The 144,179-nt window shown below is 46.4% G+C and overlaps 2 protein-coding genes and 1 long non-coding RNA gene across 4 annotated transcripts; all 3 read left to right on the top strand.

Moving 5' to 3' along the window:
• Positions 1-43,625: 43,625 nt before the first annotated feature.
• On the top strand, positions 43,626-82,802 carry LOC132389873 (uncharacterized). 2 transcript variants are annotated; one of them, XR_009510714.1, is made up of 7 exons: positions 43,626-43,852; positions 51,968-52,045; positions 61,845-61,925; positions 64,511-64,626; positions 74,034-74,098; positions 75,111-75,295; positions 81,459-82,802. It is a non-coding gene; the product is annotated as an uncharacterized LOC132389873 (long non-coding RNA). The 2 variants fall into 2 exon arrangements; XR_009510715.1 differs by lacking the exons at positions 74,034-74,098; positions 75,111-75,295; positions 81,459-82,802 and adding an exon at positions 73,033-73,749.
• A 1,492-nt stretch (positions 82,803-84,294) lies between these two features.
• Positions 84,295-103,238, top strand: LOC132389872 (pancreatic secretory granule membrane major glycoprotein GP2-like). Its single transcript, XM_059962442.1, has 4 exons — positions 84,295-84,428; positions 92,158-92,199; positions 102,580-102,727; positions 103,045-103,238. The coding sequence occupies exons 2-4, from the start codon at positions 92,166-92,168 to the stop codon at positions 103,178-103,180; spliced, it is 318 nt and encodes a 105-aa protein (XP_059818425.1). The 5' UTR covers positions 84,295-84,428; positions 92,158-92,165; the 3' UTR covers positions 103,181-103,238.
• Positions 103,239-103,441: 203 nt separating this feature from the next.
• Positions 103,442-119,768, top strand: LOC132389875 (uncharacterized). The gene is made up of 7 exons (XM_059962445.1): positions 103,442-103,855; positions 109,221-109,368; positions 109,685-109,761; positions 110,323-110,487; positions 113,679-113,774; positions 117,021-117,103; positions 117,269-119,768. Exons 1-7 carry the CDS (start codon positions 103,585-103,587, stop codon positions 117,341-117,343), a joined length of 915 nt encoding a protein of 304 aa, XP_059818428.1. The 5' UTR covers positions 103,442-103,584; the 3' UTR covers positions 117,344-119,768.
• Positions 119,769-144,179: the final 24,411 nt, after the last annotated feature.

Raw genomic sequence — 144,179 nt, 5'->3', positions numbered from 1 at the left:
CAAATTTACTGATGATACAAAAAGATTGGAGGTGTAGTGGACAGTAAGGAAGGTTTTCAAAGCTTGCTGAGGGATTTGGACCAGTTGGAGAAATGGGCTGAAAAATGGCAGATGGAGCTTAATGCGGACAAGTGTGAGATATTGCACATTGGAAGGTCAAACCAAAGTAGAATATAGAAGGTAAATGGTAGGACACTGAGGACCGCAGTAGAACAGAGGGATCTGGGAGTACAGATACATAATTCCCTAAAAGTGGCGTCACAGGTAGATAGGGTCGTAAAGAGAGCTTTTGGTACATTGGCCTTTATAAATCAAAGTATTGAGTATAAGAATTGAAATGTAATGGTGAGTTTGTATAAGACATTGGTGAGACCTAATTTGGAGTATTGTGTGCAGTTTTGGTCACCTAATTACAGGAAGGATATTACTAAGGTTGAAAGAGTGCAAAGAAGGTTTACAAGGATATTACAGGGACTTGAGAAACTTAGTTACCGAGAAAGGTTGACTAGCTCAGGACTTTATTCCCTGCAGCGTAGGAGAATGAGGGGTAATTTGATAGAGGTTTATAAAATTATGTTGAGTATAGATAGATGAATGCAAGCAGGCTTTTTCCACTGAGGCTAGGGGAGAAAATAAAACAGAGGTCATGGGTTAAGGGTGAAGGGGGAAAAGTTTACAGGTAACATTAGGGGGTGCTTCTTCACGCAGAGAGTGGTGGGAGTGTGGAATGAGCTGCCAGAAGAAGTGGAGAATGCGGGCTCACTTTTGACACTTAAGGAAATCTTGGGCAGGTATATGGATGAGAGGGGTTTGGAGAGATATAGCCCGGTTGCAGGTCAGTGGGACTATGCAGAAAATGTTTCGGCACAGCCAAGAAGGGCCAAAAGGCCTGTTTCTGTGCTGTAATGTTCTATGGTTCTGTGGTTCTAATATGTTTGATGGACTGGTTAGGCTGACGGGCCAGTATCTATCGTGTATTAGTAAACGTAAAAATGAATGAGCAGGGAGGGCGGAAGAATCGGTAACACAATGAGATGTCTCCCGCGCTGTAAAGCCAAGATTGCTGCGTTATTGCTTCGACCATCCGATTGTCGGGTAAATGTGGACATTATGGAGAGAGAGATAGAGAGAGAGAGAGAGAGAGAGAGAGAGAGAGAGAGAGAGAGAGAGAGAGAGAGAGAGAGAGAGAGAGAGAGAGAGAGAGAGAGAGAGAGAGAGAGAGAGAGAGAGAGAGAGAGAGAGAGAGAGAGAGAGAGAGAGAGAGAGAGAGAGAGAGAGAGAGAGAGAGAGAGAGAGCGAGCGAGAGAGAGACAGACAGACAAACAGGCAACGAAGTATAAACGAAGTCCTATGTGGAATTTGTGAAATGCAGAGCTGTTAATAATAAGGAAGAATAGGTCTCTTTTTCATTCAGGGACTGAAGATGACTTAACGAAGTTGCTAAATGCAACATGCAAATCGGGCTGATGAATTATGCAACATTGGAATTGAGCAATTAGTTCTCCAGCTATGAACAGATTGGGCACAGATAGAAATTAAATCGATAGGTCACAGTCATTGCAGATATCTTAACTACACTGTCAACACATGCACTGTTATAGTATTCTCTCATAACACAGAAAAAAAAAACATCATACAGGGCAGAGGGAGATTTTTGTAGCTAATTTGAATTCAGAGTTAGAACTTGAAGACTGAAAAGAGGTTCGCATGTTAAGGATTCACAGCGTTATGGACAGCGATATATGCCAGAGCGGCCGACCTTATAGTTGGAGAGGACTGGTCGTGCAGAGTGAGCAGCTTCAGCACCATGGATAGTTCAGAATGTACAGCTTCAACTCCATGGATAGTGCAGATTGTGCAGCTTCAGGGCTATTTCAGAGGGAACTCGCGGGTATGGGACATTTCTGGTACTCGTTGCCGGATGGGAAACCAGGTATCCTTCCACTTTCCAAAAAGCTCTCTGTTGATGAATAAACTAGCCACTATAAAGTTGCCAGTAGTGTATAAATGTGTGGTAGAGCTGTTCGCGTGGAGAGCGCTTTATTTGAGTGCGGAGCATGTTTGACATAAAGTCCGTCATTAGTTTGATGAGCAGTATTACTTAACGTAATGTAGTGACTGAGGACAGTACCGTCTCAAATATCTATATCACCATGTATTAAAATGGGTGCTGTGATTTATGGATCATTATTAATAGAAGTGTTTTATTATTTTAACTAAATGTCTTTCGGAACTAAGTTGACGATTTGTATTATTGTGTGGCTTTAAGATCAATAATTATTGATAATATTTGAACAATTGAAACAACCATGCAATTTCGGTAAAATTGACTACATCTATTATTCTTTCAAGCTATGGCCAATATAGATGTTTCATGTTTGAGATCAAATTACGTTTTTAATTGGAAATCTCTCAGTTAAAGAAGGTCAATTGCCACATTCGCTATTAATAGAATGAGAGGTGATTGCAGCAAATAGTATTGATTATCGTCCACAAATTCGCAAAGGCCCACAGTGAAATAATACGGGATCTTGTGATTCACACCAGCCTGTTTTAATGAACAGCCTCTTGTTTGATTGAAAGAAATTCGCCTTTTCATTGATTAACTTGTTTAGAACTGTTGGTACTCTGGGGCTTTCATAGCTAAATACATTCAAACAGTTTCAAACTTTACCGATGTCCAATTTAATTAAAACAATTATGTCCCTGAATGATGATGTAACCTTACTGTCCCTGTGGAGATGTGGAGAGGTTTATACTAAAGACAGCAGGAACAAATATCTCAGTGTGGTTGCTTCTAAATCAATGGATCGAATCCTTCACACGGAAAATGCTGGAGACGTTCTACAGTATCAGGAAAATATATTATATCAGAATTGCAATTGTTGGTATCCCTGGTAAGCAAATGTAATTTTAGTTTTTCTATTTATGAAATGTTGCAGTCCTGGTTTAATCTATAGTTGAAATTTTTTGCCTGCTGATGCAGTGGTTTTGCTTGAACCAATAGTGGAACAGTGGTATCGTTTTCACGACCCAACATCCTCAATGTATGGCACTAATAATGATAATTATACTGCTTCTATTGGTTATAGTAATAAAAATAATAACAATAACAGGACCTAATAATAATAATAATAATAATAATAATAATAATACGACTGTTGTCTTTCCGCGCGTTTGAAGTTTATTGAAATGTCAGATTGTACAACCACAGAGAGACATCCGGTGAAGAATTTGACAAGTAGCCCGGTTATTACCGGATAATAAATGGCACAATTCGCAGGTAAAGTCTGTGTTGTTGAATTTTTGGTAATTGTATTGAAGAGTAGACACAAATGTTTTAAAATAGTTGCGTTATAAGAATGATCCAAGTAATTCCTATTTTATTTTGCTTTTACTGTTTTTTTCCTCCGCTGCTGTTGGTTAAATAAGTTTTTAAATGGTGAAACACAGCGAAAGTGATTACCTTCTTCTGTTTCAAATCCACAGAATCGATTGCTCTGGAGTTACTGAGAGTGATCGGCTGCTCATGTTTACAACAGGTCAATTGCTTTTTTCTGTGTCAATGGTTAATTCAATTGTCTCAGCAACTTTTACCAATACTCACTGGTCTGCGACGTCACTGTACATTCTGTGAAATATTGCTGTATGTTTATGGGTTGTTAATATTCCATTGATTGTTAAAATTAATTCACGTTTCCAAAGCTATTCTCTAACTATTATTCGGGGTCCCACCACCGCACTGACCTGTGCACGCAACTCAGTGGCGTGACCGTGAGTGAAGAGATTCTGATGAACACATGTATTTGAATTTTACCGTACCAATTCAGGCCAAGGGGATTTGTGAAGATAGACAGCTGCATTTACATAACCGAAGTGGGCTTATAAAGCTCATGTTTTGTGCGCTTCGATATTCCGATTGTATGAATGGAATGGAGATTCCCTACTGGCCCGGGCATCCCATCCAGGCCAGAATAATCTATTTCGCTCTTCTCACTTCAGTCTTTGCTTTGCTGGTCATGTTCATATCCTCGTCCCCGGATCGTGACGTTGCTGCTAATAGGCACATTTCCTCTGTGTATATTTTGTTTGGTTATCAGATCCCCTCAGACTGACTCTAGACTGTCCACGCAACTCATCCTCTTCTCGGGGATCATCCCAGTAGATTTATTTTGCACGATTCTGAGATATTCATGGTTTTGTTAGAGAGCGCAGCCTGAAACCTGACATGAGATGCATAGGACATTTCAGATCTATTAGTCAAAACGTATCGCCATGACTTCCTGGCTCTTGAAGCCACTGAATCATCGGGACTTGCCGCATGAAAGGAGGCACCTCAGACCATCGAGTCCCCACCGTCTATCAGACACCCATTTATACTAATACAATATCAATCTCTCATTCTCTCCACATTGTGTTCAGTTCCGTTCAGACTCCACCATTCACATGCGCACGAGAAGCAATTTGCAGCGTCTAGTTGACCGAGCACCACGAGTGACTTTCTGATGTGTGAGCAAACCGGGGCACCCAGGAGGAACCCGTGTGGTCAGAGTTAGAACCCGCGAACTCCACACAGACAGTAACCGAGGATAGGGTTCAATCTGATTCTCTGTCTGTGCTGTCAGGTACACGAGGGACAATCTGCGCCAAAGTTTTCTCATAACCCCCATGGGTTTGACGATTTAGTGAGTAAGTTCACATGGCGTTTTAACAGTTTTCTCCTTCTCCCTCACAGTTTGGTGTGTTTATAGTTGGAGCAGAAATTCATATTTCCATCTCTGCTGTTGTGGTGTCTTCCAGAAATTTCCTTAAAATAACAAAAGGCGGGACTGAACTAGAAAATACTGTTTCTCGTTCTCGGATTCATAGAGTATTTCGGCACAGAAGCAAACTTCCTTTCCATTTAGTCTACGCCGACATGATATTAAACCTGATCCCATCTACCTACACCGAAACATCTACCTCTGACCTCCCTCATAGTTTCTTCCGGTCATCTCAAAATTATTCCTTCTAGTAATAGCTACTTCCGCCCTGAGACAATTTCTCCAGCTATCTGCTATACACACGCGTCTAATCACATTCTACACCTCTATAGGGCCAGTGCTGAGTCTGCTTCTGTTCAAAACCTCTAGGTCGCTCAACCTGTCCTTCTAGGAATGGCCATCTAGTCCGGGCAGCATCCTCCTCTGCACACGTCTCTGAAACCTGATCGATCTGATCATTTCCGCTTCATTATGACATTTCTAGAGAATTTACTGCATCGGTTTTACCCAAAAGGAACTGTCTGCATGTTGGCACGATGTGTTTATGTAGAACTGGGACTACGCATCGGATTGTAAAGGAAATGCACACAGAATTCATATAAAAATGTGCTAGTTTCGTTATCAGTAGTAAGCTGAATGAAGATGCTTGGATTCCAAACAGACAGGGTTGACTCTGAAGGGATCAGAACTCTAAAGCCCTTAGTTAGTCATTCGTGGGATGGTGTATGGTATTTGTAGATTTTGAGTTTGTCCTGTCGTCGAGTAAGGGCAGGTCTAACCCAGAGAGACGTTCGCTCTCCCTGCAGCCTATTTCCTTCGATTTACAACGTTGCATCAGCAACAACATATCAAGCTGATGCCAGCACTTTGTCTCGGTTGCACATGGGGAGCTGGATGCTTGGAAGGGAGAATGATGGACAGTATCACTTGTTAAAATTTCCGACATCTTCCAGTAGATGGCGGTATACACCGAGCTCAGAAATCTATTGCTCTGGGTTTTCTCGGTTTTATTTCTCTTGTCTTTTTCTTCGCAGTGAATTTAGTGGCGGTTGCGATCCTGTCCCGGGGAAAATGTGGCCTCTCCATCTGCTCCAGTCGCTACTTGGTGGCCATGGCAATGGCGGACCTCATGGCTGTTACCACTGCAGTCGTACTGAGGAGGATCAGTTATTATTTCCCAGGATCCTTTTTGGACATTTACCCAGTGTGTAGCATTATCTTTGTACTGCTGGGTGTATCTAAAGACTGTTCCGTCTGGTTCACCGTCACCTTCACCTTCGATCGATTTGTCGCCATTTGTTGTCAGAAGCTGAAAACAAAATATTGCACCGGGAAAACTGCGGTTTTGGTTCTGATGGCTACCTGCGCACTGATCTGTTTTAAAAATGTTCCTTACTATTTTATACATAAACCAGGGACACTGATTAATAACGTATTTTGGTTCTGCAAATTACGGGCAAGTTATTACACCGATCAAGGATGGGAGGCTTTTGATAGTTTGGACAGGATTTTAACTCCTTTGATCCCCTTTGCTTTAATCCTGCTTCTCAACTTTCTGACAGTCAGACACATCCTATTGGCCAGTCGAGTGCGCAAGGTATTAAGGGGTCAGAGCAAGGGAGACAATCGGAGTGACCCGGAGATGGAGAGCAGGAGGAGGTCGGTGATCTTACTCTTCTCCATATCCGGCAGCTTCATTCTACTGTGGTTATCGACTGTTATTAATTTCATCAAATATAAAGTTTCTCAAACAGATCCTAATAATTACAGTGATTCTGAATATGTCTTTGAGCAGGTCGGGTACTTGTTGCAGAATTTAAGCTGTTGCACAAACACATTTATTTATGGGGTGAGTCAGGCCAAGTTCAGAGAACAGTTAATCAGCGCAGTGAAATACCCCGTGACGTCATTGCTGCGATTCATTCACAAACTGAAGAACTGACCCCGACCACGGCCGCTTTCAAAATCTCCAGTTCAGGACTGTAATATTTAATACCTGAATAAGTTACATATGGATGCAAACAACGGCAACAACATGCGGGAGTTTGGTTTAAAAGTGACAATAGTTCTGATGGTAAATCGCGGGTTTTATTTTGCAGGATTTTATCCAAATATTCAAGATTCATGACGGTTTATTGTTATTCGTCAGTGCCCGAGTGTAAAGGGGAACGAAATGAATGTTACTCTGGATTCAGTGCAGCATGAAAAATAAACACAATAATCATCGAGAAGAGAATAAACCAAAGAAAAACACAACAAATAAAAGCATTCCTAATTACTGTTTTAACACAATTACATGCGACTGTCACACACAGAGACGGATTCTATGTACATAAAGTGCCACTCGGTGATGTGTGTGTAGCGGTGTCGAGGGTGATGGGTTGGGTTAATGGGTGGAGTGCTGATCCGTCTGACATTCTGGGGAAAACAATTGTTTTGAGTCTAGCGGCCCTTGGGGTGAATGCAGTGTAACCTCTTCCCTGATGGGAGTGGGACAAGCAGTCAATGGAAAGGGTTGGTGTGATCCTTTATGATATTGCTGGCCTTTTTGTATGTGTGTAATTGATGGATGTAGACCGGTGCCGATGATGTGTGGGCAGTGTAACTCCCCTTTGCAGAACCCGCGGAGAAGACAACCTTTGTACACACTACAGGAGATTACTTTATGATATTGCTGGCCTTTTTGTATGTGTGTAATTGATGGCTGTAGACCGGTGCCGATGATGTGTTGGGCAGTGTAACTCCCCTTTGTAGACCCCGCGGAGAAGAGAACCTTTCTACACACTACAGGAGATTACTTTATGATATTGCTGGCCTTTTTGTATGTGTGTAATTGATGGGTGTAGACCGGTGCCGATGATGTGTGGGCAGTGTAACTCCCCTTTGTAGACCCCGCGGAGAAGAGAACCTTTCTACACACTACAGGAGATTACTTTATGATATTGCTGGCCTTTTTGTATGTGTGTAATTGATGGGTGTAGACCGGTGCCGATGATGTGTGGGCAGTGTAACTCCCCTTTGTAGACCCCGCGGAGAAGACAACCTTTCTACACACTACAGGAGATTACTTTAAGTCCAATGAGCTGCCAACCTGCTCATCTTTGGGATTTTGATGGAAATGGAAACGGTAGAGGAACGCCAGGTCATCCTGCCCCTGTCAGGAGTCCGGATCGAATCCAGTTTGCAGAAGCCGGCATCGGTTGCTCGCTGCTGTACTAACTGCAGGTCGATTAACCATCTTGTGGTGGTTTAGTATCTCACCTTGTCGCAGATACTCAGGAAGATTTTTGCTCCGGGGGAATTTCGGTGAGATTCACCAGGACATTGCTTGGGATGCTGAGATTCTTGATGGAGAGCGATGACAAAGACGGGGCTTGTCCTCCTGGGAACATTGCCTTCTAAATACAGACCAGTAGGTGTATGAAATGTACAGGCAAGGAAGATAGACAGAAATTTACCTGCATGTTAGAGCAGTCTGAAATTAGACAGATAGGAGATAGGTACTTTATTGATCCCAAAGGAAATGAAAGAGTCACAGTATCATTACAAGTGCACAGTCATACAAATATTAGCAGAGAAGAAAGAATAAAAAAGAATTGCCAGGGTTTTAAGTCGGGTCCTTTGTTCTACCAAAGCCTCCAGTGTGTTCAGTTTGACTGCTACAACAGAGCCAGCCTTTCCAGTCAGCTTATTGCGCCTGTTGACATCCCCCGTGTTGACGCCATTGCCCCAGCACACCACCGCACAGCAGATTGTGCTGGCGACTACAGACTGGGAGAACAAGTGAAGGAGAGGCCTGCACACTCCAGAGGGCCTCAGTCTCCTCAGGAAGTAGAGGCGACTCTGGCCCTTCTAGTTCACAGCCCCTGTGTCGGTGCGAGTTGTTTTCATCCACCTGTTGGAGCCTGGAATGCTCTGCCCAAGGAGGATGGATGTGGAGTCTTCCCCAACATGTCCGAACTGTTCAGTACGGGAATTGGAAAGCCAAGGCAGAGGGCTAACAATGGTCTGGAAAATGGGGTTGGTATGGATAGAAACGATGGAACTAATTGATCAAAGGGACTGTTTCTGAGTTGTATGTAGCCGGATGCCTCGACTCAAACTCCCACACCCTGTGTAAATGAACGATAAGTGAAATGCTCAGATCGATCCCCACTGCCCAGTGTTGCTCTGATCCTTAGCACGAACCTGAGACCGGAAATGTGCTTAGACTGACACTAATCCAATCGTTGTGACCCATTGCATCCCATCGTAAACCCCGGGACCGCAGCCGGGTGAACTGCGAAAGAGTTGTCACTTTCTGCAATAAATCAGATGGGTTCTCGGATCCATTCTTTCACCTCACTGATTTGGTCCCGGGAATGTCCCCATTCCGCTTTATAGACAATAGACAATAGATGTAGAAGTAGACCATTTGGCCCTTCGAGCCTGCACCGCCATTCTGAGATCAAGGCTGATCATCTACTATCAATACTTGGGTTCCTGCCCTGTTCCCATATCCCTTGATTCCCCTATCCATAAGATACCTATCTAGCTCCTTCTTAAAAGCATCCAGGGACTTGGCCTCCACTGCCTTCTGAGGAAGTGCATTCCAAACCCCACAACTCTCTGGGAGAAGAAGTTTTTCCTTAAGTCTATCCTAAATGACCTACCCCTTATTCTCAAACCATGCCCTCTGGTACTGGACTCTCCCAGCATCTGGAACATATTTAATGCCTCTATCTTGTCCAATCCGATGATAATCTTATATGTTGCAATCAGATCCCCACTCAATCTCCTAAATTCCAGCGTGTACAAGCCCAGTCTCCCTAATCTCTCTCCGTAAGACAGTCCGGACATCCCAGGAATTAACCTTGCGAATCTACGCTGCACTTCCTCTACAGCCAGGATGTCCTTCCTTAACCCTGGAGACCAAAACTGGACACAATACTCCAGGTGTGGTCCCACCAGGGCCCTGTACAAATGCAAAAGGATTTCTTTGCTCTTGTACTCAATTCCCTTTGTAATAAAGGTCAACACTCCATTAGCCCTCTTCACTGCCTGCTGCACTTGCTCACTCACCTTCAGTGACTGATGAACAAGGACTCCGAGATCTCTTTGTATTTCTCCCTTACCTAACTCTACACTGTTCAGATAATAATCTGCCTTCCTGTTCTTACTCCCAAAGTGGATAACCTCACACTTATTCACATTAAATATCATCTGCCAAGTATCTGCCCACTCACCCAGCCTATCCAAGTCACCCTGAATTCTCCAAACATCCTCATCACATGTCACTCTGCCACCCTGCTTAGTATCATCAGCAAACTTGCTGATGTTATTCTCAATGCTTTCATCTAAATTGTTGATGTAAGTCGTAAACAGCTGTGGTCCTAATACCGAGCCCTGTGGCACCCCACTAGTCACCACCTGCCATTCCGAGAAACACCCATTCACCGCTTCCCTTTGCTCTCTATCTGCCAATCAGTTTTCTATCCATGTCATTATCTTCCCCCCAATGCCATGAGCTCTGATTTTACCCACCAATCTCCTATGTGGGGACTTATCAAATGCCTTCTGAAAAGAGGTACACTACATCCACTGGATGTCCCTTGTCTAACTTCCTGGTTACATCCTCGGAAAACTCCAATAGATTAGTCAAGCATGATTTGCATGATTTGGTAAATCCATGCTGGCTCGGCCCAATCCTATCACTGCCATCCAGATATGCCACTATTTCATCTTTAATAATGGACTCTAGCGTCTTCCCTACTACTGATGTTAGGCTGACAGGACGATAGTTCTCTGTTTTCTCCCTCCCTCCTTTCTTAAAAAGTGGGATAACATTAGCCATTCTCCAATCCTCAGGAACTGATCCTGAATCTAAGGAACATTGGAAAATGATTACCAATGCATCCGCAAATTTCCAGGGCCACCTCCTTTAGTACCCTCGAATGCAGACCATCTGGACCTGGGGATTTGTTAACCTTCAGTCCCATCAGTCTACTCATCACCGTTTCCTTCCTAATGTCAATCTGTTTCATTTCCTCTTATACCCTACGTCCTTGGCCCATCCAATCGTCTGGGAGATTGCTTGTGTCTTCCCTAGTGAAAACAGATCTGAAGTACTTATGAGATTCTTCTGCCATTTCTCTGTTTCCCATTACAATTTCACCCATTTCATTCTTTATGCTGTCATTTTCTTTCGCTGAGGGAAAATTGAGGATTTACACACATTCCATGTCTATGTTTCTCGCTCCACACACTTTATCCATCAGCAATTATTGACAATGATTGCGACCGATCAGTGAATCCTCGGTGATTTTTCCGTGTTGGGCGTCATCCAATGGTTAGTAGTAGAAGCGGGTGCCTGTGGTGATCAGAGTGAACGTGAATAAATGATTACTAGAAGGAATATCAGAAAGGGGAAAAGACTGGTGGCCGGGTGGCTGTGTAAAGTTGATAGAATTGTAAATCTCATGTATTTGGAATTATCACTGGCATCTGACTTAACTGTTGGAAACATAAAATAAAACAAACAATTTTCGATAAATATCTAATCCCTGTCTGCTCATTAATTCAACAAGGTGCAATTCTGGAGCAGAGTTTCCTTCCAGATTGATTTGTTTACGATTGAAAGAATTGCCGGAGGGGTGGACGGAATGGATGCGTGGGAGGGGGAATTGATGTACCCGGCGATAACAAGTTCCCGGCCTGCTCGGTGTTCTAATCTACGTGTGCTTGACGTCATCAGCTGCGGACCAAGGAGCTGATTGTTGATATCAGGAGGAGGTCCTGAGGCCAGTGATCCAGTCCTGATCGAGATAAACGGAGAGGGACATCAACTTTATATTTCTCGGTGTGCTCACTACGGAGGACTTGTTCTGGGTTCAGTACGGAAGCGCATTGACTAAGAAACCACGGCAGTGACTGTACCGCCGTACGGGTTTACGAAGATTCGACATGGCATCAGAAAAGATTTGCCAACTTTTTAAAGACGTGCGGTGGAGAATAGATCGACTGACATCGGGTACTGATGTCAGTACCTGCGATAGAAACACCAATTTCCTTAACGGGAAATCCTGCAAAAGTTTGGAGATTGTTGCTGCGATTAAATCACGAAGACTCCAGGACATTCCATACTGAACCCAAACCGTTCAAAGGTGAAATTGAGTTCGCAGCAGCCGCCCTGCAACCCCTGTTTGCTATTTGATTGGAATGGGGTCAGGTACCCAGTGACTGGACAAGGGGAGTCATTGTTACCGTCCCGAGGAAAGGAGCGCGATGAGATTGTAAAAACTGCCCAGTCCTCACACTTCTGTCAGTGTCCAGCATGATTCTGGCCAAAGCCATTGTCCAGTGGATGACATTTGCTACCGATGTGTGGTTGAGGAAGGAGCAAGCTCTCTTCAGGAAGAACAGAGGCTCTGACGGGCAGATCTTCACGCTGCAGAACTTCACAGAGCAGAGCGCAGAGCGGCGGAGACAACTGTTTGTAAACTTCGTGGCGTTTGAAGAGGCTTTTGATCGCAACCACAGGGAGAGCTTCTGGCGGACTCTCAGATCATGCAGGATCCTTTCCAAAATTGTCCAACTCAATCTGAGAGTCTATGCACAGCTGGGGCCAGCACCCTGAGCTTTGAAGTCAGGACAGGAGTCAGACAAGGCTGTATAATGCCGGCGATATTGTTTAACCCAGTGATTGACTGTGTTGTGAGGGAAACAACGAAAGATAAACAGAGAGACATTAGGAGGACTCCATTCCCTGCTTGGAAGAGCTTGACTTTGCGGATGGCCTCACATTGCTCTCACAGATACACACACTGTATACTGGTTGGACTCACAGTCAGCCAGAGAAAGACTGAGACCGTGACCCTCAATGCAGAGTCTCCTCCTCTCGTCAAGGCCCGTAGCATCGACTTACCCATCACCGACAGATTCACCGACCTGCGCCGCATCATTCAGCAAGATGGGGGGACCAGGAACACAACCAGTGCAGACTCAGCGAGAAATGTCTTCAGAACAGTGACACAACAAATGTAGATCAACAAACTACAGCGCCCATCCCAAGGTGAAACTTTGCAGAGCTGTGATCTGTCCACACTCTTGTATAGGTCGGAGTGCTGGGGAATGACAGAGAGCGACCTTGCCAAGCTGTCGTCATTTCACACACAACCTTCCGGGAGATCCTCTGTATCTCCAGACCAGGAAAGATCTCCAACCACGCCCTGCGCCTCCAGTGTTCCCGACCCTTTTATGTCATGAACTGAAACCAGTGAGCAAGGGGACCGTGGTCCCCAGGTTGAAAAACCCGGAATAAAGTCCCGGAATTGATCCCTGAACACGGAGTGTGTCAGACATGGATGAAGAGTCCTTGTGCACGACCTTATGTTATGGACCATATATTAGAAATATTCAAGGGTATAATCTTTAACTCCGTCTGGATACTCTCCTGCGATATAACAAACACGGGGTTCGTGCCGGACGCCGCGCAGAATGCACTGAACACTAAAATCACAGACCCGTCTGCTTCCCCTCTCCGGGTCACTCGAGTTTCCGACCTTGTTCTCCCCACAACTCCATTACCACGTGACTGTCCACTAACATGCGCCAGACTGTCACAGCTTCCAGAAATAAAACTAAAGCGAATGGTATGAACGGAGTGTAACTCTTAATGAGAGCGCACACGCCGGCTTTAAGTGTACACACCTTGTCTGAGTTTACAACGCCATTGTATGTTATTGATCTTTGACGGCGGATATATAAAGCAGAAAGGAGTGTTTTGTAAACACATGAAAATGCCAGTGGTCACCCAAATCAGCGCCGTGGATACCTGGGTGCAATATTTTACTTTCAATTTCTGGCAATGAATAACAGCAAAGCGATCAATGGGGAGAGTGATGGTCAACCGGACCGGAGACAGGAAGGGTCAGGGATCCAGGACTCGCCGAGGCTGTTGAGGCAGACTCTCGTTCTTGAAAATAAATTTCACACCAGGTCAGGAAACAGTGCCAAAGAAATCCAAATAATAATGAACTAAACAATAGACAAAATATCACTCTGGTGCCAGTTCTGGGACAATGGAGGAGACAGTTATGTCGAGGCCGAGTTCCTTGCGGGTCGTTCCGATAACCCCCTGGATTCACTAATCGATAAGATTGTAGACTAACGACTCGCATTCGGGTCTCTGTCATCGGCGACTGCGGAGTTCGAGGCCTGATCGGCGAGTCATGTGACCAATGTCCAGGATCGAATCGGAAGCCCATGGGCTCAGTATCGTCTTGTGCAATGGGATCCTCGACTTCCTTGCAGACCTCATTCAGTCCGGATTGGAAAGACCATGCTCTCCACAATCTCCATCAGCACACGTGTACCACAAGACTGTGTGCTCAGCCCCCGCTCTACTCGTTTTATACCGATGACTGTGAGGCTAAGCACAGCTCCAATGGCATGTTAGAGTTCGCTGACGTCACTACTACCATTGTCCGGATCAAAGGCGGTGACGAATCAGCAACAGGAACGAGGCAGAAAATCCGGGTAGGCGGAGCCACAATAACAACCTCTGACCCAATCTCAGCGAGACCAAGGGGCTGATTATTGACCCAAGGAGGAGAAGACCGGATCAATTAGAGAGTATTCATCGGGGGATCAGAGCTAGAGAGGGTCAGCAGTCTTCAAATCCTCGATGAATCATTTCAGAGGACCTATCCTGCACTGGAAGTGTGTGAAGATTCGGCATCGCATCAAAAACTTCGACAAAGGTCTATGGAGGAGACGAGGAGTCTGTATTGGCTGGAAGCTCGGTATGGAAACGCCAATATCCTTGAACGGAAATCCTACAGAATGAAATGAATACAACCCAGTCCACCGTGGGTAAAACCCTCCTCACCATTGAGCACACAGACACGGCGGATTGTCCCGGTAAAGTAGCATCCATCATCAGGGACCACATCGTGCTCCCTTCGCGCTGCTGTCATCAGGAATAAGGTACAAGAGCCTCAGGACTCACACCACCAGGGTCATGAACAGTCACTAGCCCTCAACTATCAGGTTCTTGAACCAGAGGCGCTAATGTTACTTCACCCAACATCTCTGTCCCGTCACTGAACTGTTCCCAGAACCTAGACTCAGTTTCACAGACTCGTCATTTCATTTTCTCGATATTATTCCGTATTCATACATTTATTACAATTATTTCGTATCTTTTGGACACTGGTTGTCGGCCCTGTTGTGGGTGGTCTGTCATTGATTCTGTTATGGTTATTGAATTTATCGGGTATGCCGCCAAGAAATCGAAACCCCGTGTCCAATATGGTATCATACATGTACTTTGATAATAAATTTACTTTCGGCTTTGAACTCAGTTCCCGTCGGCCGGATCCCCAGAAATCCGGGAATCTCTGTGAGTCCGCAGAGGCAGTTGAACGCCCAGTGTCTGCGAGTCCAAGTCCGATGTTGGCTGGAGGACGCTCTGTTGTGTGGGTGGGAGGGAGGGACGGAGCTTGTGTTGCTGCCTTTGTTTCGTTGCTATTTGTGTTCTGTTTTGCAGTGTTCTCCATTGTTCTGTTCGACGCTGTGGGTTTGCTCTATTGGGAAAGAATTGATGGTAGAACTTGCGGGCTGCCCCAGAAAAACCCTCGGGTGTGTTGGTTGTTTACCAAACGACGCATTTCGCTGCATGTGTCGATGTACAGGTAATGAATGAACACGAATCTTCAATCTTGAAATGCAAGCCCCCACAGTACTGAACATGCCATCTCTGGAAAAACGATGATCAGCTGCCGACTCTATCGATGCCGATCAGAATATCATAAACTTCCATCAGTAAACCGGACAGTCTTTCAGCGTGTACATATAATCAGACAATTCGTCACACATTTACAAACCATTACAAATCGGTCAGTCATGCTTAGCAATGACGAGACCAAGGCATGCCCCAGCCCTCTCAGTGAATTCTCCAACTCCAAATTCCATTTCGTTTGTGAATGCTGTTGAAAAGTAATCACTCTGTTTTAACGCAATCGCCCATAGCCTCTATGCCTAAGGTATTCAGTTCCTCACCTGAGAGTTTGTTTAAATAGCGTCACGACCCAGCTTACACCACTCCCTCAGCCTGCACATTCCAGAGTTCCACGTACTGACCAATCTCAGTTTCATTTCTGCAGACTTTCTCCAATCCTTGCGCTGAATTCTCCAGTAAATTGGGAGAATGGCGGGACGGTGGATTACATTAGCTTTCAAATGACTTCCGATTCAGGATTATCAACACTAGCTCCCGCAGAGACGCTGGTCTTTGTAGTTGAAATTAATAAACAAGAGCAGGATCACTTGGAAACTGAAATGAACTTCAGAATGGAAATCCATAACTTATGCTTGTCATATTTTCCCCAGAACATTTATGGAGTGTTTCCGTATTTGAATCCATCACTCTTCGTCTGTACAGCATGAAAATAGACTTAGGGAGGCCATTAACTTTTCTCTTAACTCACAGCACGGTCGCACTCACGGACAAAAAAAAATGTTGGTTCCCTGACCCTAGATTTACCATTCTGGGTGTTATTTACATTGTGCACGCGCAGGCACATACACGCCCTCACGCACAATCAGACACAAAGCTACGTACAGGGATATAACAATTAAAAAATATAAAGTTACACATGCAGAACCGCGGACAGACGTGCAGACGGACACACAAAAACACAGGCCCAGAAACACAGGGACAAACACACATAATGCCACCCAGAATTATAATAACGAAAGGTCATAATCAAATGCAAACAAAACGTGTGCATATTTCCAAAAGATACACGGACACAAATACATGGAGGCGGTTACGTTTGCACACTGCCACGCACGCACAATCACCCAGACATTCATGCACAAGGAAATAGAGGCACAGAAGAGCACACAAATGGACTCATGCAGACGTGCACAAATATACACTCCAATAAACATAAAGACATTCAACCTCCATAAAAACAAGCAGGGAATGCATGCATTGTTACACGCAATCTACCGGAACCGTTTACATGGACGTGTCCTCTCTTGTTGGTTCCCACTCCAGCAACATCGGACAATTGCTAGTCCATTACATGATTACTAGTGAGCAGAAGACTGTGTCATTGATTCGGATAATGGTCAGAGTAGCGGAAACCTTGAGTCAAACCTGGGCAGTCGTGATCTAACGGGGTCGTGGAGTGAACTAAAAGTCCACGTGACCAGTTACTGATCCTCCTTTCGCATAATCATATCCGTTGTTGTCTTTCCCTCACCTGCTGTAATGTGAATGTATTACTTAAAACTCTACATCACTTCATCCATCCCACACTTAATCTGGGGAAAATATGACAAGCTGATGCGTACAGGATAATACAGTCTCCTTCATGGATGATCCAGTTGGTTTATCAGTGTAACTAACTACTAGTTATAATAAAAAGTAGAATGAAATTATTATGGTGGCACTTGGGGATTTAGAATTTAAACAAATTATAACGAAATGATACATTTTCCGCAGAGAGAAACAGTTTTCTACCGTCCGTAACTTCTCTCTGTTCTGATATGTCAAAAATTAGATATATTCGAAAAGAATCAATTAACATATGACAGAGGAGTAATGAAGTCTTCAGATATTGTAAAGTCTGGAACTTGTGCAAACATTGAGGAGCTTTGAGTGGGACAAATTGGGGCTTTTATACGTATTATGGATGTGAGCCCCTCCCAGTCCATCACTGAGCAGCAGTAAAGGAAGTATAAAACTCATCACAGAAACAGTCTGGAGAAAGCCTGTCTGCTCTTATGGTCCCGGAACACGTCCGACACAGTCAGGGAATCTCACCGACACCCCCACCTCCTGAGGAGGATGAAGCGAGCTGGGCTTCGCACATCCATGCTGACGTCATTCCGCAGCTGCGCAGTAGAGAGAATCCGAACACACTGCATCACTGTTTGATCTGGAAACTGTACGACAGGGGACACGAAGGGTCAGTGACAGGGAGACAAAACTCCCCAACGTGTAGTCAACCAGGCTACAACCGCCCCCCCTTCAATGACAGATACAGAGAAAGGTGCCGTAAAAGTCAAAGTAAAAGTGCAGATAATGTCAATCCACTACAGGATCCTGAAATCTGATGGATAGTTTCTTGACGTTTTCTTCATTTGTGATCTCTGAATGTGTTGGTCTTTAATGATGTATTTTTGATACTTTTGTGTTAACGACCCGGTTCCATTTTGCTACAAGGAACACTTCTGTTTCTGGGAAGAGATCTCCATCCCTGAGCGAGGCGTTCGACGCCTCCTTGTCGACATCTAGTCTGCTCAGACTGTGGGGATGTCTTCCATGGAGAGTCAGACTCTTCCATTGGTTAACGTTTTCCTCAATAGTGGTGACGTCTCCGTTTTTCTGGGTCGCTCTCTCATTGAAGTTTACTGGTGTATACTCCTGATCAGAATTGTATCTGCTTTCATGGGTTACTGATTCCTGTTTTCTTTGGTGAAAGTAATTCCCGAGAGTTAAATCCTGATGTGTATGTTATATTTTATGTTTCTTTTGTGCGACATCAGATCTGGAGTAACAAACACTTTGTTCTCCTTACACTTCTCTACAGAGAATGACATTATTCAATCGTTAAACCTGAATCATGAATCTTGAAATGTCACAGCTCCAAAGCATAAACAGCGAAATTGTCGATCGAACATTATGGCCTCTGCTGAATTAACATTCTGGTCGCTATCGGTATTATTTTCAGCGAGTGATCACAATATCAGGTGTGAAATATCACATTATAGTCCGGGGCCATTGAGAATAAACCCTGGCGGCCGTCAGTTGTTTTGTCTCCTGATGAAGCGTACAATTGTGATCACTGGCCATTTAACTGCGGCTAAGAACTGCTCTCTGAACTTAGACTGTGTTACTCCATATATAAACGTGTTCGTGCACAGACTCAGGTTCTGTAACATGAATCCAAGTGACTGCAAGATAAATTCAGAATCCGTGTAATTATTGGGATCTGTTCCTCCAGCGATATACTTGAAGAAACTATGTTCACTGGGCGGCAGAGAAGAGAAAACGGATATGGAGTCAAAACTTTGCTTTACTCTGCTGTGAACTTGATGAATTATATTGTATTTCTTCATATTTCTGAAAATGCCTGCAAGAAAACGAACCTCACGGTGGTATATGGTGATATTAGATTATATTTGATTATGAGGACACTCAGTCCTCGTTTATTGTCATTTAGAAACGCATGCATTAAGAAATGATACAATGTTCCTCCAGTACGATATCACAGAAACACAAGACAGACCAAGACTAACTGACAAAAACCACATAATTATAACACATAGTTACAACACTGCAAAACAATACCGTAGTTTGATAGAGCAGACCACGGGCACGGTAAAAAAAAGTCTCAAAGTCCCCGTTGACCCATCACCTCACGCAGACGGTAGAAGGAAGAGAAACTCTTCCTGCCATGAACCAGCGCCGCAAACTTGCCGATGCAGCACCCGACCACAGCCAACTCTGAGTCCATCCGAAAACTTCCAGCCTCCGACACCGAGCACCATCTCGGCCGAGCGCTTCGACGCCGGCCCCGGCCGCCAAGCAGCAGGCAAGGCCGAGGATTCGAGGCCTTCCTCTCCGGAGATTTCTCGATCGCACAGTAGCAGCGGCAGCGTAACAGGCATTTCAGAAGTTTCACCAGATGTTCCTCCGTGCTTCTCACGTCCGTCTCCATCAAATCAGGATTGTACATGGCATCCTACTTGGCAGATAACGGATATTCATATCTGACCAGAAATTTACTTTGAACGTTCAACATTAGGATGTAAAAAATTAGGACTGAAATGACTAAAGTCACAAAACAATACAGTTTCTGAAATTCTTGACCCAGGACGAATGTTCTACAAGAATTTGGCTCTGAGGTCTTAGCTGACGGAAGAGAAGTCTAGTTAATGTATTAACTCGAAGCCGTTCTTCGGAACTGGTTTATAGTTTTAGGCGGCTGTTGCTGCTGCAGGGTGAGAGTGTAAGGGGGCGCCGCTCTCCGAGTGGAAGCGGGGTAGTCATAGGGAGAGGCTCTAGGCAATGTTACCGGTCAATGGATGAATGGAATGGACAAATGGATGGATACAGGATGAACAACATACAGAGCAGGAGCCATCCCCTGGGCTCTCCTTCACTCTCAGATGTAACCGGCTATAATGAAATTGAATGAAAGAGGCTGAGGGAACATCAGAGGCGGGAAACTTGGTCAGAAAGGGGCAACAAGAGACCGAACGTTGTCTCCTTCCCAATTCTGAAAAAGGCTCCTCGGCCTGAAACGCTCTTTACTTTCTTATTCTTCCCATGGATGCGGACAAACCTGCTGATCATCTCCCAGATTTTCCATTTTTCACATTGTCACAACCACAACGGGCTTGATAACATTATCCAATCTACAATTCCGCTTTGAAACTAATCATCTCTGATCAAGTATCGAATGGTGAAGAGTAGGATCACAGTCCACCGTCGGCTTTCCATTTCCGGGTCTCTGCAGTTCTCCCCTGATCTCTGACCCTTACGGAATCGACTGGCCGCTTCCTTATCGCTCCCATAAAGGCAAAAGACCAGGAGACATAGAAGCAGACTGGGGCATTCGACAGATCGAGTTTGCTCCCCCATTCCATCGTGGCTAATGCATTATCCCTCTCAACCCATTCTCCCTCCTTATCCCCGTAACCTTTCACACCCTGACCAATGAAGGACACATCAACCTCCCCTTTAAATATACCCAATGGGTTAGCTTTCATAAACGTCTGAGGCAAATGGATTCCACATAGTCACCAACCTTTCGCTTGAGAAATTCCTCCTCAGCTTTTCAGTAAATAGGCATCCACCTGCTCTGTGTCCTCTGGTCATAGATTCCCTCACTACCATAAACGTCCTCTCCATGTCTAGTCTAGTTAGGCCTATCAATGTTCGAATGGGATTAGCTACAACCCGCATATCTTATTATCACCAGAGATTTCTGTCGTTTGTCTCTCAAATTCACCAATTAACTTGTCAGGTGAAAGAATATTTCCTGGTGTTTGGCCTGCACTTAGAGATACTATGAATTAAAGGTTTACCTCGTGCTCACCTGTCATCACTATAACACGCCAATGTAATTTTTCCCCACTGCGAAGGATTGAAGGCGGGTGCAGAATTGGTTACCCGCTTGTCTCTCTGAATTTCTGGACCTTGCCAAGAGATAAACAAAATAAAACACGCAGGCAAAACAAAAATTTTACATTTTAGAAGCCTGAAGAGCAAGCAGGAAACGCTGGAGATTTTCAGTGGGACAGTCGTTGTCTCTGAGGAGGCAATCACATTTAAAGTTTCAGGAAAGCAATCTTTCCTCAGATTATTAACATCTGCCCAATGGTTAAGTAGAGGAAATTCGAGCTGGTTTTCTCTGATTTTTCTTTCTCTCTGCACTATCTCCAACTTCCAGTTTGATTAATAAAATTGAGAGTCCTGGTGCTACAGAAGGCAAAAAAAAAACTCTCTCTGGGCACATGGCTTCCTTCCACGAGGTGAACAGGACTGAAGTAGTCAGCAGACATTGCAACAGATGATATTATTTTGGATCAAACCAAGGAATTTTGTTTTCTATCAGCTGAGCAACCGGGAGTATTATTAATAGCCACTGTAAAGTGTATAAGCCATATGAACGATCTGCGCTGTTATTCTAATTTCTCGAAATGCTCTACAAGGTACCCGAGCGACACACACAAACACTCCAGTAGAACGCTGCAGGTGAGGGTGCGTCTGTTGAACCAATAAAAAGTCGTCGTTTCGGGCCGATTGTCAGGGTCCGGTCCAGAATCCGCGTTCCGGGTCTCGATCTGGTCCGAGGGCTCCGGACTCCGGGTCCTGCAGTTGTCCCTCCCGTCACCCGTGATCTCGTTAGGACCCTCCTGGCTCAAGGAGGCTCACCTGTGACTCATTGAGCTGCAGGTGTTTATAATGGGCCTTCGGACTGGGACCAGGCGGGTGGTCGTTTTGTTCTGTTTCCTGTTTCTCTGCATTCTGTTATCCTGCCCGGGCTCAGATCTACTCCTCATCGTGCTTCTCTGTCCCGTGCCAGTACAACCATGTTGGTCCTCTCCCCCCACCTTTCTTTCCATGCGCTGGTCCCGCTTCTCCGCTCGTTTGTGTTGTTCATGTGGTCGCGCTGTCTGCCGGCCTTTCCCGAATTTCCTGTTATCATGACTGTTGTGTTGGTCACCCCGGACCTATGCCCGTTCTTACCCCTTTCCTCCATCGGGCAGGCCCGGCTGACCTGCCACTGCCCGGCGGGGGTTCTGCCCGTTCCTATCCCTTGCCTCCGTCAGGCAGGCCCGGCTGACCTGCCACTGCCCGGCGGGGGTTCTGCCCGTTTCTATCCCTTGCCTCCATCGGGCAGGCCCGGCTGACCTGCCACTGCCCGGCGGGGGTTCTGCCCGTTCCTATCCCTTGCCTCCGTCAGGCAGGCCCGGCAGGGGTTCTGCCCCGTTCTCCTCTTCCGCCCGAACCGTGGGTTTGTGCCCCGCACCTGCCGAGGGGACGGCGTCGTGCCCAAGCCTCCGGTGTTACCGCCTGGGAGGCGACACTACCCGGGACATATACGGTACGCCCCGGGAGGGCTCTCCGCCAGCGTATCTGGCCACCTAGACCTGCCTGCCTGAACCGCGGGAGCCCGCTCCGCTCTGCCTGCCTGAACCGCGGGAGCCCGCTCCGCTCTGCCTGCCTGAACCGCGGGAGCCCGCTCCGCTCTGCCTGCCTGAACCGCGGGAGCCCGCTCCGCTCTGCCTGCCTGAACCGCGGGAGCCCGCTCCGCTCTGCCTGCCTGAACCGCGGGAGCCCGCTCCGCTCTACCTGCCTGAACTCCGGGAGCCCGCTCCGCTCTACCTGCCTGAACTCCGGGAGCCCGCTCCGCTCCGCCCGCCTGAACCGCGGGAGCCCGCTCCCCTCTGCCTGCCTGAACCCCGGGAGCCCGCTCCGCTCTGCCTGCCTGAACCCCGGGAGCCCGCTCCCCTCTGCCTTCCTGAACCCCGGGAGCCCGCTCCGCTCTACCTGCCTGAACCCCGGGAGCCCGCTCCGCTCCGCCCGCCTGAACCTCGGGAGCCCGCTCCGCTCCGCCCGCCTGAACCTCGGGAGCCCGCTCCGCTCCGCCCGCCTGAACCTCGGGAGCCCGCTCCGCTCTGCCTGCCTGAACCGCGGGAGCCCGCCCCGCTCTGCCTGAACCCTATCTACCTGAACCCCTGCTCTACCCTTAAATGCCCTGGCATCCCCATCCTGTCCTCCCCCTAGTATTTCAGTGTCTGCGTCCTGCGTTTGGGTCCATCCGCCCCGTTCCTGACACCGAGACTCCAACATCAAACTGGGAAAGTCGAATCTAGTTCAGCTCACATTCCTGCAACTGCGGGACTTCCAATTCCACGTTCTTTTGCATCACTATACATTTTCCAGCAAATGATTTATACACCTTGCTCTGAGTACTGCAAACTGACACTACTTTTCCACGTCCTTGCCATCGCCTGACAGTAATATCGAAAGTATTTTGTGTCTAAGAGCGTGCCTCTTGCTTCTTACAGAAGGAAAACAACCCATTGATCACTTTAACCGAACCGTCAGCTCCCAGTTTTTAACTCTCGTTTAAGCGTGTGCAGTGCAGATGTTGAGAACTCGCTGAATTCCACACACTGAATCTCGCCGGTGCTGTTAGTGGAATTCAGAAAGGGCAAGACGAGGGAACAGAAACCACTCCTCACAGAGGGGTCAGAAGTGGAGAGAGTGAGCAACTTCAAGTTTCAGGGTGTCAGTGTATCTGTGGGCCTAACCTGGACGGAACGCATGTTTGCAGCTATAAAGAAGGCAAGACAGCGGCAATATTTCATTGGGAGTTTGAGGAGATTTGGTTTATCAACTAAAACATCTGCAAATGTACCGGAGATAGAGCATTTGGACTAGCTGCAACACCGTCTGATATTGGAGGGGCTACAGAACAAGATCGAAGTAAGATGCAAAAACTTGCAAAATTAGTTAGCACCATCATGGGTACCAGTCTCCGTAGTGCACAAGTCATCTTCATGGAGCAGTGCCTTAAGAAGGCGGCGTCCATCATTGTGGATCCTCACCACCCAGGACGTGTCCTCTTCTCATTGTTACTGTCGGGAAGGAGGTACCCTCACTCACCGATTTAGGAACAGCTTTCTTCCCCTCTGCCATCCCATTGCTAAATAGATATTGAACTGATGAACACGACCTCACTACGTTTTTATTTGTTTTTCCGCACTATTTATTTTAAATTAACTGTTTAATAGAACTATATAATCCTAATGTAACTTGGATTTTTCTTCCTTGTACTTATTTGTCATGTCTTTCATTGTACTGCGGCTGTGAAGCTGATAAATCTCGCGACATACACCGTTGATATTAAACCTGGTTCTGATTCTGATATTGATCAACATCGAGACCCAATGCCAGAAGGTAACGAATGAAACAAAAGAATTGGGGACAGTTTCACGGAAAGCTGAGTTGTATGTCTTCACTGTGTCAGTTCATATATTTTGTTGAAACATTATTAAGCTGTATTCCCTCTTATTGAGAAATAATACAGATTAACAATCAGTAATTAGTCAATGAAGCAACCAAGTTATCATGCAAGTGATTCTGAGCACATTTGCATTATGGAAGTGCCTTTGAGACAATTTGAATGTGCTGATTGTTAATGTGTTGACATTCAGCTTCTTCACTCTAAATGTTACTGGACTGCCACTGCACAGGAAGGTTAGCCCTGATTAACATACTTTAGTCAGTAAAGGTCGAGAGATCCTGGATGAGAACCTGCTTACCTCAGTCAGAAAGCTTAATCTGAGGAGAAAGATTTCTTTGAGCAGATCAACAACCTTAATCATACTGCCAGAGCAACCGTGGAGGGGCTTCAAATGAAGAGCATTGATGTGTTTGAGTCACTCACTCAGAGTCCTGAACAGAACCCGATGGAAAATCTCCGGCAGGACCTTTAGATGCTGTCCACCGCGGCTGCCCATCTGACCTGGCACAGACTGAGCACTTTTGCAAGGAGGTGTGGGACATCTTGCTCCATCACGCTGTGCAAAACTAGCAGAGCCGTGTCCAAAAAGAGTAACGGCTGTAACTGCTGGGAGAGGCGGTTCAACGAAGTTCTGAGCAAAAGGACATGAATAATCCTGAACTGCTTTCGTATTTTACTATATTCCTTGTTTTCTGGCCTCTCTGAGAAACAGGAGCATGTGATTCACAAATAAACATCCCCCGTTAAATTGATCACAATCGCTGGTTGTAATACTGAATTAAGTGAACGAAGTGTTGAGCACTGGGTGCATTTACAACGCTCTGTAGTAGCTGAATCGGTTTCAGAATTTCATTTGGAAATGTCCTGCCATGCATTTCCCATCACAGTAAACATCCATTCGCAGACTGGAATATTCTAAAGAATATAAACCTTCCACTGATCTTTTCATTGCATTATTGCTTAATATCAGACAGAATTTCACCCAACGCAAATCATACATGTTTTTTTCTCTTTTGTTTTTATGTCATCTGCAGGAAATTTCAGTCAAACAGCTTCGGTGTTTCATTAAATAGCATTTCACTATCATCAACTATAGTGCTGAGCACAGCTTTCTTGACATTTGGTAAAACATAGCACACCATTTAATATTGCTTACCGGGCACAGCGATAGCCAAAATGACCAGATAGTAGGTGACCTTGATGTGGTAAAAAGGTTCCAACATTTTCTGAGTGAGTTAATCAAAGAACTTCAGCAGCCGACAATCGGTCCCAATGTAAAATCAGAGGAAGAAGTCTCTCGCAACCTCCAATGTATACACTTGCCAATCACCACACAACACCAAAGATTCAGAACTCTCATGAAAGTAAATAACAGCTTTAAGAAGATGTAATACAGTGACTGTGTCAGCAGGGTGCATTATCAGCTGTCATATAAATAGTGTGGAATTGGAAATCCCCAGAGTACCGGCAGAACAGATTAAACTCTTTGGTGCTGTAATGAAGCTTTTGTCTCAGAGGTGAGGTAATTGTCCAAAGGGAGGTGGGCATGCCCATCCCTTTCCCTGTGAAATATTCACCTCCTTGCTAGCCAACCCTTGGGGCACAGAGGGTAGTGGATTTTGTCTTTACTGGAGGCAGACCTGGTAAAATGAAGTTAGTTCTTGTACTGCAGATTGGAGTTCATTCCCCGGCATAAACTCGCCAGCTCCCCGATATCGGAAAAGGATAAAGCCCGATGATCTCACATTCGAACTGACCTCCTGTTGTCAATGACGTCTTCCCTGGTGTAAAGGTGGACTGGTCAATGAAAACGCTCCTCAAACAACGCAGGGTTTGAATACAGCTGACACTGTGTTGCTGTACCACACCAAACTAGATGGACGTATGAACATTTAGAATATGGAAGATCAAACACTACGACACATTACACGCCCTTCGGCCCACGATGTTGTGTGAAATTTCAATCTACACTAAGATCAACCTGACCCTCCCATCCATCGTTTCCCATTGGATTTTCTGTCATCCAGGTACCTATCTGTGTTGCAAGGACGTGACTGAGGACGAACCCAAGTGCAGGACACAGGCACGGGGACAGGCTCGAGAGGCGCTAGCACAGTCGCGAACGTGGAGCAGATGCCCAGGAGAGTCTTTAATCAGAGACAAGGTTCCCGTAGAATATCCAGGGAATGATGCGGAGCTGGGAACCAACAGTCCTAAGGGATCAGGAAACGAGGTTTACACTCACTAGAATTGACCAACGATCTGGCAGCTCATTGTTGTGAGACCAGGGTTCTCATCCGGTCTTCACTGATGGAAACCAGCTGTGCTGTAATTAATGGACTGGGACCAATTGGAATTCAGACGAGGGGATTAAGGCCCAAACAAGGGGATAACAGCAAGATGGGGGATTGCCAGACAAGGCCATGATAGTATGCCCCCCCCCCCCCACAATGGGAGCCTCCAGGCTTGTCCGGATGGTCCCGATGAAAGTCCTGGATGACAGAAGGCTCCAGGATGAAGGAGCAGGGAACCCAGGAATGCTCCTCTGGGCTGTATCCTTCCCAGTCCACCAGGTATTGGAGACCCCTGCCCCGACCGCGCACATCCAGTAGCCGCCAGATGGTGTATGCAGATGGTTGTCGGTGATTCGGGCGGGTGAAGGGGTTTCAGTCGGAGGACACAAGGGACTGACAGAAACTGGTTTTAATTGGGAAACGTGAAAAGTAGGGTGGTTTTGCACAGACTTAGGTAGTTTAAGTTATACTACTGTGGGGTTGATGACACTTCTGACTTCGAAAAGTCCCAGGAAGCGAGGGGCGAGTTTCTTAGGCTCGTTTTTGAGAGGAATATCTTTGGACGATAGTCACACCTTCTGCCCAGGTCGATACTCAGGTGCTGGAGTCCGATGGCAATCGGCAATCCTCCGGTTGCGATCGGCTGATCAGATCAGGGCTGTACATGTGTCCTCCCAAACCTTGGGGCACCGATCGATATGGGCCTGAACAGACGGCACCGCCATCTCCTCATCCTGAACAGGAAACAGTGGGGGTTGGTACCCAAGGGAGCATTCAAAAGGAGATCTTCCAGTGGCTGTACTAACCAGAGAGTGGTGGTTGTACCCAACCCACACGAGGCGGTCTCTCCAGGTAGACGGGTTGTTGGTTGTTATGCAACGTAGCGCTGCCTCCCAATCCTGGCCGACCCGTTCCATCTGCCCGTTCGTCTGTGGGTGGAAGCTGGATGATGGGCTAACAGAGGCACCCAGGGCTTGACAGAAGGCCTTCCATACCTGCGAGACGAATCGAGGACCCCGATCGGAGATGATATCCGCAGGAATTCCACGGAGGGGAAGACATGACGGACTTGAAGTTCTGTGGACTCCTGAGCAGAAGGGAGTTTAGGGAGAGCTACAACGTGCACCACCTTGGAGAACCGGTCTACCACGGTGAGTACGGTGGTGTTTCTGTGTGAAAGGGGTAGTCCTGTGATGAAACCCAGGGCTCTGTGCGACCAAGGACGACTAGGGACAGGTAGGGGATGAAGTAATCCACAGGTGGCTGATGGGAGACTTCTCCATGGGCACAGACGGAACACGCAGACATAGGAACAGGCATCCACATCCACGGAAAGCCACCAGAAGTGTCTATTCAGGAGGGACAGGGTCCGATCACTCCCGGGGTGGCAGGCGTACTGAGACGTGTGCCCCACTGGAGAACCTGAGACCTGACTGAAACGGGCACAGAAAGGCAACTGGCGGGTCCATTGCCGGGGTCAGGATCGTCCCGTTGGGCCTCTTTTACTTTGGACTCGATCTCCCCAGTGAGGGCTGCCTCCACACAGGATGGTGGGAGGATGGTCTCCGGGCTGGAAGTGTTCTCCTTGGAGTTGTATTGGTGGGAGAGCGCGTCCGGCTTCCCGGTCTTGGACCCCGGACGGTTAGTGAGAGAAAACTTGAATCATTCAAAAGATAATGCCCAACGGGCCTGGTGGTTGTTCAAATGTTTGGCGGTCTGAATATAACCCAGGTTCTTATGATCAGTCCACACAACAAGCGGTTGTTTCGCCCCCCCCCCCCCACAGCCAGTGCCTCCACTCCTCCAATGCTAGCCTGACCGCCAGTAGTTCCTGATTCCCCACATCGTAATTCCGCTCGGCGGGGGACAGTCGACAAGAGAAGAAGGCAAGGGATGAAGCTTTTCATCCGGGTTTGATCGTTGGGACAGGGACTGCTCCTACCCGGAGTCAGAGGTGCCAACCTCTACAATGAATTGACAGGAGGGTTCCGGTTGGACCAGGATGGGAGCGCTTGTGAAACGCCTCTTCAGTTCAGTGACTGCTGGATCGGCCTCGGAGTCCCAAAGAAAAGGTGTTGCTGGCGATATAAGTCGGGTGAGGGGCGCCGCCACCCGACTATAATCCCTGATAAGTCAGCGATAAAAGTTTGCAAACCCCAACAACTGCTGAGGTTGCTTGCGGATTGTGGGTCTGCCCGGATCTTCTCGGGGTCTGTCCTCCCCAGCCCGCTCTCAATGATGCAGCCCAGGAAGCTGACCGAAGGGACGTGCAACTCACATTTCTCCACCTTCACGAATTCTCCCACAGTCTCCGGAGGACTAGCCGGATATGGTGGCTGTGTTTCTGGGGGCTGCTAGAAAATATTAAGATATCATATAGGTAGACGAACACGAAGCGATTAATAAAGTTCCTCAGCACATCATTGATTGGGGCTTGAAAAACGATGGGGGCATTGGTGAGGTAAAACGACATGACCAAGTATTCGAAGTGGCCTAACGGTGTATTAAATGCCGTCTCCCTTCCTCATCCTGACCAGATGGTAGGCGCTACGAAGGTCCAACTTTGAGAAGATAGTATCTCCGTGAAGTGGTTCAAACGCCAAGTTAATGAGGAGTAGTGGGTACTTATTCTTAATGGTTACACTGTTTATGCCACGGGAATCAATACAAGGATGAAGGGACCCATCTTTCTTTTCGACAAAGAAGAAACCGGCGCCACCGGGGAGGATGAAGGTCGAATAATACCCGCCGCGAGGGACTCGCTAATGTCCTTCTCCATGGCCTTTCTCTCCGGTCGGGATAAGTTATACTGGTGGGTAATCAGGCCCCGGGGAGAAGGTCGATAGCACAATCACTTGGAGAAGGAAGTCTGGGAATCGGAGCGGGAGTGCGGGGGGAGCCATTTTGATTTTCTCTTCTTCTCATCGGTGTTAAGAGAGGTGAGACTGCACAGGCGTGTGACGTCGGGCAGTGAAGCACAGAAGATTTAGAAGGAACACAGGCTTATACAGCGGGCAGCAGAGTGAGCCGGGAGCAGAGTGATGGCTTAAGGGTTTTGCTCAACGGGTTTAGGCGGAAACGGGTGAGGCAAGGGAGGTTTAGGTTTCAGTTTTTTCCTGTTATTTGAGGAAAGGGGAAGTATGAGTGTGAGGGCAGCTTGTTGTTCTCGGTGTCGGATGTGGGAGGTCCTGGAGTCTCCCAGCCTCCCGGACATCCACATCTGCACCAGGCGCGCCGAGCTGCAGCTCCTAAGGGACCGTGTTAGGGAACTGGAGCTGCAGCTCGATAATCTCCGTCTGGTCAGGGAGAGTGAGGAGTTGATAGAGAGGAGTTACAGGCAGGGGCCATGGGAGACAGACGTTGATAGAGAGGTAGGTGCTCACACCGGGACCATGGCAGGCAGACAAGTGGGTCGCTGTTAGGAGGGGGAAGGGGAAGAGTCAGGTACTACAGAGTACCCCAGTGGCTGCACCCCTTGACAATAAGTACTTCTGTTTGAGTACTGTTGGGGGGGGACAGCCCACCTGGGGGGAAGCAACAGTGGCCGTGCCTCTGGCACAGAGTCCGACCCTGTAGCTCAGAAGGGTAGGGAAAGGAAGAGGAAGGCTGTAGTAATAGGGGACTCGATAGTTAGGGGGTCAGATAGACGATTCTGTGGACGTAATCAGGAGACCCGGATGGTAGTTTGCCTCCCTGGTGCCAGGGTCTGAGATGTTTCCGATCGCATCGAAGATATCCTGCGGTGGGAGGGTGAAGAGCCAGAGGTCGTGGTACATATAGGTACTAATGACATAGGTAGGAAAACGGAAGAAGTCCTCAAAGGAGAATATAGGGAGTTAGGAAGGGAGTTGAGAAGTACTGCAAAGGTAGTAATCTTGGGATTACGGCCTGTGCCACTTGACAGTGAGAGTAGGAATGGAATGAGGTGGAGGATAAATGCATGGCTGAGGGATTGGAGCAGAGGGCAGGGATTCAAACTTCTGGATCATTGGGACCTCTTTTGGGGCAGGGCTGACCTGTACAAAAAGGACGGGTTGCACTTGAATCCTATGGGGACCAATATCCTGGCGGGGAGATTTGCAAAGGCTACTGGGGAGACATTAAACTAGAATGGTTGGGAGGTGGCAATCAAATTGAAGAGACTAGGAGAGAGGAGGCTAGTTCACAAATAGAGAAAGCTAGTAGATAGTGTGTGAGGCAAGACAGGGAGGTGACTGAGAAGGGGAGCGCTCAGACCGAAGATGTAAGGGAGAAGGAAGAAAAAGAAAATAAAGTTGTTTGCACCATTAGGGATAAACAGAAAGTAAGAGGTGGGGAGTCTCTTAAATGCATCTCTTTTAATGCTAGGAGCATTGTAAGAAAGGTGGATGAGCTTAGAGCATGGATTGATACTTGGAAATAAGATGTTGTAGCTATTAGTGAAACATGGTTGCAGGAGGGGTGTGATTGGCAACTAAATATTCCTGGATTTCATGCTTCAGGTATGATAGAACTGGAGGCGCAAGAGAGGGAGGTGTTGCATTTCTTGCCAGAGAAAATATTACAGCGGTGCTTTGGCGGGATAGATTAGGATCGTCTAGGGAGACTACTTAGGTGGAATTGAGGAATGGGAAAGGTGTAGTAACACTTATAGTGGTGAATTACAGACCAATTAATGGGGAACGAGAATTGGAGGAGCAAATCTGCAAGGAGATAGTAGATATTTGTAGTAAGCACAGGGTTGTCATTGTGGGAGATTTTAATTTTCCACACATAGACTGGGAAGCCCATTCTGTGAAAGGGCTGGATGGTTTGGAGTTTGTAAAATGTGTGCACGATAGTTTTGTACAGCAATACATAGAGGTACCAACTAGAGAAGGAACAGTGCAGGATCTTCTGTTAGGGAATGAGATAGGTCAGGTGGCAGAGGTATGTGTTGGAGACCACTTCGTGTCCCATGATCACAATGCCATTAGTTTCAATATAATTATGGAGAAGGATAGGACTGGACCCAGGGTTGAGATTTTTGGTTGGAGAAAGGCTAACTTTGAGGAGATGCGAAAGGATTTAGAAGGAGTGGATTGGGACAATTTGTTTTATGGGAAGGATGCAATAGAGAAATGCAGATCATTTAAAGGTGAAATTTTGAGGGTACAGAAAGTTTATGTTCCTATTAGGTTGAAAAGGAAGGTTAAAAGTTTGAGAGATCCATGGTTTTCAAGGGATATTGGAAACTTGGTTCAGAAAAAGAGAGAGATCTGCAATAAATATAGGCAGCATGGAGTAAGTGAGGTGCTCAAGGAATATAAAGGATATAAAAAGAAATTTAAGAAAGAAATTAGAAAAGCTAAAAGAAGATATGAGGTTGCTTTGGCAAGTAAGGCTAAAATAAATCCAAAGGGTTTCTACAGTTATACTAATAGCAAAAGGATAGTGAGGGATAAAATTGATCTCTTAGAGAATCTGAGTGGACAGCTATGTGTGGAGCCAAAAGAGATGGGGGAGATTTTGAACAATTTCTTTTGTTTGGTATTCACTAAGGAGAAGGATATTGAATTCTGTAAGGTAAGGGAAACAAGTAGGATAGTTATAGAAACTATGCTGATTAAAGAAGAGGAAGTACTGGCTCTTTTAAAGAATATAAAAGTGGATAAGTCTCTGAGTTCTGACAGGATATTCCCTAGGACCTTGAGGGAAGATAGTGTAGAAATAGCAGGGGCTCTGACAGGAATATTTTAAGTGTCAAGAGAAATGGGGACGGTGGCAGAGAATTGGCATATTGCTCATGTAGTTCCATTGTTTAAAAAGGGTTCCAAGAGTACACCAAGCAATTAGCGGCCTGTAAGTTTGATGTTAGTGAAGGGTAAATTAATGGAAAGTATTCTTAAAGATGGTATATACAATTATCTGGATAGACAAGGTCTGATTAGGAACAGTCAACATGGATTTGTGTGTGGAAGGTCATGTTTGGAAATCTTATTAAATTTTTGGCAGAGGTTACAAGGAAAGTTGACAAGGGTAAAGCAGTGGATGTTGTCAAAACAAACTTCAGTAAGGCCTTTGACAAAGTTCCACACAGAACGTTAGTTAGGAAGGTTCAATCGGTAGGTATTAATATTGAAATAGTAAAATGGATTCAACAGTGGCTGGATGGGAGATGACAGAGTGTAGTGGTGGATAACTGTTTGTCAGGTTGGAGGCCGGTGACTAGTGGTGTGCCTCAGGGATCTGTACTGGGTCCAATGTTGTTTGTCATATGCATAAATGATCTTGATGGGGTGGTAAATTGGATTAGGAATAATGCAGATGATACTAAAATAGGTGGTGGTGTGGATAATGAAGTAGGTTTTCAATGGCCGAAAAAAGTCGTTCTGGTATTGAACTGAGAAGCGGCAAGATTTTCCCTGAAATGGAGCAAATGGAATAAACCAAGAAAACGGAGGAACCTGTTACACTAGCGGGAATATTTTCTTCAATACTGGACATGAAGTCGGAATTCGGATCGCTTAATATTAAAATTGATAAGCGGGCCGGTTTAAACGCAAAGCTCGAGAAAGCTATTTCTACGATTCAAGACTCTCTGGAAAACTTGGACTCTCAACTTCAAACACTTCAGCAGACTACAACCCGAACCGAGACTGAGCATGATCTATTCAAGCAAACTATTAAAGATCAAGGAATGAAGATATCTTTAATGGAAAAGAAAATTAATGAAATTACCTCGGAACTATCTAAAACGAAGAAAAGAATGGTTGATTTAGATAGTTTTCTGGGACTGCCTGAAAATACTGAAGTTGGCGATCCGTTAAAATTCTTTTCAGATATTATGTACTCACTTTTCAATGAGACCCTCGAAACCAGCCCCCTAATTGACAGAGCTCACAGAATTCCATTCAAAAATCTCAATCATTGAGAATCTACTCTCCTCAGGAGGGATGGGAGTGAATTAAAAACCTTAAAGTTAAGCCTACTGAATAAAATATAAATGTTACTCCGATTACTCAGTAGGCAATTTTGAAGTATCTGCGGTATGAGTTGTTTATGGAGCTTTTGAGTTAGGTACATGTTATACCTTTTCATTCTCTGGTATGGGATGTGGTCGATTTATGTTTATTCTTTATTTTATTAATAATTAGTACATATATAACTGTCTTGTAGGGAACCTTTATAGTATTGTACTGTAGTGGTCCGCGTAGGACCTGTTGTGTATTAACCTTCTTATTTCTTTTATTTGCTTCAATACTTATAGTTTTAGGTCTGTTTTACATATATACTCATTTACTTTTCTTTTTCGAGAGAAAGAATATTGTTTATAACATTACTCGCCCGGATTTATTCCTTCTTTTGAATATGTGTTTAAGTTTCATTAGCTGATTCTAAGATGGCCGTTGTTGATTATGTTTTTATTAATGTTAGACATAACATTATAGTAGTTGAATTCTGTTCGTGCCTTTTGTTCTGGCTATTTTTGGTGGGATTTTTGCTTTATTTTAATATGCAGAGCTGCAAGATGGAGAATAGGGTTAAGGTGATTAGTTAGCATGGGACCAGCCTATCGGTTCCTTCGTTTCATTCTATTGGGTGGCGGGAGGGGGGAGGGGTCTATTAGAGTAGGTTCTTTTCTTGATTGGGCAGTTCTTTCGATGAATTTCTCTTTTGTAAATGCGTCACACCTTCTGGTTGTATCTGCCCCTTTTGGTTTAATCTGTACTTGCGTAACATTTCTTTTAAATAATATTAAACTCAATTTTAAACATGGATGTTAATAAAATCAATATAATATCTTGGAATTGGAACAGTGCCAATCATCCCATTTAGCGTAAAAAGATTTTTAAGAAATTAAAAACATAATGCTGATATTTTTGCGCAAGAAAATGATATATGAAAACAGGATGAGGACAGGTTTTTTTGCTTTTGGAAAGGGCCCTTATCTCACTCGCTGTCAGATAGTAAAACAAGAGGCGTCTCTATATTTCTTCGTTGCAAAATCCCTTTTGTACACCTTAATACTACTACAGATTCAATTGGAAGATATTTAATTGTAACTGGTTTACCGGTGTGTGTATAAGCACCTAATGTAGATAATTCTGATTTTTTTAAGAAACTTTTTTCTGAGTTACCGAATCTCAATGAATTAAGTTGATCATAGGTGGTGACTTTAATTGTTGTTTAAATCCGGTGATTGACAGGTCATCAACCAATCCGTCGCTTCCTAATAAAGCGGCAGCCTGTATTAACTCATTTTTATTAGAATATGGCCCTGTCGATATTTGGAGATATAAACACCCCAATGATAAAGATTTCTCTTTTTTCTCACACGTCCATCATAAATATTTTCGAATTGATTACTTTTTTTTTTAGATACATGTCTGTTGAACTCCGTTGTTGAATGTGCATATGACATCATTGCGCTTTCAGATCACGCGCCTTCAGAGTTACCCCTTAAGCGTTCGGATAGATTTTTGAAAATCTCACATTGGAGATTGAACCCCGTATTGTTACAGGATCCAGCTTTTGTTAATTTTATTAAGGAGCAAATTTCTATATTTTTTGAATTTAATATAACTGAAGGAATGTCAAATCTAGTTATATGGGACACCTTAAAATCTTTCCTTAGGGGACAGATAATCTCATATTCAGCAGCCTTGAGAAAGAAAACTAAGTGTCAGTGCTTATTAATAAAATTAAACAGATAGATAAAGCGTATTCAGTTAAACCTACTGAAGACCTATATAAAGAAAGGGTCGAACTTCAATCACAGTATGATTTACTTCTGACCTTTCCCATTGAACAGCAAATTTTTAAATCTAAAAGTTTATTTTATATACATGGGGAAAAAATCTGCTAAACTTTTAGCAGGTCAGTTAAAGGCTGGGATGGTCAAGACAGATTTTAAAAATTCGCCTACCAGATGGAACAGAAACTTTAGATATTTCCGAAATTAATAAGATATTTATGGACTTTTATTCTATAAATCTGAATTCTCTGATAGTACCATGACTATGAATAAATTTTTGCAAAGGTTAACCATACCCCAAATTTTGATTCAAGATGCCGATATGTTAGATGCACCTATTAAACAAGAGGAGATAGCCAAGGCTATATCCTCTATGCAATTAGGTAAAGCTCTGGGACCTGATAGTTATACAGTAGAATTTTACAAGACAATTCATGAAATGCTTATACCACATCTTCAGCAAACATTTACCGATTCTACATCCTCTGGGAACCTTCCTAAAACTTTCTATGAAGCACAAATTTCATTGATTCCAAAAAAAGGGAAAGACCCACTGGAATGTGTATTCTATAGACCTATTTCTTTACTGAATGTAGATTTTAAAATCCTCTCTAAGATTCTAGCAGATAGGCTTGAGGCTATCATGCCTAATGTTATCTCAAATGATCAAACAGGACTTATTAAAAATAGGTATTCACATTTTAATATTTGAAGATTATTAAATATCATTTATTCCCCCTCAGCCAAAAAATCGAAATGTATTGTATCTTTGGATGCAGAGAAAGCCTTTTATAGGGTGGAGTGGCCTTACCTATTCCAGGTTTTGAAGAGGTTTAATTTTGGTCCAGGATTTATTTCCTGGATTAAAATGATTTATCATGTCCCGGTAGCTGCGGTTTTAACTAATAATCAAAAGTCTCCTTACTTTAGATTATATAGAGGTACCCTTAAGGGATGTCCCCTTAGTCTATTATTTAATTTGGCTTTAAAACCACTTGCTATTGCTCTTAGGGATTCTAATTCTGTGCAGGGTATTAGGAGAGGGGATAAATTACATAAGGTTTCGTTATACGCTGATGATTTATTAGTTTACATTTCAAATCCAAAGAAATCTATTCCTATGTTATCTATATTTATGGAATTTGGTACTTTTTCTGGATATAAACTTAATTTACATAAAAGTGAATTATTTCCTATTAATAATTATTCTGATTATTATGAGCAAATACCTTTTAATATTGCCAAAAAACATTTTACTTACTTTGTTATCAAAATTACAAAATATTTTAAAGAGCTATATAGGTATAATTCTTTCCCTTTAGTTGAATATACTCAACAGGCACTTTCTAAATGATTGCCTATGTCGATGTCATTGATAGGTCGAACAAATGCTATAAAAATGGTTATTCTACCGAAAATTTTATATATATTTCAAGCAGTTCCCTCTTTTGTTCCAAAAACATTTTTTGATAAAATAGATTGTTTGATTTTATCTTATGTTTGGAATAATAAAAGCTCTAGAGTGAATAAACTTTTATTGCAAAAATCAAAAAAAGATGGAGGACTGGCTTTACCAAACTTTAGATTTTAGTATTGGGAAATTAATATTCGTTATATTACTTTTTGGATTTATGATATAGACAACCAAGATCGCCCTTCATGGTTACATTTGGAGGAGAATTCAGTAATGGGGTTTTCGTTAGCTTCTTTATTAGGAGCTCCTCTTCCGTTTTCGTTCTCCAGAATAGGTAGACAAGCTCTTTACCCTATTGTTAAACATAATTTAAAAATTTGGTTTCACTTTCGTAGATTTTTTGAATTAAATGATTTTTTACTTTCTAGTAATATTTATTCTGATTTCTTTTTTAAACCATCAACTTTGGATAAGGCTTTCTTAACATAGAAAATTAAGGGAATTAAAACATTTTTAAAAGATTTGTTTTTACAAGACAGTTTAATTTCTTTTTCACAGTTAATGGGTAAATATGATATCTCTATACACATTTTCTCAGGTATTTACAGGTTAGGAATTTCTTACATGATTTTTTTACCGAAATACCCCTTGGCCTGCTCTTCAAATTTGGCGTATGTTATTTTTCAGTTTAAACCTTTTCAAAAACGATTAATAGCTATCATTTATGATCAGTTAACGAATGCTCGCATGTCACCTAATGATAGGGTTCAACGTACCTGGGAAGTAGAACTTCAACATTCACTTTCAGATAATCAATGGAGTAAAATTTATTATTTAGTCAATAATTCATCTATCTGCGAATGCCATATCTTAATTCAGTTTAAACTAGCACACAGGGCCTATATGTCCAAAGATAAATTGATGCATATTTTTCTGAATATAAGCCCTATTTGTGACAGATGTAACACAGAAATGGCTACTTTAACATATGTTTTGGTCATGTGTAAGTTTAAACAATTTTTGGAGAAATGTGTTTGGAATGTTATCTAAAATTATAGATGTGGATGTTCAACCTAATCCACTTACAGCAATTTTTGGGATTATTCCAGTGGAAGCAAGCAATGTGTCTGCTTCCACAACATGTGATAGCTTTTTCAACGTTACTGGCAGGAGAGCCATTTTGCTACACTGGAAAGAATCTAACCCACCTACTGTTTTCTATTGGCTCTCCTCCATTATGTCATGTCTCAGCTTGGAGAAAATTAGAAGCCGGACATTTGATACATCCTTTAATTTTGAACAAGTCTGGCGACCTTTTATTCAATATTTTCACAAGATTTAATTTTTATTTTTTTGTTTTTTAATTCTCTTTGGGGAAAATCCTTGTCCATGAAGGTTCGGAGATGACTGGAAGGATGTGTTTTTTTTCTCTCTCTGTTTTTTCTAATTTTATCCTCAATCGGACCACCAAATCTTTCTTTTTCTTTCCAATTTTCCTCTTTCTTTTTTTTTTTGTTTTTTGTTTCAGTTTAGTTAGTGGGTTTTTTTTCCTTATCAATAAAATTTCCAATCTTTTTTTTTATTATTGTTATGAGGAGTTGTAGTTTTTTTGACCATTGTTTATATAACAGCATAATATTTTACTTATTTGATTTTGATATTATATACTTTCTGTTTTTACTATTGCTCTTTATATGTCTTTTATATTATCTATTTGTCAAACTTCTTCTGATTTGTATATTCTTTTTTTGAAAATCAATAAAAAAGATTGAAAAATGAAATGATTGAGGGGGGACCATAGAGATATTTAAAATTATGAGGGGGATAGATAGAGTTGACGTGGATAGGCTTTCAGCATTGAGAGTAGGGGGGATTCAAACAAGAGGTCATGAGTTACGAGTTAAGGGGCAAAAGTTTAGGGGTAGCACAAGGGGGAACTTGTTTACTCAGAGAGTGATAACTGTATGGAACGATCTTCCAGTAGAGGTGGTACAGGCAGGTTCGATTTTCTCATTTAAAAAAAAATTGGATGGGTATATGGTTAAGAAAGGAATGGAGGGTTATGGACTGATTGCAGGTAGGTGGGACTAGGTGAGAGGAAGCTTTCAACACGGACTAGAAAGGCCGAGATGGCCTGTTTCTGTTCTGTAATTGTTATATCGTCATATGGTTTTAATGGACGGAGATGGTGAGAGAGGGACAGTTCACAGGATAAATCCCCCCACACCAGCAATGTGTCAGTGTTGGACACTGGGCTGAGTTTACAGGAATATAATGGACAGAGAGGGTGAGAGAGGGACAGTTCACAGGATAAATCCCCCCACACCAGCAATGTGTCAGTGTTGGACACTGGGCTGAGTTCACAGTTCAGTTAATCTCCCCGCCCGGTGAGCCGCACCTCCTGCCCTGTCATTGGTGAATTCACCTGCGCAGGTTTGCCAGACTGAAATATTAATTTAAGGCCAAACAATACTAGAAAAAAGCAAAACGAATTTCAATGTTTCTCATACTCACATCACATGAAAAGCTCCAGATCCAGGTCATTACTGTCCTCTTCACAGGAATGTGTGGAACGTGCAGCACAAACCTTGTCCGAAGTGAAGTTTTTTAGCATTTTTGGAGATGCAGTGAAGTCTTTGCAACACAGGCCTGAAATCAATAATTCTGCCCTGATTCTCACCGTAGCATCAAGAAGATTCAGCTGCATTCTATTTCTTGCCTTTGTTTTAACGGAGGATACAAGAGAAAATATCCTCACAACTACTGCATTGCTGACAGGGGTAGTTAGGCAAGTAAGGGCAAAGGTGGCAACCTCTTTAAATGCCTGATGGTGAAGTGCACCCATCCAAAACTGTTCAGTGTCTCTTGGGAGTCCATCTTTCTTAAATGGGGCTTCTTCTTTCCAGTCGACAAAAGGCATTTTTCTGTATTGTTCTTCAATAATGCTGACGTTGTTTCCTGCAAGGTGTATAAAGGGTAACTCGGAAAACATGGGCCTTGAGTCCTCATTTAAAATTATCACAGGGCTCAATTTTGATAAACTTTCAAATGTATCTCTCGCTGACGGAAGTCTACATGTAACTTGACTGAGAGCTTCTTCTAGTATAGACATACATCTTCCTTTGACATTTTTTATTTCTATATGGGCCTCAGCGCTGTTGTTCTGCTGTAGGATCTTATTACACGCTGTTAAGAATTTGATACCAAAATCAACTTCATGAATTTTTTTTCTGTCTTTTGGCATCATACAGTCTGTTCTGAAGACTCTTCTGGTGTAAGAATATTTGTTGGTACAATTCATAAGGATCAGCTTTGGTTTGCTGAAAAAGGCTGTTCAGTTTTTCAAATTCATGCACAACAGGCGTTACAAACTCAAAGAACAAGTAGTTTTTGTAGTCTGAGTCACAACATTTCTTTTCGGCGTCTTGCTTTGAATTTTGTACCAAACTTTGATTGGGCTAGTTCAGCAGAAGTGAAATAAGCCTTTAGCTCTTCCCAGTTCATCAAAACTTTTCCACGCACAAGCCACTGAGCAGATGAAGGGTTTACACAGAAAGGAGACACATCGTTTTGTCTGGACCACACAGAATTGTTGCACCCAACCATGTTTGATGCACCATCAGATGCAAAACCAATGCAATTTGCAAGACTCTGGCCACATCTTTTGATTTCCTTGTCAATCAAATTGAATTTTTTTCCCTCCTGTAGCCTCTTGCACTGGAATTAAACCTAGAAACCCAGTTACAATTTCCTTTGTCCTGTCACTTAAAAATTGAACAAAATATACAAGTGTTTTTGTATTGAAATGTCTAGATTCATCTATAATAATGGCATATTTCTTGTTCTGAAAATCGTCAATATCCGTGCAGGCGAAATGATGTTTTTGATTAAGCATGCACATTTAGTTTTATGTAACTCTATGTGCTCCAGTGTACTCCCCTGCCCATGTGCGATCATGATTTCACTAAGGTGGTCAACTGTACATATCGCACAATGGCAGGTCATGCTGACAGCAATTTGCAGCTCTGCTGCCTTAACTTTATCATTACCTTGCCTCGGAGTCTTTATTACATTAAGCTGCGTCTGGAGTTCTCCGCTTGCGTTTCTCCGATTTTTAATGGTTTGAAAGGTTGCTAACTCTTGGTGAAATGCTGCAGGGGCACAATTTACAATAAGCTGCCCCCGATCCATCAGCAGCCTTTTGTACCCAGACAAGTTTTTCTTCCCATTTGCTGTTGTTCTTACGATTGCTCTCGGAACAAGCTTTCCATTCCTTTGACATGTGTTGATGATAAATGATTTATAAAAAGAGCCGAAGGCGTCACAGTTTCATCACAAAACGTGATTCCGTATAGAAAGTCGATGTGTGTGATTATAAATCACATCCGAGACAAACTGGAGCCGGATCACGTGACCGGCCGTGTTGCCGGTTTGGATATTGCCGAATGGAACTGACCGAAATACATCTTTCTCAAAGGAAAATGTTTCAGAAACAGGATGGCTTGTAATTTTCCTGCAGATAATGTCAGCAAGTGAAAAAGCCGGGAAAAAGCCAAATGAATTTTCCGAAGCCAAACAAATTGAATAAAAAGCCAATTTTCTGGAATTTGCTCCGATAAAGCCAATCAGGTGACCGCGCAGTTCGCCTTACGTCACTACTCAGGTAACTCCGCCCACCCCGAGTTACGTCATTGGGCAGGTAAACCGTCGACTCGCGAGCTCCTCCCTCCGCCTCTGGTCGGTTCTTTTTCCCGCAGCGCGAGCTCCACCTTCCACGCTTCGTTATTGGTCGGTCAGTCCGCCAATCCTGCTAGCCCCGCCTCCCTCCCTCCGTCATTGGTCGAATAATCCACCCGAGGCTCGAGCTCCGCCGGAGGGTGTCGTAATGGGGGGGGGGGGGGGTCTGAGGGTGAGGAGGGTCAGAAGGTGAGGAGTCCCGGTGAGGGCGTCTGAGTGTGTTTGGAGTGACTGAGGGCAGGGAGGGTCTGTGGGTGAGGGAAGGTAGTAGCTGAGGATGATTCAGTGAGGGAGGGTCTGGTAGTGATGTTTTTCAGTGAGGGAATGATTGAACGTGAGGGAGGGAATGAGGATAAGCAGTGTCTCTGTAGGAGGGACTGAGGGTGAGGAATGTTCTTGGTTAGGGCGAGTATGCGAGTGAGGGAGGGTCCGGGGGTGGAGGGTCGCAGTGAGGGAAGATTTGGGGGTGAGGGTCTTGATGAGGGATGTTCTTGGGGTGTGGAGGGTCTCGATGAGGGAGGTTCTGAGAGTGGGGAGGGTCACAGTCAGGATGGTGTTAGTGAGGGGTGACTGAGGGTGAGGAGGGTCTCGATGAGGGAGGTTCTGAGAGTGGGGAGGGTCACAGTCAGGATGGTGTTAGTGAGGGGTGACTGAGGGTGAGGAGGGTCTTGGTGAAGGAGGTTCTGAGGGTGGGGAGGGTCACAGTGAGGATGGTGTTAGTGATGGGTGACTGAGGGTGAGGAGGGTCTTGGTGAAGGAGGTTCTGAGGGTGGGGAGGGTCACAGTCAGGATGGTGTTAGTGATGGGTGACTGAGGGTGAGGAGGGTCTTGGTGAAGGAGGTTCTGAGAGTGGGGAGGGTCACAGTCAGGATGGTGTTAGTGAGGGGTGACTGAGGGTGAGGAGGGTCTTGGTGAAGGAGGTTCTGAGAGTGGGGAGGGTCACAGTCAGGATGGTGTTAGTGAGGGGTGACTGAGGGTGAGGAGGGTCTTGGTGAAGGAGGTTCTGAGGGTGGGGAGGGTCACAGTGAGGATGGTGTTAGTGATGGGTGACTGAGGGTGAGGAGGGTCTTGGTGAAGGAGGTTCTGAGGGTGGGGAGGGTCTCAGACCATGGGACCTCTTACATTGAGTGTTGGTCTGAGTAACTCCTGAGGTAGAGATGGGTCTGAGGTGAGGGAACACTCTAGGATAAGAGATGGACTGCGGAAACTCATGGGGTAAGAGGACGTTGTCTCTTGTAGCAGCTCCAGGGATGGGCTGAAAGATCTCCTGTAGTGGGAGGGATTGAGGTGAGCGAGCTCCTGAGATCAAGGGACCATCTGACTTGAGGGATCTCCGTAGGGTGAGAGATGGCTGGGTCTAAGGGACTGACGAGGGAGCTTCTGAGGTAGTGGGGTAGTCGGAGTGATGAGCTCCTGGGGGTGAGGGACGGTTTTGAGAGGGAGCTCCCGAGGGTGAGGGATGGTGTGTTGAGAGGGAGCTCCTGAGGGTGAGGGACGGTGTGTTGAGAGGGAGCTCCCGAGGGTGAGGGACGGTGTGTTGAGAGGGAGCTCCCGAGGGTGAGGGACGGTGTGTTGAGAGGGAGCTCCCGAGGGTGAGGGACGGTGTGTTGAGAGGGAGCTCCCGAGGGTGAGGGATGGTGTGTTGAGAGGATGCTCCCGAGGGTGAGGGACGGTGTGTTGAGGGGGAGCACCCGAGGGTGAGGGACGGTGTGTTGAGAGGGAGCTCCCGAGGGTGAGGGACGGTGTGTTGAGAGGGAGCTCCCGAGGGTGAGGGACGGTATGTTGAGAGGGAGCTCCCGAGGGTGAGGGATGGTGTGTTGAGAGGATGCTCCCGAGGGTGAGGGACGGTGTGTTGAGGGGGAGCACCCGAGGGTGAGGGACGGTGTGTTGAGAGGGAGCTCCCGAGGGTGAGGGACGGTGTGTTGAGAGGGAGCTCCCGAGGGTGAGGGACAGTGTTGAGAGGGAGCTCCCGAGGGTGAGGGATGGTGTGTTGAGAGGATGCTCCCGAGGGTGAGGGACGGTGTGTTGAGGGGGAGCACCCGAGGGTGAGGGACGGTGTGTTGAGAGGGAGCTCCCGAGGGTGAGGGACGGTGTGTTGAGAGGGAGCTCCCGAGGGTGAGGGACAGTGTTGAGAGGGAGCTCCAGAGGATGAGGGACGGTGTGTTGAGAGGGGGCTCCCGAGGGTGAGGGACGGTGTCGAGAGGGAGCTCCCGAGGGTGAGGGACGAGTCTGAGGTGGGCAGAGTCCCAATGGTCAGAGTCCACTGATGACGGGTCTGTTACAGGAAGGTGTCAGACTGAGAGCGATGGACTCTCCGTGTCAGAGGCAGAGGCAACGTCTGGTGAGGAGCCACAGGGGAACATTGAACAACAGATGGAAACCAGGCTGAGGTGAGAGATGGAGCTGAGACTGGGAGGGTGAACATTTCCTCTGGTCTCACTCCCCACTGAGATATCACTGCTGTCCCATCCCTGCCCCTATTATCCTGAATTAATCTCTACAACACTGTCCACCATGACCCTCTGCTCTAGAATTACCTCCCGAGACCCCTCCACCACAGAGTGTGTGTCCCTCATGATTGTCTACACCTCTATAAGGTGACCACTCATTCTCCTACTCTCCAATGGGGACAAAACAAAAAGTCCCAACCTGCTCACCCTCTGTCCATAACTCAGTCCCACGAGTCCTGGCAACATCCTGGTAAATCTCCTCTGCACTCCGTCCAGCTTCATGATATTGTTGCTGTCGCAGTGTGACTAAACCTGAGCATAGTATTCCAAATCTGGCCTCACCAACATCTCGTACAATGTCAGAACATAGAAATAGGAGCAGGAGAAGACCCACAGACACGAGACAATCTGCAGATGCTGGAAATCCAAAGAAACGCACACTAAATGCTGGAGGAACTCAGCAGGTCAGGCAGCATCTGTGGAAAAGAGTAAACAGTTGATGTTTCAGGCCGAGACCCTTCATCAGGACAGAAGAGAAAGAAGAGAAGTCCGATTAAGAAGGTGGGGGAGTGGAGGAGGAAGTACAATGTGGTGGGTGATACGTGAAACCGGGAGAGGGGGAGGAGGTGAAGTAAAGAACGGGGAAGTTTGATGGAAGAGATAAAGGGCTGGAGAAGAGGGATCTGATAGAGGGTAGAAGACCATGGGAGAAAGGGAAGGGTAGGAGCACCTGAGGCAGGTGATGGGCAGGTAAGGAGGTAAGGTGAAAGAGGGAAAAGGGAATGGTGAAGGGGGTGGGGGCAATTACCAGAAGCTCAAGAAATCGATGTATATGCCATCTGGTTGGATGCTCCCCAGACAGGTGTTGTTCCTCCAACCTGAGTGTGGCCTCATCACGACAGTAGAGACCATGGACTGACATGTCGGAATGGGAATGGGAAGCAGAATTGAAATGGGTGGTCACTGGGAATCCTGCTTTTTCTGGCAGATGGATCGTAGGTGCTCGGTGAAGCGGTTCCCCAATTTTCATCGGGTCTCTCTGATATACATGAGGCCACACCAGGAGCACCGGATACAGTAGATGGCCCCAACAGACTCACAGGAAGTGAGTGAAGGAATTGTAGTGAGGAAGGAGGTGTTGGGACAGTTCTAACTCTTGTTCCGCTTGGAAGGATGAATACCAGGAGGAGATCAGTGGGGAGGGACGAGTGGACAGGGAGTTGTGTCAGGAGTGATCCCTGTGGAAAGGGGGGGGGAGTGCGGGAGAGGACGAAGGCACAGAGTGAATCTACCTCCACACCGTCCCATTACACACTCCCCCAGTCAGACACAGAGTGAGTCTCCCTCCACACCGTCCCATCACACACTCCCGGGTTCAGACACAGAGTGGATCTCCACACCATCCCATCACACACTCCCGGGGTCAGACAGGGTGAATCTCCCTCCACACCGTCCCATCACAAACTCCCGGGGTCAGACACAGAGTGAATCTCCAACCACACCATCCCATCTCACACTCCCGGGGTCAGACACAGAGTGAATCTCCCTCCACATCGTCCCATCACACACTCCCGGGGTCAGACACAGGGTGAATCTCCCTCCACACCGTCCCATCACAAACTCCCGGGGTCAGACACAGAGTGAATCTCCAACCACACCATCCCATCTCACACTCCCGGGGTCAGACACAGAGTGAATCTCCCTCCACATCGTCCCATCACACACTCCCGGAGTCAGACACAGAGTGAATCTCCCTCCACACCGTCCCATCACACACTCCCGGGGTCAGACACAGAGTGAATCTCCAACCACACTATCCCATCTCAAACTCCCGGAGTCAGACACAGAGTGAATCTCCCTCCACACCGTCCCATCACACACTCTCCAGTTGGCTTGCCACCTTCCTGCCTCCCTCCCCTCATCTCCCATGTCCTCTACCCCACAGTGACAATGACTACAAGGAGGATGAGGAAGAGCTGAGCGAGGTGGATTCCGATGATGTTTACGAGTTCTTCGATGACCCCGAGGATGAGAATTACATCCCTTCATCTGATAGGTGTGTGTGTGTGTGTGTGTGTGTGTGTGTGTGTGTGTGTGTGTGTGAGTGTGTGTGTGTGTGTCTGTGTGTGTGTGTGTGTGTGTCTGTGTGTGTGTGTGTGTGTGTGTGTGTGTGAGTGTGTGTGTGTGTGTCTGTGTGTGTGTGTGTCTGTGTGTGTGTGTGTGTGTGTGTGTGTGTGTGTCTGTGTGTGTGTGTGTGTGTGTGTGTGTGTGTGTCTGTGTGTGTGTGTGTGTGTCTGTGTGTGTGTGTGTGTGTGTGTGTGTGTGTCTGTGTGTGTGTGTGTCTGTGTGTGTGTGTCATCTGGTTGGATGCTCCCAGACAGAATATAAAGTGTTGCTCCCCCAACCTGAGTGTGGCCTCATTGTGACAGTAGAGGAGGCCATGGACTGACATGTTGGAATGGGAATGGGAAGCAGAATTGAAATGGGTGGCCACTGGGAAATCCTGCTTTTATCTCCAGACAGAATGTAGGTGCTTGGTGAAGCGGTCTCCCAATTTTCATTGGGTCTCTCTGATATACAAGAGGCCACACCAGGAGCACCGGATACAGTAGATGGCCCAACAGACTCAGCTCACCTGGAAGGACTTTTTAGGGCCCTGAATGGTACTGAGGGAGGAGGTGTAGGCACAGTTGTGGCTGTAGTTCTGCTTGCAAGTGTAGCATCTGTGCCCCCCAATTTACCCCGGGTTAACCGCAGTCGCCCCCCCAATAGTAAAATACTTCGGTGTAAATACAGTGTAATGCCCCCCAGTACACGCCCGCAACACAAGTATCAGACAATACACCAAAGGCAAGTAAATAATTGCAACTTTATAGTTATTTCCTAGTGATGGGTTAGCAGAAACAGATAACCTAAAAACGCCGAATCAGTAGGTTCATCAGTTTGTGCACATAATATTTTAATACATTGGAGCTCACGCCTCCAGTTCCATCCACAACGACCTTCCGAGCCTTCAGCCACCGTCCAAACCTCCGACGTCCAGTATCCACTGCCCTGGAACCGCTGTCCGCTCCTCACACGTCATCCTCCTCGCTCGCCTCCCGAGAAAAGACCGTGAACTCCTGCTCAGTTCACAGATACAAGATAGTATAACAATTCTCCATTGGCTAGTTCCCCCCTTAGCTACAGTTATAACCCAAACATTCCAGATACTGAAACCCATTACAGCATTAAGTAACATTACAGGGAAGCCATTTCATTATAACAATTCAAAGAAGCCATTTTGTTAGCCTGAACAGTTAACACCACAGTTACTGGTACTGAGAGCCCTACATAAGACTTTTACTCCTGTATATGAAGGTTGTAAGTTGTAAGTTCAATTCCAATTCAATGTACACAGGCCTCGGAACAGTAACTAGGATGTAGACTACAAATTGCAACAGGAGATAGGAAGGGCATGTAAAAAGGGACAATGTAATGCTAACCATGGGGATTTCAATTTGCAGGTAGATTGGGAAAATCAAGTTGGTGCTGGATCCCAAAAGAAAGAATTTGTAGAATGCCTACGAGATGGGTTTTTAAAGCAGCTGGTGGTTGAACCCACCAGGGAAAAGACAAGTCTGGATTTGGTGTTGTGTAATGAGGTAGTGATCATGATACAGAATTCACCCTGCAGTTTGAGACGGAGAAACTAAAATCAGAGGTATCGGTATTACAGTGGGGTAAAGGGAACTACAGAGGCATGAGAGAGGAGCTGGCCAAAGTTGATTGGAAGCGGACATTAGTCGGGATGATGTCAGAGCAGCATTGGCTGGAGTTTCTGGGAGTAATTTGGAAATGCAGGATAGATAAATACCAAAGAAGAAGAAATATTGCAAAGGGAGGATAAGACAACTGTGGTTGTAAAGAGAAGTCAGTTACAGCATAAGATCGAAACCAAGGGCATACAGTAAATCAATAATTAGTGTGGACCTGGAGGGTTTTAAAAACTAAATGAAGGCAATAAAAAAGAAAGAACAAGAAAAGATTAAATGTGAAGGTTAATTAGCCAGTAATACAAAAGAAGAAAACAAAAGGTTTTTCAGGTATGCAAAAAGTAAAATAGAGACAAGTGGAAAATGACACTGGAGAGGTCATAATGCAGTATTAAGAAAGGCGGCCAAACTTAATAAATATTTTGTATTTGCCTTCACTGTGAAAGACACCATCAGTCTGCCAGAAATTCGAGTGTCGGGGGCAGAAGTCAGTGCAGTTGCTATTACGAAGGAGAAGGTGTTTGGGTTGGTGAAAGGTCTGAAAGTCGATAAGTCACCCGGACCAGATGGACTACACCCCAGGGTTCTGAAAGAGGTGGCTGAAATGATTGTGGAGGCATTAGTAGTGATCTTTCAACAATCACTAGATTCTGGGATGGTTTGGGAGGAATGGAAAATTGTAAATGTCACTCCACTCTTTAGGAAGGGTGGGAGGCAAACAACAGGAAATCAAAGGCAACAAAAAATGCCCAGATTGAGAACAATGGGCTGTTCATTTCACACACGCAGGTATCACATGTTGAAAGCCACAGATGCAAATTCACCCACTAACAGAACTGAGAGGAGTTCCTGGAATAGGGTGCTGAGCTGATACGGAGAGTGAGACAGAAAAGTCGGGGGGGGGGAGGTGAGAGAGGGTCAGAGAGATGCCCATGTAGTTTGTGGGGCTGAATATTCAGTTTCTCTGCAAAATATTCCAGATTATTCACTCTGCTTCTGTGGCCATTACAGTTCCAATAGGAACATCCCTCTGGTTAATTCTGCCCTGTTCTGTTCTCCTGTTTGCCACCAGATGACAACAGACTGAGAACAGAGGGGTTTTCACATCAGAGGCACAGGTCACATTTGGTGAAAGGTCGCAGGTCAAAGTAAGAGGCATTGGCACAATGTGAGGTGTTGGGGGGTGGGGAAAGTGGAGAGGAAGAAAGTGAAAGACAGTTGAGGTGAGAAAGGAAGGGGGGAGAGAGAGAGAGATTGACAGTGTGATTCACAGTGTCATACAACAGTGAAACTAGCCTCCCCACCATTGAGCACATCCAGAAGGAGCGTTGACACAAGAAAGCTGCATCCATCATCAGTGACCCCCATCCAGACCGTGCTGTCTTCCCCCTGCTCCCATTGGGCAGGAGATACAGGAACCTCGGGTCTCACACCACCAGGTCAAGCACAGTTATTACCCTTCAATCATCAGGCTGCTGATCCAGTGAGGATAACTTCACTCACCTCAAACTAAACTGATCCCAACACCTTGTTCACCTTAATAACCAGGGATGTTGATTAATTTAACTGAAAATGTGGTCCTTTTTTCACCATGGAGCCAAAAAACAGAGAAAATTGTACAGCATGGTGAAACTAAATTTCAAAAACTGAAACGTCATTAGTCTAAATATTCATTCCGTTTGCTCAGTACTTAACTGAACCGCCTCTCACAGCCAATAGTCTTTTCAGATGTCTTTATTCGCTTTGTACAATGTAAGGGAACGGGATTTGCCCATTAACTCCTGTAAATTTGCTCAAACTGTGCCAGATTAGTTGGGAAGTGACGGTCGACAGCTTTATTGTCGTTTTGCCAGAGATGTTCAATCGTGAAGGTCAGGACTCAAATTGGGCCTCTCAAGGATGTAGACATAAAACATAGAACAGTAAAGCACAGGAACAGCTCCTTCAGCCCATAATGTTGTGCCGATCCAGCTACAAAGCATATCAGACAGACTAATCCCTCCAACCTACAGAATGTCCATATCCCAACATCTTCCACACATCCATGTGTCTATCTAAACATCTCTTAAAAGCCTCTCGTGTATTTGACTCTACCACCTCACCAGGCAGCACATTCCAGTCATCCATCACTCTCTGAGTTAAAAACTTACCCCTCGCATCCCCTTTGAACCTAACTCCTCTCACCTCTAATACATAACTGTTTGAGACCTTTCAACCCTGGGAAACAGATGCTCCTTGTCCACTCCACCTCGCATAATATTATAAACCTCTATCAGATGTCCCCTCAGCCTCCTCCGCTCCAGAGACGACAACCCAAGTTTATCCAACCTCTCATGCCCTCTGAACCGGGGAGCATCCTGGCAAACCTCTTCTGTACCCTCTCCAAAGCCTCAACATCTGTCCTGTAGTGATGTGACCAGAACGGTTTGCAACAGTCCAGATGTGGCCCAACCAGAGTTTTATGAAGTTGCAACATAACCTCTTGACTTTGGAACTCAATGCCTCGACTAATAAGAGCAAGCATTCCATAAGCCTTCTTCACCACCTTATTGAACTGTGCAGCCACTTTCAAGGAGCTGTGAACTTGGGTCCAAAGATCTCTCGGCTCAGCAACACTGCTAATGATATTGCCCTTAACAATGAACTGTCTCCTTTCATTTTCCCTGTCAAGGTGCAAAACCTCACATTTACCTGGGTAAAGCTACATCTGCCACTTCTCAGCCCATATCTGCAACTGATCTATATCACACTGTAATCTCTGCACGTCTTCCACACTATCCACAATTTCACCAATCTTGGTATCATCCTCAAACCGGGCTGGTGTTGCCAAGCCCCAGTGGGTCACCTCCCCCAAGTAGGATCCATAGAGGTGTCATCAAAGATGCCCTCACCCGCATCTCCTCCCGCACTTCAGCCTTTAACCCATCCTCTGGTCACTACAACAGGGACAGGGTTCCCCTTGTCCTCACCTACCACCCCACCAGCCTCCAGATCCAACATATTATCCTCGGCAACTTCCGCCACCTTCAACAGGACCCCACCACCCAGCACATCTTTCCCTCCCTACCCCTCTCAGCTTTTCGCAGGGATCGTTCCCTCCGCGACTACCTAGTCCACACATCCCTTCCCACAGAACTCCCACCTGGCACTTATCCCTGCAAGCGCAAATGCTACACCTGTCCCCACACCTTCCCCCTTACCACCATTCTGGGCCCCAGACAGTCCTTCCAGGTGAGGCAACACTTCACCTGTGAGTCTGCTGGAGTCGTCTATCACATCTGGTGCTCCCGGTGCGGCCTCCTCTACCTCGGCGAGACCCGAAGCAGTTTGGGGGACCGCTTCGTTGAGCACCTACGCTCCGTCCGTCACAATAGACAGGACCTCCGGGTTGCCACCCACTTCAACTCTGCCTGTCATTCCCATCTAGATATGTCCATACATGGCCTCCTCTACTGCCATGATGAGGCCAAACTCAGGTTGAAAGAACAACACCTCATCTACCATCTGGGTAGCCTCCAGCCTGGTGGTATGCACGTTGAATTCTCCAGTTTCTGGTAATTCCCCGTCCCTCTCTGCCTCTCTCCCCTTTCAACTTTCTGCTCCTTTATCTCTACAGTTCTTTCATGCTTATCCCCTCCCCCTCCCTCCTTTATCTTTCCTCTGATTGGTTTTCCACCTGGCGCCTCTAGGCCCTACCCCCCTCCTTTATCTCTATTACTGGGCTTCGGCCCTCTCTTCCTCCCCATTCCTGATGAAGGGTCTCGGCCCAAAATGTTGGCTACTCTTTTCTCACGGATGCTGCCTGACCTGCCGAGTTCTTCCACGTTGTGTACATATTCTTTGATCCACAGCATCTGCAGTTGTATTTTTTTGTTGTCCGTAGAGATGTACTTGTTTCTGAGGTTAATGGCCACAGGGGAACCCTTCCTAATCCCCTTACCTCCCCTTCAGACTGGGGTTGTTGTTCTCACACCGGTCCACAACCCTCTCCACGTCCTCTCTGTACTCCAACTGGTCATCGTTGTTGCTGAGGCCACAACCACTGTTGACAGGGTTTGATCTGAATCCCGTGACACAGTCGTGTGTCAGCAGGGGGCTGAGCATACAGACCTGGGGAGCGCCAGTGCTCAGTGTAATGGGACTGGAGACTTTACTGTCCACACAGACTGACTGTGGTCTTTCATTCAGAGTCCAGGATCCAGTTACAGAGGGAGGTGTTGACACCCAGAGAGGGCAGTTTCTGGGGTACGATGGTGTTAAATGTCAAACTGGTGTATAAATGTGAGACCCCATTTTCCAGGTGGGACAGGACAGAGTGGATGGCAGAGGCTAATGCATCATCATTGGATCAATCCAATCCGAACCAGAAAGTGAACCGGTAAGGGGGCAATGTAGGCGGGAGAGAGGCTTTAATGCGCTCCATGACCAGCCGGTCAAAGCATTTCATAATGGCTGATGTCAATTCCACCAGATGATAGTAATTTAGACAGGTTACTGTCACCTCCTTTGGCCCTGGAATGGTGGTTGCCATCTTGAAAACTGAGGGGCAATGGACTGCTCGAGAGAGATGTGGAATATATCCGTCAGCACCTCAGTTAGCTGGGATGCACAGTCATTCAGAACCCGACCTGGTATATTATCAGCTTTGTGTGGGTTAGCACTGGCCAGGGTCTTCCTCACCTCAGCTTCAGCCAGACGGAGGGTCTCCTCCCCTGGGTGTCTCTCTCACCAGCACTTTGTTCTGTGCCTCAAACCGGGCTAAAAGACATTCGTCCTGTCGGGGAGTGAGGTGTCCTGGTCCCTCTGATCCAAAGACAGCATCACGATCCCTCAGCCATGCATGGCCCTCTGCGGTGAGCCGTGGCTTCTGACTTGCCCCGTATAGATGTGTTTTGTAATGGTAACAGTCTCAGTACACTCCTCTATGTAGCTGGTCACAGAATCCACATATTCCTCGATGTTAACATGGTTGACATAGGTAGCAGCCTTTCTGAACATTCTCCAGTTTGTGTTTCAAAGCAGTCTTGCAATGGGGCTGAGATTGCTCCCTCAGAACTGGTTTGGCCGGTTTGATCAGTGGTTTGTGTGCTGGAATTAGCATAACAGACAAGTGATCTGAGAGCCCAGTGTGGGGCAGGGCAACAGTTTTATATGCTCCTGGTATGTTAGTATAAACCAGGTCTAGTGTACAGTCAGTTAATTCTGCTCTGTTCTGTTCTCCTGTTTGCCAGCAGATGCAAACAGACTGAGAACAGAGGGGTTTTCACATCAGAGACACAGGTCAAAAACAATGTATTGAGGGGAGGGGATTAGAAGAGCGAGAAAGTGAAAGAGAGCAGAAGTGAGAGAGGAGGGGAGAAAGAATCGCAGTCATACAGCACAGAAAGAGGCTCTTTGGTCCACTGGGTACGTGCTGACCATCAAACACCATTGACACTGATCCTACCCTAATCACTCGTTATTGTCTCCATATTCCCCCAGTGGCAGTTTTCTGTGGCCATTTAATCTACTGATTAGTGTGTGGAATCAAACCAGGACACCCTGCTCCAGAGTTACCTCCTGAGGCCCCTCATCTCATTATGCAAGAAGACAACACACCAGGAGCAGAAGATGTCCCGGACCCTCGAGTGATTTGCCCCAGTCCCACACCAGTACACAAGAATGGAGAAGCCTGTTAAAAGTAGTGGGGTCAGCATCTGTCAGAAACACACTGACTCTCAGCAATTTGCAGAACGGTAAACTTTATTTTTCGAGTCTGCAGAGTCGGACCCAACCAGCTCCTGCTAGATTGAGTGCCGAATTACACTTTGCACAGTTTTTTTATACCCTACTTGTTTACGACTTTGTGAGTTGCACCCATGTGAGGTGCAGACATTCTTCCTTAATCTCATTACAAAATTACAAATGTGATTACCCTTTGGCCCACTTATCAGCCTCAGCGCATTAACACCGTTATTGTTCAACCGTTAAGCATGTCTTCCCGTGACCCGTATCGCTTCTTTAATCAGCAAGCTATTGTTTCATCCTCATTTTGCAAATTGGTTTATACGTTGCCCTGCAAGTTGATTTGCACGCTCTTTCTGTGTCAGCACATTCTAAATGGACTTCTTAAGTACCGTCTTTAATTTAATCATTTCTCTCAATCCACCCTTTTTCTTTTTAGAATGTGCTATCAGTTGGGCTTTTGCCACGGGTTTACATAGGCTTCTTCCTCTAGCTCTATTTCCCTTTGTAGGAGTACCTGAACAGGATCAGCTGGGGCCCCTGGTTGCATGACTTGTCTTGCCACCCGAGCTACTAGCTCCCGCAAGCAGGGGATCAGACATGGTAGCAGAAGGAGGACCATCAATCCCCCTCCTATAACCCCTAAAGCGGTTCGCCACCAGCCTCCTTTCAACCATCCGTCCAGTCAGTCCCAATACCCCAGCGGCTTCCAGGTCTGTACCGGCACGTGGGCCAGTTTCCTTATTTTATCTGATATTTTTTGAACCACCTTTCCGTTGTCATCTATCTTTAAGCAGCAGTTGGTTAGATTAAACTTTCCACATACTCCTCCTTCAGCCGCAAGCAAATAATCTAATGCCAAGCGGTTCTGATAAATAGCAGTGCGCATCTGATTTTGTTGCTTAGCTAGTAGTTCCAGGGCCAATGCAGTCTGATTTGTAATTACTTCTACCACCGCCTGTAGTCTGATTATTCGGTTTAGCATGTATATGGGCGTCCTATATCCCCAAGACCCATCCTGAGCCCAGGTCGCTGGTCCATAATACTCAATAATCCGGGCTGGTGGCCAGCTATCTCCCCAGTCTCCAACCTGCAACTCTCGCCTACTTCTTCGTAGGGAATCAAATACCTTTACCCCCAATGCTTTGTCATCCTCCTCGGGCAACAGGAAGAATTCAGGCCGGATAATTCCCAGGAAACACACTTCCCCCCAGTTGGGCAACAGGCGTGTGTATGCCCTTCCTCCGCAAATCCAAAACAATCCCTCTGGGGCAACACCCTGTCCTTTGTCCCAAACCTCGCTCACCTCGGGAATTCCGTGGTATGGGGTCCGTTCCAGTACAATTCCATACTTCGGGGGTATTCCCGAGGGGCGTACAGTTTCCTTTTGGCTCTATACCATTTCGGTTCCTCTGGCCACCAGGTAATCTTTCCGCTCTGCTCTTTATACTTAATGCTCTGACAGGGGCTTTTTCCTACTTTTATTTCCCCGTCCCGCGCAACACATATTTGTCCTTCGGGGAGATTCGTTAGTTCCCACCCCTGCTTCCTTCTATCCTTAACCACCGTCCAGTTCCGCTGAATTAATTCCCATGTATTTAGGCTTTCACCTCACCAAAGCCATTGTTCACTCATGTGTGGCCCTCCACAGACCCAACAGTTGCTAATATTTAGACTGCCTGCTACCCGAGTTGCCAGATCTATAAAGAGGTTTTCTTTTACGTCTGGTAGCGTAATCTCCCTTTCTATTTCTTGGTATATCGATGGGTCTGTGGAGACTGCAGCTTTTTGTCTGTGTTGAGTTTCCTCAGCTATTTTCTTTTTCTCATTCTGGATTATAGTTTCCTTAACTTTATCCACATAATCGTCTACCAATATCGAGGGAATATCCCACTGTCCTCCCTTGTTAATGCATAGCCATTTATCCTTGGGAGGACAAGTGGTAACACTCCCATATACCCCTAATCCTTGGCCCCCAAACCCCCACACATATCCCTTATTTCTTACTTGATAATATCGCCTTCCGTTTTCCAGGCATTCCTCCTTTTTGTTGTAGTCATAACATTTCTCGTTTACATGCGAGTGTGATACAAAGGACCCTGGAAAAACCGTCATGCCCACCCTTACCGTCGTCCTGCACTTATCACATCCCCCTTCAGCGCTTCTCAACAATAGCAGTATATACATTACAGTCCCAAAGTTCATTCTGTCCGTCTTTTGAGCTTTAGCACCATCGGGTCTTCTCCCTGGACGCAAGTCCATTCTGCACCTTCTTCGGGCTTTACGGGTCCCTTGATTCTCGCGGCGTGGGTCCACCCTTTTTCTTTTGTCCTTACTGCGGCTTCGGTGGTCAGTAGCACCTGGAATGGGCCTTCCCACTGCGGCTGTAACTTCTCTGGCTTCCAAGTCTTGATCAGGACCCAGTCACCGGGCTGAGTTCGGTGGAGTGCGAAGTCCAGAGGTGGGGTTTGTGCGAGTAACCCCTTCCTGCGCAATTCTGCAAAAGAACGAGACAGTGCCTGTAAATAGTCCCTTACAAAGACATCTCCCCCTTGCAGGGAAGGATAGCCCTCCACCTTGTTCCAATATGGAAGGCCAAACAACATTTCATAAGGGGATGCTCCTATATCTTTTCGAGGAGCCGTGCGGATTCTTAGTAGGGCCAGGGGTAGACACTTGGTCCAGGGTAGCTTGGTTTCCATCATTAGTTTTGTCAATTGCGTCTTCAAAGTACTGTTCATCCTCTCAACTCTTCCTGAGCTCTGAGGGTGCCAGGGGGTGTGCAGCTTCCACTGGATTCCTAAGGCGTCACAGATTAGCTGGTGTGTTTTTGAGGCAAAGTGTGTTCCCCTATCTGAATCAATAGACCCCATTATTCCGTATCTCAGGACTATATTTTCTAATAGGATCCGTGCCACTGTAGGGGCGTCCGCTTTAGTGGTTGGGAATGCTTCCACCCACCGAGTGAAGTGATCCACAATTACTAACAGGTACTTCCATCTCTGAACTTGTGGTAGTTCCGTAAAGTCTATTTGGATCCGATGGAACGGTCGGACGGCTAGTGTTTGTCCCCCCTTATGGGTGGCATGCATCATTTTCTTCTTTACCTTTTGGCAGGTGTAACAGCCCCACACCTCCTGTTGAGCTAGTGTGAATATCCCTTTACAAACATAGTCCCTTAGGATAGTGTCGCACATAGCTTGCACTCCCCAATGGCTTTGTTGGTGTAGTTGTTGCAGTATATGACGAGTTACTTCCTTATTCAGTACTTGCCGTCCGTCGGGGGTCTTCCACTCTCCTTCTGATGTTTGTCGGGCTCCCAGCTGGCTCATAGCGTCTATTTCTACTTGGGTGAAGACTGGTAGTTTGTTAAGCCCTTCCCTTATTGGTATCAGGGTTAGAAGTCGGACCGTTTTTTCCATTGCTGCCCGTTTGGCTTCTTCATCTGCGAGCCGGTTTCCTATTGCTTCCGGGGCTGTTCCTCGTTGATGTCCTGGAACGTGAACCACTGCAATTTCTTGAGGTAATGTTAGGGCTTCCAGAGTCATGCTTATCATTTGTTCGTGAGCTAATTCCCTTCCCCTGGCTGTTATCAACCCCCGTTCTTTCCAAATCTTTCCGAAGGTGTGTACCACTCCATAGGCATACTTAGAATCGGTGTATATAGTGCCTATTTTGTTTCTTAACAGTTGCAGTCCCCTCTGCAAGGCATATAGTTCACAAGACTGGGCTGACCAATTACCCGGGAGCCGGCCGGACTCCACCGTCTCCCTAGTCCTCCCGTTTATAATAGCATATCCACTGTGTCGTACCCCATTGATGCATCTGGAGGAGCCGTCGATATATAGTTCCTCGCCTTCAATTAGGGGAACTTCTTGTAGATCTTCCCTACTTTTTGTCTGAAGGTCTGTTAGCTCCACGCAGTTATGCTCGGTTTCCTCCCCTGTTGATTCCCCGTATAAGAACTGTGCCGGGTTACAACTATTGTTCTTTTCAAAGCTTAAATCATCCCCGACCATCAGAATGGTTTCGTATTTCAGTATGCGAGAGTCCGTCAACCACCGCTGAGCTTTTTGGGCTAAGAGGGTGCTAACGGAGTGCGGGGTATACACCGTCATTCTTCCCCCAAAGGTTAATTTCCGTGCTTCTTCTACTAGTACGGCTGCTGCCGCTACGGCTTGTATGCACGTCGGCCATCCCCGGGATACCGGGTCTAACATTTTTGATAAAAAGGCCACAGGTTGCCGCTTTCCTCCTTTTTCTTGGGTTAGTACTCCTAACGCAGTTCCTTCATTGTTTGTTGCATACAGCTGAAAGGGCTTTTCCAGTGCTGGCAGTGTTAATACCGGGGCCCGAATTAGTTGCCCTTTTATTTTCCTGAACTTCTGTTCTTCTTCTTCGGTCCAGCTGATTATTCCCCGGTCTTCCTTTGCCAATTTGTCGTACATAAACTTCACCAGGGAGGTATAATTCTCTATCCAAATCCGGCAATAGCCCACTAAGCCCAGAAATTGTCTTATTTCCTTCTTTGCCCTGGGAAGCGGTATTTTAGTTATTCCCGCTATTCTTTCTGGGGTTATTTAGCGGTGCCCTTTACTGACTCTGTGTCCGAGATATGTTATTTCCTTCTCGACAAATTGCAGTTTCTTCTTGGACACCCACAATCCTTTTTCTCCTAGGTAATTCAGGAGTCTTATAGTATCGTCTCGCACTACCTCCTCTGCTGGTCCCGATAGTAGTAGGTCATCGACATACTGTAATAGTTGGTTCTTTTCGGTACAATGGAATCCAGCCAATACTTGCTCCAGTACCTGTTCGAATAGGTTTGGGGACTCCGTGAACCCTTGGGGCAAGACGGTCCACCGGAGTTGCTTCTTCCGGATGTCTTGCCATGCTTTTGATACAAATTCAATTTGTATGAATTGTTCCCCTACTGCCGAATTAGGGTCCACCCCCGCATACTGTTGCACATTTTTCCGCACCCTATCGAGGAAGTCGGTTGGGCTCTCATCTTTCCCTTGGTGGTTTCCAAACGCCTTGGCAAAGTTGTGACCTTTTGGCACAGCCTCCCTTATTCCCTTAATGATGTACTCTCGCCACTGTCGCATATTGCGTCTTCCCTCTTCTGCTTGCTTGTCCCACTGTGGGTCGTTTACTGGAAATTTCCGGTCCCCCGGTAACTCATTCGGCTGTTCCCTTCCCCAAATTGATATTGCAGCTTGTCGTATCATTTGCCTCTCTTGTGCAGAAAATAGCGTTCCCATAATCGCATGCATTTCTTCCCAAGTGTAAACATTAGGTCCTAAGAATTGATCCAACTGTTCTGCCAGTCCCATTGGATCTTCTAATAAAGTTTTCATATCTTTCTTAAATCCTCGTACTTCGGTACTTGTCAGAGGGACGTTTACAAATCCTGTTCCTCCCCGTTCTCCTCCCATTGGAACCTCTCGAAGGGGACACAGCTGTACCTCTTCCTTTTTTAATTCGTCTTTCTTTTTCTTATCTGCTCCTGTCACACTCCTTGTTTTGATCCTTGCTTTTGCTTTTTCCCTAACATCCCTCTCCGGGTCTATTTCTTCTGTTCCTTCACTTTCTTCACGTCCTCCCTCTGCTCCCGCAAGGGGCGCAGAAGGCTGGACATAGGGAGGGGGTAAATGATCGAGTGGGTCCCACTTCCGCTCCCCTTTAATGCCCAATTTAAAACTCTTTGTTGTTACTCCTGGCCAGGGAGCCCAACAAAAAGCATAAGCAATTTCTTCCGGTTTTACATTTGGTTTTGAATTAACGTAAATGTTTAAGGCTTGTCGTACCCAATCCTCCTCAGACCCAAGCCGCGGCCACCAGACCGCAGGTTTTTCTATCGGCTGTTTCGACCAAATTAAACAGTACTGTATCATTTTTTTCTTTTGTTTCCCTTTTAGTCTTCCACATCCCCAATTCTCAAACATTCTACCGAGGGGGCTATCAGGAGGAACCCCCGGGTATGGTCCCGGTCTTTCCGTTTCCTTTTTCTTTTTAGAGCCACCCCCTCCCATCTTATTCCGCTCTTACTTAATCCCGCACCCTTCTACTGCAACAGTAGGCACTTTACCCGGTGCGTCCCAAGGACTTTTATCAGGAGGACCCCCGGGTAGCTATCCCAGTCTTCTCCATCCTTACTTATTCCCGCACCCTTCTACTATAATAGTAGGTACTTACCCGGTGCGTCCTGGGGACTTCCAGTACCAGGTACTGTCCCCTTCTCCCCGTTTACCGCTCTGCGCTGTCCGGATATCACTCGCTCAAGCCGCGCTGGAGCGACGAGCAAGGAGTCAGGGACCGCCAAACTCGGCGGGGTGCACCGTCTCTGATGTCCTTCCTCGTGTCCACCGCGGCCGGAGTGTGGATCCCGGACGAGCCCCCACGTTGTCAGAAACACACTGAGTCTCAGCAATTTGCAGAACGGTAAACTTTATTTTTCGAGTCTGCAGAGTCGGACCCAACCAGCTCCTGTTAGATTGAGTGCCGAATTACACTTTGCACAGCTTTTTTATACCCTACTTGTTTACGACTTTGTGAGTTGCACCCATGTGAGGTGCAGACATTCTTCCTTAATCTCATTACAAAATTACAAATGTGATTACCCTTTGGCCCACTTATCAGCAGCGGATTTTGACCGTTATTGTTCAACCGTTAAGCATGTCTTCCCGTGACCCGTATCGCTTCTTTAATCAGCAAGCTATTGTTTCATCCTCATTTTGCAAATTGGTTTATACGTTGCCCTGCAAGTTGCTTTGCACGCTCTTTCCGTGTCAGCACATTCTAAATGGACTCCTTAAGTACCGTCTTTAATTTAATCATTTCTCTCAGCATCCATGATCAAGGACTCCTACCACCCAGACTATGGTCTCTTCCCACTGCTTCTATTGGGCAGGAGATACAGGAGTCTTGCATCTCACATCACTAGTTCAAAAACAGTTGTTAACTTTCAATCTTCAGGCTGCTGAATCAGAGCGAATTCACTGAATTCACCAGCCTCCATTCCAGAATCCAGTGTTGATGAAATATCCCTTCTAACATCTTCATCTCTTGCAAAGCACCGGAGTGTATTCCATCTGGTCCAGGTGATTTACCTACCTTCAACCCTTTCAGCTTCCCAAGCACCTCCTCCTTACCCCCACTCTTACCCCATGACACTCTCCAGTTTCAGATGTACAGCTGCTTTCTTCCATCGTACAGACTGACACAAGAACTATTAGAATGGGAAACAACTTCTTTCCCCGGGCTGTCAGACACTGAACTCCCAGCCTCCTGCCAGGTCACATCACACTTGAAGCATGATGGGGTCTACTTTTTAACTTGTGTCACAAATGCACCTTATTATTTATGAATCTACAAGTGGTGATATTAACGTGTGTGTGTTACCTGTATGTCCGGAGGAACGTTATTTCGTTTGGTGGTAAACGTGTGTACTGTTGAATGATAATAAACCCAACTGGAACTTGAGCTTGAAAACATTTATTAAATTCATCCACCAATTCTACGTCCAATCATTACTACCGCTCCAGCATCATTTTCCATTGGTCTGATATCCACTCTCTTGTACCCTTGATTTATCTAAAAAATCTTTTTGTGAGCTCTTTTATATTATTGGCTAACTTACTTCCATATTGCATCTTTTTTCTTTTTTCCCAGTTACCTTCTATTGGCTTTTAAAAGCTTCTGAATCCTCGCACCTCCCACTAATTCTTGCTCTATTCTCTGTCCTCTATTCTGCTTTTATGCTGACTTTCACTTCCCTTGTCATCATGGTTGCATCAGCCTCCATTTAAAAGACTTCTTTTTCTTTGGGATTTATCTACCCTGCACCTTCCGAATTGCTCCAGAAATTCCAGCCATTACAGTTCTACTATCATCCCTGCAAGTATTCCCTTTCAATCAACTTTGGCCAGCTCCACTCTCATGCCTTCTCTTGGAATGCAGCGCCAATCTGATTTTCCAAATCTGCCTGCATATTGAAAATCCCATGACTATCGTAACATTGCGCTTTTTTCATGCTTTTTTAAAATCTCCTGTTGTAATTTCTACCCCATTGTTAAGAGTCTTGTATATAACTCCCAACAGGGTCTTTTTATCCCTGCATTTTCTTAACTCAACCCCCAAGGATTTAACATCTTCCAATATTATTCACCTGTTTCTAAGGATTTGATTTTAGTTTTTACCAAGAGAGACACCCCACTTCCTCTGCCTACGAGCCTGTCCTCCTGAATGACGGAGGAGGTTGGGGGATGAGCAAACGGAGGGATTGGGAAGGAGTCTGTGTGTGGAGTGTGTCAGAGTGATGGAACTGAGACTGGGGGATTGTGGTGGAAGAACAGAACTGGCTGGTGTGTGGACGTTGCAGGAAGAATCAGTCTCAGCCCTGGACCTATCCTCCAAACTCCATTTCTCACCTGGACCTTCTCTCGTCCCAGATCCGGATAGGAACACAAGCCCCAACGCCGGGCAGGAGAAGCCGACGGACACCACGTGCAAAACCTATGAGATGATCCCAGGTAACCACTGAGTTCTGATAGGGGATCGTCAGGTACTCCTGATCACAGGGACCCTTTCTGATGTATCTGGCCTTCGGGTGGTTGGGGTCTGCATGGAGCATCTCCCCAAACAGAGACAGGCATTCCCTCTCCCCCAAACCCCACCACTTTCAGCCCTGGTGGGGGGGGGGGGGGAGGCCTTGCTCTGACTGTCCCGTGGAACTGGCATGCAGATGTTTCAGAGATGTGCAGGAGGGGTGGAATTCTTTCGCAAGCAAGACATGGATATGGAGAAAAGGGTTTTTGATTACACAAAAATTTGTGCTCATGTAGGAGAAATTGCTGATAATTGACTTGGCGTTGAGAAGTTCTGACAATGTCAAGTTGCACTCGGGGAGACATAATGCAGGGTCAGACATTGAGTGGGGGGTGCAATCACACTGATGGGATTGAACAACACACCCCCAGCAGTCACCGGGACATTGAATAGATATGTAATCAGGTTAAGGAAATGTGTAAAAATAATGCAGTTGTTGTCATGGGGGGTTTCAACTTCCCTCATGTAAACTGGGACCACCTTAGTGCAAGGGGTGTGGATGGGGCAGAAAACAGATTATTTTCTTTGGAGCAGTGGAGGCTGAGGGAAGATCTGATCGAGGTTTTTATGATTATGAAAGGCTGAGATGGAGCAGATAAGGAGTGTCTGTTTCCAGGGTTGAAACGCCAAACTCCAGAGGGCAGGTATTGAAGGTGAGAGAGGGGTAGGTTCAAGGGGGATGAGAGGGGTAAGTTTTTTACTCACGGAATGGTGGATGCCTGGAAATCGCTGCCTGGTATGATGGTAGAGGCAAATACATTAGGGGCTTTTCGGGGACGTTTAGATTGACAGATGGATGTGAGGAAGATAGAGGGATATGGACATTGTGTGGGAAGGAGGGATTAGATTTTGGATGGTTTTGATTTACTTTTTAGCTGGTCCAGTACAACATTGTGGGTTGAATGGTCTGTTCCTGCGCTGTACTGATCTCTGTTCTGTATGAGACCAAGGTAAACTGAATCGGCCAGTGTGTGGGAGACACCAACACTGGGGGCATAGTGGGCGTGAGGAAGGCTGTCAATATCTGTAGCAGGATCTGGATGAGCTGGGGAAATGGCAGATGGAATTTAATGCAGACAAGCATGATCGCACTTTGGGAATGTAAAGCAGGTTCAGACTCACACAGGGAACGGTGCGGTGGAACAGAGGAATCTGGGAATACAGATCCATAACTCTTTGAAAGTGGTGCCACAGGTAGATAGGGTTGTAAAGCGAGCTTTTGGCACATTGGCCTTCATAAATAAAAGTACTGACTGCAGGTGTTAAGATGCTATGCTGAAGTTGTACGAGACATTGGTGAGGATTAATTTGGAGATTGTATGTAGTTCTGGTCACCCACCTACAGGAAAGATATCAATAAGATTGAAAGAGAGCAGAGAATATGTAGAAGGATGTAGCCAGAACTTGAGGACTTGAGTTTTGGGGAAAGGTTGGATAGGTCAGGAGTTTAGTCCCGGGGATGTAGGGGACAGAGGGGAGATTTGACAGAGGTATACAAAATTGTGAGGGGTACAGAGAGGGTAAATGTGAACAATCTTTTTCCACTGAGGTTGGATGGGACTGGGACTAGAGTTCATGGGTTAAGGGTGAAGGTGAAATATTTGAGGGAAACCCGAGTGGGAACTTCTTCACTCGGAGGGTAGTGAGAGTGTACAACGAGCTGCCAGCAGAAGTGGTGGATCTGGGTTTGATTTCAACATGTAACACAAGTTTGGGTAAGTACATGGATGAGAGGGATTTGGAGGGACACAGTCTCGGTGCGGGTAGATGGCACAATGCAAAATAATAGTTTGGCAAGGACTAGATGGGCTGAAGGGCCTGTTTCTGTACTGTAGTGCTCTATCACCCAAAGATCTAGATCCCTCTCTAGATGTCATTACTCTCCCTCTGAGAGCGGAAGCCCCCCCACAGTATCCAACTTCCAGTGAAGAATTGGGGTCAAATTTTTCTTTAATACACATCCCATTGGATAGGGTTGGTTTTAGCCATTCAGTACTATACATCATGCGATGCTTAGAAAAATTTGTTCTTCTTTGTATTATTGACCGTACCAATCTTTACTGGCTTCAGCTAACGTACACATTTCCCTTCTTATTGAATTAATATCTAGCCAGGGAGACAAAGTGAATTTACACGTTCTACAGAAAGGCTGGTGGTGGATGGGGGAGGGACTGGTTACTGGAACGATGGGCAGGAGGGGAACCTGGGGTCAGTCTGGGTCCCCGTGCTTACACAGAGAGGCTGGTGGTGGATGGGGGAGAGACTGGTTACTGGAACGATGGGCAGGAGAGGAACCTGGGGTCAGTCTGGGTCCCCGTGCTTACACAGAGAGGCTGGTGGTGGATGGGGGAGGGACTGGTTACTGGAACGATGGGTAGGAGGGGAACCTGAGGTCAGCCTGGGTCCCCGTGCTTACCATCACCAACACTCCAGCCCAACCAACCATCTTACCGTGTGAGTCTGCTGTCTCTGGATCTGCTCTGACTGAACACTTCTCTCAAACTCCCAGTGAACGGGCTCCTGTTGGATGAGGAGTGTGAGGAGATGGTCAGCAGTGTCCACGTGCTGTACCTTGGGCAGAACAACCTGGGAGACCCCCGGGAGCGAGAGGCCTAGCTCGATCAGGTGAGAGATGTTGTCCACATTCATTCCCAGAGGTGGAGATTCTGATTCATGTGCCTTTGGTCAATCCAGGTCAATGATCAGTGAGTCTCCTTTCCCGATGAACGGTGAAACACCCAACCCTGAAATGATTACATCTGAGTCACCAGAGACTCCCCGTCCTCAGTCACCACCCAACACAGGATATAAGAACAGAATTAGGCCATTGGGCCCATCAAGTCTGCTCCATGAATGTGTTTCACCATGGCACTTTCTCCCTGTAAGACAAACCCTCTTACCGATCATTCTCTGCCCTAAGTACACCCAGTGTGAATGGGGACTGCCCCACCACCTGATAATCACCATCTCCCCGTCTCCCCCACCTCCACCCCATTATACACGACTTCCAAAGACAAACTGTTTACAGTGATCATTGTCCCCTCGATGTCCCACCATTCCTCTGAATCCCTTATTCCTGAGTACATTGTGTGCACATACGGGCATGGACATAGCCTTGGACAGTCGGTTCCCAACCTGCTTTCCTCCTCCATTGGCAACGAGTTCCCACCAACCGACCATCTCCACTCATATCCTTTCAACTTTGCATTTCCCCCATCGTCTCAGCGATCACTTTGTGACTTTCCTGCTCGGGGTTCCCGTCGTTAGCAGAGCAGAGGTTCCTCTGGTTTGGGGAAATGTTTTCCTCTGGTGCCTGTTTTCTAGGAACATTTATCTCCCATTCTGTGGACTGTCTGTTGTTTATGAGATATGCTGATTTACAGGTTTAGGGGACATGATTCCATTCATTAGGGAGTTAATGTTTCAGCTCAGTGACCCTTGGTCAGAACTGTCTGGGAGAGGGGGAGATACCTCTGGTATCGGTTTGGGAGACAGCGATACACTGCACCAGGGAATCGGTTTCAAAGGTTTGTGAGGAGGTGGGTTTCCATCTGGTCGGGAAAGGATCTTGCCTGGTTTTGGGAGGTGGTGAGTGAAACTCCCAGACTGAGGGGTTGAGGGGAGTATCCTGGTCTGGAGAGGGGAAATCCCAGAATCCGAGTGGGGAAATCCCCTGGTCAGAGGGAGGGGGGCATCCCCTTATCTTCAGGGTGAGGAAAATCTCCTGGTCTTAGGGTTTGACGAGAATCCCTTGGTCCGAGGTGAGGGTGTGGTATAAATACCCCTGGTCTTGGGGGATAAGAGATGTTCTCTGGTCCAAGGGGAATGAGAGGCATTCTCTGCCCTCGGGGGTAAAGAGATCCCCTAGTCCAAGGAGAGTGGAAATTTCCTGGACAGGGTGGGGGGAGAGGTGGGAATGCCCTGGTCTCAGTTGGTGAGGAGAATTCCCTGGTCCGAGAGTGAGAGGGAGGTGAATGCCATTCTCTAGTCTCAGCGGGTGAGGACAATCCCCAGATCTGAGAGGGATGAGAGACTCTTCCTGGTCTCGGGCTGAGGACAATCCCCTGATCCGAGAGGGGTGAGAGACACTTCCTGCTCTCAGTAGGTGAGGACAATCCCCTGATCTGAGAGGGGTGAGAGACACTTCCTGGTCTCGGGGTGAGGACAATCCCCTGATCTGAGAGGGCTGAGAGACACTTCCTGGTCTCAGTAGGTGAGGACAATCCCCTTATCTGAGAGGGATGAGAGACACTTCCTGGTCTCAGTAGGTGAGGACAATCCCCTGATCTGAGAGGGGTGAGAGACACTTCCTGGTCTCAGTAGGTGAGGACAATCCCCTGATCTGAGAGGGATGAGAGACAGTTCCTGGTCTCAGTAGGTGAGGACAATCCCCTGATCTGAGAGGGATGAGAGACACTTCCTGGTCTCAGTAGGTGAGGACAATCCCCTGATCTGAGAGGGGTGAGAGACACTTCCTGGTCTCAGTAGGTGAGGACAATCCCCTGATCTGAGAGGGATGAGAGACACTTCCTGGTCTCAGTAGGTGAGGACAATCCCCTGATCTGAGAGGGGTGAGAGACACTTCCTGGTCTCGGGGTGAGGACAATCCCCTGATCTGAGAGGGATGAGAGACACTTCCTGGTCTCAGTAGGTGAGGACAATCCCCTGATCTGAGAGGGATGAGAGACACTTCCTGGTCTCGGGGTGAGGACAATCCCCTGATCTGAGAGGAATGAGAGACACTTCCTGGTCTCAGTAGGTGAGGACAATCCCCTGATCTGAGAGGGGTGAGAGACACTTCCTGGTCTCAGTAGGTGAGGACAATCTCCTGATCTGAGAGGGATGAGAGACACTTCCTGGTCTCAGTAGGTGAGGACAATCCCCTGATCTGAGAGGGATGAGAGACACTTCCTGGTCTCAGTAGGTGAGGACTATCCCCTGATCTGAGAGGGGTGAGAGACACTTCCTGGTCTCGGGGTGAGGACAATCCCCTGATCTGAGAGGAATGAGAGACACTTCCTGGTCTCAGTAGGTGAGGACAATCCCCTGATCTGAGAGGGGTGAGAGACACTTCCTGGTCTCGGGGTGAGGACAATCCCCTGATCTGAGAGGAATGAGAGACACTTCCTGGTCTCAGTAGGTGAGGACAATCCCCTGATCTGAGAGGGGTGAGAGACACTTCCTGGTCTCAGTAGGTGAGGACAATCTCCTGATCTGAGAGGGATGAGAGACACTTCCTGGTCTCAGTAGGTGAGGACAATCCCCTGATCTGAGAGGGATGAGAGACACTTCCTGGTCTCAGTAGGTGAGGACTATCCCCTGATCTGAGAGGGGTGAGAGACACTTCCTGGTCTCGGGGTGAGGACAATCCCCTGATCTGAGAGGAATGAGAGACACTTCCTGGTCTCAGTAGGTGAGGACAATCCCCTGATCTGAGAGGGGTGAGAGACACTTCCTGGTCTCGGGGTGAGGACAATCCCCTGATCTGAGAGGGGTGAGAGACACTTCCTGGTCTCGGGGTGAGGACAATCCCCTGATCTCAGAGGGGTGAGAGACATTTCCTGGTCTCAGTAGGTGAGGACAATGCCCTGATCTGAGAGGGGTGAGAGACACTTCCTGGTCTCAGTAGGTAAGGACAATCCCCTGATCTGAGAGGGATGAGAGACACTTCCTGGTCTCGGGGTGAGGACAATCCCCTGATCTGAGAGGGGTGAGAGACACTTCCTGGTCTCAGTAGGTGAGGACAATCCCCTGATCTGTGAGGGGTGAGAGACACTTCCTGGTCTCAGTAGGTGAGGACAATCCCCTGATCTGAGAGGGGTGAGAGACACTTCCTGGTCTCAGTAGGTGAGGACAATCCCCTGATCTGAGAGGGGTGAGAGACACTTCCTGGTCTCAGTAGGTGAGGACAATCCCCTGATCTGAGAGGGGTGAGAGACACTTCCTGGTCTCAGTAGGTGAGGAGAATCCCCTGATCTGAGAGGGGTGGGAGACACTTCCTGGTCTCAGTAGGTGTGGACAATCCCCTGATCTGAGAGGGGTGAGAGACACTTCCTGGTCTCAGTAGGTGAGGACAATCCCCTGATCTGAGAGGGGTGGGAGACACTTCCTGGTCTTGGGGTGAGGACAATCCCCTGATCTGAGAGGGGTGAGAGACACTTCCTGGTCTCAGTAGGTGAGGACAATCCCCTGATCTGAGAGGGATGAGAGACAGTTCCTGGTCTCAGTAGGTGAGGACAATCCCCTGATCTGAGAGGGATGAGAGACACTTCCTGGTCTCAGTAGGTGAGGACAATCCCCTGATCTGAGAGGGGTGAGAGACACTTCCTGGTCTCAGTAGGTGAGGACAATCCCCTGATCTGAGAGGGATGAGAGACACTTCCTGGTCTCAGTAGGTGAGGACAATCCCCTGATCTGAGAGGGATGAGAGTCACTTCCTGGTCTCAGTAGGTGAGGACAATCCCCTGATCTGAGAGGGATGAGAGACACTTCCTGGTCTCGGGGTGAGGACAATCCCCTGATCTGAGAGGGATGAGAGACACTTCCTGGTCTCAGTAGGTGAGGACTATCCCCTGATCTGAGAGGGGTGAGAGACACTTCCTGGTCTCGGGGTGAGGACAATCCCCTGATCTGAGAGGAATGAGAGACACTTCCTGGTCTCAGTAGGTGAGGACAATCCCCTGATCTGAGAGGGGTGAGAGACACTTCCTGGTCTCGGAGTGAGGACAATCCCCTGATCTGAGAGGGGTGAGAGACACTTCCTGGTCTCGGGGTGAGGACAATCCCCTGATCTCAGAGGGGTGAGAGACATTTCCTGGTCTCAGTAGCTGAGGACAATCCCCTGATCTGAGAGGGGTGAGAGACACTTCCTGGTCTCAGTAGGTGAGGACAATCCCCTGATCTGAGAGGGGTGGGAGACACTTCCTGGTCTTGGGGTGAGGACAATCCCCTGATCTGAGAGGGGTGAGAGACACTTCCTGGTCTCAGTAGGTGAGGACAATCCCCTGATCTGAGAGGGATGAGAGACAGTTCCTGGTCTCAGTAGGTGAGGACAATCCCCTGATCTGAGAGGGATGAGAGACACTTCCTGGTCTCAGTAGGTGAGGACAATCCCCTGATCTGAGAGGGGTGAGAGACACTTCCTGGTCTCAGTAGGTGAGGACAATCCCCTGATCTGAGAGGGATGAGAGACACTTCCTGGTCTCAGTAGGTGAGGACAATCCCCTGATCTGAGAGGGATGAGAGACACTTCCTGGTCTCAGTAGCTGAGGACAATCCCCTGATCTGAGAGGGATGAGAGACACTTCCTGGTCTCGGGGTGAGGACAATCCCCTGATCTGAGAGGGATGAGAGACACTTCCTGGTCTCAGTAGGTGAGGACTATCCCCTGATCTGAGAGGGGTGAGAGACACTTCCTGGTCTCGGGGTGAGGACAATCCCCTGATCTGAGAGGAATGAGAGACACTTCCTGGTCTCAGTAGGTGAGGACAATCCCCTGATCTGAGAGGGGTGAGAGACACTTCCTGGTCTCAGGGTGAGGACAATCCCCTGATCTGAGAGGGGTGAGAGACACTTCCTGGTCTCGGGGTGAGGACAATCCCCTGATCTCAGAGGGGTGAGAGACATTTCCTGGTCTCAGTAGGTGAGGACAATCCCCTGATCTGAGAGGGGTGAGAGACACTTCCTGGTCTCAGTAGGTAAGGACAATCCACTGATCTGAGAGGGATGAGAGACACTTCCTGGTCTCGGGGTGAGGACAATCCCCTGATCTGAGAGGGGTGAGAGACACTTCCTGGTCTCAGTAGGTGAGGACAATCCCCTGATCTGTGAGGGGTGAGAGACACTTCCTGGTCTCAGTAGGTGAGGACAATCCCCTGATCTGAGAGGGGTGAGAGACACTTCCTGGTCTCAGTAGGTGAGGACAATCCCCTGATCTGAGAGGGGTGAGAGACACTTCCTGGTCTCAGTAGGTGAGGACAATCCCCTGATCTGAGAGGGGTGAGAGACACTTCCTGGTCTCAGTAGGTGAGGAGAATCCCCTGATCTGAGAGGGGTGGGAGACACTTCCTGGTCTCAGTAGGTGTGGACAATCCCCTGATCTGAGAGGGGTGAGAGACACTTCCTGGTCTCAGTAGGTGAGGACAATCCCCTGATCTGAGAGGGGTGGGAGACACTTCCTGGTCTTGGGGTGAGGACAATCCCCTGATCTGAGAGGGGTGAGAGACACTTCCTGGTCTCAGTAGGTGAGGACAATCCCCTGATCTGAGAGGGATGAGAGACAGTTCCTGGTCTCAGTAGGTGAGGACAATCCCCTGATCTGAGAGGGATGAGAGACACTTCCTGGTCTCAGTAGGTGAGGACAATCCCCTGATCTGAGAGGGGTGAGAGACACTTCCTGGTCTCAGTAGGTGAGGACAATCCCCTGATCTGAGAGGGATGAGAGACACTTCCTGGTCTCAGTAGGTGAGGACAATCCCCTGATCTGAGAGGGATGAGAGACACTTCCTGGTCTCAGTAGGTGAGGACAATCCCCTGATCTGAGAGGGATGAGAGACACTTCCTGGTCTCGGGGTGAGGACAATCCCCTGATCTGAGAGGAATGAGAGACACTTCCTGGTCTCAGTAGGTGAGGACAATCCCCTGATCTGAGAGGGGTGAGAGACACTTCCTGGTCTCAGTAGGTGTGGACAATCCCCTGATCTGAGAGGGATGAGAGACACTTCCTGGTCTCAGTAGGTGAGGACAATCCCCTGATCTGAGAGGGATGAGAGACACTTCCTGGTCTCAGTAGGTGAGGACTATCCCCTGATCTGAGAGGGGTGAGAGACACTTCCTGGTCTCGGGGTGAGGACAATCCCCTGATCTGAGAGGAATGAGAGACACTTCCTGGTCTCAGTAGGTGAGGACAATCCCCTGATCTGAGAGGGGTGAGAGACACTTCCTGGTCTCGGGGTGAGGACAATCCCCTGATCTGAGAGGGGTGAGAGACACTTCCTGGTCTCGGGGTGAGGACAATCCCCTGATCTCAGAGGGGTGAGAGACATTTCCTGGTCTCAGTAGGTGAGGACAATCCCCTGATCTGAGAGGGGTGAGAGACACTTCCTGGTCTCAGTAGGTGAGGACAATCCCCTGATCTGAGAGGGATGAGAGACACTTCCTGGTCTCGGGGTGAGGACAATCCCCTGATCTGAGAGGGGTGAGAGACACTTCCTGGTCTCAGTAGGTGAGGACAATCCCCTGATCTGAGAGGGGTGGGAGACACTTCCTGGTCTCGGGGTGAGGACAATCCCCTGATCTGAGTGGGGTGAGAGACACTTCCTGGTCTCAGTAGGTGAGGACAATCCCCTGATCTGAGAGGGGTGAGAGACACTTCCTGATCTCAGTAGGTGAGGACAATCCCCTGATCTGAGAGGGGTGAGAGACACTTCCTGGTCTCAGTAGGTGAGGACAATCCCGTGATCTGAGAGGGGTGAGAGACACTTCCTGGTCTCAGTAGGTGAGGACAATCCCCTGATCTGAGAGGGGTGAGAGACACTTCCTGATCTCAGTAGGTGAGGACAATCCCCTGATCTGAGAGGGGTGAGAGACACTTCCTGGTCTCAGTAGGTGAGAACAATCCCCTGATCTGAGAGGGATGAGAGATACTTCCTGGTCTCAGTAGGTGAGGACAATCCCCTGATCTGAGAGGGGTGAGAGACACTTCCTGGTCTCAGTAGGTGAGGACAATCCCCTGATCTGAGAGGGATGAGAGACACTTCCTGGTCTCAGTAGGTGAGGACAATCCCCTGATCTGAGAGGGATGAGAGACACTTCCTGGTCTCAGTAGGTGAGGACAATCCCCTGATCTGAGAGGGGTGAGAGACACTTCCTGGTCTCAGTAGGTGAGGACAATCCCCTGATCTGAGAGGGGTGAGAGACACTTCCTGGTCTCAGTAGGTGAGGACAATCCCCTGATCTGAGAGGGATGAGAGACACTTCCTGGTCTCAGTAGGTGAGGACAATCCCCTGATCTGAGAGGGGTGAGAGACACTTCCTGGTCTCAGTAGGTGAGGACAATCCCCTGATCTGAGAGGGGTGAGAGACACTTCCTGGTCTCGGGGTGAGGACAATCCCCTGATCTGAGAGGGATGAGAGATACTTCCTGGTCTCAGTAGGTGAGGACAATCCCCTGATCTGAGAGGGGTGAGAGACACTTCCTGGTCTCAGTAGGTGAGGACAATCCCCTGATCTGAGAGGGGTGAGAGAGATTTCCTGGTCTCGGGGTGAGGACAATCCCCTGATCTGAGAGGGGTGAGAGACACTTCCTGGTCTCGGGGTGAGGACAATCCCCTGATCTGAGAGGGATGAGAGACACTTCCTGGTCTCAGTAGGTGAGGACAATCCCCTAATCTGAGAGGGATGAGAGACACTTCCTGGTCTCAGTAGGTGAGGACAATCCCCTGATCTGAGAGGGGTGGGAGACACTTCCTGGTCTCAGTAGGTGAGGACAATCCCCTGATCTGAGAGGGGTGAGAGACACTTCCTGGTCTCAGTAGGTGAGGAGAATCCCCTGATCTGAGAGGGGAGAGAGGTATACTCTGGCCTCGAGTTGAGGAGAATTCCCTGATCATTGGATGAGGACAATCACCTTTTGGAGGGGGTAAGGGGCATTCTGTGAGAGGGGAGATTTTTCTCAGGTCTGAAGGAAAAGCTGATTCCATTTTCCGGGAAGCTCTATCCCCAGTTTGGAGCATCGGAATTTCTCTGATCCCGAGAGAAGGTGGATCCTTGTTGTGGGATGTTTGGAGGAGCAGATTTTCCTGGTGAAGGGATGGGGTTTGGGGAGGGGTTGATGGTGATTTCTGAGGAATTGAATTTTCCTGGTGTATAGGAAGTGTAGTTCTTGGTGTAAAGAAGGGAATCTCCTGGTGGTAAGTGATGGATTTTGTGGGTGATGAGAGGAGGGTCTCTCTGCTGTCCTAATCCCCCACACAGTGCGGTCTAACTGTGTTTCTTCACCCGTCGCTCCCCATCGAAATCCCTGGTCCACAGATACATGAGATACTGAGGAAACAGCTCCCCTGCAAGCAAATCCTGTCCAGGAGAAAATGTGACAAGGGAAATAACTGAGAAGGAAGATCTCAGACTGTGTTTTTCCAACGTATCACAGGGTGATGGACAATGTGTGAAGTGTTCATGGGTTGTGGTGGGGAGTGTGAGGTTTCAGTCAGTTGTGTGATGGTGGTGGGGAATCCAATATCAGTGAAATATTATTAGCATCAATTAGACTGTGTATCTGTCATTGAGAATCAGGTTTATTATCAGTGACATATTACTCTTTCATCTTTCATTATTTCTCATCGATTGAGTGTAATAATGGGTTTAATCCAAGCAATGAAAGACACATTCAGATTCCTGGGATGTGTCTCTGTAATTGTTTCTGTATTTCCAATGATCCATGATACTTTAATTAAGAACGTATTTCTGTTTTACTTCAGTTGTGATGTTACGGTCATTTATGACTGTTGTTAAAAGTAATATCATAAAGACACAAAATAAATGAACATTGCCAAACAGCTTGTGGAGAAAGGAGACCGTTTCTGCACAGTTGATCTTCCTTTGCATGTCAGCTGTTTGTCGGTCTTTATTTAAGTGTAGATTTTGGTAAGTTGTATCGTGCTTTATTTTCACGTGAATGCTTGTATGAAAATGAGTCTCAGGGTAGTATATGGTGATGTATACGTACTTTGTTAATAAATTTACTTTGAACTTTAAGCTGTTCTTTTCAGTATCTGAATCAGGTTTAATAACACTGACGTATGTCATGAAATTTGTTGTTTTGTGTCAGCAGTACAGTGTAAGTCAGAAAATACTATGAATTACAATAACAAATGTATAGAATATAAAAATAAGTCGTGTAAAAAGAGAGCAAGAATATCTTCAAGCTGATTATCTTTCCTGCAATTTCCATTGAGCACTGAAGACTGGTTCTGGATTGAATTAATATCTGCTACACTCACATAATTCCACAATTCCTGAATCATTCCAAACAGAACCTATCAAATACCTGGAAGAGGCCTGAACTGCTACAGCACAGGAGGCTATGGATCAACAGCAGGTAAGAGGGAAGAGTGGAGATGGGTACCTGCTGTGTTTTGTAACTACAAGACATTAAACTAATGAAAAGAATGACATGGGAGCGGGAATGTGAGTCTAACTAGGCACACACATATCACGTGGTAGCTTCATGACGCATGCAATACTTTAATTTTTACAGATAGTCCATAATGAATTATTTAAACAAGAATGTTTAGTCAACGATATATTTACAATGTTACTGAAATATTAACTACACAACATTCCTACCTGCTTAGCTGTAAACTCCAATTCAATGGAGAATGCATCTCAACTCTCTATACACAGTATACTATATAATACAACTGCTGTAGACAGACATCATGCATAGTCAATTTGAAATTGTCCCATTCAGGCGAAAGATTGATTCACTATGGATGGAGGTTTTCTTACTCTGATGGGATAATGTCTTTCCTGACTGAGGGATCACTACACTTGGCAGGTGTGACTTTGAAGCATTGAGCCTCACCCACATTAGCACTGGTTAAAACATTTTACACCCCAAAGCTGACTCGAGACCTTTCTGTCGATCTGTGCATGTTGTTTGTCACTGCAGCATGAAGGCAACGTGATGCGGAGGCTGTGGGGTGTTCATTTCCATCACCCAGAACTTGTGACATGACTGCACCTGTACCATAAGGCGAGGTGTCATGGGCAAGCTTCCCTAGACAGTGTGGATCAAGATGTTTGAGTACAGTGTGTGTTGTCACCATTTCCTCTGCCTTTTGTCCATTACCATCTCTTCTCCATCTATGATGATGAGTGCAGGGAGTGGAGGAGAGTAGCCAGGTTTGGCAGGAATTAACAAATCATAAAAAGTACCACAACTCTGACATGTCTCGGGGCATCCACCACTGCTTGAATTTTCTCAGCACACTTGTGTAATTCTTGTGCATCAATGATGTGACCACAGTAAGTGATGTTTGGTTTAAAGAAGTTACAGTTGTGTTGTGCTCTGGGCCATAATCTTTTAATCTTTTTAACTCTGTCTTGAGGTTTTAGAGATCATCCTTACTGGTCATCTGGGTAACACTGAGTGGCTGGACAGCCTTGCAGCACCTGGTTCCTCACTTTCTGCTGGACCTCAGGTGCAGATGCTCCTCCAAAAATAAGCAGAAAAACCCTTTGTAGTGTTTATGCTGAGAAACACTATGGACTCTTCTTTCATCTCCCTCTGTAGGTAAGCCTCAGCTAAGTCCACTTTGCTCAAGTGTTTTCCTCCAGAAAAGTTTGCAGAGGTCCCCTCCATCCCAGGCAGAAGGTATTGATCTACTTTCGGTACTGGGTTGATGGTGATCTGAAAATCACCACAGATCTGGACAGACCCATTCTTCTTGGCTACTGGGACCACTGGCATTGCTCATGGGTTCCACTCGAGCTTGGACAGAATTTCTTCAGCCTCCATGTGATCCAGCTCACTGGCTACTTTATCATGGATAGTGTAAGGAACTGGTCGGGCTTTGCTAAACTTGGGTGTGGGATGTTCATTTAACACTGTTTTACCCGTGATACATTTGAGTTTTCCAATGGCATCCCTGAACACTGCTGTGGCATCATCCAGGACCTTGCTTAATTCACTTTCGGTCGTCTCTCACAGGGGATGTGTTATTCCCACAGGAATGATCTCTTCTCCAGTATGAGATCTGCAGGCTTCAATTTAATATCTTTGAAATGGCATTCAATCTGATTTTGTGGAATTACTGGAACAGCTGAGCTGGAGTCCAATTCTGGTGTAAGCCACATTGCTTGTCTATTATTGTTTTTCAAATTGTAAAGCTCAAGAGTACCCAGTCTCGTGTCACTCTACCCAAGAACATCTGCTGATGCTGGAAATCCAGAGCAACACACACAAAACGCTGGAAGAACTCGGCAGGTCAGTCATCATCTATGGAAAAGAGTTAACAGTCCACGTTTCAGGCCAAGACCCTGCATCAGGACTGAAATGTTAACTGATGGTGCTTTTCCACAGATACTGCCTGACCTGCTGAGTTTTTCCAGCACTTACATAGAACATAGAATAGTACAGCACATTACAGGCCCTTTGGCCCACAATGTTGTGCCTACCCTCAAACCCTGCCTCCCATATAACCTCCCCCCACTTTAAATTCCTCCATATACCTGTCTAGTAGTCTCTTAAACTTCACTAGTGTATCTGCCTCCACCACTGACTCAAGCAGTGCATTCCACGCACCTACCACTCTCTGAGTGAGAAACCTTCCTCTGATATCCCCCTTGAACTTCCCTCCCCTTACCTTAAAGCCATGTCCTCTTGTGCTGAGCAGTGGTGCCCTGGGGAGGAGGTGCTGGCTGTCCACTCTGTCTATTCCTCTTAATATCTTGTACACCTCTATCATGTCTCCTCTCATCCTCCTTCTCTCCAAAGAGTAAAGCCCCAGCTCCATTAATCTCTGATCATAATCCATACTCTCCAAACCAGGCAGCATTCTGGTAAATCTCCTCTGTACCCTTTCCAATGCTTCCACATCCTTCCTATACTGAGGTGACCAGAACTGGACACAGTACTCCAAGTGTGGCCTAACTAGAGTTTTATACAGCTACATCATTACATTGTGTCTCTTATACTCTATCCCTCGACTTATAAAAGCTAACACCCCATAAGCTTTCTTAACTACCCTATCTACCTGTGAGGCAACTCTCAGGGATCTGCAGACATGTACCTCCAAATCCCTCTGCTCCTCAACACTACGAAGTATCCTGCCATTTACTTTGCACTCTGCCTTGGAGTTTGTCCTTTTAAAGTGTACCACCTCACACTTACCCGGGTTGAACTCCATCTGCCATTTCTCAGCCCACTTCTGCATCCTATCAATGTCTCTCTGCAATCTTCGACAATCCTCTACACTATCTACAACACCACCAACCTTTGTGTCATCTGTAAACTTGCCAACCCACCCTTCTACCCCCATATCCAGGTCGTTAATAAAAATCATGAAAAGTGGAGGTCCCAGAGCAGATCCTTGTGGGACACCACTAGTCACAACCCTCCAATCTGAATGTACTCCCTCCACCACGACCCTCTGCCTTCTGCAGGCAAGCCAATTCTGAATCCACCTGGCCAAACTTTCCTGGATCCCATGCCTTCTGACTTTCTGAATAAGCCTGCCATGTGGAACCTTGTCAAATGCCTTACTGAAATCCATGTAGATCGAATCCACTGCACTACCCTCATCTATATGCCTGGTCACCTCCTCAAAGAACTCTATCAGGCTTGTTAGGGACGATCTGCCCTTCACAAAGCCATGATGACAGTCCCTGATCAGACCATGATTCTCTAAATGTCCATAGATCCTATCTCTAAGAATCTTTTCCAACAGCTTTCCCAGCACAGATTTAAGGGTCACTGGTCTATAATTATCCGGACTATCCCTACATTTTGTGTGTGTCCGTGTGTCCCTGTGTCACTCTTATGATGATTAAGATTTTCATCATGCAGATTAATGCTCTTTTTGTAACTACAGCTGTATATTTATATCTTGCTCTTCCCTGTGCAATCCATTTATTTTTCTCTGTCTGGCATGATCTATGTATGGGCAGAATTTGTTGGGTATATCCAGGAGGGATTCTTAAATCAATACTTGGACAATCCATTGAGAGGAGGAGCTGTACTGGACCTGGTGTTGGGTAATGTACCTGGCCAGGTGACTGACTTTTCAGTAGGTGAGCAGTTGGGGTACAGTGACAACAACTCCTTAACTGTCAGGATAGATATAGATAAGGATAGGTATGGATCTCGTGGGAGAGTTTTACATTGGAGTAGGGCAAATTACAAGGGGATTAGGCAGGAACTAAGAATGGTTAATTGGGAACACCTTTTTTCTGGCAAGTCCACATCAGACTCGCAGAGAGTGTTTAAAGGTCAATTACACAGAGTACAGGGAAGGTGTGTTCCTGTTTGAAAGAAGGACAGGAATGGAAGGTGAGGAGAGCCTTGGATATCCAGAGAGGTGATGTATTCAGTCAAGGTGAAAAAGGCAAAGTATGTAAACCTACGGATGTCAGGATCAAGTGAAGCACATTAGGAGTATAGAGAAGGCAGATAAGAACTAAAGATGGCCATTAGGAAAGCCAGGAGAGGCCATGAAAAGTCATTGGAAAATAGCATTCCAAGGCATCCTACAGTATACATACATCGAGCAAGAGGATAACTATGGAGAGGGTAGGAACACAACCGGATAAAGGGGGAACATTTGTTTCGGTGTGGACATGTGAATGAGGTATTAATGAGTACAGTACATTGCTCAAGTGATTACCAAGGGAAAGGACATGGAGGACCAGGAGATCAGTGCCGTGTGGATAAAGTCTGGTTCGGCCTCACCTGGAGTACTGTGCAGAGTTCTACTCAACCCAACAAAGGAAGGATGTTGAGGTTTTGGAGAGGTTGCACAGAGGTTTACCAGGATGCTGTCTGGTTTGGACAGAATGTGCTAACATGAGAGGCTGGATAAACCTGAGTTGTTTTCTCCAGATCGTCAGAGGCTAAGAGGACTATGAGAGGCAGAGATACAGAGAGTATCTGTTTCCCAGGGTTGAAATGTCTAATACCAGAGGGCAGGCATTGAAGTGACAGTGGGTAGGTTCAGAGGGGATATGAGGGGTAAGATGGTGGGATATAGGCATTGTGTAAGTAGGATGGATTAGTTTTCAGGTGTTTTTGATTTAGTTTTCAACTGGTAGAACAGAACATTAAGGGCCAAAGGGCCTGTTGCTGTGCTGTACTGTCCTATAATTGATGCACTTCCTTGTATTTCTGCAAGTTTCATCTTTAAAGTGCCATTGGTCTGGCGTATGTGAGTCCTCGCCACACCAGTAACACAATGTTGTTCAGACACTCCTGCTCTGATTCGTCATTTCAATGTAGTTCACACTCATTTTCATTTCTGACTGCAACACAATTATGTCTACGTTGGACACTGGGCTGAGTTTACAGGAATATAATCGACAGAGAGGGTGAGGGAGGGACAGTTCACAGGATAAATCCCCCCACACCAGCAATGTGTCAGTGTTGGACACTGGGCTGAGTTTACAGGAATATAATGGACAGGGAGGGTGACAGAGAGACAATTCACAGGATAAATCCCCCCACACCAGCAATGTGTCAGTGTTGGACACTGGGTTGAGTTCACAGGAATATAATGGACAGAGAGGGTGAGAGAGGGACAGTTTACAGGATAAATCCCCCCACACCAGCAATGTGTCAGTGTGGGACACTGGGCTGAGTTCACAGGTCAGTTAATCACTCCGCCACACGAGGTGCACCTTCCATCCTGTCATTGGTCAGTTCACCTGCTGCCGCGCGCACTTTGCCCTACGTCACTGCTCAGGTAACTCCGCCCACCCCCGAGCTCCGTCTTTGTTCAGGTAAACTGTCTGCCTGCGAGCTCCTCCCTCCGCCTCTGGTCGGTTCGTTTGCCCGGACCGCGAGCCCCACCTTCCTCGCTGCTTTATTGGTTGGTCAGTCCGCCAATCCTGCTAGCCCTCAGTCATTGGTTGATTTATCTACCCGAGGCTCGAGCTCCGCCTGAGTCAGTGACTGTGAGGAGGGTCTCGGCGAGGGAGGGACTGAGGGTGAAGAGGTTCTCGATGAGGGAGGTTCTGAGGGTGAGGGTCTCGGTGAGGGAGGGTCTGAGGGTGAGGGTCTCGGTGAGGGAGGGTCTGAGGGTAAGGAGGGTCTCGGTGAGTGAGGGTCTGAGGCTGAGGAAGGTCTCAGTGAGGGAGGGTCTGATGTGATTGGGGTTTCATTGAGGGTGGGTATGAGGGTGAGGAGGGTCTCGACGAGGCAGGGTCTGAAGGTGCGGAGGGTCTCAGCAAAGGAGGGTGAGGAGGGTCTCGTTGAGGGATGGTCTGAGGTTGAGCAGGGTCTCGCTGGCTGAGGAGGGTCTCAGTGAGGGAGGGTCCAACGGTGATATGGGTTTCATTTAGGGTGGAATGAGAGTGAGGACGTCCTCACTGAGGGAATGTCTGAGGATAAGCGAGGGTCTGAGAGTGTCAGTGAGGGGGATAAGGAGGGTGAGGAGGATCGCAGTGAGGGAGGATCTGGTGGTGATAAAGGTTTCAGTGAGGAAGGGAATGAAGGGTCTGAGGGTGAGGGAGAGACTCAGTGAGAGGGGGTCTGAGGTTGAGCAGTGTCTTGATGAGGAGTGTGTTGATGAGGGAGGGTCTGAGAGTGAGGTAGCATCTCAGTGAGGAGGGTCTCAGTGAGGGAGGGCCTGTGGGTGAGGGAGTGTTTGAAGGTGTCAATGAGGGAGGAAATGAGTATGATGAGGGTCTCTGTAAGGGAGGGTCTGCTGGTGATAAGTGTTTCATTGAGGGAGGGAATGAGGGTGAGGAGGGCGTTGCTGAGGGAATATCTAATGGTAAGGGAAGGTCTGAGTGTGTCAGTGAGGGGGAGGATGACGGGGGTCTGAGGGTAAGGGGATCTCAGTGAGGGAGGGTCTGATGATAAGGGTTTCAGTGAGGAAGGGAATGAAGATGAGCAGGGTCTGAGGGTGAGGGAGAGACTCAGTGAGAGGGGGTCTGAGGTTGAGCAGTGTCTTGATGAGGGTGTTGGTGAGGGAAGGTTTGAGGCTAAGGGAGGAGCTGAAGCTGAGGTGGGTCTTGGACCATGAGACCTCTTACATTGAGTGATGGTCTGAGTAGCTCCTGAGGTAGAGATGGGTCTGAGGTGAGGGAACACTCTAGGGTGAGGGATGGACTGAGGAAACTCATGAGGGAAGTGGACAGTGTCAGTTGAATCAGCTCCAGAGATGGGCTGAAGGATCTCCTCAGTGGGATGGATTGAGGTGAGGGGGCTCCCTAGGCTGAGGGATGGATCAGAGGGTTCCTGAGGTCAAGAGACCATCTGACGAGGGATATCCCTAGGGTGAGAGATGGCTGGGTTTGGGGGACACACGAGGGAGCTTCTGATGTACTGGTACAGTCTGGTGTGAGGGACGGACCTGAGGGAGCTACTGAGGAAGTAGGGTAGTCGGTGTGAGGGGGCTCTTGGGGCTCAGACACAGTGAGGAACAGACCCGAGGTAGCAGAATGGTCTGGTGCAAGGAGGCTCCCCTGGGTGAAGGATAGTTTGAGAGGGAGCTCCTGAGGGTGAGGGACGGTGTGTTGAGAGGGAGCTCCCGAGGGTGAGGGACGGTGTGTCGAGAGGGAGCTCCCGAGGGTGAGGGACGGTGTTGAGAGGGAGCTCCCGAGGGTGAGGGACTGTGTTGAGAGGGAGCTCCCGAGGGTGAGGGACGGTGCGTTGAGGGGGAGCTCCCGAGGGTGAGGGACGAGTCTGAGGTGGGCAGAGTCCCAATGGTCAGAGTCCACTGATGACGGGTCTGTTACAGGAAGGTGTCAGACTGAGAGCGATGGACTCTCCGTGTCAGAGGCAGAGGCAACGTCTGGTGAGGAGCCACAGGGGAACATTGAACAACAGATGGAAACCAGGCTGAGGTGAGAGATGGAGCTGAGACTGGGAGGGTGAACATTTCCTCTGGTCTCACTCCCCACTGAGATATCACTGCTGTCCCATCCCTGCCCCTATTATCCTGAATTAATCTCTACAACACTGTCCACCATGACCCTCTGCTCGAGAATTACCTCCCGAGACCCCTCCACCACTGAGTGTATGTCCCTCATGATTGTCTACACCTCTATAAGATGACCACTCATTCTCCTACACTCCAATGGGGACAAAACAAAAAGTCCCAACCTGCTCACCCTCTGTCCATAACTCAGTCCCACGAGTCCTGGCAACATCCTGGTAAATCTCCTCTGCACTCCGTCCAGCTTCATGATATTGTTCCTGTCGCAGTGTGACTAAACCTGAGCATAGTGTTCCAAATCTGGCCTCACCAACATCTCGTACAATGTCAGAACATAGAAATAGGAGCAGGAGAGGACTCACAGACACGAGACAATCTGCAGATGCTGGAAATCCAAAGCAACACACACAAAATGCTGGAGGAACTCAGCAGGTCAGGCAGCATCTGTGGAAAAGAGTAAACAGTCGACGTTTCAGGCTGAGACCCTTCATCAGGACAGAAGGGAAAGAAGAGAAGTCCGATTAAGAAGGTGGGGGGAGTGGAGGAGGAAGTACAAGGTGGTGGGTGATACGTGAAACCGGGAGAGGGGGAGGAGGTGAAGTAAAGAACGGGGAAGTTTGATGGAAGAGATAAAGGGCTGGAGAAGGGGGATCTGATCGAGGGCAGAAGACCATGGGAGAAAGGGAAGGGTAGGAGCACCTGAGGCAGGTGATGGGAGGGTAAGGAGGTAAGTTGAAAGAGGGAAAAGGGAATGGGGAATTGTGAAGGGGATTGGGGCAATTACCAGAAGCTCAAGAAATCGATGTGTATGCCAACTGCTTGGCTGCTCCCAGACAGAATATAAAGTGTTGCTCCTCCAACCTGAATGTGGTCTCATCACGACAGTAGAGGCCATGGACTGACATGTCGGAATGGGAATGGGAAGCAGAATTGAAATGGGTGGTCACTGGGAAATCCTGCTTTTTCTGGCAGATGGATCGTAGGTGCTCGGTGAAGCGGTCTCCCAATTTTCATCGGGTCTCTCTGATATACAGGAGGCCACACCAGGAGCACCGGATACAGTAGATGCCCCAACAGACTCACAGGTGAAGTGTCAGCTCACCTGGAAGGACTGTTTGGGGCCCTGAATGGTGGTGAGGGAGGAGGTGCAGGGGCAGTTGTGACTCTTGTTCCGCTTGCAAGGATGAGTACCAGGAGGAGATCAGTGGGGAGGGACGAGTGGACAGGGAGTTGTATTGGGAGTGATCCCTGTGGAAAGTTGGGGTGGGGAGGAGTGCAGGGGAGGGAATGATTTGCTTGGTGGTGGGGTCACGTTGGTGCTGGCGGATGTTATGTAGAATTATGGGCTGTATGTGAAAGCAGGTGGGGTGGTAGTTGAGGAAAAGAACTCTATTCCTGGTTTGACGGCAGGAGGATGGGGTGAGAGCAGATGTGTGTGAAATGGAAGAGATGTGGGTGAGGGCAGGGTTGATGGAGGAGGAAGGGAATCGCTTTTCTTTGAAGGAGCAAGACATCTCAGTCATTCTGGAATGAAGGGTGATGGGGATTTTACAAGTGACGGGGTGGGACGAGGTATGGTCCAGGTAGCTGTGAGAGTCAGTGGGTTTGTAAAAGTTATCAGTAGATAGACTGTCTCCAGAGATGGAAATAGAGATTGAGAAAGGGGAGGTATAGACGAGGTAAATTTGAGGGCAGGGTGGAAGTTGGAAGCAAAGTTGATGAAGTTGACGAGCTCAGCACGGGTGCAGGAATCAGCACCAATGCAGTCTTTGATTAGCATAGGAAGAGTTGGGGAGCAATATCAGTGTACGCTTTGAACAGGAATGTTAAATGTAGCCGACAAAAAGGGAGGCACAGCTGGGACCTATGTGAGTGCCCATGGCCACACTTTTGGTTTGAAGGTGGTGGGAGGAACCGAAGGAGAAATTATTGAGGATGAGGACCAGTTCCACCAATCGGAGGAGAGTCGTGGTAGAGGGGAACTGGTTGACTGATGTTCTGAAGAAAGTGGAGAGATTTAATGCCCACCCGATGGGGGATGGAAGTGTATTGGGTCTGGACATCCATAGTGAAAATGTAACGATCAGGACCAGGGGGCTTAAAGACATTGAAAAGATCAAGAGCACGTGAAGTGTGACGGATGTAGGTAGGAAGGGACTGACCAAGGGGAATAAAACAGTGGAGGTATGCAGATGTAAGTTCAGTGGGGTAGGAGCAGGCTGAAACACTGGGTCTACCTGGACAGTCAGGTTTGTGGATCTTGAGTGGGAGGTGGAAACAGGAGGTGCAGGTTAAGGGAACTATGAAGTTGGTGGCAGTGGATGGGAGATCCCAGAGTCGAGGTCAGTGACAGTGTGGGAGACAATAGTCTGGTGCTCCTTAGTGGGGTCCTGTTCAAGGATTAAGTAGGAGGAGTTGTCTGAGAGTTGGTTCGTGGACTCAGCAGGGTAGTGGTCAGTCCACCAGACTACTACAGCACCCCACCCTTACCTGGAGGATTGATAGTGAGGTTAGGATTAGTGCGGAGAGAGTGGAGAGCAGCGTGTACAGAGGGGTGAGGTTGGAATTGGAGTGAGGAGGGTTAAAGTTGAGACAGTTGGTGTTTCGCAGGCAATTGGCTATAAAAAGAAGAGCAGGCAGAAGACCAGAGCACAGTGTCCAGGAAGAGGAGGGTTGGAGATGGGAGACTGGGTAATCGGTGCGGTCTGCAGAGTCCTTGCCAAAGACGTAAGCATGGATACAGAGGCAATGGAAGAAGAGTTCAATGTCACGGTGAGTGCAGTGGGGCAAAAGTGAGGCCTTAATGAGGACAGAATGTTCTGCCTCAGAGAGGGGAAGGTCAGAGGGAATTGTGAAGTCCCGGCACGGATGAGAGTTGGGATCAGAATGGGGAAGAGGGTTGGTAGTGTCTGAGGAGAGAGGAGGGTTGGAGTGTCCAGGGAAGGTGGGGTTGGAGGACGATGGAGGCTCTGTGGACCCAAGAGCTAACGGTGGGGCCTGAGAGACCCGGGACTGCAGAGTGGTGGTGGGGGAAGGGGAGACTGGGGTTCCAGTGGCAGCGTGTAAAGTCTCGGCCTGGAGGCGACATTGTCAATGTCCAGGCTGGAGTCGGAGTTGGAGGTTGTGCAGTTAGCAGTTTGAAGGTGTCCATGGTCATTGGAACCAGCACTGACGGCAGTGGAAACCGGGTTCTGAATCCGCTCGGGATCATTGGAACTGGAGTTGGTGATATTAGTGTCACTGGTACGGAGATGTCAAAAGCCTTTGGGACTGGGGATGGATTCAGAGAGATTCGTAATCTGGGGGCATCCGATGGTATCGAGGTCCAACCGGGCGGCAGCAGGAACTGTGGTCTCGGGGTGTCCAGGGCCACCGGCGTTAGACACAGTGAGTCTTTGGTCTGCAGCTTGCAGGGATAAGTGCCAGGAGGAGACCAGTGGGGAGGGACGAGTGGACACCAGGTATCTCCTCATGGTGGAAAGTGTGGAGCGTAGAATACGTAGGGAGAAGCAGCAAGAGAAGCAGTCAATTGAACGTGGGGCTGGGGAATGGCTTTATATGCTCCTGGTATGTCAGTATAAACCAGGTCCAGTGTATTTTCACCTCTGGTACCAAAACCAACATGGTGGTGGAATTTAGGCAGATGACCGGTCCAAATCGCAATCACTGGGATAGGGTGAAGTTTGTCTTTAAACTAAATAATAGGTTCAACATTTCAACAGTTTGGAAAGTGAGGATGAAGTAAAAGGGAAGGCGAGTGCAGGAGAGGTTACAAAAGTCTCCAGAAAGGGATATAAATTTAACTTCTGGTAACATGGGGGGAAAATTGAAAAGGGTGATGGACACAGCACTGAAAGTGTTATCTTCTAATGCTCAGGTATGACGTCGTGGGCATCACTGAGTCGTGGTTGGGAGTTTAACATGCACAATGTATCGAATGGATAGGAGGGTAAGCAGAAGGGTTGGGGTGGGAATTGAATTCTGAGATGGAGTTGGCATCGGATTGAGAATATGTAGAATCCTTGTGAGTAAAATTCAGAATCTGCAATACTAAAAAATCCCAGATGAGAGTAGTATCACACTGACACAGAGGTGTCAAGAAAACAACCTCTCCCTCAATGTCATTAAAAATAAAGGAGCTGGTTGTGGACTACAGGAGGAATGGAGAGAGACTAGCCCCTATTGACATCAATGGATCTGAGGATCTCACTGAGGATCTCACATGGTCTGTACATACCGGCTGCATGGTTAAAAAAGCACCACTTTCATCTCAGACAGTTGAGGAAGTTTGGTCTGGACCCCCAAATCCTGAGAACTTTCTACAGGGGCACAATTGAGAGCATCCTGACTGGCTGCATCACTGCCTGGTATGGGAACTGTACTTCCCTCAATCACAGGACTCTGCAGAGAGAGGTGTGGACAGCCCAGTGCATTTGTAGATGTGAACTTCCCACTATTCAGGACATTTACAAAGACACGTGTGTAAAAAGGGCCCAAAAGATCATTAGGGACCTGAGCCACACCAACTACAAACTGTTTCAGCTGCTACCATCCAGGAAACAGTACCGCAGCATAAACACCCAGACCAACAGGCTCCGGGACAGCTTCTTCCACCCGGCCATCAGACTGATTAATTCACGCTGATGCAACTGTATTTCTATGTTATATTGACTGTCCGGGTGTACGTAAGATTCATTATAAATTAGTATAAATTGCACATTAAAATAGAGACATAACATAAGTGTAACATCTGTGCCCCCAATTTACCCCCATTCGCCTACGGTGAACCACTGCTGCCCTGCCAATAGTGCAATACTTCAGTGTAAATACGGTGTAATGCCCCCCCCCCCCAGTACACGCCCGCAACACAAATATCAGACAATGCACCAAAGGCGAGTACATAATTACAATTTTATAGTTACTTCTTGGTGATGGGTTAGTAGAAACAGATAACCTAAAAATGCCAAATCAGTAAGTTTATCAGTTTGTGCACATAATATTTTAATACATTGGCGCTCACGCCTCCGGTTCCATCCACAACGACCTTCCGAGCCTTCGGCCACCGTCCGAACCTCCGACGTCCAGTATCCACTGCCCTGGAACCGCTGTCCGCTCCTCACACGTCATCCTCCTCGCTCGCCTCCCGAGAAAAGACCGTGAACTCCTGCTCATCTCACAGATACAAGATAGCATAACAATTCTCCATTGGCTAGTTCCCCCCTTAGCTACAGTTATAACCCCGACATTCCAGATACAGAAACCCATTACAGCATTAAGTAACATTACAGGGAAGTATTTTCATTTTAACAATACAAAGAAGCCATTTTGTTAGCCTGAACAGTTAACACCACAGTTACTGAGAGCCCTACATACGATTTTTACTCCTGTATATGGAGTTTGTAAGTTGTAAGTTCAATTCCAATTCAATGTACTCAGGCCTCAGAACAGTAACTAGGATGTAGGCTACAAATTGCAACAGGAGATAGGAAGGGCATGTAAAAAGGACAATGTAATGATAACCATGGGGGTTTCAATTTGCAGGTAGATTGGGGAAATCATGCTGGCGTTGGATCCCAAAAGAAGGAATTTGTAGAATGCATATGAGATGGATTTTCAAAGCAGCTCGTGGTTGAGCCCACCAGGAGAAAGACGTCTGAACTACTTTATTACTTTACTTTATTACTTTATTGTCGCCAAACAATTGATACTAGTACGTACAATCATGACAGTGATATTGATTCTGCACTTCGTGCTCCCTGGCGTACAAATCAATAGTAAATATAATAAAAATTTAAATTACAGATCATAAATTAAAAAAAAACAGAAAAGGGTAAGGTCGTGAAAAAAAACAAGAGACAGGTCTGGATATTTGGAAGGTACGGCCCAGATCCAGATCAGGATCCATTCAGCAGTCTGGAAAGAAGCTGTTCCCCAATCTGGCCATACAAGTCTTCAAGCTCCTGAACCTTCTCCCGGAGGGAAGTGGGACAAAGAGTGTGTTGTCTGGGTGGGTCGTGTCCTTGATTATCCTGGCAGCTCTGCTCCGACAGCATGCGGTGTAAAGTGAGTCCAAGGATGGGAGATTGGGTTGTGTGATGTGCTGGGCTGTGTTCACGATCTTCGGCAGCTACTTCTGGTCTTGGACAGGACAACTTCCATACCAGGTTGTGATGCACCCTAGAAGAATGCTTTCTACAGTGCATCTATACAAATTAGTGAGGGTTTTAGGGGACAGGCCAGATTCCTTCAGCTTTCTCAGGAAGTAAAGGTGCAAGGGGGCCTACTTGGCAGTGGACTCTGCTGGGTTAGACCAAGTCAGGTCATTTGTGATATTGACCCCAAACAGCTTAAAGCTTTGACCTGCTCCACCTGCGCACCACCGATGTAGATGGGGTCGTGCAGTCCGCTACTCCTTCTGCAGTGAACAACCAATTCCATCGTCTTGCTGATGTTGCGGGATAGGTTACTTTTGGCAACATGCCACCAGGTTCTTAATTTCCTCTCTGTACTCAAACTCATCATTACCTGAGATAAGGCCTACAATTGTGGTGTCATCAGCAAACATATATTGAGTTCGATGGAAACGTGGCTACACAATCATGGGTGTTCAGTGAGTACAGCAGGGGCTGAGTACACAGCATTGTGGGGCACCGGTGCTCAGAGTGATTGTAGAGGGGAGCTTGTCCCCTATTTTTACAGTCTGGGTCCTGTCTGTGAGGAAGTTGAAGATCCAGCTGCAGATCTGAGTGCTAAGACCCAGTGTCTGGATTTGGTGTTGTGTAATGAGACAGAGATCAAAATATGATGGAATTCACCCTGCAGTTTGAGAGGGAGAAGCTAAAATCAGATGTATCAGTATTACAGGGGGGTAAAGGGAACTACAGAGGCATGAGAGAGGAGCTGGCCAAAGTTGATTGGAAGCGGACATTATCAGGGATGATGGCAGAGCAGCAATGGCTGGAGTTTCTGGAAGTAATTTGGAAATGCATGATAGATAAATACCAAACATGAAGAAATATTGTAAAGGGAAGATGAGGCAACTGTGGCTGTAAAGGGAAGTTAATGACAGCATACGATTGAAAGCAAGAGCATGCAGTAAATCAGTAATTAGTGGGAAGCTGGAGGGTTTTAAAAACAAAATGAAGGCAATAAAAAAAGCAATCATGAGAAAAGAAACAGGTGGAAGATGACACTGGAGAGGACATAATACAGTATTAAGAAAGGCGGACAAACTTAATAAGTATTTTGAATTCTTCTTCACTGTGAAAGACACCATCAGTCTGCCAGAAATTCGAGTGTCGGGGGCAGAAGTCAGTGTAGTTGCTATTATGAAGGAGAAGGTGTTTGGGTTGGTGAAAGGTCTGAAAGTCGATAAGTCACCTGGACCAGATGGACAACACCCCAGGGTTCTGAAAGAGGTGGCTGAAATGACTGTGAAGGCATCAGTAGTGATCTTTCAACAATCACTGGATTCTGGGATCATTTTGGAGGAATGGAAAATTGTAAATGTCACTCCACTCTTTAAGAAGGGTGGGAGGCAAACAACAGGAAATCATTGGCAACAAAAAACCCACTCCGGTTCAGAACAATGGACTGTTCATTTCACACATGCAGTTGTAACCTGTTGAAAGCCACAGATGCAAATTCACCCACAGATGCAAATTCACCCACAGACAGAAGTGAGAGGAGTTCCTGGAATAGTGTGGTGAGGTGATACTGAGAGTGAGACAGAAAGGTGGGGGGAGGGGAAGGTGAGAGAGGGTCAGAGGTATGATATGTAGTTTGTGGTGCTGAATACTCAGTTTCTCTGCAAAACATTATAAACTCTTGCTTCTGTGGCCATTACAGTTCCAATAGGAACATCCCTCTGGTTAATTCTGCCCTGTTCTGTTCTCCTGTTTGCCACCGGATGCAAACAGACTGAGAACAGAGGGGTTTTCACATCAGAGACACAGGTCACATTTGGTGAAAGGTCACAGGTCAAAGCAAGAGGTATTGGCACAATGTGAGGTGTTGGGGGGTGGGGAAAGTGGAGAGGAAGAAAGTGAAAGACAGTTAAGGTGAGAGAGAGGAAGGGGAGACACACACACACAAACACACACACACACACCCCTCCCCACCATTGAGCACAACTAGAAGGAGCACTGACACAAGAAAGCTGCATCCATCATCAGTGACCCCCATCCAGACCGTGCTCTCTTCTCACTGCTTCCATTGGGCAGGAGGTACAGGAGCCTCGGGTCTCACACCACCAGGTCAAGAATAGTTATTACCCTTCAATCATCAGGCTGCTGAACCAGTGAGGATAACTTCACTCACCTCAATACTAAACTGATCCCTACATCTTGTTCACCTTAATGTGTATTGCAACCAGGGATATTGATTAATTTAACTGAAAATTTGTATTTGTGAATCACGTGCTCCTTTTTTCACATTGGAACCAAAAAAAACCAGGGAAAATAGCAAAACATGGAAAAACCAGTGTGTTGTGCGTGTTGCTTTGACCCCAGCATCTGCAGAGTCTTTTGTGTTTAAGAAGGCTTATGCAATGCTTGCATTTGTTAGTTGAGCACTGAGTTCAAAAGTCAAGAGGTTATGGTGGAGTCGGGGGAGGGGGAGGGTAAGTGAGTGGGAGGGTGAAGTGAGAAGCTGGGAGGTGATAGGTGGAGCCAGGCGAGGGGGAGGGTAAGTGAGTGGGAGGGTGAAGCTAGGGGGTGATAGGAGGAGCCAGGTGAGGGGGAGGTAAGTGAGTGGGAAGATGAAGTGAGAAGCTGGGAGGTGATAGGTGGATCCAGGTGAGGGGGAGATAAGTGAGTGGGAGGGTGAAGTGAGCAGCTGGGAGGTGATAGGTGGAGTCAGGCGAGGGGGAGTTAAGTGAGTGGGAGGGTGAAGTGAGAAGCTGGGAGGTGATAGGTGGAGTCAGGCGAGGGGGAAGGTAAGTGAGTGGAAGGGTGAAGTGAGAAGCTGGGAGGTGATAGGTGGATTCAGGTGAGTGAGTAGGTAAGTGAGTGGAAGGGTGAAGTGAGAAGCTGGGAGGTGATAGGTGGAGCCAAGCGAGGGGGAAGGTAAGTGAGTGGAAGGGTGAAGTGAGAAGCTGGGAGGTGATAGGTGGAGTCAGGTGAGTGAGTAGGTAAGTGAGTGGAAGGGTGAAGTGAGAAGCTGGGAGGTGATAGCTGGAAGAGGTAAAGGGTTGAAGAGACCTGAAACGTTGACTCTTTATTTCTCTGCATAGATGCTGCCTGACCTGCTGAGCTCCCCAGTATCTTGTGTGTCCGATACACAGCCCAGTGCAGAATGTTTTGTCAGGGGTTTATCCCACTCCCTAATTCATGGGTTTAATTCGACTCTCTGATCTGTGTGTCCATTCCTGTCCCGACACACAGAGCCCTTTTCCTGCCCTGAGCTGTTGCCGATGCTGTGTCCATTGAAGAAGTTTGGAAAATGAGAACAATGGACTCTTCATTCCAGGCGGCTGGGATACATGTCAGCTCCCTTACTTTGCATGTTCACCCATATCTTATCTTCAGCCGCGTCGCTACCCCGCCCTGTGTTCTTTCACACCAGCAGCCAGTGTGGAAGGTAGTCGGGGCCAAGGCTGACACCACTCATGTACTGACCCAGAACTGAGGAGGATACAGCTAGTTCCATCTCCCTCCATCTCTCACACAGACTGTAAACCGTGGTCAGGCTCAGGTATCTGTGATCTGTGCTGTTAACAGACATACGTGTGAGTGTGTGTGTGGGGGGGGGCGGGGGACGAGGGGGTTTCCCATTGAGAATCAGTGTGTCGGGGGCAGTTTCCTATTGAGGGTCAGAATGTGTGTGTGTGTGTGTGTGAGAGAGAGAGAAGGGGGGCTGTTCCCCATTGAGAGTCAGAGGTGTGAGTGTGTGTGGAGGGGGGTGGGTGAGGGGGTTTCCCATTGTGAATCAGAGTGTGTGTGTGTGTGTGTGTGCTCTCTGCATGGGGACAGGGTTTGGTGGAGGGAAGAGATCTGAAGAGGGAATGGGCTGGATGGATGCAGGGACATTAACGCAGGTGGAGTTTCTGAAAGGAGAGAGGGAGATCTCACCCATCTTTGTGTGGTGGGAGGGAGAGAGATAGGGGGGCAAGTGAGACGTGTAGGTATCTCACCCCTCTCTGTGTGGTCTCAGTGTGAGAGAGATGGGCAGACAGACTCAGGTGGTTTATCTGAGATCCCAGAGAGAGAGAGAGAGAGATCTCACCTCTGTTGTGTCCCAGTGAGAACGTGGTGTATCACACCCACTAGCGATGGATCCTCAGTTATTGTCCCAGTTTGCACTCTGTTCCATACCCCACTGCCTCATTTCTCTCTGATTTAAATTACCTTCAGAATCAGGTATATTATTAGTGACCTATGTCCTGAGATTTGTTGCTTTACGGATGCAGTGCAGTGCAATGAATAAAATATACTATAGATGATAATAAGAGATGTAGAAGAACATTGATGAGAAAATTAAATTATGTTTTTCCCCCTTTTAGCCAGGAAGATGAGGGTCCCGTTGCTGGTTCTGGCTTTGCTGGGTAAGTAATTTCCAACAGCAAGGGGAAGTCATGGCAAGGCAAGGGTTAATTAATGTCAAGGCAAGAATGAATCGTAGACCACGTGCAGACAGCCCTGGCAACAAAGGCCTGTAAAGAGCATTGCTCCCATTTTGTTTTTACAAAACTATAAAGTTTTATTCACTCACAAAACACAAATACAGTATCAATGATTTACAAGATTGTTCGCAATTTCAAATTAAAATATGGTTATTACTAACTACAAAACACTCAATTCCCTGGAGGACCCACCGTCCCAGGAAATCCCCCTGTACCCATAGTGATTGCATGCTCCATCTCTACATGATGGTAACCCCAGAAGAGGGACAGGCATTCAGCTTGGGCAGAGCCCTTGACTGCCTGGACCCACGAATGGCCATCTCGGCCAGGTCCAGGAACAAGCCCACCAGTAGATTCTCTGAGTGACCCAACCCCCTCCGTACTGGGTGACCATATATCAGGAGCACAGGGCTGAAGTACAACCAAAACGTGAGCAGCAGCCCCTTCAGATACTCAGACAGGGGCTGCAACCTCTCACACTTCATGTAAACATTGTACACTGACTCCTCCCAGCCTCACAAAGGACAGGTGAACCGGGTGTCTGAGAAACGGCTCAGAAATCTATTGCACGGCCCAGGGGAAAAGTTCACTCAACTTCACTGGCCCTGTCATTGAAATGTTCCCACAACCTATGGACTCACTTTTATGGACCCTTCATCTCATGATCTTGATATTTATTGCTTATTTATTAATCATTATTATTTCTTCTTTTTGTATTTGCACAGTTTGTTGTCTTCTGCACTCTGGTTGAATGGCCCAACTGGTCGGTCTCTCATTGATTCTGTTGTGGTTATTATTCTATAGATTTATTGAGTATGCCCACAAGAAAATGAATCTCAGGCTTGTATATGGTGAATATCTGTACTTTATAATAAATTTACTCCGAACTTTGAAATGCACCTTATGCTAAATGTCACTCTTCTAGACTATGTTTTATAATTAGTTATTTGTGGTAATATTACTGGATGTGTTGTTGGGAGTTATATGCACTGTGTTGTGCACCTTGGTCTGGTGGAATGTTGTTTGGCAGAATATGTGTATGCGGTTGAATGGTGGTAACCTTGAACGTGAGAGTCCATTTAATCAGTGACAGTAGATTTTATTTATTGTCTGTGTCAAGGAGCAAGAGCAACATATAACTTCACTACAATTAATGGGGATAAAAGAACACAATAGATTACAGGAAAGTTAGTAATCAAAAGTTCGGCATGTTAAGGGCAAGATCCTTAACAGTGTTGCTGAGCAGAGAGATCTTGGGATCCAAGTTCAAAACTCCTTGAAAGTTGCCCAGAGTTCAATAAGGTGGTGAAGAAGGCTTATGGAATGCTGATTTTGTTCGTTGAGGCATTGAGATCAAAAGTCAAGAGGTTGTGTTGCAACTTTGTATAACTCTGGTGAGGCCTCGTCTGGGGTATTGCAGACATTCTGGTCACCCCACTATCGGAAGGATGTTGAGGCTTTGGAGAGGGTGCAGAAGAGGTTTACCAGGGTACTGTCTGGTTTAGAGGGCATGTGCTATCACGAGAGGCAGGATAGATAGGTCGTTTTCTCTGGAGCAGTGGAGACTGAGAGTAGATCAGATAGAGGTTTATAAGATTATTAAAGGTATAGATAGAGTGGACAGAGGGTATCTGTTTCCCAGGGTTGAAATGTCTAATACCAGACGGCATGTATTGATAGTGAAAAGGGGTAGGTGCAAAGGGGATATGAGGGGTGAGTTTTTACAGAGAGTGGTGGACACCTGAAATACACTGCCTGGTATGGTGGTAGAGGCAAATACATTACGAGACACTTAAATAGACATGTGGATGTGAGGACCATGGAGTGATAGGATCATTGTGTCGGTAGGATGGAAATGTTTAAAATCAAAGTAAATTTTATTATTAGAGTTCATATATCACCAAACACAACTCTGAGATTCATTTTCCTGTGGGTAGACTCAGCAAATCTACAGAATAGTAACTGTAACAGGATCAATGAAAGATCAAGAAGAGTGCAGAAGGCAACTACAGTGCAAATGCAAATAGAAATAAATAGTAATAAATAATGAAAACATAAGACCACAAGACATTAGGCCATTCAACCATTGAGTCTGCTCTGCCATTACATAAGACAATAAGACAAAGGAGCAGAAGTGGGCCATTCGACCCATTGAGTCTGCTCCATCATTTCATCATGAGCTGATCCAATTTTCCCTTTAGTCCCATTCCCCCGCCTTCTCACCAGAACCTTTGATGCCCTGGCTACTCAGATACCTATCAATCTCTGTCTTAAATAAACCCACTTGCCCTCCATTGCCGCCCGTGGCAACAAATACCACAGATTCACCACCCTCTGGCTAAAAAAAAAAATCTTCGCATCTCTGTTCTGAATGGGCGCCCTTCAATCCTTAAGTCATGCCCTCTCGTACTAGACTCCCCCACCACGGGAAACAACTTTGCCACATCCATTCTGTCAATGCCTTTCAACATTCAAAATGTGTCTATGAGGTCCCCCTCATTCTTCTAAACTCCAAGGAGTACAGCCCAAGAGCGGTCAAACGTTCCTCATACGTTAACCCTTTTATTCCCGGAATCAACCTAGTGAATCTTCTCTGAACCCTCTCCAATGTCAGAACATCCTTTCTTAAATTAAGATCCCAAAACTGAACACAGTACTCCAAGAGAGGTCTCACCAGTGCCTTATAGAGCCTCAACATCACATCCCTGCTCCTATACTCTATTCCGCTAGAAACGAATGCCAACATTGCATTCGCCTTCTTCACCACTGACTCAACCTCGAGGTTAACCTTAAGGATACCCTGCATGAGGACTCCCAAGTCCCGACGCATCTCAGAACTTTGAATTCTCTCTCCATTTAAATAATAGTCTGCCCGTTTATTTCTTCTACCAAAGTGCATGACCATACACTTTCCAACATCGTAATTCATTTGCCACTTCTTTGCCCATTCCCCCAGTCTATCCAAACCTCTCTGCAGACTCTGTTTCCTCAGCACTACCAGCCCCTCCACCTATCTTTGTATCATCAGCAAACTTAGCCACAAAGCCATCTATTCCATAATCCAAATTGTTGATATACAACGTAAAAAGAAGCGGCCCTATCACGGACCCCTGTGGAACACCACTAGTAACCGGCAACCAACCAGAATGGGATCCCTTTATTCCCACTCCGTGCTTCCTGCTGATCAGCCAGCACTCTATCCACGTATGTAACTGTCCAGTAATTCCATGAGCTCTTCTCTTGTTTAGCAGACTCATGAGCAGCACCTTGTCAAAGGCCTTCTGAAAATCCAAATACACAACATCCACTGCATCTCCCTCGTCTAGCCTACTTGTAATTTTCTCAAAAAATTGCACTATGTTTGTCAGGCAGGATTTTCCCTGAAAGAAAGCATGCTGAGTTCTGCCTATCTTGTCATATGCCTCCAGGTCCCCATAACTTCCTCCTTGACAATCGACTCCAACAACTTCCCAACCACCGATGTGAAGCTAACAGCTCTATAATTTCCTTTTTGCTTCCTTGCCCCCTGCTTAAATAGCAGAGTGACATTTGCAATCTTCCAGTCCTCCGGAACCAGGCCAGAATCTATCAACTTTTGAAAGATCATTGCTAATGCCTCCACAATCTCTGCTGCTACTTCCTTCAGAACACGAGGGTGCATTCTATCTGGTCCAGGAGATTTATCTACCCTTAGACTGTTCAGCTTCCTGAGTACTTTCTCTGTCATAATTGTGATTGCGCATATTTCTCTTCCCTGGCAATACTGAGTGTCCAGTATACTGCTGATGTCTTCCTCAGTGAAGACTGATGCAATATACTTGTTCAATTCCTCTGCTATCTCCTTATCTCCCATAACAATTTCTCCAGCATCATTTTCTAAAGTCCTATATCTACTTTCACCTCTTTTACTCTTTATATACATGAAAATGCTTTTAAGTATCCTCTTTGATATTATTTGCTAGCATCCTTTCATAGTTCATCTTTTCCCTCTTAATGACCCTCTTAGTCTCCTTTTGTAGGCTTTTAAAAACTTACCAATCCTCTGTCTTCCCACTAATTTTTGCTTCCTTGTATGCCCTCTGCTTTGCTTTTACTTTGGCTTAGACTTCTCTTGTCAGCCACGGTTGCACCCTTTTTCCATTCAAAAATTTCTTCTTTTTTGGAATATATCTGTCTTGCACCTTCCTCACTTCTCGCATAAACTCCAGCCACTGCTGCTCTGCCGTCGTTCCCACTAATGTCCCTTTCCAGTCAACTTTGGCCAGTTCCTCTCTCATGCCATTGTAATTTCCTTTACACCAGTGAAATATTGACAGATCGCATTTCAGCTTCTCCTCAGATTTAACAATGAACTCAATCATGCTGTGATCACTGCCTCCTAAGGGTTCCTTCACCTCCATCTCTCTGGTCACCTCTGGTTCATTACATAATACCCAATCTGGTACAGTCGATCCCCTTAGTGTGCTCAACAACAAGCTGTTCTAAAAAGCCATCCCATAGACATGCTACAAATTTTCTCTCTTGAGATCCAGTGCCGACCTGATTTTCCCAAACCACTCGTATATTAAAATCCCCCACAATGATCATAATACTGCCCTTCTGGCAAGCCTTTTCTATTTCCTGTTGTAATTTGTAGTCCACATCACTGCAGCTGTTCGGAGGCCTGTATATAACTGCATTCAGGGTCCTTTTACCCCTGCAATTCCTGAGCTCAACCCATAAGGTTCTGTACCTTCCGATCTTATGTCAACTCTTTCTAATGGTTTAATAACATTTCTTACCAATAAAGCCACGCCACCCCCTCTACCTACCTGCCTATCCTTCCGATACACCGTGTATCATTGGATGTTCAGCTCCCAGAGACATGCATCCTTTAGCCACGTCTCAGTGATGAGAACAATATCATACCTGCCAATCTGTAACTGTACGACAAGTTCATCCACCTTATTCCTTATGCTGCGTGCATTTAAGTATAACACCTTAAGTCCAGTATCTGGCACTTTCTGCATTGATTGCACTGCAGCTCTTCCCAATGGCTGAAAATTTGTCCCATCACCTGCCTGTCCTTCCTGACATCCTTACTGCTCACTATCATAGACTTATTTCCGTTTTCCCCCTCCTCTGCTCTATCATTCCAGTTCCCCCCACCCCTGCCAAATTAGTTTAAATCCTCCCTACCAGCTCTATTGTCAACGCCATTCGGCTCGACAATTCAACCACCGGGGCAAGACATGTTAAAGTGCCGGGGTTAGGACTGAGCTTAAGTTACCACTCAATGCACTTCAGTAAACTATTTAAGAACTTTTTAAAAGCTATTTATTAATGCTTTTTGGGAGGGTGATTTTAGATGCATATCATATTTATACTGAGTTAAATACTGTATGTAATTAGTTTTGCTACAATAAGTGTATGGGACACTGGAAAGATGTTGAACTTCCCCTTGGGGATGAATAAAGTATCTATCTATCTATCTATCTATCTATCTATCTATCTATCTATCTATCTATCTATCTATCTATCTATCTATCTATCTATCTATCTATCTATCTATCTATCTATCTATCTATCTATCTATCTATTGAACCAGGATATTGGTCCCCTTCGGGTTCAGGTCCTTTTTGAACAGGTCATACTTCCCCCAGAAGAGATCCCAGTGATCCAAAAATCTGAAGCCCTGCCCCCTGCACCAGTCTCTCAGCCACGCATTCATCTGCCTGATCCTACTATTCTTGTCCTCGCTAGCACGTGGCACAGGTAGCAATCCTGAGATTACTACCCTGGAGGTCTTGCTTCTCAACTTCCTTCCTAACTCCCAGAAATCTCTCTTCAGGACCTCCTCCCTTTTCCTATCTATGTCATTGGTACCAACATGTACCGAGACAGCTGGCTGCTCGCTCTCTCCCTTCAGAATATTCTGGACGCGAAACGAAACATCCCGTATCCTGACACCTGAGAGGCAATACGCCATGCGGGTATCTCTGTCAGGCTCACAGAATCTCCTGTCTGTTCCCCTGACTATGGAATCCCCTATGACTACTGCATTCATCCTCTCACTCCTTCCCTCCTGCACAACAGTGCCAGGCTCAGTGCCAGAGATCCAGTCACCTGTCAGGTCATCCCCCTCAACAGCATCCAAAACGATATACTTGTTGCTGAGGGGGGCAGCCACAGGGGTGCTCTCCACTATCCATGCATTTCCCTTCCCTCTCCTGACAGTCACCCAGTTTTCTGACCCCTGTAGCCTAGGGATGACTACCTCCCTGTAGCTCCTGTCTATCACCTCTTCACTTTCCCTAGTAAGCAATAGGTCATCAGGCTGCAGCTCTAGGTCCCTAACACGGTCTCTGAGGAGCTGCATCTCTGCACCTGGCACAGACGTGGCCACCAGGGAGGCGGGACGACTCCCAGGATTCCCACGTCTGACACCCTGAACAAAGCACAAATCCTGTGGACATGCTACCTAATTCTACAGGAATGAAACAAGGAAAAAATAAGTCTACTCACTCACGTACCTCGCCAAACACACAAACTTTTTAAACCGTTAGCTTGTACCGTTAGCGGTGTGAGCCCTGCTGTTCCATTTTCTGTCCGGGCCGATTCGCCAAGGGGAAGAAAGAGCTGGTGCCTGACTCTCGCCTCTTCCCGTTTCTGCCTAAGCCCGTTGAGCCAACACCCTGCACTCCACTGCCCGCTCCGACTGCTGCCTGCTGTATAGGGTGGTCTTTTTAAACTCTCCACGCTGTCACACGTGCCTGTGCAGTCTCACCCTTCTTGTACTCCAAGAAGTTTCCAAAAAAGCTGCCTTCTTTCGGAATTCAGCTCTCACGCCGCCCTTCTACTCCCGATCGAAAAAGCATGGCTGATTCTGGATCCCACAACCCCGTTCATCTGCCTTCTTGCCATATCCTTTGATGCCCTGAACGATCAACTTCCACCTTAAACATACACATGAACTCGGCCTCCGCCACAATCTGTGGTAGAGCACTCCACAGATACACTACTCTCCGGCTAAGGAAATTTCTCTTTGCCTCTGTTCTGAAGGGTCACCCCTCAATTTTGAGGCTGTGTCTGTTAGTTCTGTATACCCCCACCAGAGGAACCATCCTCTCCACACCCTCCTTATAAAATAATGAGATAAAGAGTCCTTAAAGGAGATCATTGCTTGTGGGAACATCTCAAGGGATTAGTCTCCTGGTGGCGCTCATGGAGTGAGGCTTATTTGGGCTTTGCTCCATTCCCTTTACCTTCATTACCTGTAGCCACCCTTATTTACTCTCTTTTATACCTACGCCAAAAGGTTTATGTCACAGATATACTTTTGGACTTTGATTTTAATTCACTGGAAATGAATACCAGATCACGAGAAGCAAAAAACGGGAAAGTTTCGGATCCGAATGGAAAAAGAGATGGTGATTCTAAACAATCTAAGCAGCCTCCGTTAACTGTTGAAGCAATGTGGAAACTTATAGATGATACAGTGACTCAAAAATTTGCCATGTTTGAAGGAGTTTTAATGACTGTCGAGGATAATTTTAGATCGCTTAAACGTGAAGTTGAACTGCAGCAAGCAACAAATTCAGAACTTGATGAAGGCACTCGGCAAAGACACCGAATAATCACAACTTTGGAACAAAATTTAGCTTCGATATCTCAACAACAGGATTGTTATAAAATTAAAGTTATCAACCTTGAAAATCGATCTTGAATGCAGAATCCATGGATAATTGGGCTCCCTAAAGATGTTGAGGAGGGTGATCCTATTAAATTCTTTTCTTAATTTTTATTCGATGTGTTCGGCACAGAAGTCCTGGATGGCCCTCTATTAATCGACCTTGTCCATTGCTCTTTACATCCAAAATCTAATCATCCACGGCCAGAAATTATTCGTCTCCATTACGTTCATATCAAGTAACATCTGAATCGCTTTGCTCGGTGGAAAGGCATGTTTGAATTTAAAGATTTGAAATTCCGCTTCATTGAAAATTTCACCCCTGACATTCTGAAGGAATAAATGGCGTTTAAATCTCTGATGTCGAAGTTTTTTTGAATGGGTTTCTGCTCTGCTTCTTTTCTGCTCGATGGAGGATCATTCTCTCTGATAATTCCCGTTTGCTCTTCAAGACATTAAATGAAGCTCAAAAATTATTTTGACCAGCAAACCTCCTCTACTACGGCCTGACTTGGGTTAGTTTATTTTTGGTTTTTACTTAAATTTCTAAGCTATTTACCAGCTTATTGACTGGGTCAGTGAGAATGCGAGGGTTCTCTCTTCTGGTTTTTACTGTAGGTTTTTTTTAGTATTTTTAGATTAACTTTTCTGTTCCCTTTTGGGATTCTGCTTTTTTCTTTATTTTTTGAAACTATTTAGTAAATGATTTGGTCTTTGATTTTTTTTTCAATGGAGATACATTCTCTTTTTTTTACATTTTAAGATGTTGTTTTGCTTTCTTCTTCCCATAGGACCTTATTTTCTTGCTGCATCATTTTCAATTATTTGTGTGGCTTTTCTTCTTGGTTTGGACTGGAGGTATTTTTAGTATTTCTAGGTCCATTCAAAAATCTGATGGCGGAGGGGAAGAAGCTGTTCCTGAAACGTTGAGTGTGTGTCTTCAGGCTCCTGTCCCTCCTCTCTGATGATGGTAATAGGAAGAGGGCATGTCCTGGGTGGTGGGGTCCTGACTGATGGATATTGTCTTTGTTGATTTCTATTGCACATTTGTTGCTTGTCAGTCTTTGTTTGTGTGTAGTTTTTCATTGATTCTATTGTATTTCTTTGTTCCACTGTGAATGCCGGGAAGAAACTGAATCTCAGGGTATTATATAGTAATATGTAGCAACACACACACACAATGCGGGGGAAATTCAGCAGGTCAGGCAGCATCTATGGAAATGAATAGTTAGTTGATAATTTGGGCCAAGACCCCTCTTTAGGACTGAGAGGGCAGGGGGAAGATGACAGAACAAAGGTTGGGGGGGGGCAGAGTGGTCAGCTGGAAGGTGACAGGTAAAGCCAGGTGGGTGGGAAGGTCAAGGGCTGGAGAAGAAAGAAACTGATAGGAGAGGAGAGTGAATACCATTGGAGAAACGGAAAGAGGAGGAGACCCAGGGGGAAGTTTAAAGCAGGTGAGAAGTAAAAGATCAAAATGGGAATATAGGAAGGGAGTGGAGTAAATTTTGTTCATCGGAAGGAGAAATCGATATTCATACCATCAGGTTGGAGGGTATCCAAATGGAATATGAGGTGTTGCTCCTCCACCTTGAGGGTGGCCTCATCTTGGCACAAGATGTGACTCCACCACGTCTGTTCTCAGGATGTGGTTTCCATTCCAGGGTATCAGAGATGTCCTCCTGCTTTAATGAATGGGGTTTCCCTCCCTCTACTATTGATGTTTCCCTCACCCTTATCTCCTCCATTTCCCATACATCTGCACTCACTCCATCTTCCCGAGTCCCTCGTCTTCACCTACCACCACTTCAGCCTCAGCATCCAAAGCATTATCCTCCACAATTTCCTCAATCTCCAAAGGGACCCAACTGCAAAACATATCCTTTCCTCACCCTGCCCACCACCGTCTGCAGGGATTGCTCTCTCCATGATGTCCCTCCTCCCTCCACTGATCTCCCTCCAGGCACTTATCCCTGCAACTGTCCATTCACCTCCTCCCTCACCTTCATTGACGGCCCCAAGCACTCCTTCCAGGTGAGGCATCAGTTCACTGAATCTGCCGGGAATATCTATTGTTCCCATTGTGGCCTCCTCTACATTGGAGAGACTCATTGTAAACTGGGGGACTGCTTCTCAAGCATCAATACACCATCCGCTATAAACGGGATTTCCCGATGGCCAAACATTTAAATTCCGATTCCCAGTCCCTTTCCAATGTTGTTGATCTATAGCCTTGTCTTGTGACAAGATAAATCCCCTTAAAGTCGAGGAGCAACACTTTATATTCCTTCTGCGTAGCCTCCAACCTAATGGTACGAATATCGATTTCACCTTCCAGTAAACAAAATTCTCCTCCCCCTTCGTCTATTCCCCTTTTACTTCTTAGCACCAAACTATTACTTCCTCCTGGGTCCACTCCTCCTGCCATTTCTCCTATTGTCCACTCTCCTCTCTGATCAGATTTTTTCTTCTCCAGCCCTTGACCTTTCCCACCCTCTTGGCTTCACCTATCCTCTTCCAGTCAGCCTCCCTCCCCTCTCCCACCATTTAGTTCAGGATGGGGGTTGTGGTTGGCAGAGGAGGAGGATGGGATACATGAGCTGTATATTAACACTGAACATTGTTCTGTCCCTCAGTCACAGACTCCGCACTCGGTGATCCGTGTGTAAACCACACCGTCCTGGATCAGCCCTGGAGGAGCACAAATTGTTACAACACTGAATGCACCGGAGGACAATTGATGGATGATGGAAATCTTGAAGTGGTTTGGTACAGACTGAACAGGTAAAGTGAGGAGATCATTGCGAAGAATCTGGACACAGATGGGAAGGTAAACAGGGGAACAAGGGGTGTGTGAATGGGAAATGCAGGGAGACTGGGATCATCAGTGACTACACTGAGATGGGGAGTAAATACAGGGAGAGGGGAGATCCCACATTCTCGGGGTAGAGACAAGGGGGAGGTACAACAGAGAGGGAATTCCCAGGATTGGGGTTATTGACCAGAGACAGGGTACGGACAGGGTGAGTGTAATTTCCCATGTCTCTCTGAGCGAATAAACTCCCTCAGATCAGGGACTGACTCTCTGATTGTTGTTTCAGTTCCGGAGGATGGAAGATTCCGGAGACGGTCGTTCCACAGTATCATTGCTCCGGGGAGAACCCAGGCTGGTTAAACGGTAGGGTCAGAGTTTACATCAGTGGGGCTCAGTTATTTTTTGGGAGTGTCAAACGATGACCCAGATCTCTTCAGAGGACCCTAGCATGGTCACAGAACCCCATCTTCCAGAGAGGTCTCCCCACAGTCACTGAAACCGCTCTACGGTCCTGTATCGTCATGGAGTCCCGTGGAGGAGTGACAACTTCCTGGAGCTGGGTTACAGAACTGATCTGCACACTGACCCCATTCTGGATACGACCCTGAGGAGTTTCAGTGACCCCAGACTCATTTCAGTGGTGGGGCAATCTCCAGGAAGTTGGGGGAGTCTGCAGACATCATCGTTCACCAATTAGTGAGATAAATTAACGGTTGCCATGGTAACATAGTGGTTAGCATAATCACCATTACAGCTCAGTGCATCAGAGTTCAGAGTTCAATTCCAGTGTCATCTGTAAGGAGTCTCTGTCCGTCCTCCCCATGGAATGCATGGGTTTTCCCCGGGTTCTCCGGTTTCCTCCCAGTGTCCAAAGACGTACCGGGTACTGTGGGACTGGGTACATTTTACACTGTTTATAAATCTGATTCCAGGTCTCCATCCCAATGTGGGAGAGGGGGAGGTGACCAAGACCGTCTGCTTCACTGTGGGTAAAAACGCCTGTTTTGGGAGCCGAGATATCAGGGTGAAAAACTGCTCCGGTTACTTTGTGTATCGGCTGAAGCCGACACCCCGGAGTAACGCTGTGTACTGTACAGGTAGGTTACCGTTCCCCAGTGACACAGCAGTGTGGTAGTTGTGGGGAAATTCTGGGACGTCCTGAGTCACCAACACACACCACGGGCTGAGTTTTCCAGTCGGCTGCCCTGCCCGTGGTCTGTGATCACCTTTCCCGTATCCCCCTTCACACCGGGGTCAGAATGAAACTGCCCAGTCTGACCTGTGACAGAGATCATAGAACACAGAACAGTACAGCACAGCACAGCACAGGCCCTTCGGCCCAAAATGCTGTGTCAGCTCCCGGGAGAGAGTCTACCCATCCCCTGGAGTGAGGGAGGGTGAGGCTGACAGGAAATGGAGGGAGCAGTGGTGAGAGTGAGGGGAGAGGGGGGAGTGGCGTACCAAGCGGAGAGGGAGATGGAGGGAGACCGAGGTGAGAGGAAGATAAGGAGAGACCGAGGGGAGAGGAGGATAAGGAGAGACCGAGGGGAGAGGAAGACAGAAAGTGGCTCAATTAAGGGAAGATAGGGAGAGGCAAAGGGGAGAATGTTAGAGGCCGAGTGTAGGGGGCGGTAGGGGAGAGGCTGAGAGAGGAAATGGGAGGCCGAGTGGAGGGGGAGATAGCGGAGAGGCCGAGGGAGTTGCGACAGGGAGAGGCCGAGGGGAGGGGAAGACATGGAGAGGCTGAGGGGTGAGGGAGACGGGGATGCCAAGGGGTGAGGGACATGCAGAGACTGAGAGGAGTCAGGAAGGGAGGGGCCGAGGGGAGTGGAAGGTAGGCGAGATGGCGAGTCTGTGGGGAGAGGGCGAGGCAGCGAGGGTCCGAGGGGAGAGCGTGAGGTGGCGAGGGTCTAAAGGAGAGCATGAGGCAGTGAGAGTAGAGAGAGACCGCGGTGGGAGTGAGTTGTGGTGTGACTGTGAGTTGACTATGGAATGGAGACACTGAGGAGAGAGGGAATTGGGGAAATACTGATGGTGGAGGGTCATAGGGAGTGCGAGTGGAAAGGGAGGTAGAGTGCGACTTGGGAGGGAAGGTAGGGTAAGACCAGAGGGGGTGCTGGTAAGGAGAAATTGAAGGGAGGCAGAGTGAGGAATTAGTGAGGTACGGAGATTCCGAGGGGAGGGGGAGGTAGGGAGAGGCTGAGGCCTACATATGGTAGAGAGAGACTGAGGGGAGAACATGAGGAGAGACCAAGGTTAGTGGGTGTTGGTGTGAGACCGAGCATAGAGAGAGGGGAACACCAAGGAGAGATTTTATCTGCAATTTGAGACAGATAAGGGCAGCTCGGAGGTGTCAGTGTTGCAGATGAACAGGGGAAACCATGGAGCCATGAGGGAGGAGCTGGCCAAAGTTAACTGGATGGATATCCTAGCAGAAAAGACAGTGGAACAGCAATGGCAGGTATTCTTGGGAATAATGCACAAGGTGCAAAATCAGTTCATCTCCCAGAGAAGGAAGGATTCAAAAGGGGGAAAGGGGCCCCAGTGGTTGACAAAGGAAGTCAGAGATTGAATAGCATTAAAAAAAGGAAGTATGACAGAGCTAAGGTGAGTGGGAGGACAGATGATTGGGAAATTTTTAAGGAACAACAAAACTTAACTAAACAGGCAATACGGGGAGAAAAATGAGGTACGAATGCAAGCTCGCTAGGAATATAAAGGAGGATAGCAAAAGCTTTTTTTAGATATGTGAAGAGAAAGAAGATAGTTAAGAACAATGTTGAGCCCTTGAAGAATGAATTGGGTAAAATTGTTATGGGAAACAGAGAAATGGCAGAAGAATTTAATGAGTACTTTAGATCCGTCTTCACTAGGGAAGACACAAGCAAACTCCCAGATGTATGGATGGGCCAAGGACATAGGGTAACAGAGGAAATGAAACAGATTGACATTCGGAAGGAAATGGTGATGAGTAGACTGATGGTACTGAAGGCTGACAACTCCCCAGGTCCAGATGGTCTGCACCCTAGGGTACTAAATCAGGTGGCCCTGGAAATTGCGGATGCATGGGTAATCATTTTCCAATGTTCCTTAGATTCAGGATCAGTTCCTGAGGGTTGGAGAATGACTAATGTTATTCCACTTTTTAAGAAAGGCGGGAGGGAGAAAACAGAGAACTATCGTCCTGTCAGCCTAACACCCGTGGTGGGGAAGATGCTAGAGTCCATTATTAAGGATGAAATAGTGGCATATCTAGATAGCAGTGATAGCATTGGGCCGAGCCTGCATGAATTTACCAAGGGCAAATCATGCTTGACTAATCTGTTGGAGTTTCAAGGATGTAACCAGGATGTTAGATGGGGGAGATCCAGTGGATGTAGTGTACCTCGATTTTCAGAAGGCATTTGATAAGGTCCCACATAAAAGATTGGCGGATAAAATCAGAGCTCATGGCATTGGGGGGGAAGATACTGACATGATAGAAAACTGGTTGGCAGATAGAAAGCAAAGGGTAACGGTGAATGTGTGTTTCTCACAATGGCAGGTGGTGACCAGTGGGGTGTCACAGGGCTAGGTATTGGGACCACAGCTTTTTACGATTTACATAAACGATTTAGATGAAGGCCTTGAGAATAACATCAGCAAATTTGCTGATGATACTAAGCTGGGTGGCAGTGTGACATGTGATGAGGATGTTAGGAGAATTCAGGGTGACTTGGATAGGCTGGGTGAGTGGGCAGATACTTGGCAGATGGCGTTTAATGTGAATAAGTGTGAGGTTATCCACTTTGGGAGTAAGAACAGGAAGGCAGATTATTATCTGAATGGTGTAGAGTTGGGTAAGGGAGTAATACAAAGAGATCTCGGAGTCCTTGTTCATCAGTCACTGAAGGTGAATGAGCAAGTGCAGCAGGCAGTGAAGTAGGCTAATGGAATGTTGCCCTTTATTACAAAGGGAATTGAGTACAAGAGCAAGAAAATTCTTTTGCCTTTGTACAGGGCCCTGGTGAGACCACACCTGGAGTATTGTGTACAGTTTTGGTCTCCAGGGTTAAGGAAGGACATCCTGGCCATAGAGGAAGTACAGTGTAGATTCATGAGGTTAATTCCTGGGATGTCCGGACTGTCTGACGCAGAGAGATTAGAGAGACTGGGCTTGTAAACGCTGGAATTAAGGAGATTAAGAGGATATCTGATTGCAACATATAAGATTATTAAGGGATTGGACAAGATAGAGGCAGGAAATATGTTCCAGATGCTGGGAGAGTCCAGTACCAGAGGGCATGGTTTGAGAATAAGGGGTAGGTTATTTAGGACAGAGTTAAGGAAAAACTTCTTCTCCCAGAGAGTTGTGGGGGTCTGTAATGCACTGCCTCGGAAGGCAGTGGAGGCCAATTCTCTGGATGCTTTCAAGAAGGAGCTAGATAGGTATCTTATGGATAGGGGAATCAAGGGATATGGGGACAAGGCAGGAACCGGGTATTGATAGTAGATGATCAGCCATGATCTCAGAATGGCGGTGCAGGCTCGAAGGGCCGAATGGTCTACTTCTGCACCTATTGTCTATTGAGAGAGGGAGGTAGCGAAGGAGCTGTGGTTAGTTTGAGACAGAGGGAAGAGGGATGTACGCAGACACTAAGGGGATGGACAGGCTGGGGTAGTCCGAGGGGAGAAGCAGGTAGCGAGTGGGGGGAGATGATGAGATCGAGGTGTGAGGGAAGTAGTGAGAGACTGAGGAGAGAGGGAGTTTGTAAAAGTCAGGGAGATGGAGATAGAGAGAGACTTTGGAGGGAGACGGAGAATTGAATTGACTTTATTTCTTACATCCTTCACGTAAATGAGGAGTAAATATCTTTACGTTATGTCTCTGTCTGAAGGGGCAAAGTGCAAAATATAGTCATTTGTAATAAAAAATACAGGTGTCCCACGATTTACGAAGGTTCGTTTGCGCCACTTCACTTTTACAAAAGATCTACATTTGTAACCAGTTTTCACATTAAAAAGAAGATTTTCGCTTTTACGAATTTTTTCCCATATAAATTAATGGTTCTTCGCTTACGCCATTTCGGTTTAAGAAAGGTTTTGTAGGAACGTGCTACCTTTGTAAAGGAGGGGACACCTGTATGTACACCAGGACAGTCAATATAGCATTAAAATGCAGTTGTATCAGTGTAAATTAATCAGTCTGATGGCCTGTCCCGGAGCCTGTTGCTCCTGGCTTTTATGCTGCGGTACCGTTTCCCGGATGGTAGCAGCTGGAACAGTTTGTGGTTGGGGTGACTCGGGTCCCCAATGATCCTTCGGGCCCTTTTTACACATCTGTCTTTGTAAATGTCCTGAATAGTGGGAAGTTCACATCTACAGATGTGCTGAGCTGTCTGCACCTGCGATTGAGGGAGGTACAGTTCCCATACCAGGCAGTGATACAGCCAGTCAGGATGCTTTCAGTTGTGCTCCTTATGATTTAGAGGCCTATACCAAACTTCTTCAACTGTCCGAGATGAACGAGGCACTGTTGTGCTTTTACACCACACAGCCAGTATGTTCAGACCACGTGAGATACTCAGTGATGTGTATGCCGGATCTTGGATCACGGATTTGTAACACGTCCATGTCGTTGGCGTTTGAACAGGGAGCAGGGTCCGAGAGTGTCTATGAACCATAGCTCGGTGCCATCTTGTCTGGAATATGGTCCTCACGCCGGCAGATGGGAGTAATTTAGTTGGGAAATGGTCTGTCTGGGATATGGTCCTCACGCCGGCACATGGGAGTAATTTAGATGGGAAATGGTCTGTCTGGGATATGGTCCTCACGCCGGCACATGGGAGTAATTTAATTGGGAAATGGTCTGTCTGGGATATCGTCCTCACGCCGGCACATGGGAGTAATTTAGTTGGGAAATGGTCTGTCTGGGGGTGGTGGGCAGAACGGCCCATTTCTCTACTGAACGCAGTGCACAATGTGGTTTGTTTTGTGGATTTTTCACAGCTCCTGTGTATCAAATTCATGTGGCACAGCCCAGTACCCACTCTGTATTCATACTGTGTCCTCTCCCTCCCTCCCTCCCTCGTACCTACTGCCCATGTCAGTTACAAACACACGAGATTCTGCAGATGTTGAAAATCTGCAGAAAATGCTGAGAAGCTCAACGGGTCAGGCAGCATCCATGGTGAGGAATGAACAGTGGACGTTTTGTGCTGAGACCCTTCATCAGGGCTGGAAAGGGCTGGAGAAGAACTGAAATAAGAAGGTGGGGGGAAGAGAAGCAATGCAGGCTCTCCTCTCTGATCAGATTCTTTCTTCTTCAGCCCTTGACCTTTCCCACCCACTTGGCTTCACCTACCAGCTAGCCTCCATCCCCTGCCCCCTCCATTTACTTCAGGATGGGGGTTGTGGTTGGCAGAGAAAGAGGATGGGGAACGTGAGCTGTACATTAACACTGAACATCGTTCTGTCCCTCAGTCACAGACTCTGCACTCGGTGATCCGTGTGTAACCCACACCGTCCTGGATCAGCCCTGGAGGAGCACGAATTGTTCCAACACTGAGTGTACCGGTGGACAATGGATGGATGATGGAAATCTTGCAGTGGGATGGTACAGATTTAACAGGTAAAGTGAGGAGATAATCAGGAAACTGGACACAGAACGGAATATAAACAAGGGAACAAGGGGTGTGTGAATGGGAAATGCAGGGAGACGGGGATCATCAGTGACTACACAGAGATGGGGAGTAAATAGAGGGAGAGGGGAGATCCCACATTCTTGGGGTAGAGACAAGGGGGAGGTGTAACAGAGAGGGAATTCCAAGGAATGGGGTGTTATTGACCAGAGACAGGGTACGGACAAGGTGAGTGCAATTTCCCTTGTCACTCTGAGTGAATAAACTCCCTCAGATCAGGGACTGACCCTCTGATTGTTGTTTCAGTTCCGGAGGATGGAAGATTCCCGAGACGGTCGTTCCACAGGATCACTGTTCCGGGCAGATCCCAGGATGGTTAAACGGTAGGGTCAGGATCAGCAACAGTGGGGCTCTGTTATTCATGGGAAGGTCAAACTGATGACCCAGATCTCTTCAGAGGGCCCTAGCATGGACATAGAACCCTATCTCCCTGAGAGGTCTCCCCACAGTCACTCAGACCGCTCTACGGTCCTGTGTCGTCATGGAGTCCAATGGAAGAGTGACAACTTCCGGTAGTTGGGTTACAGAACTGATCTGCCCACTGACCCCATTCTGGATACGACCCGGAGGAGTTTCAGTGACCCCAGACTCACTTAAATGGTGGGGCAATCTGCAGGGAGTTGGGAGAGTCTGTAGATATCATTGTTCACCATTTAGTGGGATAAATTAATGGTTGTCATGGTAATGTAGCGGTTAGCGCGTCACTATTACAGCTCGGGGTGTCAGAGTTCAATTCCAGAGTCATCTGTAAGGAGTCTCTATCCATCCTCCTCATGGGATACATGGGTTTTCCCCGGGTTCTCCGGTTTCCTCCCACTGTCCAAAGACGTAACAGCTACTGTTGGACTGGGTACATTTTACAGTGTTTATAAATCTCATTCCAGGTCCCCATCCCAACGTGGGAGAAGGGGAGGTGATTAAGACCATATGCTTCTCCTGGGATACACACACCTGTTACCTGAGCCAGGGGATCAAGGTGAAGAACTGCTCCGGTTACTTTGTGTATTGGCTGAATCCAACACACTGGGGTTATGCTGTTTACTGTACAGGTAGGTCACCGTTCCCCAGTGACACAGCAGTGTGGTAGTTGTGGGGAAATTCTGGGACGTCCTGAGTCACCAACACACACCACGGGCTGAGTTTTCCAGTCGGCTGCCCTGCCCGTGGTCTGTGATCACCTTTCCCGTATCCCCCTTCACACCGGGGTCAGAATGAAACTGCCCAGTCTGACCTGTGACAGAGATCATAGAACACAGAACAGTACAGCACAGCACAGACCCTTCGGCCCACAATGTTGTGCAGATGTACTCTGAGATCATTCTAACCCTTCCCTCCTACATAAGCCTCCATGTTTCTGTTACCCATGTACCTATGAGTTTGTTAAATGCCCGGAATATATCTGTCTCTACCACCACTCTTTGTAGGGTGTTCCACACATCCACCCCTCTCTGTGTAAAGAACTTAATTTCTGATATCCACCCTATAGTTTCCTCCAGTCACTTTAAAATTCCACCCCCTGAATTCAGCCACCTCCTCCCAGGGGTGTCCAAATGTTTGCATTTCACTGATAATTTACTTTAAATAAAATTGAAATTAAGTAATGAATTTTCTTTCAACTTTTGAAATGAGTTTCTATGGTAATTTAAAACATTCTTCTGTTGTCCACCATACAGCTGCAGCAACGCAACAAATTTCCTATCATAGTAAATACTGATAGTGAGTCCAGTATATCTGAGTCTAGTATATAAAATGTGTAGAAGATTACAAGGAGTACAGGTAGGTTCAATGTAATATTTATTATCAAAGTATTTGATTGTTACCATATACTGTCCTGACAGTCATTTTATTATAGTCATTTACAGGAAAATAAAGAAATACTACAGAATCTATGGAAAAACTATACAAAAACAAAGCCTGATAAACAACCAATGTGCAAAAGAAGGCAGATTGTGCAAATCAAATATTAAATAGTACTCAGCTGATGAGTTGTAGATTCCTTGAAAGTGAGTCTGTAGGTTGTGGAATCAGTTCAGAGTTGATGTGAGTGAAGTTATCCACGCCGGTCAGGAGTCTGATGGTTGTGGGATGATAAATGTTCCTGAAGCTGGTGGTGTGGGATGTCCTGCTGGGAATATTACCACTGATCAGGGTGAATATAACTAGAGGACATCGATTTATGGTCAGTGGTCAGAGATTCGGGATCAGAATCAAGATTATTATCACTAATGTATCTCGTGAAATTTGTTGTTTTTGACAACAGTACAGTGCAAGACAAAAGTATTTCTGTACGTTCCAATCAAAAATAAATTAAATAAACAGTGCAAAAAGAGGAATATTGAGGTCGTATTCATGAGTTCATGGATCGTTCAGAAATCTGACGGTGCCCCCTAAGAACATGGTAGCCCCTAACTAGACCGACTTTGAAAAAAAAACCTTGCTAACTAAACGTGCCAAAACGTCTTGGATGTGTGAGTCCAGGTAACAATTGGGCATTGAAAAGGCATCGGTTATCACCACATGGGCTTAGGGACCGTGTAGAGGGGCAAAGCCCAGGGCTATTCGACTGGAATACGATGCCAAGTCTTTCCATGTTGACAAACTCATCTTCGCAGTTGCCAGCTTCTCTGGATCCGGTCTCTGCGTGTGGACATGGACTGGTCGGCCGGTTGTGGAAATGTGGTGCTCGACCCCATGTATTATGACTGTCGTGGAGAATGTGGGCTTGGTGAAGTTTGAGAATTCGACCAGAGGTCAAGTGAACTCACATGTGGTGGTGTGTTGGCTTGACAGAGTCATTGTGGGAAAACTACTGGGGGAGCAGGGAAAGGACCCAAAGTCCTTGACATCCATGTGCCAGCAGTTTTAAAGATCGATTTACAGTCCCTGAACAGACAGTAAATCAGCACTGAGCAGTGGTCTAGTCAGAACGATGTCCCTTGTGTAGCATTACACACTGTAGCAGAGCATCACCTGTCGTGTCCCGTATTCTCAATCCTGGTGTCGTTGGCGGCCCCCAGCAAGCTGTCCTCAGTCTTTGACTACACATCAACAGGCGGTACTGACGACACACTCATTTGAGCACCCGTGTCACACAAGCATCGCTCTGAAAGGGTGTCCGTAATGTTCAGTAGATGAACCTGGCATCTACAACCCACAAGTGTGAACAGACCTCTGATGTCCCAAAGCACTGGCACTGTCGAAGCTGCAAGGCAGTCGGCACTTCCTAGTGTCACACCAAAGTGACCGTGGTAATAACACAGAGCCGGCAGTGTCTGTTTCACAGCATTGGTTAGCAGTCTGTTTTGCATGCTGATGTTGGAAGCCTTGCTGACCAGGCTTATTGAAGCAGGGAAAATAAGAGGGTTCATGCACCACTGTCTGGCTAAATGTAGACGATCAGCTATTTTAACAAACTCCCTAAAGACATTCTGGGATTTATTAGTGAAGGATATGCAGACTTGATTTGGCATTTGCTGCATGAAGAGTTCTTTAAACATAAAACAAGGAAGGAGATTTCCAAGGAGGGACAATGTGGTCCCTTAACTTCAAAGGCTTAACGTCATCATGACCAGGCAGAAAGCAACTGTTTAAAACAATCAGACTCCGCTAGATCAACAGACTGATCGAAAGGTCAGTTTTCAGTGATCTCATGTTTCCTGTATATCAGTTTCTAGTAAACTCCCCACTTTCACAGCTGTGGAGTTTCTGAGCAACATACCACATAGTAGAATCCGGTGTAGTCCACAGTGATTTCTCATAATGCAAATTAGGCCTTCGCTTGTCGTGACGACATTTTGCTCTCAAAACTCTGGTTTTGAAGAACATGCCATAAGAGCTCATTTATTGAAATCCAAGAGATCCCAACACAATGTACGGTAAAAGTACTTTATGCAATTATAATAATCACATCAGACCCGTCTCCTAAAGTGAACCTAAATGAGAGTCGGTGGCTGTGAATGTTGTATGTTTCCACATTACTCTGCATGAGAAAGGAGGAGGGGGAATTTAGGGAGAGAGGTGTGGACTGTATTCTAGGAGAGAGTAATGTTAATGTCAATAAAGTATGTCTGACTGTCTGTCTAATGTTGGGGATGAGAGGTTTGATCTGTTGGATCTGTGATGTTTATTGGATTCTCACAGACTGTTACCTCCCAGCCAGGTTCATCCTTAACAGATTTTTGCTATCCTCTTTATTTTAATCTCTCACCTAACCCCACCCACCCTGTCTCTCTCCTCACAGATCCCCATTTGGACAACACTCAGGAACCCCAGGGAACAGTGACAGGAGAACCTGGTCCAGGTTTGACCACCACCCTGGAACGATCTACAAGCTCAGGTATCCGTGGTGGGGATCACTGAATGGAATGTTGTTCCCCATGGTCAGTCCCTAAAATTCATCCTGTGTCAGACTGAGGGTAGTGACGGGGGATTGGGAAGGAGAGGGATGGTGTTGGTTTCACCACAGACCCAGTCTCACATTTCCTGAACTCCTGTCCCATTGTGATGACCAGTTTCAGTGTTTCCACTTGTCCCTGTCTCTGTTCCTTCATTACAGACCAGGAGACTTCCACAGGGGAATAGCCCAAAGGATCATCGACTGGAGGGTGCATACAGGATCCATCCTATTTTACAGGCACATTTCCCCCTCCCCTCCCCTGCCCCTCCCTCCCCACTCCCTCCCGCCTCTCTCTCCCCCTCTCCCTCTCCCCCCTCTCCCCTGTCTCCTCTCCCCCTCTCCTCCCACCCCTCTCGCTTCCCCCCTCCCACCACCCCCTCTCTCCAACCGCCCTCTCCCTTTCTCCCTCCCCCACTTCCCCACACTGACTCACATTCACTCTTACACCCACTCACCGTGCAGAGCACTGCAATATGAATGACAGTGTCAGGGGAGATGGTGGGGAGAGGAGCCGGTAGGAGACTAGAGAGAGGGAAATTGTGGTGGCAGGGAGAGGGTAAGAGGAATGGGGAGTTCTAAATTGTCTCTTCAGCCTTGAATACCCTCTGCAAGTCATACCTGGTTTACTGGTACAGACCTGAGTCGCCAGACTTGAATGCCACGTATTTAGCTTTCAGCAGGCGATGTGCCCCCTGGTTCATAGAGAGACCTGATGTTACTGAGGAAGGGAATGACTGGATGTGGTGTGAGGGATGTCTGGGTGAGGGAGGTGGTTGGAGTGATTGAGGAGGGAGAGGGTGAAGGATAAACATATTGACAGCATTTATGAGACATTTGTATGAGAATGTGGATTGTTAATGATAGAGGGATGTGGGATAAACACAAAGACTGTATTTATGAGACATTTCTATGAGAATGTGGATTGTTAATGATAGAGGGATGTGGGATAAACACAAAGACAGTATTTATGAGACATTTCTATGAGAATGTGGATTGTTAATGATAGAGGGATATGGGATAAACACAAAGAGTATTTATGAGACATTTGTATGAGAATGTGAATCGTTAATGAAAGAGGGATGTGGGATAAACACAAAGACTGTATTTATGACACATTTGTATGAGAATGTGGATTGTTAATGATAGAGGGATGTGGGATAAACACAAAGACAGTATTTATGAGACATTTCTATGAGAATGTGGATTGTTAATGATAGAGGGATGTGAGATAAACACAAAGACAGTATTTATGAGACATTTGTATGAGAACGTGGATTGTTAATGATAGAGGGATGTGAGATAAACACAAAGACAGTATTTATGAGACATTTGTATGAGAATGTGGATTGTTAATGATAGAGGGATGTGAGATAAACACAAAGACAGTATTTAGGAGACATTTCTATGAGAATGTGGATTGTTAATGATAGAGGGATGTGGGATAAATACAAAGACAGTATTTATGAGACATTTGTATGAGAATGTGGATTGTTAATGATAGAGGGATGTGGGATAAACACAAAGACAGTATTTATGAGACATTTCTATGAGAATGTGGATTGTTAATGATAGAGGGATGTGGGATAAATACAAAGACAGTATTTATGAGACATTTGTATGAGAATGTGGATTGTTAATGATAGAGGGATGTGGGATAAACACAAAGACAGTATTTATGAGACATTTCTATGAGAATGTGGATTGTTAATGATAGAGGGATGTGAGATAAACACAAAGACAGTATTTAGGAGAGATTTCTATGAGAATGTGGATTGTTAATGATAGAGGGATGTGAGATAAACACAAAGACAGTATTTATGAGACATTTGTATGAGAACGTGGATTGTTAATGAAAGAGGGATGTGAGATAAACACAAAGACAGTATTTATGAGACATTTCTATGAGAACGTGGATTGTTAATGAAAGAGGGATGTGGGATAAACACAAAGACAGTATTTATGAGACATTTCTATGAGAATGTGAATTGTTAATGAAAGAGGGATGTGGGATAAACACAAAGACAGCATTTATGACACATTTGTATGAGAATGTGGATTGTTAATGAAGAGGGATGTGGACCAAACTCAGGCAAAGTCGACCAGTTCAGTTTGCCACGTTGGTTGGCATGGATCAGTTTGGTCAAAGGGCTTGTTCCCATGACGTGTTCCTCCAAGAGTCCATTCACTATGTGATCACAAGACTTCACTCCTCATTAACACACGACACCCAATACCAGGAGCTCTAAACTTCTGCACCGATGACCATGTACTGCTCTAATCTTACATGTGGATGTAACTGACATCATTTTCCATGTCCATAAATCTGACCAACGCAGGTAATTGGGAAATCTCACATTCCATGTCTCTGTCTCTCACTCTGGATTCAACCATCTTTCTCTTTCTTTTCTCACTACCACTTTCCACCCCTCACTGTCTGCCCCTCCCTCGTTCTCTGCCTCTCTTCACTACCTGTGCACACTCTCTCCCTGACCCCACCCCTGCCCTTTTCTCTCTCTCTCCCTATCCCTGTCTGTAGGTATATTGACATAAATACTTGATGAGGGTGTGGGGAGGAATCAAGCTGTCAGAGGGTGGGGTGGGTGTGGGGAGGAATCAATCTGTCAGAGGGTGGGGTGGGTGTGGGGAGGAATCAAGCTGTCAGAGGGTGGGGTGGGTGTGGGGAGGAATCAAGCTGTCAGAGGGTGGGGTGGGTGTGGGGAGGAATCAAGCTGTCAGAGGGTGGGGTGGGTGTGGGGAGGAATCAATCTGTCAGGGTGGGGTGAATGTGGGGAGGAATCAATCTGTCAGAGGGTGGGGTGAGTGTGGGGAGGAATCAGGCTGTCAGAGGGTGGGGTGAGTGTGGGGAGGAATCAATCTGTCAGAGGGTGGGATGGGTGTGGGGAGGAATCAAGCTGTCAGAGGGTGGGGTGGGTGTGGGGAGGAATCAATCTGTCAGAGGGTGGGGTGAGTGTGGGGACGAATCAATCTGTCAGAGGGTGGCATGGGTGTGGGGAGGAATCAAGCTGTCAGAGGGTGGGGTGGGTGTGGGGAGGAATCAAGGTATTAGAGGGTGGGGACTGGGGGAGAGGAGATTGCATGATCGAAGGGACAGAGATGAGGAAACATCCCGTGAGCAGCACTTGACCTGAGAGTGACTCCATGTTGACACTGGGCTGTTTTGTTCAGGAGTTCGCGTGTGGATTAACGTGCAGCTGACATCGAGTGGAAACGTGAGTGAGGATGAAGTGTGGAAAGCCATTCGACGAAAGGTGAGTGAACTCCCTCCCCGTCTCTCAGTTCTTAATCCCTCTCCTTTCCCAACTCTCCCTCTCAGTCACACCTCTGCCTCCCGTATTGATGCCCCTCTCCTCTCGTCACTCCTTCAAATCCCCATACCTCTGCAATCATTCATCTTTAATCCTCTCTGACCGCAGCTCCAGGAGATGTTCGGTGATCCAAATCTTCAGATCAAGCTTGCACGGTTCAGGGCAGAACCTTCAGAGGAGTGAAGGAGTGATCTGTCAACGAGTGAAGGAGTCTGCAGTTCCATCTCCCTGACGCTTTACACACTCTCCCTGACTCCAGCCTGCCTTTAGACAAGTATACGGCTCACAGAGGGTTAATCCCAGGAGAGCCTGAGATGTTGCTACACTCTGCTGATTCCCCAGTGTGCCGCAGTCTGCGAGCTTTTAGTTGCTCACATTGTGAAGTACGATCCCATTGAGTAGTGACGCCAGAAGCCCAGAACTGAGAGTGAGCACACAGACCCGGCCTGTTCCAGGAGGAGCAGATCCTCCGAATGATGAGGATCAATCACAGAACATCCCGGGTACGGTCCCCGTAAACACCGACACCCCTCACTACAGGACCGGGTCGGTGTGAGACGTCACACACCTTCCACAGTGTACGGTCCGTAAACACCGACAACCCTCACTACAGGACCGGGTCGGTGTGAGACGTCACACACCTTCCACAGTGTACGGTCCGTAAACACCGACACCCCTCACTACAGGACCGGGTCGGTGTGAGACGTCACACACCTTCCACAGTGTACGGTCCGTAAACACCGACACCCCTCACTACAGGACCGGGTCAGTGTGAGACGTCACACACCTTCCAAAATGTATGGCCTTCTAAAAATCCAAATACCCAACGTCCACTGGTTCTCCTTTGTGTAGCCTACTTGTCATTTCCTCAAAAAAATGCACTGAGTTTGTCAGGCAGGATTTTCCTTAAAGGAAACCATGATGAGTTGTCATATGCCTCCAGGTAATCCATAACCTCTTACGTGACAATCGACTCCAACAACTGCCCAACCACAGATGTCAAGCTAAAAAGTCTATAATTTCCTTTTTGCTTCCTTGCCCCCTTCTTAAATAGCGGAGTGACATTTGCAATATTCCAGTCCTCCGGACCCAGGCCATAATCTATCGACTTTTGAAAGATAATTGCTAACGCCTCCGCATCTCTACTGCTACATCCGTCTGAACATGAGGGTTGATTCCATCTGGTCCAGGAGATCTATCTACCCTTAGACTATTCAGCTGCCTGAGCACTTTCTCTGTCGTAATTGTGACTGCGTATATTTCTCTTCCCTGACACCCTTGAATGTCTGGTATGTTGCTGATGCCTTTCTCAGTGAAGACTGATGCAAAATCCTCGTTCAGTTCCTCCGCCATCTCCGTATCTCCCAATACAATTTCTCCAGAATCATTTTCTATCAGTCCTATATCTACTCTCCCCTGTCTTTTACTCTTAATATACTTGAAAATGCTTTTAGTATGCTCTTTGATATTATTTGGAAGCTTCCTTTAATAGTACATCTTTTTCCTCTTAAAGACTTTCTTAGTTTCCTTTTGTAAGCTTTTGAAAACTTCCCAATCCTCTGTCTTCCCACTAATTTTTGCTTCCCTGTACGCCCTCTGTTTTGCTTTTACTTTGGTTTTGACTTCTCTTGTCAGACACAGTCGCATCCTTTTTCCATTCAAAAATTTATTCTTCTTTAGAATATATCTGTCTTGCACCTTCCTCACTTCTCGCATAAAAACCAGCCTCTGCTGCTCAGCCATCCTTCCCGCTAGTGGAATGTTAAAATCCCTACATCCCCTACAGTGAGAGACGTCACACACCTTACGGTCTGTAAACACCGACACCCCTCACTACAGGATCGGGTCAGTGTGAGACACACATCTAGGTTTACAATAAAGTGTATTCATTGCATTAATATATCATCAGTAATTTGCTCTTAGCTGATTGAACTGAAATATGAGTGAAATAATGAATCGCTTTTTGATAAAAACACAGAACCGTGAAGACGTCATGGTCTGTGGATGTAGTGAGGAAGATCCCTGATCTCCAGAGGTACTGAGGAAAGTATCCTGTGCACCTTTGCAGACATCTTTGTACACTCGCAGAGCACAGGACAATCCTGCGCCAACCCACCCAATCAGCACGACACCCGACACATCCATCTGACACCCTCCCGATCTCCATCTCGCAGTCTGACACTCTCATTCTCCATCTCGCAATCTGACACTCTCATTCTCCATCTCGCAATCTGACACTCTCGTTCTTCATCTCTGCCTCAGACACACTGTCAGTCTCTGTCTCCCCCTGATGCACTCTTTTTTTTCGCCATCTCACCTGCTGACACACTCTTGTTCTCCATTTCTCTCTCTGACACAGTCTCATTTCCATTTTTCACACCGAGCAAGTCAGTCCATCTCTAACCACAGATTACCACAAAGGGAGAGAGGGAGCTTGGGACAGGGCGTCGGAGAACAGGGTGCAGAGACGGTATAATGTGTCCTCAGTCTGCAAGGGTTTGAACGGTTGAAATCCAAGGGACCTTTGACTTTCCTGAATATTATTTGGAAGTGAAGCTGATGATTTGCATTGCTATTGCTTGTTGTGCGTGCTCAATAAACATGGAACTGTCCGAACGCAAGGTTTTGAGAGATGTGTTCCTTTTATATCATCTGTAATTGCGGGTAAATTTGGAGAGCTGAGCATTGGCGTCCTCTGCTGGGGAGAGTGGGCAGGGCAGAAACAGTGGGTGGCGGGAGGTCAGGGAGTGTGTTACAGGTCACTTGACCCAAGACCCTTGACGCAAGACCCTTCACGGACCTGCGGGAATTTGCAGCGTCTGTCCTCACAGAGTGGGGGTGGTTTGATTGATAATGAGGAGATGGAGAAAGAAACTGGACCCTGACTGTCTCAGGTACCTGTTACGTTCCCCGTAACAGGTTAAAAAGAACCAGCAGAAATGGAGACACCGGGAGTCTGAGTCTTTCGTTATGATCTCTACTAGCAACTACGTGATAAAGTAATATAAAAGAAGATTATGTAAACAAATTAGCATAGTATATGCATATATAAGTGAGTAAATAAAGTTCCCAAGCTTCCCAGCTCAGGTGGTTAGGTGATACAGTCTTACGGTGGAATGGTAAGTAGTCAGTTCAGATCTGGAATTTGATTTGAGTGGAGTTGGAGAGAGACGGAGGGTGTTGTTTTGTCTTCCCAGTGCCGATGCCGATCTTCCACGTCGCCTTCCTGCTCCCAAAACTTACAGTCACCGACTTGTGACCACGAAAAGAGGACAATTTTCCATGGTAACGCCATCAGCCCAGGCGCGGGTTAAACACACCGATAGCGTTCCACCGGTCGCTCCTTTGTCCACACTGTGAACAAAACCCCACCCTTGTCGCGGGCACACAAAGCTCACCAGTGTCCTCCTTGTCTCTGGCGTCGTGTGTCTCTTGTGTGTCTGATTCAAAAACCAACTGTCCTTGCATATATCTCCAGTCAGAACGCGAGCTCTCCATCATATATAAAGCTCACCAGTGTCCTCCTTGCCTCTGGCCTCGTGTGTCTCTTGTGTGTCTGACTGAAAAACCAACTGTCCTTGCATATATCTCCAGTCAGAACGCGGGATCTCCATCATATATAAAGCTCACCAGTGTCCTCCTTGTCTCTGGCGTCGTGTGTCTCTTGTGTGTCTGCTTCAAATACCAACTGTCCTTGCATATATCTCCAGTGCAGACCACGAGCTCTCCATCATATATAAAGCTCACCAGTGTACTCCTTGTCTCTGGCGTCGTGTGTCTCTTGTGTGTCTGCTTCAAATACCAACTGTCCTTGCATATATCTCCAGTGCAGACCACGAGCTCTCCATCATCTAGCTCCACCTTTCAGTTTCCAAGGCAACTCACGGATCTTCTCTCTTCCTGCTGAAATAAAGGGAACAGTCCACTTTAGAATAATCCTTCAGATCTCGTCACACCTTTCTCGTTTTAAGAAAAAGAATTTCATCAAACTGCAAAATTTTTGTCTTAATTGTCGATTATACAGCTTAAAGCAATACATGTGTAATTATCAGGTAACATAGCAAAACAATACAAACTCAAACTTCAATTATAGACAGTCTGCTATAATATTGTCAGTACCTTTCACATGTTTTATTTCCATGACATACTCTTGCAAGATCAGACTCCAGTTTAGTAAAGTTCTATTCTTATCCTTCATTTTACTCAGAAACACTAGTCAAGTCAAGTCACTTATATTGTCATTTTGACCATAACTGCTGGTACACTACATAGTAAAAATGAGACAACGTTTTTCAGGACCGTGATGTTACATGACACAGTACAAAAACTAGACTGGACTATGTAAAAAAAAACACAGAGAAAGCTGCACTAGACTACAGACCTACACAGGTCTGCGTAAAGTGCACAAAAACAGTGCAGGCATTACAATAAATAATAAACAGGACAATAGGGCAAGGTGTCAGTCCAGGCTTCGGGTATTGAGGAGTCTGATAGCTTGGGATTGTTTTTTCTTCAGTGGCTTTTGCTGCCTCGACTGCAAATGATGACTCTTCCTGTCAATATTTATCAAAACATCAGAATTCCGCAGTCTTGTGCAGACAACATTGTGCTCGTTAAAATGATCTGGTATGCCAGTACGAGACACGTCAATCTTTTCCGTTGTCACAACAGTGTGCAGGTTCGGGGTCATGATAAAGCTTGATCATATTTACGTAGAGGAGCTGCGTAGCCGTCCGTCGGTGAGGAGTTCCAATAACATAATTCAAAGAATTAATTGTCTTAATTATTTCATATGGTCTTCTAAATCTCGCCTTAAGGGTGTTGGTATGGAGGGGGAACGGCACCAAGACCTTATCTCCAACACGATATCTCTGCTCTCGCACTCTCCTGTCATACCACTGTTTCATGTTTATATGGGAGTGCTGTACATTCTGCTTTGCAAGGTCACAACCCTTTTTAAGTCTGTCTCTGAATTCCAAAACTTAAACAAGTACGCTGATACTTACATTCTGATGTGACTATTGCTCTCTGAGTAGGGTCAAAGGTCCCCTAGCTTTGTGAGCAAAAACAAGTCCAAATGGACGGAACCCCAGGAACTCCGGGTGACATGCAGATGACACAAGGTGCTTAGCTCTCAACTCTTTAACTCTCCCCTGGAATGTTTTCGAAATAAGTTTACTACTATCATCAGATTGGATTTCGTTAGGTAGACCTACAGTGTGAAAAATAAAATTATAAGGGCTTCTACCACAGTCTTGGCCCTGATGTTTCTGAGAGGCACCGCTTCAGGGAACCTAGACGCAGCACACATGATTGTTAAAAATTACTCATGACCAGCTGCAGTCCTTGGCAATGGGCCAACACAACCCACCATGACCCCAGAAAAAGGTTCACCAAAAGCAGGTATTGGTCTAAGTGGTGCCGGTGGGATCAATTGATTTGGTTTTCCCGCAACCTGACAGGCCTGGCAAGTCCTGCAAAAGTTCACCACATCCTTTCTTAAATTAGGTCAGTAGAATTCCTTCATAATCCTGTTCACTGTCTTTCTCACTCCAAAGTGTCCAGCTAGAGGTATACCGTGAGTCATGTTTAAAATCGCAGACCTGTAAACTTTTGGAACCACCACTTGATGTCCAATGGCCCAATCCTCATTTGCAGGCACAGGAGGTGGTCTCCACTTCCTCATTAACACCTCATCCTTAAGATAATATCCCACAGACTCTCCCTGAACGTCCTCTTCTGTGAGAGCTGTCTGCTTTAACGCAGCAATTTCAGAATCTCGCCTTTGTTCCGCTAATAAATTCATCCCTAGACAAGGACATGCCTTTCTCATCCTCCTAACTACGCAAATCCTGATGTAACATGGAAGGTAGAAAAGTCTTTGAAAAATTCTCATAAGTTGAACCCTTGTCTTTGTTTTCTGTGTCAGCAGCATTTTTAGACATGCTTCGGGTCAATGCGCATGTGGTGTCAACATTAGTATCTCTGTGTGGGTCATCAGCCGCAGGCTTGCTCGTTAGCTGTACTGCTGAATAAATTTCACCCTGGACAGGTGCCAACCTATCCTTAATGCGTACCAAACTGTACCATCACTAGACTTGCGAAGACCATGTTTACATTATGTAAAATCCCAAACACCCATTTTTCCTATTCCAACGACCTTTAGCTCGATTCGTCTCCACAGTAACCCATGCAGGTGGCCTCCCAAGAACAAAACAATCCTTTCCCTCCAACATCAAAATCGTGAAAAGCAACTCCAGAACCTTGAAGGCGTTTATATCCAAATGCTGAAACAAACGTCAACAGAGTGTCACGTACTTCTTTAACAGGCCATTGTCCCGAAAGCCGGGTCAAAGGTCGCGAAACCAATCCAAACTTTTCAAGTTCTTTATTCAAAAATCCAGAAACAGCACCTTTCTCAATACTTTCCATAACATTTACCTCACTAGCTTTCAACTCATCCCCCATTTTTAGAAGACCGTCTAACACAAGTGACTGAGAATCCTCAATTTCCACTGGCACCGAGGTTAATCCTTTTTTTTCACTGAGCCAAGCCAATCTGACTCAAAAGCACTGTTTTCCTTTTCAACCGAGTAAGACACCTCAGACCTTTACTGAGTTTCAACACAAGGTTCAACACCCTGGGAATTCCTAGGTGCTTCAACAACCTGAACACAGGCAATCGGGACAGGCTTTCAATATCAGTCCCAGTTTCAAATGACAGGTTACCCTGATCCACCCAGGGAAACTCTGGGAAACTCTCATCCGGAGTAAAGCCAACAATGTGGGTTAAAGCAACCTCGTCTGCTAACCTAACAGACTCCCACAAGGTAGCCGCATCCTTTTCATCTCGGTATGCCCTTACATCATCGGGAACACTTCTTAAAGTCTTCAATCAAGACCAGCTCTATCAAGCTATCCAAACCCTCAGTTACCCCTTCCGAATTATACCAGCGATTGAAGTACATAAGTTTCTCCCACTCAAACCGTCACTTTTTTCAGCCTCGTCCCTTTGCTTGTCTTCGTCCTCCTCAGCCTCGAGCCATTTCAATTGCAACACATAGTCATACTTCATTTTTGCTACCTGAAGCTGAACTTCAGCCTCAGTAAACACTTTACCTTCCACAAACATTTCCAACATCTCCACTTTGAATTTCCCCTCGGCTACATACTGCTGTGTTATTAGCAGCTGTACCTTCCTTCGTCATTCGTCATTCGAGTGGTTGCCTTAAACTTTAACTTGCGAGCAATTCCCAAAAGCACATCCCTGTTAGCATCATCCAACATCCTCAGGGGTTGGTTCTGCCACAAACTTATTAACGTAAAACTCCATTTCTGATGATAATCCACTCCCACAAATCGAAAGGGAATTTCCCCAATCAAATCAGCTAGTCGATGAAGCCTCCAATAAGTTTTAAAATGGAGTCAAGTATTTGTTATATCCCAGACGAGCCCCCAATTTGGTTACGTACCCAATAACCGGTTAAAAAGGACCAGCAGGAATGGACACACCTGGAGTCTGAGTCTTCCGTTATAAACTCTATTTTATTAATAACTACGTGATAAATTAATATAAAACAAGATAAGGCAAAACAGGTTAGTAAAGTATATGCATAAATAAGGTTCCCAAGCTTCTCCCAGCTCAGGTGATCAGATGATACAGTCTTACGGTGGTATGGGATACAGTTCTGGAATTTGATTTAAGTAGAGTTGGAGAGAGAGGGGAGTTCATTTGTCTTCTCAGTGCCGATGTCGTCGATCTTCCACGTTGTCCTCCTGGTTGAATCTTCCGAAATTTACAGTCACCGACCGTGAGCACAAAAGGAGGATGCCCTTTTCACGTGGTCCCGCTATCAACCCAAGCAAGGGTAAAACACACTGATAGCGTTCCACCTGTCACCCACTTGTCCACACTGTGAGAAAAAACTCCACCCTTTTCATGGGCACACAAAGCTCAACCAGTGTTTTCCTTGATGTCTGGCGTGTCTGATTACAAAGCCAACTGACCTTGTATATATCTCACAAGTGCTGAACAAGAACTGTCCATCATATACATCCGCCTTTCAGTTTCCAAGGCAACTCACAGACTATTTGTTGCCCTCCCTCTCTCCCTGTAATAGCACACAAGCTGTTCGCTCCCTCTCTCTTTTTAAAGGCACAGTCCACTTAGAATAATCCTTCAGATGTCGTCACACCTCCTTCCTTTTAAGAAAATCTTCGATGAAACAACATTTTTTTTGTCTTATCTATCGATTATACAGCTTAAAGCAATACATGTGTAATTGTCAGGTAACATAGCAAAGCAATACAAACTCAAACTTAACATCTAGACAAAAAGTCTGCTATAACATTGTCAGTACCTTTCACATGTTTTATTTCCATGACATACTCTTGCAAGATCAGACTCCAGTTAAGTAACCTTCTGTTCTTATCCTTCATTTTATTCAGGAACACTAATGAATTATGGTCCGTGTAAACGACAAGCTGTTTCTGCACAGGACATACGTAGACATCGAAATACTGCAATGATAAAATGAGTGCTAGCAAGTCTATTTCAACAGTGGAGTGATTTTTCTGATGGACATTAAATCCCCTTGCAACAATACTGCCCCAGCTGCTTCATCACCAGCGTTTACCGCGGTTGAAAATGTTTTATTGAAATCAGGTGCTTTGAGCACAGGGTAATAACACAGGCTGGTTTTCAGGCGGTCAACAGCCTCCTGACAAAGGTCAGTCCACACAAATCTTTCACTCTTCCCTGGGAGTTTCGTTAGGGGGAGAGCGATGTCTGCGAAGTTCTTACAAAACTTTGTTATACCCAACCATTCCTAAAAACCTTCTTAACACTTTCTTGCCGGTCGGAACGGGAACCTCAGCAATAGCCTGAACCTTGGCCTGCGCAGGTGTCAGTTGGCCATGGCCAACTACATAGCCAAGGTACGTGACAGTGGCGTGGCCAAATTCACTTTGAGCAAGGTTTACAGTGAGATCTGCCTTGGACAGCCTTTGAAACAGTTTCTCTACTGCTCTTCCTAAGTGTCATTCCATACAAACAAATCATCAAGGTAACCCCCAGTATGTTCTAAACTTTTACTCACACCATTCATCATCCTTTGGAACGTCCCTGGTGTATTTTTCATCCCAAAGGGCAAAACATTGTACCCATACAGTTCAGATGGTGTCACTAATGCAAATATTTCTTTAGCCCTTCCTGTCAAAGGAACACACCAGTAAAATTTCAACAGGTCAATATTTGTCAGGTATTTAGCCCTCCTCACTCTGTCAATACAGTAATCCACTCTTGGGATGGGATAATCATCTGTCTTAGTTACTGCATTAATTTCCTGTAGTCAGTGCAGATTCTCATGCTCCCGTCCGGCTTAGGGCGACGCCCAGTCTGAGGTGGATGGCCTAATTATGCCGGCTTTTAGCATGTGTTCAATTTCTTGTTCAACCATTTTATTTTTGTCTTGGTTCATTCTGTCAGGGTGCTGCCAAATGGGATTTACCCTATCGACAATGCCGTCATGCACCGCAGCTGTGCACGGTCTTGGAATGTCAGTGAATAAATCTCTGTACTTGTTAATTAAGCTCTTCAGTTGTTTTTGCTGCCTTGTCTGCAAATGTCGAATGTTTCCATCAATATTTTTCAAAACATCAGGACTCCCGAGTCTTGTGGCGACTACATTGTGCTCATTAAAATGATCTGGTATCCCAGTACCAGGCGCCACAATCTCTTCCGTTGTCATTACAGTACTTGCAGGTGCAGGTTCGGGGCCATGCTAACGCTGGATCATATTTACGTGCACGACCTGTGTTGCCTTCCGTTGGTCATGAGTTCTAATAACATAATCCAAAGAATCAATTTTCTTAATTATTTCGTATGGTCCACTAAATCTCACCTTAAGAGGGTTGGTATGGAGGGGGAACAGCAGCAAGACCTTATCTCCAACACGGTACCTCTGGTCCCTCGCTTTTCTGTCATACCACTGCTTCGTGTTTATCTGAGAGTGCCTTAAATTCTGCTTCGCAAGTTCACAAGCCTTGTTAAGTCATTCTCTGAATTCCAAAAGATAACTAAGCACGCTCTTGCACACTTCCTGATCTGACCATTGCTCTCTGAGTAGGGTCAAATGGCTCCAAGCTTTGTGACCAAAACAAGTTCAAACGGGCTGAACCCCAAAGACTCTTAAATCGAATCTCTAACAGCAAATAGGAGTAGGGGAACCCCTTCATCCCAGTTTCTTCCAGTTTCCTCACAGTACGTTTTAATCATCATCTTAAGAGTGGAGTGAAACCGTTTCAAAGACCCCTGGGTCTCAGGGTGATATGAAAATGACACAATGTGCTTAGTTCTCAACTCATCGGCTATCCCCTGGAATGTTCTCGATGTAAAGTTACAACCCTCGTCAGATTGGTCTTGTTTAGATAGACCTACCCCAGTGTGAGAAATTTAATAAGTATTTTTACCACAGTCTTGGCCCTGATGTTTCTGAGAGGCACCGCTTCAGAGAATCTAGACGCAACACACATGATTGTTAGCAAATACTCATGGTCCAATAAAAAGTTTCACCAAAAGCAGGTATTGGTCTAAGTGGTGCCGGTGGGATCACCTGATTAGGTTTTCCCGCAACATGACAGTTATAGGAATTCCTGCAAAAGTTCACAACATCCTTCCTTAAATTAGGCCCGTAGAATTCCCTCAAAATCCTGTTCATTGTCTTTCTCACTCCAAAGTGTGCACCTAAAGGCATACTATGAGCCATGTTAAACATCTCAGTCCTGTAAACTTTCGGGACCAGCACTTGATTTTCAATGTCCCAATCCTCACTTGCAGGCACAGGAGGTGGTCTCCACTTCCTCATTAACACCCCATCCTTAACATAAATATCCCACTGACTCTCTCGGAACGTCCTCTTCTGTGAGAGCTGTCTGCTTTAACGCAGCGATTTCAGAATCTCGACTTTGTTCCGCTATCAATTCATCCCTGGACAAGGACAACCCTTTCTGATCCTCCTTACTGCCCAAATCCTGATGTAACAGGGAAGGTAGAAACGTCTCTGACAAATTCTCATGAGTTGAGCCCTTGTCTTTGCTATCTGCGTCACCAGCCTTTTTAGACATGTTTCGGGTAACTTCGCCAGCCATTCGTACTGCGGAGAGTTAGAGAGTCTAAACTCCGGAGGTAGGCGCAGTTGGGTGTGTCCTGTTACAGGTCCAGCCTTCTGCATTTGTATCCAAATCGTTTTCAGAAATTACAATTAACAAGGGTCTGGACACTGATCCCTGCGGCACACACCTAGTGACCAGTCTCCATTCAGAGAAACAAACTTGAACCAACACCATCTGCTTCCTGCGTCTGTCAATTTCGAATCCATCTCAGTAGCTCTGCGTTGATTCTGTAAGCTCAATATAGCTTAAGCTCCAGGGAGATCTCTCCCTGGAGAGATCTGATAGAAGTCTGTAAAATAATGACCGGCAGAGATAGGGTAGATGGTCAAAGTTTCTCTCCTACTGTAGAAATGTTAAACACCACAGGGCAAAGATTTAAGAGGAGAGTAGGAAATTTAATGGGACATTTTCGGGGCAAGTTCTTTGACAAAGAGAATGACAGCAACCTGGAACACACTGACAGGGAGGGGGGATCAAATACGACAGCAATGTTGAAAAAACATTTTGACATTTCTCAACCCCGTCTTTACTTTGTGCATCCCTTTCTAAAGTGAATGAAACATCTGAATCCCCATATCTTGAACTATCAGTCCTGCCCTTGTTTCACCACAGTTCTGTGACGGTGGAAGGGAGATGGCGGAGGGAAGTGAGAAAGAGGAGAGGTCGGTGGGTGGGGCCCTGGAGTTGGGTGGGTTCTGAGGGTCTAGGGCAGGGAAGAAATGGGAGCCCATCAGTATGGAGCCCGGACCTCATCCCTCTGTAAACCCTCCAAACGGTCTTCTGCCCTCTCTTCTCCCCACTGACAAACCCCCTCCTCCCCAATTCCCTCCTGTCCGTATTCCCATAGGCTGTGAACACCCTGAACAGCAACCCCATCCCATTACTCTCACAGCTTTAGCCCTCCACCACACCCTCACCTTCACAATTCCCAGTCCCCTCAAGGACATTCGTGAGTGGACAGAACTCAACTACCTGAGTGAAACCCCCTCCCCTCCCCTTTCCTCTCTCTTCCCACACCCTCACACAACAAAGTCCTCCCAGGGACACCTGTGAATAGATAGAACTGAAATTTGCGAGTATAACCCCCTCACCTCTTCTCTCCTCTCTCTCCCCACACCCTCAGCCTCACCAATCCCAGTTCCCCCAGGTACACTGGTGAGGGGGAACTACCTGAGAGCAAAGTCCTCTTACCTTCTCTCTCCTCTCTCTCCTCACACCCTCAAGGAAATAGGTGAGAGTTTCATACCTGGCTTACCGGTAATACTCCTTACATTGAAATAAACACCTTCCTGTATATTAGTCCCGCTGTTTGCTCACCTGTCCCCGTTTCTTCTTTCTTTCAGACAGACCTGACAAAGCCACTGAATTTCCCTCAAGCCTTGATCAGTTTCCACCACTCATCCACTATCACCTCTCACTAACCACGAGTCGGGTATGATGTTCTCTGAAGAGGTTGTCTATCGGTGGGTCCTCAGTTGGCTATTGAGGCCGATCTGAGACCTACATAACCGGGAAATTAGGGCCGATTCCCTTAATGGAGAATGCTTCTGCGTGACTTTGTTCAACGTGGGGAGGTTGATGCACGGCCCGTGACAGATCGCGGTCAGATCCAGTGGCTCTGAATGCAAGGGGACTGGGATCTCTTCACGGCTGAAGCTTTCCTCCGTCTTCACTGCCGTTGTGATGTCATCATCTTTCCCCACCACCACCCGGTTAGCTCCACCCCTCCCGAGTAGCACCAGCGAATCTCCCTGCGAGGATATCGGTTCTCTCCAGATTAGGTACAGCCCGCCCTCCATGTACAGGTTCCTCCTTCTCCAGCCCTTTACCTTTCCCATCCACTTGGCTTCACCTATCATCTTCCAGCTAGTTCTCCTTCCCTTCCCCCACCTTCTTATTCTGGCATTATCCCCTTTGATTCCCAGTTCTAAAAAAGGGTCTTGGCTCAAAATATCGGCTGTATATTCATTTCCATAGATGGAGCTTGACCTGCTGAGTTCCTCCAGCATTTTGTGTGTGTTGCTCTGGATTACCAGAATCTATAGAGTCTCTTGTGTTTACAATACTACCTGATTTAGTATCACGTGAGAACTTCCACCAACCACGCTGTTTACATTCTTCAAATAATAAATAATGAAGAGCGAAGTTCACGACGTCCATCCCTATGGCTCACAACTCGTCCTGGGCCTCCAGTCCGAGAAAAACACACTCAATCTTCACCCTTTGTGTCCGAGCACCGAGCCAGTTATGCATCCATCAAGCCATCCCATCCGATCCGACCTCCCACTCGAGCCTTCTATCTGGGATTTCCTCTATCCTCATATCCCCTTGATCAAAAAAATATTCCAATAGTTTTTTTTTTCTGACACGATTTCCCAGGGGGAAAACCATCTGATAAGTTTTATTTCTCTATCCAAATGCTTGTAGATTCTATTCCTCAAATACCCCGTCCGCTGCAACACTGTAGAAATACAATTAAACAGGTCGGTAACCAGGGCATTACAAGACGAAGATACAATTTCTGCAAGGGTTTACTCGATTTCTCCCTTACTTTTCCACAGGGTCCGAAGGTGAACTTGCCGTGGCCCCGGGGATTTTATCCACCTCAGGCTAACCAATCTCTCTCACGTGGTAACCGGTGAAAATCACTGACGGCCCTTGGTGTTGGCACGGTACATAGCAGTTAGTGTAACGTTTCACAGCGCCAGCGACCCGGGTTCAGTTCCGCGGTCTGTAAGTTTGTACGTTCCCAACGTGGGTTTCCTCAAGGTGTCCCGGTTTCCTCCCACATCCCGGAGACGTGCGGGTCAGTAGGATAACTGGTCACAAGGGTGTAATTGGGCGGTGCGAGCTCATTGGCTGTTACCGTGCTGTATCTCTGAATAAGTAAATCAGTCAATAGAGATGGAACTGAAGCTGACATCAGTACAGGTGGGAGTTGCGATAAAAGTGAGATCGTGCGTCTCTTGAAAGTAGAATGTGAAGTATCTTACTCAGAACATCAGCATAAAGCAATATGTCTTGAGGAGTCAATATTGCGTTCAGGGCAAAAATAAACAGCTACATCTCAGTTTGAGTGTACACAAGGAGCATATGCGTGGTTTATACCATTGATACAACAAGCACCACAACAGCAGAGAGAATGCAAAACCGAGCTATACATTTTCACTTGTAATGCCACACTCTGCCTCAGGGCGGAACCGTTGTCCCGTCAGTGCCGATTGAAATGCTCTCACAGATTTGTAGGAAGAGCCATATTTGCTGATGGACCGGAGAGAAAGAAAAGTCCCCAAACGTCAGCGGTTTCCAGTGAGACCGTCATTAATTACAGTCACTGAACAAACACACTCATTTAACTGTTTCCAGCCCAGAATGACTACCTCAATATCAGTGGAAACAAACGTGATATTAAACGTATAAATTTCTCAAAGCTCCAGAAGGATGTTAGGTTATCTCTGAGAGCGGGGATGTAGCTGTACTTGTGGCAAATAATGGAGGGTCAGGCAGAACCTATGATAGGGAATAGAAGGATTGAAATGAAGGAACTTGGGAATGGCGAGGGTAGACCGCCGCGGGAGGAAGCGTGGAAAAGTTAGCAGAGAAGGAGTGCTAGGGGCGGGTGGGTGTGGCGTGGGTGCAGAGACACCCAGCACTGAGACTCCAGGCAGGTCATTTTATTGCAAACAATTGATTTATTGATCATCATAAAATGAATCACAGGTGCTTCCCGCTCCCTCACCTCTCCCTTCTCCCTTTCCCAAACGTGATTAAACTCTCCCTGCCCCCTTCCCGCTCTCAGTCCACAAGAGAGACCCATATCAGAATCAGGTTTGTCATCACTCACGTATGTCATTAAATTTGTTTTTTGGCGGCAGCAGTGAAGTGCAATAAGTAAAGTTACTGGAGAACTGTGCAAAAATCTTAGGCTCCGGAGCTATTTATATGTGACTAATACTTGTTCACGTTACTGTATAGAGAATTTGCTGTGGTGTGCTTGTCAACTAGAGAAACACGTGAAAAAAATTAACCCAGCATTCAGCAATGATGAAGAATAAAGAATGTTTAAAATAAAGTTAGAGGTTAAAGTACGGATATGGAATAAAATGCATTGCTAATATAAATATTATAAAAAGCGGTTTAAAATGCTGAGTGCAGTGACAGGAAGAGATAATAATAAGAGGAGGTGGGGGAGGTCTAACTAAAATAGTCGATCAGATTATCCATGCGGAAACGGGGAGAATGCACAAACTCCTTGCAGGTAGCGGCAAGGAGAGTGGAGGAGAGTTTAGGGGAGATGTCAGAGTTAAGTTTTCTTTACACAGTGTGGTGGGTTTTTGGAACAGTGTGGTAGAGGTTTGTGTAACTGCGACGTTTAAAAGACATTTAGAGAGGTGGGCGTTAAAAAGTCGGGTTATGGCCCGTGTAGTAGGGAAGAGTTATAGTTACGGGAAAGTAGTTTACATAGGTGGATAAAACATCGTTCCTTTCTATTTTATACATAAGCAAGGGATACTGATTAATAATGTTTTTTGGTTCTGCAAATTTAGTGCGTTATTATACTGAGCACGGGTGGGTGTCATTTAATACTTTGAGTAGGATTTTAACTCCGTAGGTCCCCCTTGCTTTAATCCTGCTTCTCAACTTTCTTGCAGTCAGACACATCCTATTGGCCAGTCGAGTGCGCAAGACATTAAGGGGTCAGAGCAAGGGAGACAATCGGAGTGACCCGGAGATGGACAGCAGGAGGAGGTCGGTGATCTTACTCTTCTCCATATCCGGCAGCTTCATTCTACTGTGGTCACCCACTGTAGTAAACTTCCTGTATTATCACATTTCCCAAACAAATCCCAGCAATTACACCGATTCCCAATATATCCTTCAGCAGGTCGGGTACATGTTGCGGAATTTGAGCTGTTGCACAAACACATTTATTTATGGGGTGACTCAGGCCAAGTTCAGAGAACAGTTCATCAGCGCAGTGAAATACCCCGTGACGTCACTGCTGCGATTCATTCACAAACTAAAGAACTGACCCCGGCCACGGCCGCTTTCAATATCTCCCGACCATGAATGTACTATCTAATACCCGAATAAGTTACACATGGATGTAAACAACGGCAGCGACAGGTGGGAGTTTGGCAGAGAAAGAGACGTTAGATGTAATGGTAAATCGCGGGATTTATTTTGCAGAATTTTATTCAGATATTCAAGATTCACGCTTCATGATGGTTTATTGTTATTCGTCAGTGCCGGAGTGTAAGCGGAACGTAATGAATGTTACTCCGGATTCGATGCAGCATGAGAAAATACACAATAAACATTGTGAAGAGAATTAACCAAACAAAAACACAACCAATAAAAACATACCTTTAAAACACAATGATGTGTGCCTGTCATACAGAGAGACGGATTGTATATACATAAAGTGTCACGACGTGATGTGTGTGCCGCGGTGTTCCAAGGTTGATCAGCCTGACGGTTTGGGGAAAAGGATTGTTTCCCCGTCTGGTGGCACTGGGGTGGATGCTGTGTAACCTGTTCCCTAATGGGAGTGGAACGAACAGTCAATGGAAAGGGCGGGTGTGATCCTTTATTGCTGGCCTTTTTACCGGCATCTTTCTGTATGTATACGAGGGGTGATTGATAGGTTCGTGGCCTAGGTAGAAGGAGATGATTTATTAACTTCAAACTTTCTGCATAGTCACTCAGATAGTGGGCCTGCATGTGGATGTAACGAGAGCTGTATAACTCTTCTCCTTTTACCTTAGGCTACGAACGTATCAGTCACCAATCTGTGGACACTTTCTTGAGGTCCAAGATCCGTATGGTCCACGACCTCTGGAGTAAGCGTGTAAGTGAAGGAGGGGACTATGTTGAAAAATAAATGTGCTAGGTGGCCTCACATTACTGTCACAGATACACACACTGTACACTGGTTGGACTCACAGTCAGCCAGAGGAAGACTGAGACCATGACCCTCAAGGCAGAGTCTCCTCCTTCTCTCGTCAAGACCCGTGGCATCGACTTAACCGGCAGATTCACCGACCTGCGCAGCATCATTCAGCACGATGGGGGGGACCAGGGACAAAATCCAGTGCAGACTCAGCAAGAAATGTCTTCAGAACAATAAAACAACATATGTAGATCAACCAACTACAACGTCCACCCCAAGGTGAAGCTTTGCAGAGCTGTGATGTCCACACTCTTGTATAGGTCAGAGTGCTGGGAATGACAGAGAGCGTCCTTACCAAGCTGTCGTCATTTCACACACAACCTTCCGGGAGATCCTCTGTAACTCCAGACCAGGGAAGATCTCCATCCACGCCCTGCGCCTTCAGTGTCTTCAAGAGGGCTTGGAGAAAATCATCATGAGGAAACGTTGGGGATGGATTGGGCACGTGATGTGAGAAGAGGCCAACTCCACCATCCAGACATCATTTCACTCTCACTGAAAGGCAAATAAAATTTGGGGGATCGAATACGACTGGGTGCCGGACCATAAACCACACCAATGGAGAAGATGAACAAGGACAGGCTGAGATGGGGGACCTACATTGCCGTCCTAAACGCGAGCGGCATAACCGGCTGTAAGTTCCTGAGGGCCATCAAATGAATCCTGTGTCACTCCACTGTTTCATCCTTCCGCATTGAATAAATCAGGGGTGAAGCAAACAGGGTGAATGTCTTTATTCACCTGCCAGTAATGGGAGAATATGGATGTTTGACGCACCTGTTAGAAGAGCGGTCAGAGTGAAGTGTAGATGCCTCGTTCCCCACACTGTAGGCAGCACATCGTTGAACTGGATGGGGTGTAGATGTCATTCCCTCGGATGTGTCCCGCAATGGAACAGCTCAGGTACGGAAGGAGTTTGAGGTGAGAACCAATAGAGGAATGGAAGTAGTCTCTATGTAGACTCTAATTAGGGTTTATATTGTGAGAGATTTCCCAGTCAAGGAGATGTCCGATTGCAGGACAGATTGGATTGGGGGGACACCCAAAGAAACTTTATTTCACCCAAAGGCGATTCGGAACCTGTCTGAGGGGATGGTGCACACAGATACTTTTCACAATCCTTGAGCATCTGGACGCGCCTCTAAGACAGACTCACTTTGGCAAATGGAATTTGTTCAGTGGTTTATAATGACCGAGGTGGACTTTATGAGCCGAAGGAGCAATTTCATTACTATACAACCCTGCGAGGCTGTGTGCTCGTCGTTACGAGGCCGCTCAAAATACACGGAACACCTCTGATCTTCGTTCAAAATAAAAAGAGGTGAGTAGATGGATTTCCGGACTGAACTGTATCAGATCGATAGGGAACAAGAGAGAATCTGCAGATGCTGGAAATCCAAGCCATACAAAATGAACTCAGCAGGCCAGACGAAGCCTGAAACGTCCACTATACCGTTCTCCACAGATGCTGCCTGGCTTACTGAGTTCCCTCAGCATTTTGCACGCATTGCTCAGGTATTACCACCAGTGAATCAATAAGTAGCTCTCACCAATTTCTTGCGAGTTCTCGACGTGGCGGCCACGATCCGTCGCTCCCACTCGGTAGGTTGCCCGTTGGGTACCGTTAATATTATAACTCAGTTAAAACGCGTTTAATCACATGACCTCGACGTTTTCTTGTTCTGCGCTTGTGCTTCACGGACCTGATCGTGAATGTACAGGACAAATGGTGCCGGGCTGAAAGATCAGTCATGGTTTGATGAAGGACGGGCCGAGGGTATCGACCCGCTCTAATTTCATATCTTCCTGATGAAGGGATGTGTTGTTCTGAAGCAGTGGCACAGTGACTTCTCACACGATCGATTGGGATTGGTTTGCAACTCTGGATGGCTACATACTGTGTTTGATATTACTGCGATTAAAAGCCCTGTTGATTAAACATTAACCTACGTCCATACCAATGACAGTAGCTCACATGATTACAGATCCAGATGTTTATATAGTACTCAGTCAGGCCATTCGGCCCACCACGCCGATGCCAGCCGTAATGCACCGATTTGATTTAATCCTGATGTCCAACACTTGACACATAGACAAGTAAACGTGGGCCTCTGTCCCGGGATCCTTGACTCCCTCACCGGGAGGCCACAGTCAATGCGGATCGAAATAAAAACAAAACAACAACATCTCCTCATCGGTGACAATCCACACTGGCGTACCTTGAACATACGTACTTAGCTCACTGCTCCTCTCTCTCTGCACCCATCACGGTGTGGATAGGAGCAGCTCAAACACCATGTATTTTCGGCAGGGAGGAAAAGTTTGCTACAGTCCGTAATTTCTCTCTATTCTGATGTGTGAAAAAATTAGGGATATTCCAAAGGAATTAATCAACATATCACAGAGGAGTAATTAATTCTTCAGATATTGTAAAAGTCTGAAACTTGTAGAACCATTGGGAGGGGCTTTGAGTGGGACAAATACGGGGCTTTTGTACGTATTATCGCTGTAAGCCCCTCCCAGTCCATCACTGAGCAGCAGTAAAGAAAGTATAAAACTCATTACAGAAACAGTCTGGAGAAAGCCTGTCTTGTCTGCTCTTATGGTCCCGGAACACATCCGACACAGTCAGGGAATCTCACCGACACCCCCACCTCCTGAGAAGGATGAAGCGAGCTGGCCTTCGCACATCCATGCTGACGTCATTCTGCAGCTGCGCAGTAGAGAGAATCCGAACACACTGCATCACTGCTCGATCTGGAATCTGTACGGCAGCGGACAAGAAGGATCTGTAACGGGTAGTCAAAACTACCCAACGTGTAGTCAACCAGGATACCACATCAATGACATATATAGAGATAGGTGCAGTAAATGGCCAGTAACATAATGAAGGGCCCTACACACCCTGTACGTGGTCTGTATATCCCATCCCATCAGGGAGGATGCAACGTGATATCCACGGCAGGTCCATCAGACACAAGGACAGTTACTTTCCCCGAACAGTGTGAGTGATCAACACCTCCACTCACTAACGCCACCACTGCTGTATCATTTCCCCTCATTCACAGCACGGCGTCATGTTATGGTCATAAAACGACTTTTCTATATGTCATCTTAATTATTTGTATTTACTGTGTTTTTTATCATAATTATTATCTTTTCTCAGCTCAACTGGTAATACCTAAGGGACGGTCAGAGACAAACACACTCATTTCCCAATTGCGAGGAACTTTCCGGCCATTCCAGTGGTGATCAGTATCGTGGCTCCCTAATTGTATAACGCCATTCTGTAGTGACTTTGGCGTGATACCAGTTGTAGATATTAATATCGGGACAATTTATACCCTGGTCATGTTCCAAAGTCTTTCAATTTCTTATTTTAATTCAGCATATTTCGGGTGTTTTTTGATTATTAATTTCTGTAAGTTATGTGTGTTTGGAACGACTACATCTATTAAATAAATGCTTCTTGCCTGGTTATCCAGGATTATTATATCCGGGCGGTTCTTATGGACTGTCCGATCTGTAATTACTGATCGGTCATCATATCATTTGTGTTATTCTGACTCCAGACCGGGATCAGACTTGTATTTATAATCAGGAGTGATTTATTTTATGAGTTTGCATTTTAAAGCGAGATTTCATGAATGATGTTTACCACTTGATTGTGCCTGTGTCAGTCATCAGAGAAAATCAATCTGCTGCAGGATCCTGTAAGCTGTTGGATTGTTTCTGGGCATTTTCTTCATTTGTCATCTCTGAATTTGTTGGTCATTAATTATGTATTTTTGATATTTCTGTGTTAACCACCCGGTTCCATTTTGCGACAAGGAACACTTCTGTTTCTGGGAAGAGATCTCCATCCCTGAGCGAGGCGTCCGACGCCTCCTTGTTGACGTCTAGTCTGCTCAGACTGTGGGGATGTCTTCCATGGAGAGTCAGACTCTCCCATTGGTTAACTGTTTCCTCAATAGTGGTGACGTCTCCGTTTTTCTGGGTCGCTCTCTCATTTAAGTTTACTGGTGTATACTTCTTATCAGAATTGCATCTGCTTGCATGGATTGCTGATTCCTGTTTTCTTTGGTGAAAGTAATTCCTGAGAAGTAAATCTTTATATCCTGATGTGTATTTTATATTTTATGTGTTTTTGTGGCTGCATCAGATCTGGTACAACAGATATTTGTTGTAATTTCTCTTGACTACAGAGAATGACATTATTCAATCGTTAACTATGAATCACGATTCTTGAAATGTGACTGCTCCAAAGCATAAACAGCGAAATTGTCGATCTAACATTATGGCCTCTGTTGAATTAACATTCTGGTCGCTATCGGTATTATTTTCATCGAGTGATCACAATATCTGGGGTTAAGTATCACATCATAGTTTGGAGCCATTGGGAATAAACCCTGGCTGCCGTCAGTTGTTTTGTCTCCTGATTAAGCGTACAATTGTGATCACTGGCCATTTAACTGCGGCTATGAACTGCTCTCTGAACTTAGACTGTGTTTCTCCATATATAAATGTGTTCGTGCACAGACTCAGGTTCTGTAACATGTATTCAAGTGACTTTAAGGTAAATTCAGAATCGGTGTAATTATTGGGATCTGTCCCTCCGACGTTATACTTGAAGAAGTTGACAACAGTCGCTAACCACAAAATGATAAAGCTGCCGGATATGGTGAAGAGGAGGACGGCAGAGCGCCGCCTGCTTTCCATTTCCGGGTCACTGCAGTTCTCCCCCTTTCTCTGACCCCTCAGTCCTTTACGAACCCGACTGGCCGCTAAAATGTGCCGGACTGTCAGTGCGTTGAGGGTCAGAATTAGTGCGAATGGAATCAGTGGGGTTAAACTCTTGTCGAATCGGTCAAAGCTCACCCACTGGTGTTCGGTGAAATAAGCTGGAACGATCTTACAAAACCACCATACACCATCGAGTATCTCTCTTGGCTTATAAACGAAATAGAAGGGGATATTTTTTAAACTCATAACAGTGCAGGTGATCACGAGAACCAATGCCGCGGTCCTTCCTGTGCAATCGCTGGCTTTTAACTTCTGACAACAAATGGCGACAAACCGATCGAAGGTGAAGGTGACCGTGAGCCAGACCGAACAGTCTCTGGAAGCACATTGCAGTACAAAGATGATGCTACACAAGGGATAGGTCTCCAGGAAGGATCCCGGGAAATAGTAAAGAATCCGGGTAAAGAATGCAGTGACGACAGCCGTCAGATCAGCCGCTGCCATGGCAACCAAGTACCGTGTGGTGCACGTGGAGAGGCCGCACTTACCCCGAAACAGGATTGCAATTGCCACTATATTCACTGCACGGCAGAAAAGAGAAAACAGATATGGAATCAGAGCTTTGTCTTATTGCATATCCTTATATTCCTGTAAAAGCCTGCAAGAAACCGAATCTCAATTTGGTATATGGTGAGATATATATATCTGATCGGAATTTACTTTGAGCTTTGAATATTAGGAAGTAAAACGTTCTCATTGAAATGACTAAATTTATAACGCAATGCAGAGGTTGAAATTCTACGCCCAGAAACGAAAGTTGTTTAGGTATTCGGCTCTTAGTTCTGATCTGCAGGAAGAGGTCCATTTTATAGTTTAATTCGAAGCACATCGTCACAACCGGTTTGCAGTTGTAGTCGGCACTTGATGCCGCAGGGTGAGCGTGTAGGGGGGCCCTCTCCCCGAGTGGTATCGGGGTAGTTAGAGGGATAAACTCTCGGCAATGTTACTGGTCAATGGATGAATTAATTCACGCAAGCCGGGCCAATGGATGGATGTAGGATTAAGTACATACAGAGCAGAATACCTTCCCCCGGCTGCCCTTCACTGTCAGATGTAACCGGCAATGATCAAATTGAATTAAACGGCAATTGGTCAAATTGATTGAACATCAGAGACGGGAAACCTGGTCGGAAATGGGCATCAAGGGATTGAAGATTGTCTCCTTCCCAGTTCTGAAAAAGGCTCTTCGGCCTGAAACGCTCTTTATTTTCTTACTCTTCCCATGGATGCGGACAAACTTGCTGATCATCTCCCGGATTTTCCATTTCTCCCATCGCCCCGCCGACAGCGGGCTTGATAAAATTATCCAATCTACAATTCCGATGAAGAGTAGGATCACAGTCCGCCGCCGGCTTTCCATTTCCGGGTCTCTGCAGTTCTCCCCGATCTCTGACACTTCGGACCCTTACGGAATCGACTGGCCGCTTCCTTTTCGCTCCCATAAAGGCATAAGACCATGAGACATGGGGGCAGAATTGGGGCATTCGATATATCGAATCTGCTCCCCCATTCCATCGTAGCTGATTTATTGTGCCTCTCGTCCCCATTCTCCTGCCTCATCCTTTGACACCCCTATAATGAAGGATATATCAACCTCTGCTTCAGATATACCCAATGAATTAGCTTTCATAAACGTCTGAGGCAAAGTCTGATTCCACATAATCACCACCCTTTAGCTTAACTAGTTGGTCATCAACTCTGATCTAAAGACACGTCCTCTTAATCTGTTGTCATAGATTCCCTCACCGTAGGAAACAGATTCCCCATGTCTACTCTCTTTTAGGCCTATCAGTGTTCGAAATGCATTAGTTTCAAACTGTAAATTTTATTATCCCTGGGGATTACTGTCGTTTTTCTCTCCAATTAACGTCAGCAGAGGAAGATTGGTGGTGGGTCAGGTAGTGTTGAGGAAACAGGATGCAGAAGGACTTCAACTGATCAGGAGAATAGGCAAGGAAGTGGAAAATGAAATAAAAATTTGGAAAATGCATGGTCATGCACTTTGCTAGTAGAAATAAATGTGCGGACTATTTTCCAAAAGGGGAAAACGTCCAGGAATCGGAGATACAGAGTGACTTGGGATTCCCTCACGGAACACCCTGAAGGTTAAGCTGCTGAGTGAGTCCGGGGTGAGGAAGGCACATCCCATGTTAGCATTCATTTCAAGAGGACTAGAATCCAAAGGCAAGGATGTGATACTGAGGCTTATAAGGCACTGGTGAAGGCTCACCTGGAATATTATGAACAGCTTTGGGCCGCACGTCTTAGAAGAGATGTGCTGGCATTGGAGAGGGTCCAGAGGAGGTTCACAAGGATGATTCTGGAAATGAAAGGGTTATCACACGAGGAACATTTGATAGCTCTGGATCTGTACTCGCTGGAATTCGAACATTGACGGAGTAGATGTGGTAAGGATAGTTTCCATGGTGGTAGAGTCTCGGACAAGAAGGGCACTGCCTCAGCACACAGGGGTGCCCTTTCAGAACAGAGATGCGGAGAAATTTGTTTAGCCATTGGGTGGTGAATTCGTGGAAATGATTGCCACAGGCAGCTGTGGAGACCAGGTCGTTGGGTGTATTTAAGGTAGAGATTGATAGGTTCTTGATTGGACATGGCATCAAAGGTTACGGGGAGAAGGCCGGGAATTGGGGTTGAGAGGATCAGTCTTGATTGAATGGCGGAGCGGACTCTGTGGACCAGATGGACTAATTCTGCTCCTACGTCTTATGCTCCTCTGGCATATTTCTTGTTGTTTGACCCACCCTAATAGATACCACGAATTTAAAGTCTATCTCTTGCTCACCCATTACCCCATAGCACGCCAACGTACGTTTGCTTCCCCAATATAAGGATTGTCGGCTGGCGCACAACTGGTTACCTGCTTGTCAGATGCAGTTTATTTGCATTTGAAATTTCTGCTAAATGTTACCGGTTTCCCACTGCACAGGAAGGTTTGCCTTGATTAACATAGTCACAAGTAAAAGTCAAGATGCTATTTCATGTCACCTCGCCAATGAATATTGGGAATTTAGAATATTGTGGAACAGGAAATGAATGTATCTGCGACAGAAAAAAAAACAACAAAAAATGCGAAGACGACGTGCCAAGCATTTTGTTTCCATGTGCCATCATATTACAATGTCCAGAAGTGACCTGTGCGTTTATCGAACGTTCAAAGCTGTGATTAACCCGAGACAAATCGACAGATAAATTGTGCAAGATGTTGCATGCCAGTCCGGTAATATAATGGTTATTCCCAATATTTTTTTCAGTACCTTGTAAATCTATTCAGGCCCCAACGCTATCTGCACAGAAATGAGAATTGGTACCAGGGACTTTTATCAAATTAACTGATATTTTTCCATTTGTGAATCACGTGCTTCTTTTTCACCGTGGAGCCCAAACAAGCAGAGAAAATTGTAGAGCATGAAAAACTGCAATTTCAGAAAACTGTAATGTCAGCATTTCGAAAGCATTCATGCGCCTTATATGAATCATCCCTCACAGCTAGTACAGCCAATATTAATTTCGAATATATCTCTATTAGCTTTGCGCATCGTGATGGAGCAAGTTTTGCCAACTCCTCCCTGCAAAACTCTCAAGCCGTGGCAGGTTAGTTGTGGGCCGTCGCCGGACAGGAACCTTGAGGTCGTGACAGAAATGTACAATCGGTAAAGCTCAGGACTGCGATTGGGCCCCTCAACGATATCAGTATTTAGTGTTTGAAGCCGCTCGACGGTGGCTCTGGCAACGTGTTTTGGGATGGTGTCCTGCTGAAAGACGAACCTCCTACACAGTTTAAACTTTCTGGCAGAGGCCGGCAGGTTTTTGCCGATTACCTCTCAATACTTACCAGTCTTCCCATCGATGTGGACCACATTTCCAGTCCTGTCGATGGAAATTATCACCACAGCATGAGGCTACCTGCATGACACTTCACAGTAACGGTGGGGTTGCCTGGCTAATGTACAGTGTTAGATTTACACCACAAAGATTTTCACTTCAGACTGATCCGAGCACAAGACCTTCTTCCACGTCCATACAGTATGTTGTACGTGACGCTTTGCAAAGTCTCGATGGGCAAAGATATGTTCCTACCGATGCGTGGTACAACCCCAGCATCCTACAGGGATGTTTTTCAGCAGCAGGGACTGGAAATCTGGTCAGGATTGATGAGAAAATGAAAGTGCTAAATACAGAGAGATCCTGGATAAAACCTGCTGGACTCCGCCAGACAGTTTAAGCTGGGGAGAAAGATTTCTTTCAGCAAATCAACAAGCCAAATCACCCTGCCAGAGGAATCATGGAGTGGCTTCAAATGAAGAAATTTGAGGTATTTGAGTGACCCAGTCAGAGTAGTGACCAGAGCCCGATCGAAAATCTCTGGCAGGACTTCTAGATGCTGTCCAACGCGGCTGCCCAACTGACCAGCCACAGTTTGAGCAACTATGCAAGGAGGTGTGGGACATCTTGCTCCATCACGCTGTACAAAACTAGCAGAGTCGTGTCCAAGAAGACTACCGGCAGTAACAGCGAGAGGTTTAGCTTTCCATTCGTTACAATATTCTTTGTTTCCTGGCCTCTACTGTGAAAGCAGGAGCACAGGACTCACAAATAAACATACCCCGTTATATTGATCGCAATCGCTGGTTGCAATACTCATTAATGTGAACGAAGTGTTGAGTGCTGGGTACTTTTACACTGTAGCAGATGATTCGGTTTCAGAATTTAATTTGGAAATGTCCTGCCATGTATTTCCCATCACAATGAACATCCATTCGCAGCTTGGAATATTCTAGAGAATATAAACACTCCACTGATCTTTTTCATTGCGCTAATGTTTAATATCACGCAGTCTCACCCAACGCCAATCATACAGCCGGCCACGTTTTTTATGCCAACTACAGGAAATTTCAGTAAAAGTGCTTCCATCTTACATCAAGTAGCGTTTCAGCATCATCAATGACAGCGCTGAGGACGGCATTCTTGACTTTAGGTAAAACATGACACACCTCTTAATATTGCTTACCGGGCACAGCGATCGCCAGAATGACCAGGTAGTAGGTATCCCTGACGCGGTAAAAAGTTTCC

Source organism: Hypanus sabinus, unplaced genomic scaffold (genome assembly GCF_030144855.1).
Source record: "Hypanus sabinus isolate sHypSab1 unplaced genomic scaffold, sHypSab1.hap1 scaffold_689, whole genome shotgun sequence".
Lineage (NCBI taxonomy): Eukaryota > Metazoa > Chordata > Chondrichthyes > Myliobatiformes > Dasyatidae > Hypanus > Hypanus sabinus.
This window is presented reverse-complemented; position numbering and strand designations above follow the sequence as displayed.

Bases quoted from the DNA above. Each gene is read 5' to 3' on its own strand.
- LOC132389875 (XM_059962445.1), top strand. From the start codon at position 103,585: ATGCATGGGTTTTCCCCGGGTTCTCCGGTTTCCTCCCAGTGTCCAAAG. The intron at 103,856-109,220 runs GTAGGTTACCGT...TCTGTCCCTCAG, and splicing joins TAACGCTGTGTACTGTACAG to TCACAGACTCTGCACTCGGT. The intron at 109,762-110,322 runs GTAGGGTCAGGA...ATCTCATTCCAG, and splicing joins GATCCCAGGATGGTTAAACG to GTCCCCATCCCAACGTGGGA.
- LOC132389872 (XM_059962442.1), top strand. From the start codon at position 92,166: ATGAGGGTCCCGTTGCTGGTTCTGGCTTTGCTGG. The intron at 92,200-102,579 runs GTAAGTAATTTC...TCTGTCCCTCAG, and splicing joins GCTGGTTCTGGCTTTGCTGG to TCACAGACTCCGCACTCGGT. The intron at 102,728-103,044 runs GTAAAGTGAGGA...TTGTTGTTTCAG, and splicing joins GTTTGGTACAGACTGAACAG to TTCCGGAGGATGGAAGATTC.